Genomic DNA, 144,179 nt, shown 5'->3' on the forward strand with positions numbered 1-144,179 from the left:
AATTAAGAATATTCTACTGTGGATTTATTTGCTATATAATTTGAGATCATGTTTACCTTCTGTTATGAATCATTTTGCACTTCTTATTAAAGGAATAGTTCACAAAAAAAAGAGAGAGAGAAAACTACTGAAAATGTACACACCTTCAAACCATCAAAGATGTGTTTGTGTCCTCATCAGAGCAGATTTGGAGAAATTTAGCATTATATCACTTGCTCAACAATGGATACTAGGTGCTGTCACAATGAGAGTTTATATTAAAACCATTGCTTCCTGCTAAAATACGAGTTCTCTGTACAAAGTATTTCTTTCTCCAATGAAAAAGTTGCCTAGTCTGAATCAGGAGGAAAATATCAAGCACCGTTTACATTTTGATGTAAGATGGACTTTTTCAGTGAAGAAACCATTATTATACAGTAGATTATGGACAGGTATTTTGACCAGAAGCAACAGTTAAAATGCCTTAATGATGGATTACAAACAAGCATCTTTTTGCTTCACAAAATGTTAACTGATGGATTGTGGTCATGTGGATTATTTATGGATTATTGTGATGTTTTTATCAGATGTTTTGACTCTCATTCTGATGGCACCCATTCACTGCAGAGGATCAATTGGTGAGCAAGTGATGTAAATGCTAAATTTCTCAAAATCTGTTCAAATAAAGAAAAAAAAAACTCATCTACTTTTTGGATGACCTGAGGCTGAGTAATTTTTTTTTTTTTTTTTTTTTTAGTGAGCATTTTTTAACATAAACATAGCTTTTCTTTTTAACATGCAATCTTTGCAATACTTTTTGCAACACTGCAACAATATTTGGGACATGACAGGATGCTGTTTAAAACTCAAATTTGCATAATTTTGTAACACTAATCATGAAATGAATATAAAAATCTAGTTAATGCAGTTAATCTCTTAAACTCTAATTATAACTAACTCTATGTATTGGACCAAAAACAAAACAATACACTAAGCTTGTTAGGCGGCTGAAGAACAGAAGAGTCATACAGGTTTGGAATGACATCACGGTCAGTAATGAAGTCATAATTTTCGTTTTTTTGGTGAACTATACCTTATTAAAATATTTAATAGTTCTCTCCTCAAAAGACATGGGGTTTGTACCTTTACTGCTTTAACAAAGTAATAGGACAGCAGTTTGCTCCCTATTTCTGGAAAGTATCTATTAACATATCTATATTCATCCCTATATCGTCTCTGAAGAAAAAACAATCAACAAAGCTATAGCAATAACTCCAGTCATAAGAAGCATTCAACTCAAGCAGATGCCTCTCAGCATGTGCACCTCTATTTCATCACAATATTCTGATTATTCCGAATTAAAAAGACTCACAGAACCCTGGGATAGGAATCAAAAGCCATACTGTCTTTCTTATTGTTTCTCTGGGTAAAGTGCCTTCAAGTGCGTAACTGCCAATGCCTCTTAAACCCCTCCTGTGCCAAAACCCTACAGGTGCCTGATTCTAAAATGATGCCAGGTTTGTGACACCAGGTCAGCGGGTTGGCACAGACTGGCACTCATATCCCCCTGGTCAACCCAGGATTCTGGCAAAAGTCAATGCTGAAGACGCGCTGTGGCATTATGGGTAAATCTCATTATTGCAATTTGGGTACTTCTTGATATAAGAAAGCTTTTGCCAAATCTAAACACCTAAAAGAGTGTGTTCCCTTATGAAAAAGAAGTTTATTCAAGTGTGTTATTAGTATACTTCTTTTAAACTAAAAAATAGAAAAGTATGCTTTTAGTTTACTTTTTATGTACTTCTCAGAAATCGGGTTTATGTACTCATCAGAAATATACTTAAAATCACATTTAAGTATACTTGACGTATACTTACAAAAAGTCTTAATATATTTGAGCTATACTTGTGCTCCTAGAATCTGTGTTTTCATTGTTATACAATAGAGATGAAATTTAATTAAAATGACATTTAAAGTTCCCAAAAAAAAAAAAAAAAAAAAACACACACAGGTGAAGAAGAAAAAGAAACAACAGATACTACAGTAACACGTCTAATCTAACATGATCATCTGACATGAAACAGCATCAAAACTGTAATGTTATGGAATAAAATGTTGACTGATGAAAAGGTACTAATTACAGTCAAGCTTTGGGGTGTTGATTGACTCAGTCCAATTCATAATCTTTTTCAGCTTTTTGTTCAAAATGTTATTTCTTTATTTTTTATGAAACTTACCCATATTAAAGTGTTTAAAAAAAGAATGCATGAAGCTAGAATAAAATGTTTTTGTTTACAAGCAGATATACCCTGTTCTTTCTTTGGATGTTTTGTATGTTCAGATATAACAAAATATATACAAATTAAAACCTAAATAGGGACATAGTAGTATACTTAAAGTATGATGTAAAGTTCACTTAAAGAAAACTTATGAGTATACTTGCATAAAACTTCAGAACTAGTAGTTTACTGAGACTATACTTCAAAGTGTACAAATTATTTAATTAGTGAGCTATCAGTATACCTATAAGTTCACTTTTAGTATAATTGCAGTACAAACTACAAACATAGAGGTAATTTGCTACTGTTATACTTAAAGTATACTTAAAAGTATACTTTTATATACTAGAAAGTGGGCCAATTTAGTCCCAATGCGTATTGAAACGGTACAGTACAAGTATACTACTAGAACACTGATATATACTTTCTACATAAAGTATACTTAAAAATATACTTGAACTTTACTTAAGTATACTTAATAAAATAAACTTAAAGTATACTACTTTTTGGTAAGGGTTATCGTGATTTGTGGATAAATTGGATCTATCTTTCTCTGTGTACTGTAATGCAATGTAACTGATAAACTGTACAAAAACACAAATACATAAACAAATATAAAACACACACAAAGATAGATAGATAGATAGATAGATAGATAGATAGATAGATAGATAGATAGATAGATAGATAGATAGATAGAGTTTTTTTTATAATTTGTTAGCAGTTTCTGAGTGAAAGATGTTTCTACACCATTTTTTCATCATTGTGGGTTTTGTATTCAATTTTTTTGGGTCTAGATTGTCAGAAATTATTTTTATTGTGTTATTATGTTTTTGTTGTTATGATGTTTTCACATTGTATTTACAATAGTTATAGTAATAGTAAGTTATAGTAATTTTAATGCTATTCTTCACATGTATTTTATGATTTTATTGTGATATAAGGTTTCATGTGGTAGGGATAGTTCAACCAAACAGTTTATAGTAGACACTGACTTTCATTGTATTTCATTTATTTATTTACCATACTATGGAAGTCAATGGCTACTATCAACTGTTTGGTTACCAATATTCTTCAAAATATTGTCTTTTGTTTTCAACAGCTGAAAAAAAAAATTCATACAGGTTTGGAACAATTTCAGGGTGAGTAAATAATGACAGAATTTTCTTTTTTGTGTAAACAAAAGTATTTATATAGTAGGACAGTGATGATTTATTTTTCATGTGCGCATGACTCCAACACAGTTTTCCTGGATTGCATTTTTAGGATGATTGCACATCTCACCTGATTTAAGTTTTCTGTCTGCTGATTTATCACCAAACTCCTCTGCCCTCCGATCCTGTGCCTGACCCAGCAGGTCACTGCCTGAAGCACCTGCCAGCTGCCAGCGGTCAGTGTGCCCAGCTTGTGTGCGCTGACATAGTGAGTGAGCCGACACCTGTTAGAAGCATATAATAACAGTATGTGCTAAAAATTCCAAAGGGAAATAACTATATTAGGTACAGAGTTGTGGAGGAGATTTAAACTTCCACTTCTGGTAGAGTTTTGTTGTGAATTGTGGGAGGTTATAAACATCAACCTGAAAAACAACAGTACTGAATGAGTAGCCTATAAAGATTTACAAACACAATTCCTTAAACTCTTTTACTATATGAAATGAACTATAGCTGTGAAGTGTATAGTAAAATATTTTTGTTACGCTGAAAAAAATAAATAAATGAAAAATAAAAATTGGTGAGCGACTTTAAATCAGTTTTTAAGCAGACATTACACATAAATTTCACAGTTACAAAGAAATGACAATCAGCCTATTAATCTTGAGAAAGTAAGTAAAAATATAAATAATAATAATAATAATAATAATAATAATAGACTATTTTCTCACACTCCATTAATTTTTATTTTATTTACAACTTTAAAAAAATCTTTTTGAAGAAAAACTTGCTGCATGCTGATTTGCTGCTCAATTATTATTGGTTTTCAGTTATTAATAACAGTTCTTATTATTATCAATGTCAGAAAGTTTTGCTGATTATTTTGTGGAAACCTTTTTTTTTTCTTCAGCATTCTTTGATAAATAGAAAAAAACATTTATTTGAAATATAATCTTTTGTAACTTTATAAATGTTTTTACTGTCTTTTTTTATCAATCGAATGCACTTTTCAGTAGGCATAATTATTTATGTTTATACTGTACAAATGGTACTTTATACACCCTTACCCTACCCTTACCCCTCAATCCTACCCCTCACACATTTTGCATTTTTAGCTTTCCAAAAAAATGTCATTCTGTATGATTTATAAGCTTGTTTCTTCATGGGGATCGGATATTGCCATCTTTGTGGGGAATTTTTTTCCACATAACATAGGGTATACTGTATACATTCATACGTAAATAAACATTGAAAGTCATTAAACAAACCAGGCAGTACTGTACCGGTGGATGAAAAGTAAAAGACACGTAGCGTTTAGATATGTCTACTCTACTTCTTGTTGACAGGTCCTGTTGCTAGGAGACATGTGGGTCAAATGACACACATATGCCTGACCAAAACAAACCGAAGAAATAAAATACTACATAAACAAAATGAAAACACTATTGGCCCAAAATGTAGACAATGCTAAACTTTTTTCTTCATTTAATTGTATTACTAATTACTAAATATTTTTGTAACGTTACTAAACAAAGATTATAGTTGATGTTGCCTGTTAAGTGTTATTTCAGTAAATTCCTTAACATAAAACCAACAGCTGCCTACAACTCCCATAATTTAGCGAGCAGTACGTGACGCCCATCGCGTTCAAGTTCAAGGCTCTTTCCAGGGCTGACCTCGAAAATCGTCTGACGTATGCACAGCGCAGCCCGTGATTGGTCAACATTTTTACGCCTGTGCAGCGACGCGATTGTCGTGACGCGAAAACGCGAGGGAGGGGGAACGCGAATGGAGGCCGTTGGTGTTTCAGAGCCGAAACAATCGAGGGAGAAATACATGAGGAAAACTTAAATAGAAAGCTTGTGAATCTTTATATTCCATTATAGCGAAACTCATATCTCAGATACAGGTATAACTGTGTTGGCGGAGCTCGTGAAGCAGCGCTTGTCAGTATTTAGTGTTTGTTTATAGTGTTAGTGAAGCTCAGAGGCCCGGATTCACTCTCTTCATTAACCAGGCGAGTATTTAACCTCCGTTGGTTCTGCTGTGGGTTCAGTTTTCTGTAGATTAAAAATCTACAATTTAACCAAACAGTGATTGAGTTTTAATGCTGGATATAGGAATGCATTTCACAGCATTGCCTGATTAAGTAAACCTGCTAGCCTTTTCATGCTAATCTTCTTGCTAGTCCATTACCCGTTAGCATGGTTATGTTGTTTTTATCAGCTAAGCTGATTTTCAGACAATTTTTTTTTTTTATTATTGGAATCCACGTAAAGGTTGTGTTAATGTCTTATTTGCTTATCGAGGGGAGGGACGTTGCAAAGTGAAAGGTAAACAGAAGAGAACAGGTACAATTATTAGCATTAGCTTATAATCATGCTAGCTTTTAGCATTCATAGTTTATTGCTGATTATTAAGGGACAGTCGCTGTGTTTGCAATGATATCGATTGGAATTGTTGCATAAATTTAAATATATTTTCGGGGTTGTTCAGTTGGCACTACTTAGCCTGTACAAAGTTAAAATTATGATGATGGTAATGCCATGTATTGAATTATTTTATATTAATGTTCAGTGGCATTTTACTTGGTATGTCAATGAATGCAACTCGAAAATCCTTGTTTTTGTTTTTTTTGTTTTTTTTTAAGATCTTGGGACTTGCACTTCCTGTTGTTATTTTGTTGATATATGAAGGTTTAAACTTATGATTTTTTTTTTTTTTTTAAGAGTACATTAAGTTTAGTTTTTCTTATGTAGGGTACAAAGTGACATTTAAACTTATTTATTCTGATACTCCTGATGGCTTTGTGTACAGAAAGTATTGAATGGAATTGTAGCATACATTTAGTTGAATATTCTTGGGGTTTGTCCAGCTGTGACTAGATAGGTTGCAAACCACTGGCGGCCTCAAATGATCACAGTGGTAATATCATGGTTATGAATGATTGCTGTAATAATGTGCTGTAGCATTTGCTTCAAGGAATACAGGTTTACAAGTTTTTGGTTTATTTTAGTAAGTAGTCAGGATCTTGGAACTTTCAAAGTGCAAAATGAAAATTTGCTGAAAATTTTACTCACACTTAGGCCATGCAAGATGTAGATGATTTTGTTTTATCATTAGAACAGATTTGGAGAAATTTAGCAATGGTTTGCTCATCAAATCATTTGCTCACCAGTGGATCCTCTGCAGTGAATGGGTGCCATCATCAAAAATGAGGTTCCAAACAGCTGTTAAAATCACAATGTGAAAAAAAATAACAATAAAATACAAATAATCCACATGACTCCAGTCCAGTAAATAGCATCCTATGAAGGAAAAAGCTGTTTGTTTGTAAGGAACAAATCCATTAATAAGATAACATTGCTTCTGGCTAAAATGCAAGTCCTCTATCTATAATATTGCTTTCTTCAGTGAAAAGGTTGTTTTGGCTCAATAAGGCGAGAAATATTCACAGATTAAAGGGTTACTCCACCCAAAATGAAAATTTTGTCATTAATCACTTACCCCCATGTCGTTCCAAACATTTAAAAGCTTTGTTCGTCTTCGGAACACAATTTAACATATTTTGGATGAAAACCAGGAGGCTTGTGACTGTCCCATAGACTGCCAAGTAAATTACACCGTCAAGGTCCAGAAAAGTATGAAAGACATTGTCAGAATAGTCCATCTGCCATCAGTGATTCAACCGTAACGTTATGAAGTGACGAGAATACTTTGTATTATTCAACAATTCCTCTCCTCTGTGTCTCTCCGCATCACCATAGCGCCATTTTGGAGAACATCAGCTGGACGCAAGCAGCGTATGCTCTTCTGTGTCACCCGCGCTACACAGATGTGCTTTTTTCATATCAAATCAAAGCATATACGTAGAAAACATATCCTTGTGTCACAGCTGACACAGAATAGCATATGTAGTTTGCATTCATCCAAAATGCCGCTACAGTGATCCGGAGAGACATAAAAGAGACAGATTGTTGAATAAAGTCCTTATTTTTTTATTTTTTTTTGCGTACAAAAAGTATTCTCATCTCAGTCAATGGGACATGTATTTACTACACAGAGCCGTAGTTCACTGACAAGCTATGCAATATCACATTCATAACCGAATGCGATTCATCTGCGATTATGATGCGATATTGCGTAGCTTGTCAGTGTTGCTTGCCTTTACTGACGAGACATGCATGACAGTCGCATGCAATTAATTGTGCAGCCCTAGTAACAAGCCTCCCGGTTTTCATCCAAAATATCTTAAACAAAAAGCTTTTATGAGTTTGGAACAACATGGGGGTAAGTGATTAATGACAATTTTCATTTTGGGGTGGAGTATTTCTTTAAGGCCTATTTACAAGTGAAAGCAGTCCAAAACAGTTTTAAACAAATATGTTGATGGTTTTCGATGTAAGAGGGCAACAGGGGATTTTTATTTTTTATTTTTTTGCTGGAGGTAACGTTATGGACTGGTATTTCGACTAAAAAACCTAAAAAAAAAAAAAAACCCAACACAACAACAAAAACAAAAAAACTAAAAAGGATTTGCTTATTAAAACACAGAAATGCAAGTTGTTGTCAGTTTTAAATGAGTTTATGAGTGCATTTGTTTTATAATGAATTGCTCAGAGATCTTCACACATGAAGAATGTTGAATAATGTTGATTTTATTCATTAATATGAACAGATGAAACTTGAGGCAGATTGTTAATAATCAACATTTGATTACAAAACAGCCAATGAATTATTCATGTAACAGTTGATGATTGTTCACAGGGAATATGAGACAGATGCCACAATGACATCTAGATTTGGAAAAACATACAGCCGAAGAGGCGGCGATGGGACCTCGAAGTTTGACGAGGTGTTGTCCAATAAAAGAGCCACGCTCAGCACCAAATGGGGCGAGACGACTTACAAAGCCAAGGTGGGAGCAAAGAGGCCTGGTTTGAAGACCGAGGTGATAGATCAGACCAAGAGGACCAAGGTCTCGGATGGTGATGGATCAGAGGATCCGTTCGGATTCGACAGTGACGACGAATCCAGGCCGGTCACGTCTCGTAACGTAGCCCAGCCTAAATCCAAAATGACGTCAACAGGGGGATCCCAAGCCAGCCTAACACTGGAGCCCAACAGCAGGGTGAACCAGCCCGCCAGCATAGAGGCTGTGGCCCCCAGCAGGGCCCCTTTCTCTCTCAGCACTGAGAGAAGTGCTCACAAAGTGCCAGAGGATCCTGGGAAATTGTTTAACACCTCTACTGCAGGTATGTTTTTCCCTGAAGGATTTTTTCTCTCTCAAAAAATACACTGGAGTTGTTTTAACGTTTAAACACTACTTTATTTGTTCTAGCATCCCTGCATTAATCAGTTGTTGTTATATGCTTTTAGAGTGTTTCAGGTGTTTGACCTGTTTAACTTCACAGCAAGTGAGTGTGAGCTTACAATATTGTATAAACCTGCCCTAGATAAGTTTTTTTTTTTTTTTTTTTTTTTTTGTTGTGGTTGTTTACTTGCCTGAAACATTTAAACAAACAACTTTTTATCACATCTAAATCTTTAAGTTTGACTTTGCAGTTCATATTTGGAATGAAGTACATCATTGAAGTAAGGAAGCATATACAGGATCATCACCAAAGTCCTCTTTAAATCCTTGACTGTCTTGTGGAGGGCTTGTCAGCTGTTTCTTACAGTTTCTTTTGCTCAGATTGAGAGGTGTGCAAGAGCATTGGTGAAGTCCACTTCAGTTTATATCATCAGGTGTTTCTGATAGATATCCAGCATCTTTTACAAGTCTGTCTGGATGAAGTGCATGTGAATGCTTAGATACAAAAAAACAAAGATTAGGCCGCCTACTTGTTACTAAAACCTGGAATACACTGTGCAACTTAAAATCTGAACAGATTTGAAAACACTAGGCATTGTACATTTGATGAGATTATATAGTTTTAGTGGAAAAATGTTGTCATCATACACTAAACGACTGAGGATCACACACTACTAGACTTTCAAACATTCCGAACGGAACAAACTCACTCAGAAATGTTCCTTGTTACCAGGAGATGTGTAAAAAATTAAAACAATATGCATTCTTCTGGAATCATAGTCTGAAGTAGGTCTGCACAATTAATCAAATGCGATTGTCGTGTGCATTTTGTTAGTAAAGCCGGTTCTGTAATCAGCAGTAAATCATCATCACGTGTTTTCAGATGGAGCAGCATTTACTACACAGAGCCATACAGGGCTCTGAACCGGTTCAAGGAACGAAAACGAATGAAATTTTGACAGGAACAGAACCAGAAACAAAATCAAATTTTATAGTTCCGAACAGAATTGAAAATTTGAAATGGCCATTAACTGGTTAATATCATTATTTTATCGTTCTATTTAATATTTGAAATTTGCTGTCAACCAATCATGAATTCCAGTAGTACAATGCAAATGTGACACTGAAGCCAACGAGTGAAATGTCCTTTTCAAAGTTTTCGGAAAGGAAAACGAAACAGCAGAGAGTATTTTCCTTTATTTTGCAAAAGCTTGACAGCTTTGAATAATGTCTTGCTTCTGTATAACCAACTAGCATTGGTATGCCCATCGCGCCAACGCCTTACGTGCACACACAACATAATTTTGCTATATTGAAGCCTGTTCATAATCAAAATAAAATACAGTTAAATAAACAAATAAAAAGTTACACTGCTCTGTTGTACAAAATTTGTTGCATTCTGCGCGACTGCGCCTCACTGTGCTGATAAAGCCGATGTGAAGGACGATGTTTTATTGTGATGAAAGTACAAACACTATATAATAAATAATATTTTAGCATCCAGATACGTTGGGAATATGGAAACATTTGGATTCGTGCCGAATGAGAGAGGTAGGTATCAGCTTCACCTTAAATTAATTTGTTTTTGGATTGACGTTTTTATAGCCCAAACTTTAGAGGATTTGTTTTGGAGAGAAACTAATAACTGTTTTTATTATGTTTGTAAACATTTTGCTTTAGCCTACAGGCATTTTAGCCTTTATTATTTCGGAAAGTAATAGGGCTATTAAAATGCGACGTGAGTTGCGACTTATGTTATTTTTTCACTATCAAAACGCAATCTTATACAAGTGCTTTTTTCTTAAAAATACTTTGACGTCTTTAAAGTGGTGATAGATTTTAAAAAAAAATTTTTTAGGAGCCTATATTTGACCAAACTCTAGAAAAGATGATGCTGTACTGTCTGTGACTAAGCGCAGCGGGTTATTGGCTAACGTTACCAGATCTCTCTTTTTTCCTTTTCTTTTTGAGTAAAGAAAATGCTGTACTTTATTATTATTATTATTATTAGGCAAAGAAATTTGTTTAAAAAAAAAATAACATTATTAACTGGTATTTCTTCCAGCCGAACTGGTTTCGGAACGGTAATAATATCAGAGGAACGCAGGAACAGAAACGTTAAAATATCGATTCTGCTCTGAGTGAACCGATTGAATTTTTTTTTCTTTTTCAAGCTGTGGAGCTATAGTTCACTGACAAGTTACGCCAAAAAAATCACAGATGATTTTATTGCGCGATTATGAAATCGAAGAAATCGTGATAATGACAGCTGTTTGCATAGCTTCTCAGTGGACTACGGCTCTGTGTAGTAAATGCTGCTCCATCTGAAAGCATGTGAAAATACCACATTTAATAACATATTTTTACTCAAAACTCACTTCATAACGTCAGTCGAGTGTTTGAAGTAAATCCTTCTGTGAGATGATGTGGCTTCTTACACAGAATAAGGCACACAACATATTTCATAGTATTCTAAGCAGTGATAAAGGCATTGCATTATACTTTATTTTAATGAGAATTATAATAATAATAATTCAGATAAACCATATATTGTCATAATTGTGTGTTTATTAGTCGTGTTGAATCAATAAAAGCAGTTAAATCTTCTGTTTATCCAGCTACCACTATATGCATTTCCTGAGTTTCTTCTGTGAGGCGTATTTGTAGTTTCAGCGCCAGAGCGCCCTCTGGGCTTTGGATGGAGATTTACTGCTGATCACAGAACCATGCTTCACTGAAGTATACGCATGACAATCACAGCTTCTGTCGAATCGCGATTTCAATTCCATTTCGATGAGACTTTTCTGTGATATCTGTCCACATATATCTGCAGAATGGCTCTGATTTTTGGCAACTGTGCCCAATGTGCATTTTCATTCAGCGTGTCTCCTTCGCTAGTTTGTCTTTCTTCTCATCTGTGCTAATTTAAATTAAATTGTTGCCTTTTTAAAGTTAAATAATCATATGAGGCTGTATCACTAATTTTCCATAAATAGAAAGGATGTGAGAGGATGTGTGGCTGTAGAAAGGATGTGAAATGTACAACAGTTCACATGGCTTTTTAAGAAACATTCAGATGAAATGAGATGTAATTTGAAGGCATTCTTTGAAATTAAAACTCGGAAGGCGAAATGTGAACATTAGCCAATGAGATCACTGCTTGTGAAATAGTGTCGCCCACTGTGGCAGTAGGAATGCTTGGCTTTCGCATCAAACAGCGAGTTGTGTTAATGAAAAATCTTCCAATGTAGAGTGATATTGTAGATACATATGGATTCTCGTATGACAAAACATTGCTTCTCATATCCAACAAAATGCCAAAAAACAAACCGTCACACTTTGATTTCTTATTTGTGTTGTAAGGAGGGAAAGGAAATGTGGAAGTGAATGTGGGCGGAATTTCACATGTGTGTTGCTGTAGGGATGTTGGTTTTAGCGGTACAGACCTGAGATAATCTGACTCATCAGTCACTTTTTCTTTTTCTTTTAAAAATTTTTTTTTAGTAATTGTTCACGTTTCACAGAAAGCTTCCTTGAGGGCATCTGCTGCCATGAGTGCTGTAAATGCTCAGGACACCTTGTTATGGGCTGTAGACTTGTGTAAGACCCTGTTTAATATCACAGTAATGGATACGGCGGACTGACTCTTGCAACAACAGCCTGGAGCTCCCAGCAGACCAAGAAAGGAAAATCTTTAATTGGCCCAAACTCTTATTTTACATTTCCTCTGCGTAATTGCTTTTTCAGGTCGGTACTCCTCCAGGGTCTTGCAAATCATTTGGCTGACTAAGTAATCAATGAGGTGAAGTTAGAGGAAACTTTCAGAACACTGACACCCGTCAGCGGCGATGTTAATACGAGGAGAACACTTAGACGCCGATGGAGCGTAGCGTTAGGACAGGCTCCTGTGAGCTGCTTATCTCATTTAGAAGCACAGCACACAGAACTCATCACCTTGACTGTAAGCACGAAGAGTCTCTTATGAATACGCATGCTGATGAGTGGCTCTCCCTAAGACACTTCAGTTTTGTTGCTCCTATGCATATTGCTTGGATCAATCTATTATCTAAAATAGATTAGATAATAGAATAGATAATAGAAAATATCTAAAAGTAGATGTGTATGTTCATATCGTTCTCTAGACAGCAGAACAAAGCCCACTGGATCAAAAAGGAATTTGTCTATGGACAATAACTATAAATGTTAAGTTTTAATTAGCATTTTAATTTAATGAGGATAAGTCCACAACACAGCTATAACAATAAACAAACATTAGACTCAGACGCAAATAGTGCCGGTTATGACCTTTGTAAACAAACAAAGCCTCAACAGGCCATATGCAAAAAACTTTTGAAAAATAATTTCTCCAGCATAAAGCTTTGTTCAAATAAAGCAAAAGTGAATTGCCGTCTATGTCCACCAAGGAAGAGAGAGAGAGAGGGAGAAAGAGAGAGATTTTATGGCAGATTCCAAGCAATGTTTATATGCCAGTTAGGGATGCTCATATTGACCGTTTAACCGTTAACCGAAAGTAAACATTTTGACCGATTAAGGGGCCGTTCACATATCACGTCTTTTGGGCGCTCAAGTTCGTTATTTCAAATGTAGACGTGCGGTATTGCGCGCTCATAATGGAAGCGACGCGCTCGTTTTTTCCAGCTGCGTCCGCACCTCATCTTGTTAAAAACATCTCAACTTTTCAGAATGACGCAAGAGCACCAGAACCAACTCAGTCAGCATCCTTCGGGGTGAAATTCCTATTTGTTTTTGAAAAATGGGGTGCACCCAAACACTGCAGAGTTTTTTTTTTTTTACTTTGTGAATAAATCTTGTAGCGGAGTTACAGCAAGGGTTTTTCGGTGGTGGAAATCCATTGCTGAAATTTCCTTGTAACGGATATCGCAGCTGATGGATGCTTAGCAAGGACAGACGCCTCAGGAGCGCAACTGCCCGAGCGCTTTGGAAAGGAGGAGAAAGTGGCGCGCCTAGCGTTTTCCACACGTTTTTAGGCGCGACATGTGAACTTTTAAGTTAAACTTTTTTTTTTTTTTTTTTTTTTTTTTTGCGTGGTAATAATATATTTCCTATATATAAGTTAACTCACTGGGCGCATTGACACAACCACATGCCTACAGACATATTTATGAGCAAGCCAAATGAAGCGAGCGAAAAGTAGGCTACTATGTGGGAGCATTTCGACAGAAAGGGCAACGAAGTTACTTGCAAAATATGCTACGCGGTATTAAAATAAAGCAGTAGTGCAAGTACAATGCAATATCACTTGCGACGCAAACATCCACAAGCTAATGAAAGGAGCTTCCCAAAGCTGGCCGCTCTAGCGAGACGTTATCTCTTTATTCCCGGGACATCTGTGCCATCGGAGAGGGTGTTTTCTGCTGCGGGGTGTCTACAGGCTGCGCTCCAGACTAACCTCACATCATGACATTTTACATTTTTTAAATAAAAATTGAAAAAAGAAATTATCGCGGCCGGAAAAATTATTGAGCTCATTTTTTTTTTATCGTGCGATTAATTGATTTATCGACTATCGCGACAGGCCTACAGAGGAACAATGTTGTTGGAATCACTTTCATTTGTTTTTGCAGCTGATGAATAGGGATGTAACAATTCATTCAACTTATGATGCGATACGATTCATGATACTGATTTCACAATATGATTTTCTCAGAGTTATTTTTTTTTTTAACAGAATGAGATTTGACAAATAATAAATTATATCATTATTGGTATTGTTGCATACCTAGTTGTCTTTATAAACAAAGCAGCATTGTGCTTATACAGACTACTTTAAAGCTGCAGTCCGTAACTTTTTTTGGTTAAAAATTTTTTTTGGGCAAGTACATAACCAGCCAGTCTTCAAAACTCTCTCTTTACCTTAGCCCGATTCAGAACGGTAAGCTTGTAATAATGTTTTCTAATTTGAGTGGTACTGGTGAGTTTTCGTGGGAAATACAAGCATGCCTTCATTCTTCTTTGCGTCATTATGTCATGTCTGTAAATATAAAGAAGGGTACCCAACTAGTAGGCTATATTGCTCTTGAGAATGCTGCAGGTGGCGGATTATTAATAGCCTTTTCTTACAGCAGCTGGAATAATTAAATAATTTTGATGGTGGGTTGTAATCCAGAAAGGTCCATACGATACAACAATCATCAGTGACAACTGGATATTCACCCATGGTCACCAGTAGTCTACATGGAATGCTAATACACACTAAATGCACATAGCCATGCAGTGTAAATGTTAACATTAACATTTTGAGAACAAAGTATAACAATAATAATAATTTGCATGGTTTAATGTGATATGGGCTAAGCAATCGTTAGAGTTAATCACCATTGGTATCACAATGTATTGTAATGCTTTTTTTTTCTCAGTTGTCAGAACAAAAGTGGTAGACATGTTACTTGTTCAGATGACATTTTCCAGTGAAAATTCTTATTTGGTCATGCAAGACGTAGAATCTGTGATTCCGAAGTACAAGATCTCTGTTTCACAGTTGAAATAACAAGTACAAGATCTCTGTTTAACAGTTTAAATAAATTAGAGAGAACTGTTAAACAAAAATTAAAATGTGTATGAAAATGTATTATAGCATTAATAATTTATCGGCAAATGTGAGAATTCTTTCTCACCTACCATCAGCATTCAGAAAATATGCATTTATATAATTTCTATATATATATATTTTTTTTTTAATTCAGCCGTGAAATCTTCTGAAGTGTACATTTATTATCTGAAAAAAAAAAAAAAAAAAAAGTGTACTCTGTGTGTAATGCTTGGTCTGTGTGAATTGGATGCAGACGGGGAAGTTCAACAGACACAATCACAATCAACAAACTTTAAATGCTTGATTTCTAACTATGCTGTGCTATGGATGCTATTTTTCTATTCATGTCATATTTACAAACTGCTTTATGTAAAATTATTGCTAAAAATCCCTAGTGCATATAGACTTACTACATCTTACTACTCAGATTTCTGTTAGAGCGTTTGCTTCCTTTTTATTCTAATTATATCTATTCTAAAAATATCTTTATTTGTTAAAACTATATTACAGCAAAGTTCCCCGATTATTACGCCGGAATGAGAGTATAGAAGCTAACCATATCGGCCTAGAAAATCGCAACTTTTCATTTTCTGTCGGCCTTAGTACATGATGTAACTACAGAAGAGTCAAGTTTTAAATAGGAAAAATATCGAAACTCTTTGTTCATTTTTGAGCGAGATGCTAACGGTCTAATCAGATTCAATGATCTACGCTAAGCTAAGCTAAAAGTGTTACCGCCAGACCCGGAGATTGGCTGAATGGATTAATAAATGGTAAAACTCAACTGTTTAACTCTAGGGGAATTGGAAAATGAGCCTATTTTCAAAAATAGTGGAGTGTTCCTTTAAGGTGGGCTTTCTCTGGACTAGGAAAATTATATAATAAACACAGTTAGATATAACCATGCTCAGCAGCATTTAAATACTCACAGTCGAGGTGTTTCCCCATTCAGAAATCATCTTCTGCAGCTTCTGTCTTGCAATGACAAACTAGCACAAGCTCCCCTGACTTTTAAAACTTTACAGTACTTCCTCCTTTTAGCTGTTTTTGAATGCAAACACTATCTTGGATGAACTGCTCCCCAGATACAGGTTATCCATTTGACAGTGACATCACATCAGAAGACAACCGTGTACTGTACATAGCATTTCTATATCACTTCTACAAGAAATTGTGAATGTGTAATTAAATCATATAATAACCTTGACATTTAGTTTAACCTTCATAATGAGGTGAGCTTAATAAATTTGTTTTATAAAGTTGATGTATTGCACAGCCCTACCAAGAACGAAATTAATCTTGATTAAAAGGTCATGTGATCATGCCATGATTTAAATTAGTTTTTTTAAATGCACTGTTGACAAAATTATGGCAAGGAGAAAATAACACTGCTAGATTATAAGATCCATCTTAAAGCAATTAGTTTTTTTTTGATTGACTGTTGATGGTTTTATGATAGTTTCTAGATTTCAGAGGTGCTGAGAATTTGCTTAAAATGTTGGTATGAGCTGGAAATCGTATGCTCCTCTAAGAAACCCCAAAATAGAGTAAACAAGTGTCCCACGGTTGTCAGAGGACAGGATGGGATTAAAGATGACACTTGCAGTGATAAGACACAGATGCTGAAGTACAGCGAGGGAGGAACGTGGACTTGTTTGACTTCTCGCTGCTTGTGAGATTGAAACTTGTCAATTCTCTGTCAGAGTGGTGATGTGAGAGCACTGCCGAGTGGAAAATTCATTTCTCTGTCCTCTTCCAGAAATGTATTATTTTTGAAATGTCAAAGAATGGTCTCGTACCCAGTTATTTATTTATGGGGAAAAAAAAAAAATCCAAACAGGATTTTTACAAATGTCTTTTAATATGGAGTATTTAAAATCACCATGAAATCAAAATAGAGTTTCTTTATTTCTTTATTGAATATTGCAGCATTTATTATACATGATTTATCTGTGGATTGTTTTATTAATTTCTTTAAAGTCACAATATGTAATTTTTGCCGCTGGAGGGCGCATATTCAAAATAAACAAATAGACAAAGGCATGGTTTGATGATGCGTTGACTGAGTGTGGAATCATGGGAGTTGTCATCTTCATCCTCACAGCCGATGCAGTCCGACGGGACTCGGGCAGAAATCATGTTCATGGATGAGCTAATTAATGTAGTAGAATGAAGCAGGGTGAGGCTGAAAGCCGTCGAAGCAAAACAAGGCCGCTGAATGAGCGTGACACACGGCTTGAAAGCAGCCGAGCTTTTATTATGCCACAGTCGACTGCTTCCGCTCCTTACGGTTGTGCGTATGTGTGAAAAAAAAAAGAAAAAAAAAAAAAAAAAAAGCAGCAATGTTTTATCATACTAGATACGTTTGAAAATTCTGTTATAATGCTACTCTGTGTGATCGTCACCTGTCTATTAAAACGCACAACATATTAAAGCATCTTTGGTGTTTTCATGTTTTCTACAAAAAAAAATGGAAATCGAGGGGTTATGACATCATTGGCAGGCGACACAATGACACTATGGACACGGTCCGTGTCACAAGTTAAAATTGCTTATTTCTCTGGATTTAAACATTCTTCGAAACATTTAGGATGCTGTAAGTACACAAGTTCTAGTGGTTTTTTTTTTTTAGTAATTTATTATTTAATCTTGTGAATTTAGGTAATTTAATCTTTAATCACAAAAAAGTAACATCATCTCTCCATCATATCACATTTTATCTCTCTTGACCTGTACACTGGAACGAGGGCTGGGGAACCTGTCACTCATGAGATTGCAGCATTTAATGACAACAATCCACCAGTCCCCAATGGACAAAATACCTACGTTATTTTTCTAATTTGAGAAGAAGCCATTTCACTTGGATATACTTCACTGGAGAAGAAAAGACAATTGACCCTTCACAGGACGCTTGATTGACAAGCGGTCTGACGAATTATAATGCCGAATCCACAAACAAAGTGCTGCACAACAGGTTTATTTAAATCATGGGAGAAAAATTGTGTAATATTCCTTAAAAATGTAAAGTTTTAGTAATTTTATAATTCTTATACTGAGAAATACATTCTACTGTATAAAATATATTTTTGTCAGTTTCAAGTTTAAACCACACTTTTGTTTTGACATGTTGTGGTTGTAGTGTTTTGATTTTTTGTTTTTGGTTTGTGTTGTTTTTGTATTAGTTTAGTTTGATGGTTTAATTAAAAGTGAAAATGAAGTCAAATTCTGAGTTAGGTTGTGATGGTGAGGAAATTTTCCCACTGGTTAATCGCCTTTTGACAATACCAGAATCGCAGTGGGGTGGGGTTTCCTCGCTTTTAAATAGTTTGTAAAAGTGGCATGCACATTTTAATTTCACTTTAAATTGAAAGTTGAATTTTGAAAGTTGATTCAATTTCAAATTGAATTTGAAACTTTCAGTACCAAATTAGCAGCAATTTGGTGCAAATTGCTTGAATCAGTTCAAGTAACAAATACTTGGCATATATATTAATCATAGAACATTTAATTAACAAAATGAATAAAAATACACCATGCTATATGCCTAATATAAAATAACAAATAACTTACACAAAGTTTAAATAGGTATACAAAACTGAAAATCAGTGTAAACTGTGGAACCAAATAAATAAGAAACGTAGAATGTTTATTAGCAAAATGAATAAGAACGCTTGGATGCACGACATACTTTGTAAAGCAAAATAAATCAATTACACAAATTTTAAATAGTCAAAATCAGTAAACACTGTGGCACTGAATAAATAAGAAACAAATATTTAAAAAAAGCTTCCAAAGTGACCTTAGATAAATGGCAAAAGTCAACAGGCTTTTCAAAATCCAAAATATTACTTTGTAATATACAATATATATTGTATTCCATGATTTTTGTCAACATTCCAACTTCAGGAGGCCCATTGTGTTCTGCTTTTCTGTTGGTGGTCACTGTATCTTGTTACTGTGCATTAGAATAGTTCACTGCTGCTTAACGTTGTTGCGTCGTCAATGGATGCTGTCAGGCATGTCGCCTAAACACAAACCCCTATTGAAAATGAATGACTTCTGCTGCCTCCTATTCAAAACGCTGACAGCATGAACGCTCCTTGACTTGATGTTTTTGCATGCATTACACAGACTTTAATTCAGATGTGTTTATCGGTCTGTTACATAAATCCCTTTCAACTAAGATTTGAACAGCATTCAGTCTTTAGAGAGTGATGAGTAGTTTGACAATGACTGCTTAAATTGTCGTTAATAGGTTTGTTGAGAATAAACAGTCATTTGGATGTTGTTTAATAAAAGTCAGGGTGTTTGAGGTGATCACGATGGCCTAATTTGTCATTTGCGCCTCTTCACAATCTAATGAATAGGGGAATGTTCTGAATTACCAAAGTAGTGATATAACTGAAATTGTGTAAGTGCTGTTGTGTAATAGATGGTTTTTAGACCTAACAGCCTTTCTGCAACACTGACTTTCTTTGCTATGGAGCTTAATGGTGGTTTTGTATGTTAGGAACCTTTTTCCAAAGCTGCCATTAATGTTTTGTCCTGTCTCCTGATTCACAGTACATAGACTTAATTGTGGTTATTGGTGTAATGGAGATTACGTATAGTAATGTTAGAATGGTAAAAAACAAATGTTGTCTGCGAGATTGTAGTGTAGACAATTTTATGACTGCAGAGGTGTGATTATTGCTTTGAAGGTGTCTAACAGTGTGTTCATATTAACTTCTTGTCTGTGTTTGACTAGTCATGGGATCAGTGAAAATTGATGTACTAAGTCTGTGATCTCTGCTTTAAACTAGAGCAGTCTTAAAGACCACGGACTTAGTACAAAAATGTGTAGAACCTCTGATTAGAACCTCCATTCAAATCAGTGATATATTTTACATAAAAATGGTCGACCACCTTTTGGTTATGGAAGCTTATGGGTAGCAAAATTAATTTTGAAATGTTATATGCAAAATGACAATCCAACATGTAAAATGTTGATGTATTTCTGTATTTAAATGTACATTTTCCCATGCCATATGTGCAATGTTTAGTGCAAAATGAAAATTCAATTATATAATTTACATTTGCCATTTTCTACACTAGTTTTAATGTGTAAATTAAAAAAATATTTTAACGCTTTATAAGTTGCAAAATTAAAATGAAATTGTATTACCCAAATTGATAAGATATGTTTAACATGTCCAAGCAAAAATTGTAGCAAAATTATAATTTAAATGGCATTTTTCCTAAATGCATTTAGACATACAGGTAGGACACTTGAGATTGCATTTTCATTGTGATACTGCGTGATAATTGTAGCAAAATGCAGTGTGAATTTCAAAATGCATTCTGAGCCAAATGTGCAGCAAAATGGTTGCAAAAAAGGAGTCTTATTTTTCTTAAATGCATTGACACTTACACTTAAGACATTTCAATTGCATTTTCATTAAATACCCCATAATGTAGTTTAAGTCAATGTGAATTTGAAAATGTATTCCGAGCTGATCACGCCCCCAACCTGTCAATCATTATATCAAGACGGGGCTCTGCAACAAGACACACAATAGGTCAATATTCCCCATTAACCAAACGCTTTTCACCTGCCTCAACATCTCACTGTTTTACACTCTGATTGATGCACATAAGCAGACAGTGCAATTCTACTCTTATTTACTTGCCAACTTCAAGATTTGGGCTGCCAGATGTCAAGAGTTTAAATCCCAATTAGTCGCAATCCAGTTGTATCAACTATCGTGCAGCCCTAATAACCTATAATATAAAACCAGAGTCATTTTGGTCAGAGAGACAAACAAATGAGGATAGTGCAACTTTAGTAGTTGTATCTAATAGTTGCAACATTATTTTGCTTGGGTAACTGGTTATTGCTGATAGTTTAACATTAGACCAAGTTCTGTTGGTTTTGTTTATTAATGTAGCTATTTTCAGTAACCTACTTCGGGTGATTTAGAAAAATAAATGGTCAAGTACTTAGTTGTTTGAAGTCAGGTGAGTTCTCTAAAATCTGATTGATGTCTGACTTCCTTTTTTGTAGGAAAAACCCAGAGTTGGTCCATCGAGAGCACAGACCGCCACAGCTACTCATGGTACAAAAACCCTTCTGAAAGCGACACGAGACCTCTTGCCCAGACCACCACATTAAAGTCTGAAAAAACAGAGGACAAGGATTCTTACGATGCCTGGAGCGCTGTGGTCGGTCTGGGAGCACGCTCCACATCCCTCTTTACCGGACCTAAAGACCCTCCGTCTACCTTGTGGGCATCCAGTAGTTACAGTCACAGCAACATTCAGGGCAAAACCTCCACTGAGACTCGGTTAGACGAGTTTGCTCAAGGAAACTTTAATTTTCCTGTTGAGCCATCTGAAAGTGAGGACCACTCTCAGTCTGTGCTTAGGGCGTCCAACTGCAGAACGTACTGCAGACCCAGTAAAGGCAAACAGCCTGGTGGAGCTGATGGGAGTGGAAGCGCTTCCAGTGATAGCTCCATGGGAATGTTGGAGAACAGTGGGGCCGAAAATTCTGGGAAAACTATAAACAGAGGTCGGACGAGAGACTTTACAGTGCTACACCCGTCTTGTGTTTCCATGTTTAACGTCACCTTCCAGGACTCCATGGACCGTAGTATGGAGGAGTACACAGCCAGCGCCCCAGCTGCTGGTCCAGGAGATACAGGAAGACTGAGGAAGAAAATGGAGGCAGAAAGCAAACCTTCCAGGTAATACTTTTGTGAAAGAACATTGATGTAATAACATGAAATTGTTAGAACCTGCAGTTATGTTGAGCTGTACTTCATACTATTTTTGGGCGGTTGTCTTGGGGTGCACTCACACTTGGTTCAATTGCCTGGTCCGAACCCGAGTTTGATTGCTCCCCCCGCCCTGCCCCCGCTGGACTGCGCTTATATTATTTTGTTTGGGTCCGAACCGCTGTTCGTTTGCGTCATCAAGCCAGCAGCTGTTTACCCCGTTGCTTAGTAACAACAGCGCAGGAGAAGCCAGCAAAATACATAATTTCCCTCTTCACTTTTAAATATTTATGTTTTTAAACCATTAATTTTGTTTTCAAAGCTTCAGTACGTAACATACTTTTTTGTATGTTTTGTTTAGTTTTAGTTGTTTCGTTATTTGGCGTTTTTTTTTTTTTTTTTTTTTTTTTGGTTTAATTTTATAGTAAATGTTTAGTTTTGTTTTGTGGCATTTGTATTTAGTTTTTTTAGTTTTTATTTTTGTTTTTGTTGTTTTGTGGCATTTGCATTTAGTTTTTATTTTTGTTGTTTTGTGGCATTTTATAATTTGTTTAGTTTTTGCGTATTTATTTGTTTTGAGCCTTGTCACCCATTTGAGCACGACAACAGCTCCAACCTCAACCGCTAAAACAAAAACATTAACACCATTAAAAAAAAACTGCTCCTATTTAATCAAGTAATGACAGCACTACTTAAGAAATAAATAAAATAATTTTAAATTGTTAGAATTTTGTTTGCAATGTTTTTTTTTTTTTTTTTTTTTTTAAACCAGTGCTAATTTGTAGACACCAACTGATCAGGTATACGTAGATGAAGTAAAATGTGATAAAACCCTCAAAGATGCAAGTAATTCTGTCGAATTCATAATTCATTGGTTGCTGTCACTTGGCCTCATTGCTTCATGTGTGATTTGAAGTCTACACGTGTGAGATTCTGACTGTTTGTCTGTTGGGTTTCTAGTCGATCCAGACCCACACAGAGCAAAGCGAAGAGCAGTAAGCTGGAGCTCTTTGGGTTTGATGACACGGATGCTGTGCCTGAGGATGACGACTCTGCTTCAGGAAGCTCTAACTACAGGATCAAATACTTCGGCTTTGATGACCTGAGTGAGAGTGACAGTGAGGAAGATGAGGGTTCCTCTGAAAGAAGGAAAGCTAAGAGGAAGGCTGCAGCAGGCATAGCAGTGCCATTGATGTCTACAGAGGCCAATGTTGACAGTCCTCAGCCCAGAGAGATACAGATCTCTCAGAGCAGTCACACTGCAGGTCACAGTCACAACCTTAAAAACGGTCAGTATTTACACTCAACACAGTTTCTTGGGATCTAGCTTTGGGTTCTGTTTATGTTGTAGTACCTGCCTGAATCCTTAGTAAATCTGCACAGATGTTGTTTTTCCTGATCTCACTATGCTGTCAAGAACAAAGGTTGAATTTGATCACAAAATTACGATACAAAATGTTATTTTGCATACAGAAAATGAAGACTGTTTTTAGGACCATTGTGTTGTTTTTTTGTTTTTCATTGTGACTTTATTTTCCTGACAGTTAAGCACAGTATTGCCTAAGAAAATTTAAATAATATATTATATTATATTTATAGTTTTACTTGATCTGTTTTTGTTTTTGATAGACTTTTTTTTCTCATTTATTTGTTACTTTGGTTTTATTTATTTGTTGGTTAGTTGGTTATATGTCCCTGATGTCTTTGTTCGATTTATAAATAGACATGTACAAATACATTTTTAACACATTGATCCTTGTTATTCTGCTTTTTTATATCATTTCAAAGACATAGCTATTATATTATATACTAGGGATGTCATGAGAACTAATACTATGGTACCAAGTCGGTATTTACATTTTAAAATCCTGCGGGTACTTGTTTTTCTTCAGTAGCGTAAATACCGATGATACTGAAGGTAGCGACTAGCGAGGCTTCAGTTCTTCCGGAACTGTTGGGGGCAGACAGAGCATATGCCTATAAGTGTTTCAGTTGGTGCTTAAAGGGTAAAGAAGAACACAGAAGAACTAGTGCGGAAGATGGCGACGATATATGATAAATGAATACGATTATGTGAGATTTAATGAGAGCGTGCAGCTCAGAAACACGAGCACTCGCAGTATTGAGCACACGCATAACATTACTGTCTGACAGCTAACAGCTTGTTCATTTGTTGTGCATCTGTCTGTGGATTATCCTTATTAACATGTTTGGCTAATATTATTGTTTTAAATAATTGTTGTTTATGTTAATGGTTTTAAAAAATATTTTTGGCCTGGCAGTATGTCAGTGAATTTAAACTAATACTTGCATTCAGAGTGTAGGCATGGTGTGTGTGTGTGTGTGTGTGTGTGTGTGTGTGTGTGTGTGTGTGAGTGCGTGTGTGTGTGTGTGAGTGCGTGTGTGTATTATTTCAAGGCCAAGTGCCACTAATGTTATGTTTTTGTAATGTTAAATAAAGTAGTTAATCTTTAGGTATTATTGCTGATTTTTTTTTTTTCCTGTAGTATCGACTTGGTATTGAGTATCGAGTACTTTTAGTGGTATCGGTACCGACTACTAGATTTTTGGTATCATGACATCCCTATTATATACAGGGGTCGAATTGTGGTTGGAAAAAAATTACAAAAAGCATCCCATTTTGTAAAACCACCATATACCCCCTTACCATCACCTTTGGATTATTAATGTTGTGCATTGTGTAAAACTTATCATGCAAATGAAATGTTAAAATTCTCTACAGTACTTATGATCATTTTTGATCATTTTAATTAGCTACAGGACCCCCTCCTCCCACCAAAGAAACTGACCACACCACCCTCTGAAATTTTTAGTGTGCTAACATACAGAGCAACTATGTTCACAGCGACCCAAGTTTGAAAAAAAAAAAAGGACTAAATCAATATATATTAAATAAAATAATACAATTATATAACTGTAATATTAACTGTATTTGTTAACAATGCAGAGAACACATTTTCCTTTTAGAGATAATAGCTGCAATTAGCAGACACATGACTGATGTTTGTTTGTGGCTTTACAGATCCTCTGGAATTTCCAGAGGTTCCCTTTCCCTTTGAGACAGTAAAGAAACCTCAGGTCAAAGCTCAGGAGAAAGCCAAGGAGAGCAGCAGGAAGATCTTCAGCGGACCTAAGAAGGTAAGCTTCATAGCGTCTCATTTTCTTTTTCTATTTTTTCCATCATTCAGCTGATGGTTTGTGATTCCAGTATTTGTTCTGGAGCATGTTGTACTACGTGTCATTTCATTTAGAATCTAAAGGTTGTTTTGCCCATTTCACCAAAGTAAATGTTACCCTACTGCCATCATGGAAAGAAAGGATGTAGGCGTTTGATTTGTTGTTCTCTTGTTTATGTATGCTAACGGAAGCATAGTGAAGGCAGAGGGTGGAACGGGCATCGCACTGTTGTCTTCAGCGTGACTTTTTATCTATAATGACAGTAATGCAGTTATGTTGCTCACCCCCGCTGACAGCTCAGCCATTATTACGAATGTTCCTGCGGCTGCTCTATGTGCACACAGGCTTCTCTGGGGTTATGATTGATTGTTTAAGTCAAGATTGAACTTTAAGCATATAAATGCTCAAACAGAGCAATGTTTTGATAGCATCACATTGTTTATGTTATCCGGGGGAATTAGCCTGTGAATGGCTTACTTTTTGATGACTACATATCACACAGAGGTAGGAAGAGGTATTAGAACTGCTTTCCTCCATGGTTCCCTTGATCACCATATCAGAGCGGATCTGGCAATTACTGATAGTGAGAGGTAGTGCTTCACGATTAATGAAAATAAAACCGAAACCATAATATGCATCCCTCTCTGCATCTACTTTGCATTTCAGTTGCTTTAATGTGCATCTGGGAATGCAAAATACACCAACCATCTTACAATACTTGTAGTGAGAAGTCCTTATCAACAAAATATAAGCCCCCCCACCCATTTGAAAATGGAGAAGTAAAGGGATAGTTCACCCAAAAATTTAAATTGTAATTTTCTAATCCTCGTGGTGTAGACTTGATCACTTTATGTAATGAACAGATTTAATTTAGGTTTTTATTCACATATTTACATTGATGAGCAAACAAACAGTAGCTTAATTCTTTGGTTCTTATGTAGGGCTCTATAAAATCAGTTTTATTTTTTCTTAAATTCCGTTTTTTTTTTTCCAAATTCCGTTTTTTCCGTTTTAATTTTTCTGGAGTCAGTTTTTTTTTTCCAGTTTGAATTTTTCTCAACTCCTTTTTAATAGTTAAATAAAATTGTATTAATCAAGAAGCCTGTATAATTAATTAAAATCATGAAACTTTAGGGCTTGACCAGAATATTTGAATATTGGTTTGGTGGGTTGGCATTCGATTTTCAATTTTGAGATTCGAATGTTCTTTTTTTTTGTTTTTTTGAACACCTGGGATCCCCACGAAACGGTTCTCATTCGCTCTTGAATATAGCAGCTTTTTTACTATCGGGTCAAACAGTTCTAAGAAACTGTTCTCGGCACGGTTAGACAAATTCTCGGTGCTGTTAGAGTGTATGTGCGTGACGTTGCCACTCTGTTGCCTGGCTACCAGTTTCTCCATATCTGGCTAAATAAGCTGAAGCGCGCTATTTGATCAAACAGACAAGTAAACGGCTATGCTACGTTCAGTATAAAAAAGTGACTCTCAGAGCAGTTCTGGATAGTGTTGTCAAAAGACCCGCTACTTCGGTACCAAGCCGGTACTAAAAAAACTAAAATGTCATGGTAGTAGTTTTATTTTTAAGTACCGGTGGTATCGAGTACCCGGTCAACCCGGTTCTTAATGCGCTATCCGAAAGGTGCGCAGATGCGCTCTCTTCATAAAAGCACTGAGATGAGGTGACCTCAAAAGGAGGAAACACACCAAACTAACAAAACACAGACACCCAGATCAAATGAAAGAGTTCAAGCAGGTAAGTTTCACAGTGTTTCCCATACATTAGGAAATATCAAAACTGACCGCAAAAACAGATTTTCCAAAAGGCTTTGACTTTGTTGAATAAACATGAGCACTGCACGTGTCAAAGTCTAAACCCGGTGCGGGTGTTTTTATATAACTGTATTTCTGAAGAAAACCGACTGTCTTCAGAAAATTATGGATGTCATTTTCATTTTATCTTGCCTGTAATGCCTGAGCAGTGTTTGTGAGCCCAGGCTCAGCGCTTATTTGATTACAGCCGTTACTGGGGAAACCTCTCTCTCTTGCGTGCTCTACAACCACCTCCTGCTGGCGGAGAATGAATTTGAATTTGCATATGCCGCTGTGGGAAACACCGCTTCTGTTATGAATACTATGAAATATTTTAATTTGAATGTCGGATTGAAATTAACGCTGTTATTAGACTAGTTAATTGTTTGCATAAGCGCGGCTAACAGTAATATAATGAGCATTAGAATTAAGTTTCTTTATTAACTATTTAATGCTCCTATAACTTTTATTAGTGTAAAAAAAACTGGATGACATAATGATATTTACTACTTTTACACACCAGAGGCTTTTTAATGTTTTGTGAATCTAAAATATACATGTTAGAGAATGTACAAGTTAACATTGTTTGTGTCATATCAGTCAGAAAAGCAGTTCTGGGTTTTTTTTTTTTTTTTTTTTTAGCTAACTTAGTTGTTACTCTTGGCTTTAAAATTCAGAATCCCTTTAAAATTGAATATGTACAGTTTGGATTAAATGAAAGTGTAGTAAAAAAATTTAATTAGCATGTTTTTGTGTTTTGCTTTGATACCCGAAATTGGTACCGAGAACCGTGGATTTGCACTGCTCTTGGTACCGAATACTGAAATTTTGGTACCGTGACAACGCTAGTTCTGGAGATGTTGTTCATGTGTTCACGTCCTCATTTAGAGAGGCAGCAGATGCTGAAAACACCGCGAGCGTCACGCGCACTTCAGTATGTGTTAAAAAACGAAATGCACATCTGCGCCATTTATTAAGAACATGCAGGATTCAAATTTAAATTTGCTTTTGCGGCTTAATATTTACAGATAGTTCTGAGCCATTCATTCACACAGACATGTAGTGAATTACTTTTTATTATTTAAGAATTTTTGCAAATTCTGTGACATTGCACGTTAAGCTATTAATTCCGTTTTTATGACTGGAATCATAGGGCCCTACTTATCGAAGCTCAAATGTTCTACATAACACAAAAATGAACCTTATTGTTTCTCACATCAAGCAAGCATGCTTGAGGTTCCATTTGCCTTTACTGATGTATGCGTTGACTGATGTTAATATGTGAATAAAAACCTAAATTAAATCTGTTCATCATATTAAGTGATCAATCTCTTCAGAAAATTTGGACTAAACTGCTCAATTCAATTTGTTTTGCAATCTCTTAAATTTATGGTGGGACAGAAGTAGGATTGGGAATTGAAAATCGATTCCAGTTCCAGTTCCTGTCGATTCCTGTGTGTGCAACTTTTATTTTCTTTTTCTTTCCTTTTTTTTTGTCTGTGAGGACCTGACCTAGCTATATGCCAAGACCTTGCTTGCTAATCTAAGCGCTCCAAAGTTTGGCTACACTTGGGATCAGAAGCCGAAAAAGCCAAGTATAATATTTGTAATAAACTAAATGTGTTGCTAGAGAGAAGACACCACCAACATGACAGATCACTTTAATTTAACAGATTGTTAAAGATCACAAACACAATTCAAACACCATTCTGTTCCTAAATTACAATGATTCATCTGTTTTTCTCAACCTATGAGGTGTGCGATCACAACATTGTGATCACTTTTGGTTCGTCCGTGCAGCGTACGATCACATCAGGGTGTGATTTGAACAATTACATGTACGTTCGCACTGTCGCTGACCTAAAGAGAGCAGCTGTCATGTACATGAATGAAGCAGCTTCACAGTCTTTTTTTTAACCACACAGTATCATTATTTCTGTGTTACAAACATTCAAATAATCACAGAAGTACTGGGATAAAAGTTTATAGTTCCGATATAAACTCTGATGTGTATGGTAGTGATCGAAATAGAGTAAATCACCTTTTGAAAGTAATTGGATGCTTTATGCCAGTATTATGCCAGTAGGTGGCGAAAAGGGGCTGTTAAAATTTATTCGTCTTTGAATCATTCAAGAGATTCGTTCAAAAACACTGATTCATCCAGTAATGTAACAAGTAAATCTTGAGTGAGTCATTGAATCATTTATTCATAAATTACATGTGATTTTGAGTTGTCTTATAATTTTCTTCAAAATTGTGAGAGAACCACAACTTCCATTTTAAAAAAATAAAAATAAAATTACGCAGAATCATGCAGCTCTATTTTGTGCATAAACAGCTCTTAAACAAGTCTAGTTTTTATGTAGTCTACTGATTTATTTTGATGGTATTCAGCTAAATGATTTGCAAAAAGAAACAGAAGAAATCTGTTTCATATAATTTTTTTAATCGCATTGGAATTGAAACTGGGAATCGAAAAGAATCGGAATTGATAAGCAGAATCATAATCAGAATTGTTAAAATGCAAACGATACTCAACCCTAGACAGAAGTCTCTCAGATTTAATTAGAAATATCTTCACCATTGTTATGGGCTTGGGGTGAGTAAATGATAACACAATTTGAATTTCTGTGTGAGCTATCTATTTATGACAGCCACAAATATTAGTAATGTAATTTACGTACATTTGTAATGTGTAAAAAAAAAAGAAAAGTATTAGGCATTTTTATGCAGGTTCGATCTGTGTTTGTTCTGGCAGTCTTGTATTGTGTGTAGTGATGTATTCATGTATTCAGTGGTTTTGGGAGCTTAGTTTCAATAAAAATTTGTGGAGCTGTGAAACTTACAGTATGTTTTTATAGTACATTGACCTCTTACATGTCAAAAAAATCACGGAAAATGTAGTTAATCAAAAATGTAGCCTATTTTAGTCAGCAAAATTACTTGGTGGCATTTAAATTAGCGCAATTCCCCAGACTTTGAAAATATCACAGAAAGCAAATGTTTAAGTTTGCAAGGCTCAAGAACATTTACACGATCAATAAATGTGAAGTTGTTGGAACGTCATAACGTAATTGCTCTCCCAGTAGGGCAAGTGACAGTTCTCAGGCCATCCATATTATTAAGCCACTGCCAGAAGGATAATTTAAATGACACGGCTCAGATAAAACTTTTACTGAATAAATCATGTAAGTGCTTCAACAAAAATGAGTGTTACAGTGCATTTTGCCTTTTAAATCCTTAGTATTCATTGCCCCTTATAATCAGGTTGTAAGTGCATTACTGTCATTGTAATTATGCTCATTTTAAATAAGATTGGTCTCTTTTTTTGTGGTAATCAGCATTAGTTCTCACATGAAGTTGATTTGAGCTTAACTTGTATTGAATCCACAATATTCCTTTCATGTGTCTTCAATTGTAGTTACAGGAAGAGTCAAGAGGGATGTTCTTATTCATGACTTGTTAAGTATAAGAGGTGTTTGAAACGGGTCAAAACTCAGCATCGTACTGACTTTTACTAACTGCTGAACATGCCAGGGGCAGAACCTGCTCACCTCTCACTCGATACGCAGACTCAATGACTAATTCTCCTGAGTGAATCATTCATGTGGAGACATTTTACCTGCACTCTACATTTGCTCTCGCTCTCTGAACCAATGCTTTTTTTTTTCAATTATTATAAAAACTCTTATTTTCCCTTATTTTGATTATTTGTTTTTATAGGTTTTAACTTTATTTATTTTTTTAATTTTGTAAACTTATTTTACTTTTGCTAATATGTGCGGTGGTGCTAAATGAGCTTAAACTTCCCATCTGCAGTTAATAAATAGTGTTAAAATGTGGGAAATTTTACTGTAAAATTTTCCTAAGATCAAATCTGCCATTGCAACTGAGTGAAAGTTATAAAATCATTATTAATATAAATACAGTATAATCTTAGAGAGACTTTATTAGGTGTATTTTTTCTTTATATATATATATATATATATATATATATATATATATATATATATATATATATATATATATATATATATATATATATATATATATATAATGTGTGTATGTATGTTAATTGATTGCTTGCAAACTTATTACCAGTCTTATTTCGTGTCCAGTGTAGACAGACTTTAACTGTTACAGCGCGGGGCGATACGACTGTCGCATCCGGTGTAGACACGATGTAATAAAAGCAGGAATCTCTGTGTGTCTGTCTGTCTGTTTGCATTTTTATTATGACGAGAACCGTTCATCCAATCGACTTTACGCGTGGCGTGTGTGTTGTTGCGGACTGCAGTGTTACATTTTGGTGCAATATGCAGACGCAACACGTTCAGAATGAATAAACTTTTAATAAACTACAGAACAGCGCAAGCCGGAAGCGGCGCACCTCACGCGGGTAGAGCTTATATGCTCCGAGAACGGACACTGCACTAGTGTTACAAAACACACAGGTCTGTTAAGAGCAATACTTTTAATATAGACAAATTATTATTATTACGTTTTAGAAAAAAAAAAAAGACTGCTGTATTCACAAGTATTTCCCAATCAAATTATGTGCATGTTTTATTATGTGTAAAATTACTGATTTACATGGTGGATAAAAGCAGGTTATTATTATTATTTTTTTGTTTGTTTACACCATCAATATACTATAGGCGTAGGCCTTTTACTTACTTGATGTGCTGTTGTGGTAGGCCAGTTTCAAATCACATATTTGGCACACTGCCTTTGTCTTGTCCTCACTCAATTTAAAGTGCTCCCACACAGCTGAGGTCTTGCCAATTTTGTCTTCTCTTCCAGATGAAATGAATCATGACATTCACTCATGGGCGATTCATATTCAAGGGCGAATGAGAACAGTTTCGCGGGAGATGCCAGATGTTCAAAAAAATAAAAATAGTCGAATCTCAAAATTGAAAATTAAAGGCCAACCCACCGAACGAATATTTGAATAATCAAATATTCTGGTCCAGCCCTAATACAAGTATTTTTAAACCCGATTTTGTGATGATGCGATGGATGGCAGTAACTCACTTTAATTTAACAGGTTGTTAAAGATCACAAACACAATTCAAACACCATTCTGTTCCTAAATTACAATGATTCATCTGTTTTTCTCAACCTATGAGGTGTGACTAGAGAGCCATTTTCTCTTTTCCTAAGCTCTTAAGACACTTTGGTAATGACATGATTATGATATTTAAAGCTAATTTAATTAGTGCATGGCTATTGATGCACAGGTGCTGATAGGGTCAATTTTTTTTTTTCCATTGGCGGCATCATACAGCTGTACACATTACTGTGATGGTTTGTAAACAGGATGATGTCTAAATTGCCTTATATTTTACAGCTTAAGCAGAACACGTGAACACTATTCAGGTGACTTTACTACTCATTAACTTTTTATTCGTCTAAAGACCGCATTCGTCAGACACGCTGTTTTTCTTTTCACTGTTAAAGGATTTGTTTGGCTTTGGGGTCATCAATTTAGAAATAATTTTTTTTTGCCTGATCTGAAAGAAGGAAATTAACTGGAGAAGATTTCCATGTCAAAGAGAGCGGAGTCTCAAAGCACACCCAGATATTAAACATCCTGCAAGTTTCATCCTTCTCAATACAAAAAGAGCCTTTATTTTAAGCCAAGCTCCAAAAACTCATTTGGGTATTGTTTTTTTGTTTGTTTGTTTTTTATGTCACAAGGGCAAACACATTTGCATATAACTGCCTCTGGAGTAAGATATCGATCCATTGACACACCCATGGCTGTGATGCCATTTCTACACTAAATGTGAGTGCCACATCACAAAAAAAGCCAATTATATAATCAATGACATTGACTACATTAGAGGAAGTAGACAGATGCCCTGCGCTATTTCTGATGTACTCCACACACTTGAGCTACAGTACTCCTGACAACAGGACAAATGGATGAGGAAAGGAGGTGATCTTTTTGGAATGTTTACTGTGATGCATCCTGTTTAGATGGCATTTGCGTCTCTGCAAGCCTTCCGATTGACCCAAGTGTAAGGAACGAGTGAATAATTAATTTTAACATTTGGATCATGTGAGAGGTTTTGTGCTTTGTTTGTAGTGTTTCATTGCAGATTGTTTTGAAAATAAGGCACAATATACAAAAGAATTTGGTCGAAGAAACTTTTGCAACCACAGCAACTGCATCATGAAGCATGTTTTCAACATACATACTCAAATGCTGTAGTAGGGGGTATTGATATGTCTTCTTGTGCATTTATGTTAACCAATATTAACAGTTGCTGTTTACTGAAGAGCCTTGAAGGAGCGGCACTGCTATAATGGGGTATTTTTGTCCTTTTTGTAAAGTTGTGAAAAGAAGAACCTAGGCTAACACAGCAATGCTGAGTTTGCACCCTCTTCTGGACTGATGATTTAAAAATACAGTGTTTACTGGTACTGTCCTAGTTGAAATAATGTCTTTAAAATTTGAATGTAAATAATTTTGGAAATATTTAAATGCCCCCTAATGTTTAGTAGTTTTTGGTATATTGTGGAAGGGGATTACAACAGTTTAAATAAATAATAGACCTTATTTATTGTTATCTCATTTATTTTTATTTATCAGTGTTATATCTATTTAAGTGTGTGTTTTTATTATATATTTATTTTGTTTATTTATTTTTTTAACATTGATTTCTTTAAAATAGTTAAATAGTTATAAAAAAATTGAAACAAACCCAAAAAAGAAACTATTTTTAACAACGGTTACTCTAAATGCATTTTGCATTGTATTATGACATTTTTAAATGTAACAACACTTGAACTTTCATAGATAGAAGCGATTTCATGTGTTTGCGAGTAGGGCTGCATAATTATGACAAAAATCATAATTGTCGATTGTTCCCTTGAAATTGTAATTGTGATTATTAATTACGATTATCACAATTTACATTGAATGATGTTTATACCATTGTTTGATACAACTGCATGCAGTATTTTTATATGAAAATAAACAAGATGAAAACGCTCTAACTGAAAAACTTTTAGTGCATTTCTATAGTATTAAGCCTCAAATGTCAACTATACATCAGATTGGTTTCTTCTTTAAATTATAAAAAAGTAAAAATATGAATGGTATTATAATATAAAACAAAAAAATGAAATCATGGGAAAAACCCTTAAGATAACATGTAGAAAGAAAAAAATGCATCTTAAGCACACAGAATAGCATAAGAGGACTTTGAACGATTAATTGCCGCTTTGAACGATTACATAATTGTGGCATCCATAATTGTAATCGCGATTAAAAAATTTGATTAATTTTGCAGCCCTACTTGCAAGTATCATTTCAGTTATATACTATCTGCCTGGTCCTCTTGGAGGTCTTACTTGGCAACATCATTCCCAGACTTCTGAGGGGGATTCCAGCTCCTAGAGAGAAGAAGAAAAAAAAAAAACCCTTCGGGGAGCAGTTTTGATTTCTCTCTGCAAGACCTTCTGGAGGCTTCTAGCCCAGCATGTGGAGCTCTCCATGGGGTGGAGCTAGACTTTCGCTCCCTGCTAGCATGAAGAACACTTCTTAATTACAGAAGATTAAAACCAGTCTCCTGCAGAGTTATTTTGGGGGCCAGAATCTTTCTCTTCATTATTAATAATAACCCAGCCTCAGTGTTGCCCAGTGGACTGTGCCTACACCTCCTCCTGTAGCCAGCTGCCCTTTTACCACCCCATCCCCTTTTGGCTGTTTGTGTGCCGTCAGTCCCTGCAGTTTGACTCGATCTGGCATCCTCTGCGAGTTGTTCATATATAGAGTGTTCCTGCAGTCTGCTTTGAATGCGCTCCCGCTGAGACAAATGACCTGCGCTTCAATTCACACTCCGCCAACACAAACAAGCTGAGAAATGTAGCACTTCTTAATGAGTTTTAATTACAAATACGATTACAGTTGAAGAAGGTATATAGCCATCATTGTGCAAAGTGGAGCAGAAGTTTATGCATTGAAAATGTTTACAAACCATTATCTTCATGACTGGAGTGGATTTGGATATTGGATGTATTCTCAGTTTTCACACTTGTTTCGTTTGCTTTGCTTGAACCCTTGTACGATTCTACACCCAACCCTCACAGGTTTCTTTTCATGATGTTTCTTGGCTCAGAATGCTGATATGTTTGCTTCATTACCATGTGTATTAACAGAAAAAAAAAATTATACCACTGTAGGAAACTTCCAAAAATTTAGTTTTTTCCTTGGCATTTTAGTGGGGTTTGCTCTTATTTTTGCACATACTTGAGTGTAGATTTGGACAGACGAGCACAACTTGTAAAAGTTGCAAAAATGTTGAAACTAATAGCCTGTTGTGCTTTGAGCGACCCAATTTCAAATCCCAGCTCGTGGTCCTTTACAATCCTGTATTGCTGTAGTATCTTCTTCACTCCCTAGCCAGACACAATGTAAAAAGAATTAGAATAATTCTTAAGACGTGACATGGCTACAAGACGCAACACAGCATAAATTAAAAAAAAAAGTCATAGCTAATCTAAGGGGTTGTGGATGGGCTCTCTTTAGAAGGTTTCTTCATGCTACTGTTCTCTACAATAAAATTAATAAATACATAATCAAAATACAACATACAAACTCAGGTTGCAGAAGTTGTTTAAAAATGTTATTTGATTTCATATTGTTCACATTAGTGGTTCTCAATCTTTTTGATTCCATGGCACCCCATTGTTCACAACAATATTTAACCCCCCTCTTGCATTCTGTAATTTGAAGAATTAAAATGTTTTAGTAACAATACAATATTTTAGGGCTTGGCAGACTAAAAAAAAAATGTTTATAAATGATTATATTATGAGTTTTCCAGTTCTAGAAGTCAGGTTTTTGAAATTAAAAATGTATTTTAGGTCATATTGAGGCCCCCTTGGAAGTTTGCAGAGACCCCTTAGGGCCCCAGCTCCCTAATTAAAGACCACTGATAAATATATGTGCAAAATTGTGTTTTTGTTTTTTTTTTCTCAAAATGGATTTGTTGTTCTTGATGCAAGTCAGGCCAAACTAATGAACCCCAAACTTATAATGTTCAGTGAAATCAGGCCTGCATGGGAAACTCTTGTATTAAAATGCCCTCAGTGTAACAGTGTTTGCCTGTTCTTTCTGCAGTCGCCTACTAAAGCTGTGTATAATGCAAGACACTGGAACCAGCCAGAGCCAGAAGAACTGCTGCCCATGCCTCCATCACGATCTCAGGCTCCTCCAGTGAGTACAACACCAAGCAAAGGATATATTCAACCAAACACTACACATTCCTACACAGTCAAAACCCACTTTATAAAGCACTTCAGCACTGGCACTTCTCATGCTATCAACACAATGTTTATAGTCACCTTTGTGTAAAAACTCCAACCTCTTTGATGCCACTCCACACATTTTTGCTCTGGTGTCTCCCCAGTGTGTGAGACGTTGAGCAGTGATAGCTTAACACCAGAACTCAACTGTTATAGTCAATATAAAATAGTGCTTTGCAAAAAATAGATTTTTTGATTAATCGTTAATACGTAGATGCCTCATTAGCGACTGTTTCTATGGGCCGCGATACGCCAGCCATCTGCCATTTTTGGAATGGTCTGCGAACCTTTGAGCGCATTGACTGTGTGCGTACAACAGCATGTTATACGCTTGTATGTCTTGAATATTCATTGATTATTATGGTGAATGACTTCAAGTTGACCATTCCAAGATGGCGGACGCATCAACGTATCTGGAGCGGTCGAATAGGGTATCTATACATATCTATGGTTAATCCTTAGTGCGTTTTATATTGTTCTTAGTAGAATTTGCAAAATGCTCTTGACTAGACATCATTTCTCTAGCAAATAATGAGCTGTAGACACTGATGACTTGCCTAAGGTAAATGAAATGCGTGATATTTTCTTTAGTTTAAGTTGTTTTAATGACGTCTTTCTGCAGTTGAAACACTTATTGAGTGATTACGTCAGGGGGGAGATGTTAATTCATGCATATTTTGCATTAAAACTAGTAAGCCTAATAAAGATGAAGGGGTGATCAGACTCACTCGCGCTCTGATCCATTAGACCCTCACTGCAGAACACAAGATCCAGGGGGTGTGGTTGGATCCATCTCTAGGGGGTGGAGATTGGTAGGTTCATAGGTGGAGCTCTGGGAGATGGGTAGGTTTAGGAATCGGGGTGGAGACGGGTAGGTTTAGGTATATGTAGGGTGGGATTCTGAGCTTAGTTTTTAACAGCAGATGGCACTGCGTGCTTTAGAAATAACTGTACTCTGCTTGCTTCCAGTTCCTTACACATGCACCACTTGAACCTAAAATAATCAGTCATAAAGTTCGAAAAGGTTAAAGTGAATTACAAGGATGTTCACAGTGGGCTGTGTTTACATTAATCTTGCATCATAAACGCATAAAGCCGATGTGCAAGTACATTTAAACACATTATTTAGCCGAACGCACAAGCGCTTTTCTTCATGAGCATTTGAGTGTGCGGTTAAAAACTAGCCTAGAGCGCCATCTGCTGTTAAAAACTAAGCTCCGAATCGATTCGAGAGAGCATCACGATGCATTCAGAAAATCTCAGAATCGTTCCACGAATCGTGATGCATCGATTTATTGTCCCAGCCCTATTATTGATTCAGCTCTTGGTTAACATTAACTGGCAGCCTGGGTGAAGTATTTTCAGAGATGAAGCAAGTTATTACATTTTGATGAAAGATTCCAAAACAAGCATAACTGACCATGATGAATCATTCACCATTAAAGCAGGAACATATATTAAAGTAAATAGTGTATTTTGATGTACCTCAAACACGACCCCATTATGCACTTCTTTTCCAACTAGCATCCTCTCCCTCGCTCTCTACATGTGCCATCCAAACACAATCAATCCCATAAAACTTAGCCAGCCTGCATCTGTTGCTGCCAGTGAAGCCCACTGTAATATTATGCATACTGACAGATATGCTTACACTTCACTTGAACTGTTTGTAAGGATTTTCATTAATGCAGGGCCTCCGTTTCTACTGCTCCTATAAACAAGGCCACATATATTAGAGTTTTCGAAACATTGCATTATTCAGTATGTGTATGTGGCGCTTGGCCATCTTTTGAGTGTTTTATTTAGCAACGTTGCTGTTGGTCGTGGATTTGGCCTTTTAGTAGTTGCAGCATGATGAATCTATAATGTTCTGTAGCACTATCTTTAGTTGTCATGTTGCATAACCAGCAGTGGGTCGGTTGTTGGCAGCTCAGGCTATATGTGAATCAGCTCTGCAGTGCTTCCAAACATGCTGTTATGCTTTAATTCCGAGTTGTCGTTCTTGCACAGGCCGCTTCATCGGGAGGCAGTAAAGAGTCGAACTCGCACAAGGACGACGGAGTGTTCAAAGCTCCAGCTCCTCCTCCCAAAGTCATCAAGTCCGTCACTGTCCCCACAGAACCTTACCAGGACATGGTCACTGCACTCAAATGTAGGAAAGAACATAAGGAGGTTAGTGCAAATATTTCACAACACCATCTGATTTGAGACATGTAGAGCCTTGCTGCTTGGCATGCAAATTATGCATATTGTCTACCACTTTTTCAAAACAGCATGCTACACAATGCAGTATTAAACATTTTGGATGTAGTATGCTTGCTGCCACTTTTATTCAATAAGTGATATTTAGTTATCATTATCTTGGAAATAAAAATGGTAATTTTCCAGTTTTTTTTTTCTTTCCCCCTTCACTTCTGAAAAAAAAAAGCTAATCTATATTAAGTACAGAGACTGCTGAGTTAAAAAATTTGTAATGCACTAGAAATTTGAATATTTGGCAACTTTATACTAAAGGCCCGAGCTGGAGCCAATTAAATTTGAAAGTCAGTCGCATGGAACCAATGATAAAGGCATAAAGCTTTAATCTTAATATGCATACAAAGTAGTGCAGCTGTTTTTCAATGAATTTTGAGTTTGAAAGTATCAGTGGCAGCATATTGAAAATGCTGGCATGATCATAAGACTGTTATAGTAATACAAAAAGATCTTTTTGATGGGGTCCAGAAAGCACTGATGTTCTGTGGAGTAGTTCTGACTGTGGGTTGATCAGGCCCACCTACGTTACAACCCTCACCTCTTTCTCTGCCCATTGAATCGCTTTTCATCTAAGCTGCAAGCTGTAAGCCATTCGGATTGTTTCCAGACCACCCTCATTTTATTATAACTCTGTTTTGTGGTCTTTATGTTTGACTGCAGGCTAACATTATCAACGAATAATGAAAAATGAAGCGTAATGTAATATTTGCTGGCCTCGTGAGATTACATTACTTTGCGTGCGCTGTTTGGAACGAAACTTAATCTGCTCCAGGCAGCTGACTTTTAAATAATTATTTATTATTTTTAATATGACAGTAATTAGAGTAGAATTTTTTTGTGGTTTGTACCAATTCCAGTATGGCTGGTCGATAAATGTTGGATATAATGTTTATGAACCAAAAACGGAACAAAAGAGCGCTAGTCATTTGAACCGCGACACACGGGCCATTTATCCACTCTGCTTAAAGTGCAAATGGTAGCACAGTGTATAGACATGTCCGAAATATATTAAACAGAATATTATTACAGTATTTTTTTGTGATTAAGCCATGCATTTGTGCATTTATACTAAATGTATGGACTACTGTTTTTTTATACAAATAACTAAAAACCATGTTGTAGTTTTACTTTGGTATTGAGGTGCTATATGTCTGGTTTTAACTGTGGTTATCACATGATCTAAATGTATGCTACTATGGAAGACCACTGGTTAATTAAAAAACAAAAAACAAAAACAAAAGAACAGTCAGAATAATACAATTTCACCATATAAAATGAGGTTGCTACAATTTTTTTTTGTTACTGATTTTGATAATGAACAAATTTACATCTGCATCCTAACTCAAGCTACTACTACTATAAAATGTGAATTTCTAATAGACAAAATAATTGTTATTATTATCAGGCAACACAAACCTGTTTCTTGATTTGAAACATCACCACTCATTAGAACTAAGAAATTTCTCTATTAAGATATTTATTTTGCTAAGAAAAAATAACAGTCTAGTTTCAAAAAACTTTATTTTGGAGCAAAAAATCTGGCTTTAAATTTAAAAGAAGGTAAGATTTGATATCTATAATTATCGATATCAACTGATATGAAAAAAAAAAAAAAAGGAATCTTGAAAAATGTTTGCCCATATAACCCATCCCTAAATTCTAGTAAAATTTCACAATTTCCTGTACCATTAGCAAACACTGTTGGAACTATTTTAACAATTAAATTAAGTAAATACTACTTTTACATAATGTAGCTTTCAAATATTGATAAGTAAACATTGTTTAACAAGTACAAGTAGAAATTTGTGACAGGTGCATTTACACTCTCAACAACACTTTTGAAATACAGTGTCAGATATATTATGTATTTATTTATTAAATTTTTTTTTTTAAGATTCAATCCTGCATTGAAACAGTTGTCGTCAGTCCTGAAACATTTTTGCATGCTTAGCAGCATGACATATAAATCTGTGAATGGTTATATAAACTGAAAGTGAGTGTTCTCTTTATAATCACTAAAACTGAAAAGGCCAGACTGGTCATCAAAGAATATTTTCATCATGAGATTAAACACTTGCTTTCTCTTTCTCAACAGTTGTTCACCGTTGTTCAGCATGTGAAGCACTTTAATGACGTGGTGGAATTTGGCGAGAATCAGGAGTTCACCGATGACTTTGAGTATCTTGCCACTGGTCTGAAGACTGGTCAACCCCTTAACACACGCTGCCTTAGGTGCAGAAGCCATTCCATCAGTGTATATTCTAGCCATTCCCCAATATTTTAAATATGGCCTAATGTTCGTGTTTGCAACAGACTCAGTGTTTGCTCATTACAATTCTGTTGTGTTTGTGTGCAGTGTTATTAGTTTGGCCACACGGTGCGCCATGCCCAGTTTCAGGATGCACCTGAGGGCTCGTGGGAAACTGGCTCAGGTCTTTAAAACTCTCAGTGATGCACCTCAACATCCAGTAAGTCGAAAGATGTTTGGACTTTTCTGAAACCTTCACTGCCTGATGTCTTATGTCTAATCGATTGTACTTCCTGTCCTTGCCCCTTTCCTCAGAATCTAGCTCTATGTACGGCTTCTCTGATGTACATTCTCAGCCGAGACCGTTTAAACATGGACCTGGATCGGGCCAGTCTGGATCTAATGATTCGTTTGCTGGAATTAGAACAGGACAATTCCATTGGTGATCAGCTAACGACAAAAGAGATAAATAAAGTAAAAGAAAAGATTCGCAAACTCTGCGAAACCGTCCATAATAAGCATCTCGACTTGGAGAATATCACGGTAAGCTCAATATCAGTTGTGCTTTGTTATTGGCTGGTGTTTCTTGCTGCAGTGCGGTTGTTCTGTTTGTTTACATCTGCAAACTTTCCTGTCAAGGATTTGCACTTTTTTATTCTTCTGCTTGGATGATAGACCATGTGGACGAGGGATTGTGTTCATTTGTAGTTTTCAGAAAGGTTAAATTTCTGCTCCCTCTTGTGGATACACTTCATTGGTTGTGTTGTACATTCTAAGGATGTTTTCAAAAATGTATAAGTCAGTGGATTGTTCCAACAACTGTGTTAAAGAATAGTGTATTCTAATCTACAAGATTTCTGCTTTTCGATTTATTACGAATATTCGTCTGCGATATTTGCCTACTGGTGGTTTGTCCTCAAGAGATTATGTATGTTTGTTTTTTTTAATAGGCATTTCCATTGTCTTGCAATGGTAACAAGCCTCCACAAGCTTTCATGTTTACGCTTGCCAGAGGTCACGAGTAAAAATCCCCCAATCAGAGTGTTTCTCTTAAATTGATTATTAGTGCTGTGCAACGATTAATCGCATCCAAAAGTTTTTGTGTACATAATATATGCGAGTACTGTGTATATTTATTATGTATATATAAATACACATACATGCATGCATATATTTAAGAAAAATTAGGGATGCAATATTGGCTCCGATACTGGCATTTTCTGCCGGATTGGGTATCGGTCAGATGAGACTGATCCAAATCCGATATTTTGCATATACAATTGTGTTATTGTTGAGCCCCACGAAAGGCACAAAAACATTGTAAAGCACCAAAAAAGTTTTTGTGAACTATATTTCAAGTGTTCTGAAGCTGTTCCATAGTTGAATGTGATGTACAGATGAATATTTAAGTCACTAAATTCAAGTTCACATAAACTCTTCTTTCCGCTGCGGCTGTCTGTCATCCTCCATTCAGCAATCAAACTGCGTGTCGCATTCGGTTACTACATTCAAAACAATGAATCTCTCTTCAAGCGCGCCCAGTAACTGAGGTTTAAAACTGTTAAAAGAAAAGGCTCAATTAACTAACGCACAGATTTAATACACTACTTATCAATATCTCTTCCCTTTGTACTAACTTTTCTATGAGGACTCGGAGGGCTGTGCAGCCTGCGCATTGTGACTCTGTGTTGTTTCAAGCTCATCATTCTGCGCACGGGATGTGCATAAGCGATCTGTGCCGCTCTGTATTGGAGCCTTTAGTATTATAATACTGCGCAGTCAAAGATTATTAATAGTCTTTCTTGTTCTGTCCTATCTATCGTATGTTGGTGCCTTTATTACTGTACTATACATTTAAAAGAAATGTCTTTTATATTTCTATATAAATGTATTTACTGTTTTTTTCATTAATGTATTTTACAACAATACAAAGAGCAATGTGTAACATTTTAACAGATTTTAGACTTTTATTTGTAAATAATATATTTCACTACATTTTAAAAAAAATTATTGTGACCCGTGATTTTTTTAGAGTATCTTTTGCTGCTGAATTATCCACCAACCTGGTTTATAATAATTTGTCATAGATTAATTTTAAATATTTTTTCATTTGTTATTTTTCATTAAAGGGGTGCTGAAAAGTAGGTCTGGGACGATAAATCAATGGAGAATCGACTCAGGATCAATTCTTAGATTTTCAGAATGCATCGCAATTCCTCTGGAATCGATTCTGAGCTTAGATTCTAACAGCAGATGGTGCTCTAATCTAGTTTTTATCTGCAAACTCAAATGCTCATGAAGAAGAGTGATGAGCATTTGTGTGTTCGGCTGAGTCATGTAATTTCACCTCAGTTTAGAATGCTTTTATGACGCGAGATTAATGTAAACACAGCCCACTGTGAACACCTTTGTAATTCGCTTCAACCTTTTCAAATTTTATGAATTATTATTTTAGGTTCAAGTGTGTGTAAGGATTTGGAAACAAGCAGAGTACGGCTGTTTCTAAAGCATGCAGTGCAATCTGCTGTTCAAAACTAAGCTCAGAATGGTGATGCATTCTCAGAATCTATGCGGAATCATTTCTCGATATGCGATGCATCGATTTATTTTCCCAGCCCTACTAAAAAGAACATTATTTTGTGTATTTGATGTAATGCAATGTGTTTATGCGGTGTAAGGTTTAAAAACCTCATTTTTACATATAATGACTATTATTGTTTCTCCTCTATGCCCCGCCTTTCTGAAACGCATTGATTTTTACAAAGCTCATCGTTCTTAAAAAGCGAGGTGTGCTCTGATTCAAGCGTGTGACGGAAAAGTTACACCCCTTAACATACTATGCCGTCTCCCAGGCCAGCAGCACGAGACTCAGTCCAGCTGCTCTGCTCGTGCAGATGCTAACCGTTTAAACAGTTCAGTACGATTTGGTGAACTGGTTCGACCGGTTCACTAAGAAGATCCGGTTAAATAGAAAGATTCGTTCGTGATCCGGACATCACTTGACGAGACAAAACCAATAAAACCCATTATAAACAAAGCATTTGTTGCATCCAGTGGGGACATAATTACTGATTATAATGACTTATACTGTCTTTTTACGCGTTGCGTTGTGTATTGTGCTGCGTAAACATAAAACCATGTCTGCATTTGTGATCGGAGAAACAACAAACAACAAGCCTACTCTACACTTCTCAAAACTTGCGTTTGAATCATCATTGGCAGATTATTTAAACATAAAAAACTTACAGGCTGTAAGTCAGAAGTGCCAGACTGTCCTTGCAAAGTTTGAACTGCCCAACTTTATAGAAACATTGCAGGCTACTGGTTCAGGAAACAGTCCTCATCCTCCATAAAATGCGCAGCACACATCAGAATATTTGGATGGTGTTATGCAAATCTTCCCACATAGTGACGTGAGATGTGTGAGGGTGTTAGAACGAGCCGTTTTAGGGGGTGTGGTTGAAGAATAACTCTTTGGATTTGAGTCTTTAGTCTTTACAACTTTACAGATCTTCTTTATGCACTAAGAGCTTGTAACACTTCAAAGAGAAAGAAAATATTGAAATCGCATCATATGACCCCTTTAAAATGAAGTTGTCTGTATGTAGTAGATTGTGTTTAACAAGCAAAAGAGTGATAATCAGGTCAACACAGAGAAGTATAGCAATTCTTCATTGATTTTTTTTTTTTTTTTTTTTTTAACTGTGCTGGTATCGGATTGGATCGGTATTAGCAGTTTTTTCGGGATCGGATCAAATCGGTTCTGAAAAAAATGGTATCGTTGCATCCCTAAGAAAAATGTTATGTTTATATATTACATATATTTATATATAAGTTATGTGAAGCTAAATATATACATGTAAATATTTTCTAAATATATACTGTATGTGTGTGTCTTATACACATTACACACACATATTTATTATATAAACCAAACCTTTCATTTTGGATGTGATTAATCGCCCAGCACTAATCGATAGCCTATATTTTCTTCCCAACATTCCCAACCATGATTGTGTGCTCTCTCTACATTATGGAAAAAGCACTAATGAGCTGAAAAAAAAGGAAACCATTAGTTGCTTTTTAGTAATATCTATTGAGTTATTTTGTAATAATAATGATAAAAATAATGACTGTAATAATGAAAAAAAAATCATGATTAACTGTTTAAACATTATCATGCAGCTTATTCACAAGTGGATTTTGTTGAATGTGGCAAATGTTGCAAAAAAGTTTTGTTTAAAGATGGTAAACCCTTTCTCAGAGAGGGTTTAGCGTGCTGCTGACAGTGTAGTTTTTATAAGCTGTTCTCACAGGACAAGTTCAAAAACAGCTGGGTGGAACATCAGAATGAAACAGAATTCAAGGCTTTTAAAACTTCAGTTGTTGTTACTTGACACACTTCTTTAAGTTGTGCTGAAAATTATGTTTTTAAATAATGCTGACATTGGCTGACATGACGCACTGGTAAATGATATGTGACTGGAGCACGTGCACATAGACCAGCAATTAAAAAAACAATAAAAAATACACAGACAAAACAATGCATCCTTTGTGAACACTCACTTAGACTGTTAGCACACTGAAAAACAGCATGATAATACCCTATCCAAGGACTTGTCTCTATATTCATCCATAAATTCATTGAAAACACCCTTTGCTAAACTATTATAATATTTACTTGTTTTCATGTTTTTGCTTTAGCCATCAGAGCTAGATCAAGAACTTTTTATCAAGTTGTCTTCTTGAATTTCACGCCCTCTATTTACATTTGTTTTAATGTTCTGTTTAGCAAATAGAACTTTTACATTTGCATAATGGGGTCATTAAAGCTGAATGTATCTTTTATATAATATCTTTCAGACTGATTGTGCATTGTCTTTTCTCTGTAGACGGGACATTTAGCAATGGAGACATTGTTGTCGTTGACGTCAAAGAGAGCGGGGGATTGGTTTAAAGAAGAACTCCGGCTTCTGGGAGGCCTCGACCACATTGTAGATAAAGGTCTTTTATTTTTGCTCCATATTAAAGATCTGATTGTTATCCGTTATTTATTATAGAAGTTTGATAATATTGTGTTTTGTTGTATTAAGTCATGAACATCCCATTTGCCTGGGTTTCACATACATGCATATTATAAGATACTTGTGAGAGTGATTTAACATGCATGTGTGTTTCCCCACAGTTAAAGAGTGTGTGGAAAACCTGAGCCGAGAGGATGATAAGGAGAACCTAGTGGCGTCATTGTGGGGGGCTGAGAGATGTTTGCGTGTTCTAGAAAGTGTAAGTCTGATACTTGTCACGGCCGGCTCGCAAGCCGCGACAAAGAAGGGAATGACACGTTGAAGTTGTATGCAAAAGGAATAACATTTATTAAAGTAAAAGTAATAAAGTAGTAGAAGAATAAACCAAAAACGGGAACAAGACAACAAAATGGCACGAGGGGAGAGCAACCCCCCGTCACGACTGAAGGGAGCTGCTTTAGTGTGCCGGCATCAGCTCTAGCACAGGTGTAAACCATCAGTCATTATGACGTCACTCACTCCAACTTCAACCTACAAAACAGATAACAAAAGGACAACCAAACCCACACAATATGACCCACACTGGGGTCGTAACACCCCCCCCCCATAAAAAAAAAAAAAGGGTGGACATATAAACCCCGTCACCCAATAATTCCCAAACTGGAAAGACCCACCACTCTGTAATACTCTCCAATATCCTCAGCAACCACGGGCCCTGTGGAAGCAATTTAAGAAAGACAAGTAGAGCAAAACAAAACATAGTTAGTCAATCAGTTAAAAGGAATAAGGAGCTCTAGACAATGCGTCAGCTACCACATTGTCAGTCCCCTTGATATGCCGGATGTCAAGTGCATATGACTGCAAGAAAAGACACCAACGAGTCAATCGTTGATTTGGGCACCGCAAAGAATGTAAATAGACAAGCGGGTTGTGGTCCGTATACACAACCAATGGGTCTGACACGGATCCCACATACACTTCGAAGTGCTGCAAAGCCCAAATCAAAGCTAATGTCTCCTTTTCAACCACAGAGTAATTCAACTGATAAGAATTAAACTTTTTTGAGAAGTAGCTAACGGGACGTTGAATTCCTTCCTCATCAGCCTGTAACAACACCGCTCCAGCACCCACATTGCTAGCATCCACACATACCTGAAAAGAACGATCAAAACGAGGCGCTGCCAGCACAGGAGTGGAAGTAAGCAGTGATTTAGCTGCCTGAAAAGCAACCTGACAGGCAGATGTCCAAACAAAAGCTGCCTTTGCTTTCAACAGATCAGTGAGGGGGGCTACCACGGTAGAAAAAATTCCTGCAAAATCCCCGATAGTAACCCACTAACCCCAAAAACCGCATCAACTCCTTCTTAGTAGTAGGAGAAGGAAATTGATCAATGGCCTCAACCTTGGCCCGAACTGGTCGCACACATCCTTGTCCCACTACCTTACCTAGATAAGTCACAGTGGCCTTGGCAAACTCGCATTTAGCCAGATTGACGGTCAGGCCAGCCTCTTCAAACTGAGAGAACAGGTCTGCAACATGTTTCAAGTGCTGCTCCCATGAATCACTGAAAACTACTACATCGTCTAGATAGACGGCCACTCCCTCTAACCCAGAAACAACCCTATTCATAAGTCGCTGAAAGGTTGCAGGCGCATTCCTCAGGCCAAAACTCATAACGTTATAGGAGAATAACCCCTCTGATGTAATAAAAGTGGAAATCTCTTGAGCTCTTTTGGTCAATGGAACTTGCCAATAGCCTTTAAGCAGATCGAACTTGCTTACAAATTTTGCCGACCCAACCCGATCAACACAATCCTCAATACGAGGCAGTGGAAATGAGTCTGGTTTTGTTACTCTATTTATTCTACGATAGTCTGTGCAAAACCGATAAGTACCATCAGATTTATTTACAAGCAAGCAGGGAGATGCCCAACTGGAAAATGAAGGTCGTGCAATATCATGATCCAGCATATACTGAACTTCAGTGTTAAGATGCAGGAGTTTATTTGGGGACACCCGATAAAAATTCTGGCGAATGGGCTCTGAATCCCCAACATCAATATCGTGCTCCAACCAATGTGTACGCGAAGGTACATCCCCAAATAAAGAAACATGATGATTAATAATATCAATCAAATCACCACATTTATCATCCGGCAAATGGGCCAACATTTTATGCACATTTTTAAGAGTCTCTGAATTTTTTTAGACGTCCCAATAGTACTGTATCCTCTGGAAAAGAAACTCCCTCATCTACTCCCTCCCCCACAAGCGAAATTCTCCCAACTACTAATGCAGGTTTCACCTCATCGTTTGACATCTTGTGAGAACGGCAATAGTAGGGCTTCAACAAATTAACATGACACAACTGGGTGGACTTTCTTCTCTCAGGAGTGGCAATCAGATAGTTTAAATCAGTAACTTGTTTTTCTACCACATACGGACCTGTAAACTGAGCTTGAAATGGTGAGCCCTCCACAGGTAACAGAGCCAACACCTGATCGCCAGGCATGAATTTCCGTTCCTCAGTTCGTCGATCGAAAATTGTCTTCATACGCTTTTGCGAAGAATGTAATTGTTCTTTTGCCACCTTACCTGCCTCATATAATCTACGCTTAAAGTCATTCACATAGCTTTGCAAGTTTTTTTTGGTGGTGCACTTTCAACCCACTGGTCTCTGAGTACAGCCAGTGGTCCCCGAACTGTGTGCCCAAACACCAAATCATTGGGACTAAACCCAGTACTTTCCTGGCATACCTCACGTGCTGACAACATCAACCACGGCAATCCTTGTTCCCAATCACCTTCCATCTCTGTACAATAAGAACGCAGTAAAGACTTCAGCGTTTGATGGAAACGCTCCAATGCCCCCTGGCTTTGAGCATGATAAGCACTAGCTTTATTGTGCTTAATGTGTAGCAGTTTCAAGACCTGAGAAAATAAATGAGAAGTAAAATTAGAACCTTGATCACTCTGCACAATCTTTGGAATGCCAAAAATGGAAATGAACTGAGTCAAGGCTTTCACCACTGATTTGGCAGTGATCGTACGGAGAGGATATGCTGCAGGATATCGAGTAGAGGCACACATCACCGTGAGCAAATAAATGCTACCCGACTTTGATCTAGGCAGCGGGCCTACACAATCAATAATCAGGTGCTCAAATGGCGGACTGACAGCAGGAATAGGAAACAATGGAGCAGGTTTGATCTTCTGATTTGGTTTGCCTGTTAGTTGACAAGTATGACATGTCTTGATATACTGTGACACATCCTTCTTCAATTTTGGACAAAAAAAATGACAAAGGATTCTGTGATAGGTCTTTTTTACCCCTAAATGACCTGCAAGTTTATCATGGGAAATCTGCAATACCAGTGAGCGATACTTCTCTGGAACTACCACCTGTATGATAGGATCCCCAGCAAAATCACTACCATGAGGAATCCACTTTCTCACCAAAATTCCCCATCCTGCAAAAAATAACCATGAGCCACATTTCTAATTTCCTCAGGAGACATCACCCTCTCAAACAATTGATGGATAGAAGAATCAAGTTGCTGCTCTTGGACCAACTCAGAAGGAGAAACAGAAAAAGTTATCAGGCAAAGAGAATGGTTTGACTACAGCAGAATCAGAGGTTACCCTTGGCTGAGTGGAGGTCATGGAACGAGTTACCGCACATGCAGTAAACACTTCCGGATAATTTTTGTGACTCTCGTCAGAACCTGGAAGAGGAACAGATAAAACCACAGGAGATGAAAAGGTATCAGGCCACACCTTATCCCCTGCCAAATTATTCCCCATGATTATATCCACACCATCCACGGGCAATGATGGACGCACTCCAATCACCACTTCACCACTCACAAGTTCAGATGACAATGTTACTCTGTGTAAGGGAACAGACATCACATCCAACCCAATTCCTCTAACAAGAACACTAGTACCAGTGTCACTCAAAAATGAAAATGGCAAGACATCCTCCAATATAAAAGACTCCGAAGCTCCCGTATCTCTTAATATTGTTACTGGAATTTTTACCTCCGTTCCAATCATCGACACATGTCCATAGGTGATAAAAGGCGCATAATCACCATTTCCCAAAAGGTTACCCGATTTAGGAAATCCTTCACCCAGTGAATCAACAGGACTTAACACAGATGCCACAAGAGCAGCTGGTTTAACGCGAAGAGCCTTTCCCCCTCTACCCTTGGCTTTAAGCACAGGGCACTCATTTTTCCAGTGGCCTTTACCATGGCAGTAATTACAGATAAGAGACGAATTTCTGGACATATGATCTCCCTTATTTTCCAAAAAATTCGTCCCCTTTCCGAAACTCAAAACTCTTGTGTGTTAACACATAATCATAAGCTAATTCAGCAGCTTTAACAGCTGTATCCGCTTTCTGCTCATTTATATACGTTGCAATACGAGCGGGTACAGAATTCTTAAACTGTTCCAGCACAATTAAGTCAGTCAATTCCTCAACTGTGGTTACCTCAGATGCCATACACCAGCGATTAAATGCAATACTGAGCTCTCTAGCAAACTCAACATGAGCAACATTAACACCTCTGGACAATGTTCTAAATTTTTGTCTATACGCTTCTGGTACTAACTCGTACGATTTCAAAACTGCTGCTTTTACGATGTCATAATCGTTACAGTCTGAGACTGGAAGAGAAGAATAGACTTCCTGAGCCCTGCCAGTAAACACGCACTGTAAAAGTAGTGTACGTTCCTTACTGGGCCAACCTCTCGCTTCCGCAATCCGTTCAAACAAGGTAAAAAATGTATCCGGATCTCGCTCACTAAAATTAGGCATCAAACGCAAATTTTCCCGCTGTGTCAAACATTTTAGAAGCACCCTGAAGAGCATAATCTGAACCATCATCCATTCTGCCTTCTCTTATCATATCCAAGCGATATTTCTGCAGCTCTATATCTGTCTGTTTGATTCTATTTCTCTCACGCTCCATTTCTAATTTTACACGCTCCTGTTCAAGCTGTAACAGTAATAACCTTTCTTGTTGTTCAAAAGTTAAAAGGTTGACAGGTGGTTTGCTTTGACTAGCAGTAGCTGTATCAGACATTTCAATTAATATAGCTTGTTCTATCAGTTTTTGTTTTAATTGTTTCTCTTATTGTACTCTCTTTTAATCTTTTATCTTCAAGTTCGATTTCATAATGATCCGCAATCTTAAATAACTGATCTTTTGTGAACAATTCAAGTAACGCTTCAGAGGGAGAAACAATAAAATCTTCTACGAGATTAGACATACTGCCTCTAAAATATACGTTATAATTAATATAGTGATTCACAAATCTCACGTGGTAAGAAAAAAATTCCCTTTCCCTATCTATAGAAAAAAAAAACAACTAACTAACTCATCCCTAATCTTCGTGTGGTTACTGGCGAGGGGTATTTAAGCACCAACTCCCGCTGGTACAAGAAAAGCAACCAGCAAGCTGGCGACTATCTCATACCACGGCCATGCTCCCGAGACAACTGCTCTACTCACGGTCACCACACACAAAAAATAACAAAAATTACATTACCTACTTGTTCCAAAAGGGACCAAGCAGCTACCCCTAACAAGGGAACATCAACAATAATCTCCCCACGATAAGATTTGCAAAATCACTTACCTCTTAAAAAAACGGCATAGAACAGCTAACTGACAATACAGCAACATAAGTCCTCAAAACAAATAAATTCAACGCGCATTTCCTTCCAAACGACGACTAAGACCTACCCAAACAATAGCGTTAATCAAACAACATTCTCCCGGTTTTATGTTCAGTTAATGAACGTGCCACGTTCATTACAAAATAACCGAAAGCAACAAAAACGCTTCTAAACCATGTCGACAAATAACAGGAATTTCTTTAACAAACGAGCGGACGAGCCCCCATTTGTCACGGCCGGCTCGCAAGCCGCGACAAAGAAGGGAATGACACGTTGAAGTTGTATGCAAAAGGAATAACATTTATTAAAGTAAAAGTAATAAAGTAGAAGAATAAACCAAAAACGGGAACAAGACAACAAAATGGCACGAGGGGAGAGCAACCCCCCGTCACGACTGAAGGGAGCTGCTTTAGTGTGCCGGCATCAGCTCTAGCACAGGTGTAAACCATCAGTCATTATGACGTCACTCACTCCAACTTCAACCTACAAAACAGATAACAAAAGGACAACCAAACCCACACAATATGACCCACACTGGGGTCGTAAGATACTCATCGTTGCATTTGAGTTGTGATTGTCATGCATATGTTTTATAAAAGTAAACGCATGCAGTATAAAGTACTCTGAATGAGTTTGAATTGTGAATCCAGACTGTTTGTCCTTGAACATGCAAATCCATTTACATGGGATACAAAGATTTCAATCCAAATTCACATATGTTTCAGCATTAATATAAAAATGAGAAAATAATATTTCCTTTCATATGGGTTTTACGATAAAAGACATTCTACCTCATGTAGATTGGGCCAGTAAGGGGAATATTTTTATTATTATTATTGTTTTTATTTTTAAGAAATGAATACAAAAGTGACATCTTTTTTGTAACATTACTGTAACTTTGCTATTTAAGATGCTGTTCTTTTGAACTTTTTGTTCATCAAAGACTCCTAAAAAAGATTTCAGTTTCCACAAAAATATCAAGCATTACAACTGTTTTTAACATTTATAATAAGACATTTTTCTTTCGCTCTAAATTAGCATATTAGAGTGATTGCTGAAGGATCATGTGACACTGAAGAATGGAGTAATGGCTGCTGAAATGCCATAATGTATTTTTAAATATTTAATTTTTAAAATAGAAAACAGTTATTTTCAATTACAATATCTCACAATATTACTATATTTAATGTAATAATTAAATACATTTACTGTTTTATTAAACAAAATGCAGGGTTGGTGAGCATAAGAGGCTTCTTTCAAAAACATTTTTTTAAATCTTACCGACCACAAACTTTTGAATGGTTGTGTAGTTAAGAGTTCGTAAGATTCTGGTTATGTGTGACAATTAAATCCTTTACTATAGCTTTATATCTTTAGACCTTATGTTTTTTAATGAGGGAATGCTGATTATTGTACTTGGTAGAGGGACTCAGCTATAAACCTCAGTAGATTTCGTTAAGGGATAAACACAGTGCACAGTGCATAACCTTGATATTAATCTATTGTAGATTACAGTCTATTTCTGCTTGGCTAATTCAGAAGAGGAATGTTTTTTGCATTGTGGCTCTTTTTTAAACTTATTTTTAATTTGATATTTATCGATACAGGTAACAGTTCACAATCCAGAAAACCAGGCCTACCTGATCGCGTACAAGGACTCTCAGCTCATAGTGTCTTCAGCGAAGTAAGTGCATCCAAAAGAAAAGCAGTTGTCTAGCTGTAGTTTTACAGTAATGTAGCAGTACACTTGTCATGTTTTCCTGATTGTTTTGGCAGGATGCCCCTGGTAGTGTGCGGTCAGACAGGGTGCAGGTTAACCGCTAGCTTTCCTCATTACAGTAGACAGCCTCCAGACTCATTAACAACCCCAACAGCAACAGGAACACTTTATCAACAGCACCAGCTGCCAAGACCATAGGCGCAGAGCTGCTGTGCCAGAGAACACCCTCTGATATGGCTCAAGCCATGCTGACATTTCCTAAAGAGGCCAATCATTTCAAACCTTAATGAGACTTGCATATTGTCTTAAGTGTCCAACTTTAGACCACTTAAAAGTATAGTTAACAATAGTCATTTAGTCCCTCTTGTCATTCCTAACTCCTCTGATTTACTTACTTACATCAGAATGTTTACTCTGGATACAATGAAAGCATGCCGTAATCAGGAGCTGTCAGGTACAATAAAGCTTGTCCATCTGAATCTGATATCACACAACTTCATGCTTCATATTTGAATATGAACTGAGTTATCAGAGATTAACATTCAATACTTGCATTTAGTCTGTTCTCACAAAGCTATTGCTTCAGATGGCTAAGGAGTTTATTTGCACATTTATTTTACAGGGTGAACATCTATAGAGCTACACTGGAGCAACTTTGTTCCAACAGCAAAAAAAAAAAAAAAATCCATTATTGCTTTTCCACAGCTTTCTAAAAAGCAGGGATTATGGCAGTCTGAGGGGAAAAAGAAGTCAAACATACATCAAGTTAGAAAGAAACCCACTTGCGGAACCCAATAACACAGTAGAGTGTATATACAATGATAATTATAGCGGAAATGCTTTATCTCTTTCTGTGAAAAGGGTGCACACAGCGCATGAGTCATATTGACTGATTTTATAATTATACCATTCATCAATTGTGTTATGAAAGAGTTTTTCTTTTCTTTTTTCCTGTCCTTGGTTTCAGAAATCACTATTGTGACTTGGATATTTTTATATTTGTTGACTTTGTAATGTAACTCCCCCACACTTTTTGTACTACATACATGAATGATATCTTATATTATTTTCGAAGCAATACAAACTTTTTTATGGCAGATGATAAAATAGAAGAAAAAGTTGCATTAAAGACTTACATTGAAGGAGGAAGCAAAGCCGCATCTAGAGCTCTTTTAGTCTTATAGAGATGCTTTATAAATTCTTACTGGCTCTTTTGATTTGGGTGATTAACAGTTCACTTAGCAAGCCGGATAGCAACACTAAAAACCACTCGGATAGAAACTTTAGCAGCAATGAAGCAATGCCCTGGCTAGTATCTATAACACCCTAGCATCCCATCAGCGACTTAATGTGGGCAAGTACTACTCATATTTTCAGAAAATGCAAAAATTGACTTTCCATGTGAAAGCACATTTAGGCATCTGTTATGGTAAATCTAGCTCATACTTGTCCGCTTGAGGCTGTCTGGCCTCTCTTCCGCTGCTAATGTAATTACAAGCTGATGGCCCAGCTCTCTAGACGGGGTCAGACCCTTCAGAGTGCACAGCGAACCAAACACGGGTGCTCAGGACTGTGAAGAGGATCTAGATGAGTCAACAAAGTCGGCATGCACACACACACACTGCTGGAAGAGCTCATTCAGCTCGCTCTAATTCAATTAGAGAGTACGGCAGGCTTGCATTAATGACGACCTCACTAATATATGAATACATGAACCTCTACCTTCATTTCCCATCTCGCTTGCTAATGACCTCTCATTATGCTAAGCGCATTAGTGGCATTTTGCATGAAGCTGGTCATACTGTAGCGCATGTGCTGTGGATGCAGACTCCCTCACTCTCTATTGCTATCTCACTCACACACACGTCTTGGGGACTAATAGAGAGGAAGAGCTAAGTTTTCCCCCTCTAGAGAAAGCTAATGCAATTTGAGTTAGTGTCTGCTGACCCTGGCTGTGGCGTAAATGCAATCCATTAGGAAGTGCGCACTTCCCGCTGCATCTGTTATCTGTGGGTTGTTTTTCCATCTTGAGTGTTACTCTGAACAGCCATTATTTAGAAGCTGATAGAGCACATATAGTACCAGATTTGGTGTTAAAATGTTCAAATGTGACCTCACTGTTTCAAGATTCACCTTATATTCAACTGAAGTATCTGTCAAGAGGCTTTGATGCCCTGTGATAGACATTAAATTATGATTTGATTTATCAAGGGCTGTTATTTTTGTGCTTTCAGTAATATATGGAGTCTGCAAAAGTCCTAAAAGTAGTGTTTTTCAGCTGGTTTTGCTGCAGAACACAGATTTTGTCCAAGTTCTAAGTGCATTTAATTTAGTTAGTCGTGTTTTATTTTACATTGCTTTTTTTTTTTTTTTTTTTTTTGATGGTGAGGGCATATTAAAAAGTATTAATTGAAAATATAATTAAAAAGGTAATTTGTGGTCCAGGGTCACATGTTTGTTTATTTGATGGTAGTTTTTCTCAAATGAAATGGTGAAAAGCTTGTGAAGTGACTCTCAGAACAACTCTGGAGATGAAGTCCTCATATGTTGAGACGGCAAATGCTAAAAACACATTGAGCATCAAGTTGAAACTGCACACACAAAGAACACGCTGACTTATCAGAGGCATGCACTGATCGGCATATTTTATTGCATTCTCAATATACTATTTATCGCCCAGCCCTAGTTCACACTGCTTTTTTCCATGTAATGAATGTGAATGAAAAGCTGTTTGACTTTGCAATATAACTTTTGTGTAAGAATATAGATAGGATGTGTACTAAATTAAAGAATTTAAAAATTTTCAGTGATCTGTCCCTTCAAGATGTTTTTGGATACTAAAACTATAATTTGCACTAATTCTTTGAAAGGACATAACATTATTTTTTTTTTTCGTCTGTTTGTTTTTAGAGCGTTATGGCACTGTGAGGAGATGATCCAGAGGTACAGTCGAGAGGTGAACAGAGGCCTGTGCTCGTCGGGCACACCGCTGCCCTACTGCAGCAACAGCAATGTTGGCAAAGCTGTAGAAGACTGTATGCGAGCTATCATCGGGGTCCTGCTAAATCTCACACATGACAACGGTCAGTACAAAGACGAGGACGTTTAACAAAACAAACCTTCCACTTGGACTGTGAAGGGTTTTTTTTAACATGGAAAAGTGTTGCTCAATGTTCTCACTCAGTGAAGTCTTTAAAAGATTAATGGTGATTTTTTTTTTTTTTTTTTCTTTTTCTCCAAATATGAAAATTCTTGCATGAATATCTAACACACACACACACACACATATATATATATATATATATATATATATATATATATATATATATATATATATATATATATATATTATTTATATATATATATATATATATATATATATATATATATATATATATAAAATAATGTAAATTGCTGGTTATACGCTGGGTGAAAATGCCTTAAAGGGATACTCCACCGTGTTTTCATATTAAACTATGTTATTCCCTTAACTAAGCAGAGTTGATACATACCTCTTTCGTCTCAGTGCGTGCACTAAATCGCTCTGTCTTGCGGCGAAACTTTGTTAGCAGTTAGCTTAGCCCAGTTCATTCAATAGGGGCCAAGCAGAGAAGCTACCAAACACCTCCATATTTTCCCTATTTAAATACAGTTACTCGAGTAGTGTAACTCGACCTAGGAACGGTGACACAAAACAAAACGTTGCGCTTTTCTAAGCTTGTAAAATGGATAACTATATTGTATGGCGGAATACCATAGCAAGTGCTTGGGAGCACTTTGACTTGGCGCAGTAAAACAAAACGTTGTGCTTTTCTAAGCGTGTAAAATGGATAACTATATTGTATGGCGGAATACCATAGCAAGTGCTTGGGAGCACTTTGACTTGGCGCAGTAATATCTTCACTCGTGAAAAGTCCTCTCAACCGGCCCCCGCTCCTCACGTGAAGATATTACTGCGCCAAGTCAAAGTGCTCCCAAGCACTTTCTATGGTGTTCCGCGATACAATATAGTTATCCATTTTACACGCTTAGAAAAGCGCAACGTTTTGTTTTGTGTCACCGTCCTGGGTTGAGTTACACTACTCGAGTAACTGTATTTAAATAGGGAAAATATGGAGGTGTTTGGTAGCTTCTCTGCTTGGCCCCTATTGAATGAACTGGGCTAAGCTTAGTGTTAACAAAGTTTCGCCGCAAGACAGCGATTTAGTGCACGCACTGAGACGAAAGAGGTATGTATCAACTCGTCTTAGTTAAGGGAATAACATAGTTTAATATGAAAACACGGTGGAGTATCCCTTTAAGAACATGAAACCACACACAAATCTATGTTTTCATGACCATGTTTAATAATGTGTTTTCAAGCAAAGTCATGTCACAGATTCTCCACACACTAATTCTTAATTGGTTATTAATATCAAATAGTTTTTAAAGACTTAGTAACATTGCTTCTTTTAGTTTGTTACTCCCCAGCACTGAACTTTAAATACCAAAGTATACAGGTACATCTCAGTAAATTAGAATGTCGTGGAAAAGTTAATTTATTTCACTGATTCAACTCGAATTGTGAAACTCGTGTATTAAATAAATTCAATGCACACAGACTGAAGTAGTTTAAGTCTTTGGTTCTTTTATTTGTGATGATTTTGGCTCACATTTAACAAAAACCCACCAATTCACTCTCAACAAATTAGGATATGGTGACATGCCAATCAGCTAATCAACTTAAATCACCTACAAACGTTTCCTGAGCCTTCAAAATGGTCTCTCAGTGTGGTTCACTAGGCTACACAATCATGGGGAAGACTGGTGATCTGACAGTTGTCCGGAAGACAATCATTGACACCCTCCACAAAAATTAATTGCCAAAGAAGCTGGCTGTTCACAGAGTGCTGTATCCAAGCATGTTAACAGAAAGTTGAGTGGAAGGAAAAAGTGTGGAAGAAAAAGATGCACAACCAACCGAGAGAACTGCAGCCTTAAGATGATTGTCTAGCAAAATCGATTCAAGAATTTGAGTGAACTTCACAAGGAATGGACTGAGGCTGGGGTCAAGGCATCAAGAGCCACCACACACAGACGTGTCAAGGAATTTGGCTACAGTTGTTGTATTCCTCTTGTTAAGCCACTCCTGTGCCACAGACAACGTCAGAGGTGTCTTACCTGTGCTAAGGAGAAGAAGAACTGGACTGTTGCCCAGTGGTCCAAATTCCTCTTTTCAGATGAGAGCAAGTTTTGTATTTCATTTGGAAACCAATTTCCTAGATTCTGGAGAAAGGGTGGAGAAGCTCATGGACCAAGTTGCTTGAATTCCAGTGTTAAGTTTCCACAGTCTGTGAAGATTTGGGGTGCAATGTCATCTGCTGGTGTTGGTCCACACTGCCAAAAGCGCCAAAAGTTGGTTAAATGAGCATGGTGTTGGTGTGCTTGACTGGCCAGCAAACTCACCAGACCTGAACCCCATAGAGAATCTATGGGGTATTGTCAAGAGGAAAATGAGAAACAAGAGACCAAAAAAATGCAGATGAGCTGAAGGCCACTGTCAAAGAAACCTGAGCTTCCATACCACCTCAGCAGTGCCATACACTGATCACCTCCATGCCACGCACATTGAGGCAGTAATTAAAACAAAAGGAGCCCCAAGTATTGAGTACATGTACAGTAAATGAACATACTTTCCAGCAGGCCAACAATTCACTAAAAATGTTTTTTTTATTTTTATAATTATATTGGTCTTAGGAAGTATTCTAATTCGTTGAGATTCGATGAATTGGTGGGTTTTTGTTAAATGTGAGCCAAAATCATCACAATTAAAAGAACCAAAGACTTAAACTACTTCAGTCTGTGTGCATTGAATTTATATAATACACAAGTTTCACAATTTGAGTTGGATTACTGAAATAAATGAACTGTTCCACGACATTCGAATTTATAGAGATGCACCTGTACTTACGCCAGGGCCATCCTTAGCTGAGGCAGGTAGGGGGCGGAGCCCCCTCTGTCCGTTTAGCGATCGCGTTCCAGGGGGTCCCCCTCGGTCCGTGCGTTATCGTGTTTCTCTCCCCCTCAGTCTGTTTGTGATCGTGTTTCTCTCCCCCTCGGTCCATTTGGCACTGGGCCCCCTCAAAGTGTGGACTAGACTACATATATCAGACTACTATACATGTATTGAATGCATGAAGCTTATTTTTTCTTACCTTGTCAACTCTGTACACTCAGATTACTCGTGTGCCTTGATTTCAGGCGGTTACACTTTATATTAAGTTGTCATTGTTACAGGGTAATTATACATTTAAGTACTGAGTAATATTAATCAACTACATGTACTTACTATATGGTTAGGATTAGGTTTTGGCTTAGGGTTACTTGCATGTAATTATGCATAATTTATTGTTATTATGATAGTAAGTTAAGGGTGTGCGATATGACGATTTGTTATTGTGGAAGATAAAACTCCAGTTTAAATGAGTACAGTTGATTTTTTTTTTTATTGATTTATTTATTTATTTATTTTATTATTATTATTATTGCCCATAACATCTGAAGAGAAATAGTGCAGACACTGGAAAAGGATGAATTTTTGACAGGCATGTGTTCATGCACTGAGTAGAGTATACTTAGAAATGCTATGCACTTTACTGTACGCATATTTCAAGTGTTTGCGTCAAAGCTGAAGTGAACTTTGAGCTTTAGACGATTTGAGACTACAATTTGCTAGCTTTTTAACGACCTTTTTTTTCCTCCTGTAAAGTGTTTTCAAAGACAAAGTTTCTCCATTTTCAGCACAAAGACCCTACTAGTCAGTAATGAAATTCATTATTAGTTGTTATTGATTGGTCGTTACTGAACTAATAACTTTGCTGCTTTTCGTTAGTTACTTCCCAACACTGAAATGTAATATGCTCTGGCAGCTGTTCAGCTGAACAATCAGGCGACTGGGCTGCAGCGGCTGTCTCATTACATTATGCCTTATAGAATGTTTGTTATTCTGCTTTTAAAAGGCTTAAAGTCAATAAGAGTCTTTTGGCTTACTTGCATGGCCTTTGTTCGATGTGCCAAATGGATTTCTGTTAGCAGTGCTGCTTTGGCTAGCTACTCGCTAGTATTGCTGCCAAACCCTTCAGCATAATGCAGGAGTACTCAATCATAAGCCAGATGTGAGCAGCTGCGACAGCAACAGTCAGAGAAATCCCTGATTAACTAACGCTGAACTCGTACGTGCAGCAGCCATTGAGTGTGTTTTCTTTCTGTCTGTAGAATGGGGCAGCACAAAGACGGGCGAGCAGGAGGGGTTTATGACCACGGCGCTGAACTGTGTGCTCAGGGTGCCACAGTACCTGCCGCAGGAGCGGAGGTTCGATATCAGAGTCCTGGTGAGTACACAGCTCTACTAATATCACTCAGTGTTGGTACACATTCAGTAGGGACAAGCAGTGTCCGCTAGGAGTTCCCGAGTGCTTTCCAACTACATTACAAATTGAAATTTCATACTGTGATCATTTGTAATAGGGCTGTTATAAATCAAATATTTACAATGTTTATTTGTATGTTTTTTTTTTTTTGGGGGGGGGGGTTTTTTTTAGGGGGGGGGGGGGGGGGGGGGTTTATGATGATGTTTTTAAAAAAACATTGTTTGTTAATTGTAAGGCATCATTACACTTCTACCATAAAGACAAATTAATTAGTTAAAAAATTGTAATGATGTCATAGAATCTTTTGTGAATATTGTTAGATGCAAACAAATGGCAGATTGCATTATAAACGTTCGCAAAAATACTGTGGTTGTCATTTTTCAAGTTATTAAAGCATTTTAGTACAACATATATGGATCTAATCTATGTATTCTGTTTATTGGGGGGCTGTGAATAATGACTTTTTTTAAAATGAACAACTGCAAAAGATCAGATTACTGTTTATCTTTATAATTTACAACAATTATAGAACATGATCAACCTTGTAGACTAATAAAACTTACTGTAATCATCACATAAACTCATTATAATAAATGTCTAATTTAGCTTTGCCTTCATTTATGGGAAATAACCCCATATCTTTGTCTCATTGCTTAATCTGATTTCTTGTTTCTTGTGCTACCTCAAAGCTTAATAAAATAGCATCAGCTTGACGGCAAAGTAAGTAGGGGGAAGTTGTCTCAGGAAGTGAGAAAACTGAGACTCTAAATTAATTATTTTTAATGTGTTAAACTGCCAATATGTATCACAAAAATGAAAAAAAAAAAACCTCATTCTTATGTGCATTTAGTGGAAAAATACAGAAAACATGCTTTGATTAAATTTAAGACATTTTTAACTAGTTTTTAAAAATACACAGTATTTTTGAGTAGTATCATTTATATTATTTACACACAAAAAAAGTTGAAATTTTTTTTTGTCCAATCCTACTTTTTGTTGGTGCAAACCAGTTGTGTGAGACATTACTATCAAAGTGAAACCATATTTTCTGTCTGTGTTGTGGTTCCTGTTGATCTAAATGATGTGTTTTTTATTGTATTTGTGTGTGTTTTAGGGTCTGGGCTTGCTCATTAATCTGGTGGAGTACAGCGCGAGGAACAGACACTGTCTGGTGGAGCTGCAGATGGAAGGAGGTGAAGTCTGGGACTCCATGTGTGTATCTGACAAAGATGAGTTGCAGACTGAGAGGTCTCTCAGTGCCATTGCTGCTCTGGTGAAGGTATACAAACACACACACACAAAAACAACTGCTGCATGGCCACAATTCACACTTACAGAAAACAGGTTCTTGTATTGTTACACCTGTTATTAAGGTCTTGGTGTAATGTGTTTTTAGTGGCCACTTGTAATCACATCACTGTTTATATATGGTATAGTAAGATGTGCCTGAATTGTAGACCAATAGTTATCAGAGTTATCAGAGGAAGTTCTTAGATTTCATGTCTATAACTGTTAGTGCATGTTGATAATGCATCAGTACATGGTGTACATAATTCATTACTTAAATAAAATGATACATTGGTGTAGAAATTTATGCTAAAGCTGATCATTAATGTGTCTGTATGTGCAATATATAAACATTTCAGTGATTCTCAATAATTTGAATCTTTTGAGTATGTCCAACAAAATTATTTTCGATCACTGATTGGGTTACAAGCAAAACAGTCTTAATTATTATTTTTTTTTTGTCTCTGTTTCTGCTTTATAGCTTTTTCTTCAGAGAGAACATGCAGCCATGTTAGCGGAGGCGGAGACGGATGACTTCATCAACGATCCGCCAAAGTCCCAACTGGACCAGAGTGGAGAATGGAAGGAGACCAATGAAGAGATCCAGTGGGTCGCTTCAGAAAACAACAGCACAGAGGACAAGAAGAAGGAAGAGGAGGATGAAGAACTTGATCTCAACAAAGGTAGTCATTACACCCAGGCACTAGACAAATGCAAATTGTTTTTTGCCACGGCAGTTAATTTTGCTTAATGTACAATCCACTTTGGTGGGTAGCTAATCTTAGTTTGGAGACCCAGTGAAAGAACACAACAACACACAGTTATTCAAGTAGCATATTTGATTAGAATTGGAGGAATAGATGAAAGAGTAGCTGATGAGTGGTTTGCCCTCAGTTCTAACTTCTGTTTGTCCTGATCTTCAGGGCCACTCATGTGTACATGCATGTCAGAGGTTTCTGAGAATATAATTTTTTGTAATATGTGGATGCACCACATGAACTCGCAATCCCAGGTATTTTCTTCTGCTTTAAGATACAAAGCTAGTCTAATGCAAGGAAATAGTATGTAATTGTCATCTGCGGTCAGTGAGTGCAGCTGCTTGTACAAGACCTTCGTCTTCCTGTGTATTCAGTCTTAATTGTGTTTTCTTTTGGTGTTCAACAAATATAGTCACTTAGCAAACTTAGCAAATATGTTTGTCCTTATAACATCTGTTCCAGTGGAGCGTGTATCTTCTTTTCCTCGTTTTCTCAAAAAGGACATGAGAAACAATATAAGCACAAGTCATTATATGCAGAGTGTTTATGTACATTCTGTTAAATAAGTGAGGCAGTCTGCTTTATTAGTGTTGTTCATTCGTTCTGCATGAGTCTTACTGCTTTTGTTCTGTATTGTTTTTTTTTTTAACATGTTGCTTACTACAACAAAAAAATACAGGGTATAATGTACGCTTGTGGATATAAACAACTGGTGAAAAGTTTGGAGCAGCTAAGTTTGTAATGTTTGTAAAAGAAGTCTTTAATTTTCAGCAGGGCTGCATTTCTTTGATCGTAAATGCTGCAAAAAACACTTATATTTTGGAATATCACAATTTAAAAGAACTGTTAAAATATTTTAAAATGCTATTTATTTCTGTAATGGCCATTATTCCAGTGTTCATTGTCATATGTGACCCTGGAAAACAAAACCAGTCATAAGGGTGAATTTTTGAAATGGAGAGTTGTACATCATCTGAAAGCTGAATGTGTGGTTTGTTAGGATAGGACAATATTAGAGATACAACTATTTGAAAATCTGGAATCTGGGGGTGCAAAAAAAACTAAATATTGAGAAAACCATTTATGCTGCGGCGCCCGGGGAGCAGTTGGGGGTTCGGTGCCTTGCTCAAGGGCACCTCAGTCGTGGTATTGCCGGCCCGAGAGTCGAACCCACAACCTTAGGGTTAGGAGTCAGACTCTCTAACCGTTAGGCCACGACTTCCCCACAATGTATATTACTAATCAAAAGTTACGTTTTAATATAATTACGGTAGGAAATTTACAAAATATCTCCATGGAGCATGATCTTGACTTAATATCCTAATGATTTTTGGCTTAAAAGAAAAATCTATAATTTTGACCTATTTTGGCTATTGCTACAAATATACCAGTGTGACTTATAGGAGTCCTATTATGCTTTTTCACTTTTTCAACTTTAGTTAGTCTGTAATGTTGCTGTTTGAGCATTAAAAAGATCTGCGAAGTTACAAAGCTCAGAGTTCAAGTAAAAAGGAGATATTTTATTTAACAGAAGTCACTTTTCAAAAACTACAACGAACGACTCGTTTGGACTACAACGGATATTTTCTGGGATTTGTGATATAACAAATATCGACGAATGGGACAAGACCTGGTTGAGCTGCACTACAGAAGGCAATGAGTGTTATCACTATGTCGGAGACACGCTAGCTTTCCCAAGGCAGACGAACTTAGAGTGATTACAATCATCCGGGTTTGAATCGAGATCAAATTGATTTGATTTTGAGGCAATATTTACACTAAAGCTCTCAGCAGGCGGCTATGGTAAGGGGCATGACATTTCCCGACCAGGTGCAGAGTACTGCCAATCACAACACACTGGCGCGGCTAACCAATCACAGCACATTTCGTATTTCAGAAGGCGAGCCTTCATTTGATACAGGAACTGTTTGAGCCGTTCATGCCAGACTGGGGAGAGAGGTGTTGTAATAATGTAAAATATGTGAAAAATAATGTGTTTTTCGAACAACCTAGTACCTGTTCTAGTACACCCCCAAAACAAAATCAAGACTTTGTAAAAGATGTCACATATGATCCTTCAGAAATCATAATATGCTCATGTGGTAATCAGTTATTTTTGGTGCCCAAACAGTAATAATGGTTTTCATTATCAGAGTTGAAAACAGTTTTTGTACAGAAATGCATTTTTTGATGAAAAGTTCAAAAGAACAGCATTTATTTCAAATAGAAATCTTTTGTAATATCACAAGTATTTGAAGTATTATTTAGCCCCCTTATTGTAAACTTTTGGATGGTTTTAAATGAATCACTGCTTCCACAAATAAATATATTAAACAGCAAAAGCTGTTTATTTTAAATTATAGTATTAATAATTAGTATTAAAAAATTTCATTCTAAACTTGACCAATAATGTAATTAGAAACTTGTTTGAAATGAAGAAATTGTAGTGAATAAAAAGTTAAAACAACATTCATTTAAGCTTTATTAAAAAAAAAAAAGATTTTTGAAAAAGGCCCATTTTGAGTAGCCTGTCATGTGATTTTTCTCTCCAGCTCTTCAGCATGCTGGCAAGCACATGGAGGACAGTATCGTGGCATCATACACTGCACTGCTTTTGGGTTGTCTGTGCCAGGGGAGCCCTGTAAGTAACACTTATATCACCTCACCTCAATGTTCATTTGTTCAATTCAATGTTCATTCAATATCATTTTGTATCTTTGATTCATGTCTTCTGGCTCTGTCTGCTCAGGACCTGCTTTTCCTCATAAAATACAAAGAGTATTGTTTATTATTAATGTCAGGTATGCGTTTAGCTCTGCCAAGACTACTACTGTTTGGCTAGATACCCTTTCTGTCCTGGACAGAATACCCTTTGTGCCCTCAGTAGTGGAATGAGGTCAGGACAAACCCAGGCTACACCAATAAGAGTACAGCATTTACTGGTACAGAGTTTTTGTTGTTAATATTCCTTTTGCTTTTGCAGGGTTTGAGTGTTGTTTGTCTAAATTGCAGTTTTCAAGTTTCAGGGCAGGTATCAGAAGAAAGCTGTGTTGTGCCTGGCAGTATTAATGGATTTATTTTCAGGACGTTAATAGGTGGGCTGTAGAATTGGCTGTAATGGACTCCTCTGTTTCTCTTTCATACCACTCTGTTGCTTTCTGACTGACGTACATGGCCATTATCTGTCTCGCCTCTAAACGTGGCCCAGACCCGGACACAAAAAGAGATGGCATTTATGCTCTGTTTATTTCTCCCAATTTTCCTTTGGATGCATGTTTGCACACTTTGAAGGTCAAGTTTGATTCTGTTTTAGAAAAACAGATTGACTCAAAATAGGGTTTCTTTAGGAAGGTGCATCTTCCTGTTTGCAGCTTAGATTCGTGTTAAGGGGCATCAGAAGAGGGAAATATTTGATTTGGATCTGTTTCTGAAGATTGAGTACCATGGAGACTCAGAACGCATAGAAAAAAATGATGGCCAGAGATGGAGTGCTGCTGCTTTGATCAACCAACCAAAACTTACTTTAAAAATCTCCAGACTCTCTTTCAGCGCAGGCCTGAAGTGCACTGTAACCTCACGGGAGGAATGAGCTGCTAATGCTGTGTCTCTCTTTCAGATGAATGTGACTACTGTGAGGGAAAACCTGCCAAAAGGGGATTTTTCAGTCTTGACAGAAATGCTGAAGAAGTTCTTGAATTTCATGAACCTTACAGTAAGTGCACAAGAGTTAGCGACTGACCAGTATAGGGTGGCTTATATTATGATTGCTACAATATCAATTTCAGTTATTGATGCAGCAAAATATCACAATTCATTTATAGAATGATAGAGTGTGGGATGACGTGGTGGCAGTCCTGGAAGTTAGCATCAGCCTGGTCCCATTTACATAAAGCCAGCAGGACTTTTCCTATTTTTTTTAATTGGAAAAAATAAGCTCTGTGACAAACAGAAGGTTTTTTTTTTTTATTATTATTAATGTGTGTTTTAAAAAAAAAGAAAAAAAAGAGAGAGAATCTTTACAAATTAACCCAGCTAAATAGAATCGGCAGAAGTAAAAAGCTGAACCTAGGCTCTTAACAGAATGCGCCGCAGTCGCGCCACTTCCATGTCACCATCACTAAGGTTCTGATCACAAGTTGGAAAGTTTGAGTTCTGATTATAAACACAATGCAATGTAGTCATATTTAGCCACTTATAAGCAACCAACTTTAAGACAAGAAAAAGCTTTTTTATAAAAAAAAAAAAAAAAGAAACCCAGAGAGTGTTACTGATATATTTCAGTATATATGTCCATAGAATAACACTTGGAAATATTGGGTTGTGTTAACAGCAGACCAAAGAAAAAAAAATGCTGTTATTTCCTGCAGCATAAATCTATTATATGCTTTAATAAAATAATATACACACACAAACAGTTTCTTTAAAATGACAAAAAATATCTACAAGTATAAGTAATAACTATTTATTATATATAAAATACTTTATATTTTATATACAATTTATTATTATTTAAATACAGTTTTATATATAAATAAATTTCCCTTTTTTTTTCAGTAATAATATGAAAGTCTGTAAAAAAAAAAAAGAAATAAAGAAGAGAATTAAAATTAAAGATACAATAAGTAGAAATAAAGATACAAATGAAGGAAACAGTGCTTGGCTTTTTCAGGTGTTTAACAGCAGTAGCAACTATTCACGTAAATGCTTTTTTTTAAGATTAATTAAATCAACACTTATTTTACAATTGACAAGGCTTTCTGTTTTGGAACTTTTACATTAAAGGGTAATATGTTTTATGTGCTCTTATGTGTAATTACAAACAGTTTACACTAAACCAAACCTTACACCTATAGAAGGTAATTGTTACTTATTAGCATTTGTGTAATTACATTGTAATAAGGACACATTATAATAAAATGTGACCCATGAGAGAAATACCACTTCTGTTAATTGGCTGAGTGGCTAAATTGAACCACCTTAATCTGAAAAGTGGCCAGATATCGAATGATAAAACGGCCTGTCACTAGAAATTAAGCGACGTGAATATAACAAGTAGGCAAGCATATGCGGGATCCTGCAGTAATATCAATAATAATGTTCTACCTCATTTTGTAAAGAAAACCAATAAAGTTATGCTTATTGACTGAACAGTTGCGTCTTTTTGTCCCTTACAGTGTGATGTGGGCACCACGGGACAGAAGTCTATCTCCAGGGTCATTGATTATCTGGAACACTGCTAGTGTGTTTGCAGAGCTCCACACAGAGACCTCAGATAACTGCTGCCCAACCCAACACACCTGGAAAACAACCCACCATCATCATCATCATCATCAACCAGTACCTTCCTCATTCAGACTGTACAGAATTAAATCTAAAGCACATCATATTCACGGAACTCTATTAAAAGGAGCTGTTTTGATTGAGTTTGTCACAAGCTGTTCACCCATTTCGTCTTAAAATGTTTTATCATGAAATAATTGTGTTCCTCGCATCACAATCCTCCCTAATCTGGCGTCTATTGATCAGTCGCCTTGGAAGCTGGTTTTCATCGGCAGAAATGGAGAGAGTGGCTTTGATAAAACTTGTTAAAGGATTTCTCCCCCTCTGTTTGTTTTATTCCTCTCTCAAGTCTGTGAATTTAAAAGCGCTCGACACTGACCTGAACAATTGGAGGGCGAATCCAAAACCGCATTCGAAATTCTGGTTCTCTTTGAAATGCCGGAAAGACATGCCCTCCTGGTTCAAATCCATTCTCTTCGCTTCAGGATGTGCTCCCTTTGTGTTGCACAAATTCGTTTTTAATCGATAGCGCTATGTCAGAGGTCTGCAAATGAATAAATTACATCACTTTCCATTTCGCTAGGGCAGGAAAGGGACAAAGCGTTTTTAGAATGTTGTAGTAGTTGTGATTTTTAACTGTATTTTCCAAATGCCAGAACGTTAACTGTAATGTTAACAACCCTGATGTCCAAACCTTATGTGGTTTAAAATCGACAGTCAGACTTATTAAATCGGGCAATATGCCGAATTATGCTTGGCTGCAAAACCGTGTTGTGCAAGAGAGAAATGATTGGGAATTTGAATGAATTCAAATGCGTTTTTGAAGCCAGGAAATGTCATCCATGGGTTTGGGTCATGGCTACATGGTAACCCTGAGTTCAGCTAAAATTCTTCTGCATGTGCTGCTACTGAGGTTTGGTTAGAGCCAAAGTTGCTGTGAGAATTAAAGATAAATGCAATAACCGTTTCAATGAATGCTGGTTTCCGTCTAGCCATGACCTTGGGTTTGGATGCTCAACCATTTAAGTGAGCCACACAACAAACTTTCACGCTACATTTCAAGAGTTTGTGTCATAAACTACATACTGAATAAGTCCTGTTTTGTTTATGGTTGGTGTTTTTTATACAAGATTGAATTTAGCACTTGACATCTCTCTGATAAGGCCAGTAGATTCTTATTTTGACCCAAACTTGTTCTGATCTTCTCAAGGTTGTTTTCAGAAGCGCTTTATTGTTTGTTTGACTTCTAAAGCGATCGCCTTCAGCAGGCGTTTTGCTGCTGTTCATGACTGAAATGGACTGAAATAACTTCAGTGCACAGCTTAACGAAAGCAAAGCTAGGGATCATTTTCCCCCTCACCGCTTAAATGTTTTGGTTCACTCTGTTACACGGAACACTATGAGTTGTATTTTCTGGGCTGTTCTGGGCACAGTCCTACAGTCTGTATCTGAGCTTCAAACATCACAACGGGATTGAATTCACACAGCGGGGAACTGAATGAAGCAACACGAACTGTAAATACTCGTGTAAATATTGGATGTTGGAGAACAAGATAGACTACTTTTCTGAATCCAATCGTTTTATTTTATACCGCATTTTTCTCAGTTGTGTTTTTTGAGATAAGAGTTATCGAAAAGCCAACTGCAGGAACATCAAATTTGTACCAATTTCAAAATAATGTCTTTGGTTACTTGTACATAATTTTAACGCAAATAAAATTGCTACTTTCAGTACATTTTACTTGTCATTTTTGGTGTCTGATTGGCATATTACAAGGCTATTACTGTTGCTACAAGTGTTGGGGGTAATGCATTACAAGTAACATTATTTACATAATCAGATTACTTTGAGGAACTAGTAAAGACAGACATTAATTTAGATTATAATTTTGATTAGATAATAGATATTAGGTTTAATTTGTTTAATAAGAAGGAAATATCAGAGTTCCTTTTTCAAATAAATAATGCCAGTTACTTTGTTTCCCATGTATTGACAGACAGCTCTTCTGTTGCCATGTTGAGAGAAATCATGATGAGTAGGGATGTAACATTAATTTAACGTTAAGCTTTCAGATGATGTATAAATCTGAATAAAAAAATAAAAATAAAAAACCTGACCCTTATGACTGGTTTTGTGGTCCAGGGTCACACATGTGATTCAAATCGGTTGAGATGCCAAACAGATCGCGATACAGTTGGTTAGGAGTAGGAGTTTATAGCCCCATTTCCACCGCAGGAACTTTCCCCAGGAACTAGGCACTTTGGGACGGTACTCGGTGTGTTTCCAGTGCAGAAACCAGGATTTAAATAAAGTTCCGGGTAAATCTGCCCCTCAGAAAGTCCCTGCTCTCATGAGGTAGTACTTTTTCAAAGGTCCGGAACTTTCGCTGAATATGCTGATTGGTTCACGCAGCACTGTATTTCAACCACCATTTATTTGCATATTTTTTTTTTTTTTTAAATATTACTGTTATTATGTCATGAAATGTAGTTTTAAAAGTATCTCAGGTGAGAATGTAATTGTTTAAAACTCAAATCTGCGGTTTGTTTATAAAGACTATTTGAAAATGTGCTTTGCCGATTTTGGAGTCGTGAGCTCCATGCGATAACCAACAAGAGCAGCCTCAACTCGGCTAGTCCTTCTGACATGTACCGCTGGCTCTGATGTCTCTGTAGTGGTTAAACATAAGATATAATTAGTTTTGGGAAAATCTAACAGGTAATCTTTGGTCTTCTATTAATATATTAAAATAAAAAGGAAAAGAGGCAATACTGTTTGACGTAATATTTTGTTTCATTGTAATGTATGTACGTTCCCTGAACTACATTTCTGTGGCTATTAATATGTTTAAATTAAAAAAAAAAGAGGCAGTGGTGTTTATCTATTTCGTCTTATTGTAAATACCATGAGGAAAATTGCAGTAGCCAAGGCGAGCTGACTGACGTTATCAAGTACGCTGCTGTTTGCAGAATTACTGGATTTGTGTTGTCCCGTCCGCGGGAGTTCAGACTCCTGAGTCGAACTTGCGAAGTCTGAACCACCGAGGACGCAAGTCCGAACTTTGCGTACTTGGAATTGAGAAACGCATGCAGACCTACGTCACCAGACTTTGCCTAATCGTCTCGGTACTTTAGACCGCAGTGGATACGCAGACAGCAACAGGTCTGGGGGGAAAAATTTCCTGTGACAAATTTTTTCAGGTAATTTCGGTGGAAAAGTGGCTTATATGAATGTATCTCTGAGGGGAACTTACTGTCTTAAGAAAAATTTGTGTTATTTCCTTTTCATCTTGCCTCTGAACGATGCATATTAAAGGTCATAAGTGCAGCTCTGCTTTGTTTACCGCGGTAACCCAGGAAACGCTATATCATTGCTGTTCATAAGCGCCACCTGCTGGCAGAGAGTGAACTTGCGTCTCATTCATTTAGTCTGCTGTTTCTTTCAGATGTTTTATGTAGTATAATTTCACAAAACTAAAGCCAGATCATTGTTTTTGCTTCAAATTTCGAAATTATACAGTCTAATTTAGATTAAAAACTGTTCATTTTGCATGTATGCTGCATCTTAAAAGCATTAAAATGCAGTGGTTGCCTCTAATTTTAAATGGAAAGAGCACAAACAAAGCTTTAGTTTGTTTATATAAAGATATTTAGTTTATTTGTGTAACATTTAATTTGGGGTTTGTTTTAATGTTTCACTTTAGTTTTGTTTCAATTTCACAAAGAAACATGCAGCAATAGCTTAATAAAAGGACACATTTTCATTTACTGTAGAATTTTTTTCAATTTCATTTTGTTAAAAATAGTGAGAAAATCAAATCGTGAAATCAAAATTGTGAATTGAATCGTGAGTTGAGTGATTCATTACATTCCTAATCAGGAGTGAGTGCTGAGGTGTGTGCGCTGATACAGTGTTCCTTAAAATGAATAAAAACACTCGAATGCACCTCAGAATATTATACAAACCTGCAATAATTATATATTAAATAAGACAAATATCATTTATGTGCTTAATCCCATATTATTAACCAGTGTCTTTGCTACGGACCTTTGATGATCCAATTCAGCCATACTAAGCAAAAATTACTTTTTTTTTCTCTGAATAGCATTAATGCTCTTCACCTGCGTCATATTCTTCTTTGTTTATGCTGCACAGTGCACACTACTGTACAGATGTGAATATACATTTACTTCATTTCACTTTTGGTGCGAAAGGGCTTTTAAATTTGTAAAAGAAGAACTTTTTTTATATTAAAAACAAACAAGCAAATTTTAAAAAAAGGAACTCAAAAGTAACTTACTTAAAAGTATTACATAAAAAGTAACAATGTAACATAATTAGTTACTTTTTTAGGGAGCAACGCAATATTGTAATGCATTACTTTTAAAAGTTACTACTAAATAAACGTTTTTACAAATTTAGGTAACACTTTATGGTAGTCCACTTTAGTCTTTTTACTAACTGTGACTAGCTTTCTGACTACAAGTCATTAGTGTATCAGTAGACTGATACCTGCAAACATTTTATGTTGGTGGTTCACCAAAAGATGTTCTTCTGACTATAACTTTGCAAGTACATGTCAACTAATCCTAACCAGTCTACCAATAATCTAATGAAAGTTAGGTGACATTGTAAGTTACTTATAGTTAGTAGAATGTCTAAAGTGGACTATCGAAATAAAGTTCATTGTGAACTCAAGAAAAAGACCAGATTTTTCCTCTGAAAATATTTATTTGTAAAGCATAATAAAGCAAAATATATAATTAATTCCAGAATATTTTATATTTCACTACAAAATGTCCAAACATTAATTCAGATTTTTTTATATAAAAAAATAAAATAAAAAAAGTTGAATACAAAGGCTGAGAATGCAATATCAGTGTCATTTTGCTCCATTGCTCCTCTCTATATAGTGAGAGTCCACTAAGAGTTCAGGTGTTTTGGGGTCACAACAAGTGGGATGCCCAAAATTCCCAGCAAATGATCTTATCCTACAGGTTGGAATGTTTTTCTGCTCCGGTTTGGTCTCTTCGGTTGGCATTGAACCCTTCACGATGACCTGATCCTGCACGCCCGTCGCTAACATTGGGTAACTGAATTCCGGGTTGCAGTCTCTTTCCTCCAGCAGCTCGCTCAGAGTGCTGATATAGATCTGCGCCATCTGAAGCGTCTCAGACTTGGACAGCTTCCTGTCGCTCTCCACATTAGGAATGACGCTCCTCAGGCGGTCAAAGGCCACGTTCAAGCCCAGCATCCTCCTCCTCTCGCGGGCGTTGGCGGCCAGTCTGCGGCGTCTCCGGGCTCGGGCGATGGCACTCTGGTCTTCGTCGGGATATGCAAGTCCAGACAGCCGGAGCTGGACCAGAGCGCACGGGTCACAAGTCACCCTCCCCTGCACCCTCTCCTCCCTCCAGCCCACTGCGGCTCCGGGACACGGGTCCGAGCAGGCTCTGTCTGCCTCTCTCCAGATGAACTGCGTGTAAGGGCCGTCCGGACGGGGCATGCTGAATGCTTGAGGATGAACTGATCCTCCAGAGAACAGAGGAGCTGTATTTATTGAGGAGAGGCCACACATAATGAGGGGCGGGTGTGTGAGGGTCGTGTGCGCTGAGGAATGAATAGAAATGAGTCTCTTTGATAATGACCACAGGGAGTCTATTAACCCAGTTCATCAAAAGTGGATTAGATGCGTATGAGTGATCACTGACAGGCCTCCTGACACTCAGAGGTAAACATAGATTACTGCTGTTTTTCTGCCACAACTACGCATATCAATAAACAAATATTTGTTACACCTCATTTTATTCATACTTTCCACTTTTCAGAGTAGTAGTACAGCCTTCAAAGCTATGAAATGACACTTGTTGGCTGCTTCTTTCACTGTTTAGTTGAATTCATCCATTAATAATAATAATAATTGTTTTAATATTAAAGTTTAAATTAAAAGTTCTTGATAATTTACAGAGAATTTTAAATTTATAGTTAACGTAATTGTACAAACTAAAGCTTTTATGTTTAGAAGTTTTTTTTTTTTAAGATCATGAGAATCGTCAAATTCAAGTGTGTCTGAACTGGTAATAATATCAGTGCATATATATTAAAATATTATATGTTGGAATATATAATGCTGCCATTCTACCACTGCTTAAAAGCTATAGGAAGTATAACAAATCTCTCTATATGGATGGATAGATGGCTTTAGCATATAAAGTAAATTATTAACCCTCTGGTGCTGCTTGTGTGGCGATTTTTATTTATTTATTTTTAAATGTAATTATTGTACAATATTTTATATATTTGAGTTCAGTAAATTTTAGCACAAGCTAAAGTTTAGTCTCTTTATAAAGAAGGCATTTGGCAGATTATTTCTGACGTGAAAAAAAGAAAAAAAGCCCAAAAATACTATTTTTAAATGTTTATAATATACAGTATATTTATTTATTTTAAGTTTATAATACATTTTCCAAAATCCTTTTTACTCCAAAACTGCATTAAAGCCATGGATCTAAATAAGTTGCATTCCAAGTGTGTGTGTGTGTGTGTTAAGATTGTACAAGTGTGACTATTTTTAAAATCATGTCTGAGGTTTTTTTTTTTCCTCTTGTATTCACACACCAAAACTTTTACTCCATACCATTCCGATGAAGTAAACAAAAAAAAAATTCCAAATAACCAAAATGTTAAAACAGCACCAGAAGGATAATGCATAAAATATATAGTATTGTAATCTGAAAAGTGAACTTTTTTCCCCACTTGTAATATTTGGTATGTCATTCCATAACACTCAAGCATTTTATAAACACACCTGAAATTATAAGTGAAATGATACTAACAACATATATTAACAATCAGCTCCAAACAAATAAATTGTTTAATTGTATTACTCATTACTTTAGCTAGTTTCCAATAAATAAACTTGGTTATTGTTTATAATGACTTTTGGAATAATGCATGTGCGAAAGCAGTTTAATTTAAAGCCTTTTACTCAGTCTGTTCATATAATCTGCTCATTGTACATTAAATATTCTCAGGCAATAAAGTGCAGTTCATAAAGGTCTAATTGACAGGCGACATCCGCAGCACTCAGTCTAATCCAATTAAGCACAGAACACACACCACCAGCGCAGAACCCACCACCACCACCACCACCACCACACACTCCACGTACTGCAATATTCAAGAGCAACAAAAGAAGATTCAGTTCGCTCACGGAGGGGGTTATTCATTCCCTGGCCATGTTGTGACTGGGTAGGTCTTGGCACACTTCACATATTAAAGCTAATGAAGCGCCTCATTGAGGCGAGGACGCAGACTGAGATCAAACCAGCACGGGTGGGTGCATTCAGGGAAACCCCATGTAGAGGGTAAATTGGGGTGGATTCACGCCTGTCAGAGCGAAACTGGCTTGAATGAAACCAAATTTTCATTGAGGGGATTAGTGACACAGGATGAATTGAAGGTAGCAGCTTCTTTTCACATGGTGCCAATGAAGCCACATTCTGCAGGGGCCACGAGCCAAAACCCCGAGCTGCCCATATTGCTGCAAAGTGACACTTGTCACAATTCATTAAATCTTAGCATACACCCTGACTTGCACTGGATATTTATGCCAAAAATGTCCTGTCATGCAGTTTTTTTTTTGTTTTGTTTTTTTTTAATCAGTGCAGTGCAAAATAATAAAAGTCTGTTATAACTGGCACACTGTTTGAATTAACAAGGTTTTGTAATGTAGAAAAGGTCAGATAAATCTGACAAAGAAGGGTCTTTAGGAGATCTTTGACTGAAACTGTATTGTTTAATAAAGATTTGCAAGCTATGTGTTTGTTGGTCTTTGTTTGCCAAACATTCTGTTTTTTTTTTTTTGTTTGTTTTTTTGACAGAAGCATAGGCTGTGTAAGTTTCATTGTGTTAGCCTGCAAATGTCTCCATAGCAGAAAGGCTAAAAGATATGACAATATTATGCAGTTTTCTCTCTTTCTCTAGGCACTTCACATTCATTTTCCAGCAGTCTCTTCAAACCTCAAAATGAAAACATGTCTAGATTAAAGGGATAGTTCACCCAAAAATGAAAATTCTGTCTTTAATTACTCACCCTCATGTCGTTCCAAACCTGTAAGACCTTCGTTCATTTTCGGAACACAAATTAAGATATTTTTGATGAAATCCGAGAGCTCTCAGACCCTCCATAGACACAACTGAAATGTTCCCAGGTCCAGAAATATAGCAAGGATATCGATAAAACAGTCCATGTGACATCAGGGGTTCAACCATAATTTTACGAACCTATGCGAATACTCAAATAACAATTATGAGATATAGACAGCTGAGAAGAAAAGCCAGAACTGTGAGATATAAACTCACAATTGTGAAGAAAGTTGTATATGTGGGAAATTCTTGTGTATATATTAGTTGTTCTTCTCTTGCAGCTTGATAATAGTATTTTTTGCAGGCAACAAATAAATGAAAAAAAAAAGAAAAAAAAAAAAACCATTAACAGAGGTTGTGAATGGATTTTATAAGGGCTCTTAAAAAGTATGAATTGTTTCCCCCATGTGCTAATTTACATGAATCAGTCAGTTTATTTTTAGTTATAAATATTTATACCATAGGGCTGTTTGATTGATTTTGATTAGTTGACAGGTGTTCTAAATGTTGCACTTTTTAAGTAAATTATTCAGTAAAAAATTCAGTAAATCACAGCTAAAATAATTTCAGGCAGGTCTTGAATGTATTATAGTGTCCTATCCCTGCACCAAAGTTATTTCACTTATTTAAAAGATACAATAACTGCAGCTTTTTACAGCAAAAAAAAAAAAAAAAAAAAAAAAAAAAAAAAGACCACAAAGAAATTTGAGTAAATATGACAAACAAAAAAAATTAATAAAACGTAAATAAATAAAATTGTTTTGATACTGAGCTACTACATAACATTTCACAGGAGCAAGGCGGTAGAAAAAAAGGCGGAGAGAATTACAAGCACTGCAAAAAACAAATTCAAATTCAAATTAAAAACAGCTTTATCTTTTCCATGCTGGAAAATGACCAAGCTGGATAATCCACCATATGTAATTCAACATCTCGTTGTCAATTTTTCCTTATTAAACTGTAGTTCAAATAAATCAACTATTAGTTCCGGTACTTGGATTTGATTGGTTGAGTGGTGCTCCCAGGGTGCTGATATTTTTGATTTTAGACTTTTTACTCTTTGTATCACTCTGCTTGTGTGTTCCAGGCAAGGGCCATCCTTAGCTGATGCGAGGCTCGGTGTGGGGTAGGGAGCGGGGTCCCCCTTGGTCCATTTGTGATCGCGTTCCGTTTAAACGATTAAACAAACACCAGCATGTTAAAACCTACCAAAAATGACAGACAAGTGTAATTTGATGTTTTAGTTTGACTCGCATCCCATCCCCCGTGAAAATGTGTGATCAAAAATGTTTTTGCTTCACTTTTCAGGACGTGTGTGAATTAGTGGTGAGGATTTTAACTTTTTCTGCTGACTACATTGTTTCTCTGAGTCACTGAACTATGTACTCAACAGATTTGTTCAAAAACATTTATGCATCTGAAACACAACTGCTATGTGTTGCCGTGCTTGTGTAATATTGCATAAATATAAATGAAATACAGATTAAACCAACACAGCTATGTAGAAAATTGGTTTCTAGGAAAAGCAATGTACAGTTTAACATCACTATACAAAAATATTTGAACGTATGTCCACAACTGACCAATCAGAATGAAGTAGTCCTATGAGCGGTGTAATAAATATTTGTTAGTATGTGAAACACATCATAAAAGACATTAAAGACTTGCACAAGCAAGCTAAAATACTACAGCAAAATGTTTTTATCTCAAATGTGCTTTTGTTAACACTTTTGGTGTGGAACTACTGTGGTATGTACAACAACCAACGTAATAAAACATTCATATAAACTGATTTTTTTTTTTTAGCAAAACTTACTGGAAATATCACTTTGAAATTGTTGCAAAAAACTTTCCTCAGTGAGCCTGGTTTGCTTCTTTCTGATTTGCTTTGTATTTTAATAGCTCCACTCTAAACAACCAGCATGGCTGTTAAAGTCACTTGTCTTTCCACAATTCATCACGCTTTTTTCTTTCCTTCCTGAATAGTTATAGAGCCCCACCCCTCAATCTCTTTTCACCTTTGATGATTTTGTGCACCCAACATTTGTTTCTGCACTAAACATCTGGACATCTTGGGAATTGTACCAACAGCGAAATTTGGAGTGTTTTTAAAAAGCGGGCGGATGAGAGAGAGGTGGGACATGCCAGAAGCGCTGACCCCTGACCTCTGCACTCTAAGGGTCACCTGCTTCTCTGCTGACCTCTCATTTGTTTCATTTCACACTGCTGGGCACCGCATGCGTGTGTGTTCAGAGCTCCATGTGGCCCAATTACTAGCCATCGATTTGCCTGATCACTGGTGTGTGTGTGTGTGTGTGCTCAGCATGAGGGTTCGGTAAAACCTGTGCGAGAACAGAGAGTGAAAATCAATGTTTTGATGTGAATAGCTGAGTGGATGCGTGTCTGGATGGAAATGCACACTCCACTGACATGCCAAATACCATTTCAGGAACCCTTCAACTGAGGTGTGGCAAAGGTCAGCAGTGTTTTTTTTTGTTTTGTTTTTCCACCGAGCCACATTTACACATGACCTTAAATCGTGTCTAGCTGATCGTTAGAAGGAGCTGTGTTTTCCTCCATCATTTTCGCTTTAATTTTTCAGTTGTTACTCCATACCATCATCCTCTTCTTCTGGGAAAGATAATTGTGTTCCATTCATTGCATGTCTCTTCTCTCAGCATGATGTGCGTTATTACAACTGTTATGTTTCACAGCTCACTCCTTTACTCCCCAAACAGATTATCAGGTAACAATTTGCTGACAGCACCGTTTTAGAAGTGTTTTCCTCTGTGAGTTGTCGACTTACTTACATTGTTACTTTTAAGAGTTTTTCAAGGGTTCCCTGTAACTTTAGGTTTAGAAAAGAACTCTTGAGATCATTATGGAGACTATGGAGATTAGAAGACTTAAGGTTTCACATGAAAACCAGTGTGGTATGTGTGCTGTTTTCTTTCCTTTACCACCTTCTCCTTATATGATGTTGAGTGCCATCACTGCCACTGTGCTTAGCACACATATTCTTATACTAAAAATTAGGCCAAAGGGGATTAGAGACACAAAAAATATTTCAGAGTGGGATGTGCAAAAAAATTTTTTAATTGAGAACCACTAGTATGAAAAAAGGATTTGGGCCAGGCAATAATAATAATAAAAACATCTCTAGATTAAACTCATTAAATTTCAAGAATAATGGAAAAATAAAATGTTGAGATTAAACTCATTAAACTTTGAGAATAAAGTTATGTTACAAGATAAAACTTGTTAAATTTCGAGGGAAAAAAGTTGAGATAAAATGTTAAGAATAAAGACATTACACTACGTGAAAAAGTTGTTAAATTTTGTAAAAAAAAATAATAATTACATTTTGAGAACACAATCTCTATAAAATATTGAAAATAAACTAATTTAATTACGAGAAAAAAGTTGGTGTGTTTCGGGAAAGAAAATCGAGTTTGTTTATAGACGTTTTCGAGCCCTAGTCGATTACATCACACACTACATCCCTGTGCATTACTCTCCAACCTACACCACTACTGATATTTGACTCTGTCTAACGTGATGAAATGAATGACATGAGTGTGTTTATTCTCGAATTTTTAATGACTTTTTTTCTCAAAACACAACTTTATTCTCGTAATTTAATGAGTTTATTCTCAACATTTTATCTCTACCTTTTTTCTTGAAATGTAATGAGTTTTATCTCGAAACATTGACTTTATTCTCGAAATTTAATGAGTTTAATCTTAACATTTTATGTCTACATTTTTCTTAAAATTTAACGAGTTTAATCTTGTATTATAATGACTTTAATCTCGAGATGTTTTATATATATATATATATATATATATATATATATTGCTTGGCCCTAATCCTCTTCCTTACACTAGTGTATTGATATCTGGCTTCTTTAAAGCAGCAGCAGCACATTTCTAAAGAAGTAGAAAATATGTTTTCCTCATGGAATGCAGATCTTTTAATAAATATTTTTGATTGTACCCTTTATTTTTAAGACCATGTTGGTCACCTACTGTAGGCAATATTTCACTGTTTCAAATTAAGACTTTTATTATTAATATAAAAATAAACATAAAGTAAAAGCAACACAAAAAAGCCTTGTGCAGAAGTGTACTTAATTGTATTTAATATGCACTTGTAGTATACTTTAAATCTTAAAAGTACATTTTTTAAATGAATAATAATAAAAACTGTACTTGCAGATTAAGTGTACTTAAATAGAGCACACTTTTATGTCTATGTTTCATAACACACTTAAGTAGACTTTTAAAATGTGTATTTTGTAATGTCAAATTTAAAAAAATACGTTGAACTACGTTATAAATCGTTGTTTTGTCATGCTTTAAAATATGCTTATTTTAATGTGTTGACTAAGCACATACAAATTACTTGATTATAATTTTGACTGTAGTGTGTTATAGGGATGGGCGATATGGGCTTAAAAATGTATCACAATAATTTCTGATATTTACTGCGATAACGATATCAATGACGATAATTTAGGGAATCCTGTTTTTTTAGAGAAAAGTATTATCTTTCCTAGTTTTACCCAAAATAGGGTGTTGTGAGCAGTACACACGGCTATTTATTTCATACTGGAAGCCGGAGGACGCCCTCGCGCAGAAAGTCCACATATGCATAGTAGAAGTAATGCTCCAGGAAATCACTAATATGGACAGATGTATCCAGTGATCGCTGTAGCTGAATAAAACGCAGATAGAGAAATCTTGACTGAGGAAACCTGTAGACAATAAACATGCAATTGCACAAAATATATGGTCTGTGTTCTTCAAGCAATCTTGGGTATTTTCATAAGAATAAAGTATATTTATAATCCAATGGTAATCGACATAGCCTTTATCACTGTATATAATGCTATAAAATAGTATGATTTCTGCCTTATTCTGTGATACGAAACCACATCTGATCTCAAAAATAAGTTATTTGAAACCTGTTATGAAGTTAATATCAGGGCCCCAAACAAAAAAATGGAGTAAGGAGCCATTGGCTCCTATAAGAAAAAAACTTAGGAGCCAAATAATTTTTTTAGGTGCCACAGAATAAACGTGCTTTATTTATTTTACGATTATTATTTATTTATTTACATTTTAACATTTCAATCATACTGTCATGTGTTTATGTCTCATCTTTTCTTGACTTTATCAGCATTTTGTCTGCCAGTACATTTAGAAGTTCACTTTAACCATATTTCAGAGACAAGAGAATTCTGAAATTATATATAAATGTACCTAAGTCCTGATTAAGAGGGGCAAAGCACTATTAAGTTCAAATAATTACATTTATTATGTACATTATTTAAACTCTCTCTCTCTCTCTCTCTCTCTCTCTCTCTCTCTCTCTCTCTATTTTTTGTATAATTGTAAACATGGAGTTACGTATCTGAAAACATTAAAGCATATGCATGTTATTTTATTTTGACCTGGGCATATTCTTGGCAGGCTTTTTGACTCTGAAAACAGATTTAAATAAACTTTTTAAAAGGTATCTGAAGATTGATTGAAATGACACCACTTTATTTGAGCTTCTAAAAGTCTTGTTCAGAGCCAGTAATAAGTTCAGGCCCAATGATATGCCATTCTTTTTAAGGGCACTTCAAACAAAGCACCTGCAGACAGTGCTATAAAATTCACAAACACACGACTATCACTGGAGCGGTTGCGTTTGCTTATGAAAGAAATTGCATTTATGGATTGCCTTTACTTTATTTCATCACTAGGACTGTCTGTTTCAGTCTATTTAATCTCCTCTAGCAATCTGTACTATACTGAGACACCGGTTGAAAAACATTTTATGTGTTTATAATGGATAAAATCAAATTTTATATTATATATTAATAGGTTTTTACAGACTCTGTAATTTCCATAATAACTGTGTGTGAAGTTTCATAAATATGTGATTGACGCAGATACACTCATGATATCCAGAACAAGAATAACATGAAAGATGTGTTAAAGAGGCTTTAAAAGAATCTGTCAGGAGTGTCAAAATATGATTCTTGATCGTCACTGAGGTGCTTATTTGCTCCGCTATAATTGTGATTGTGTCCTCGTATAATTAAATACCTTTCAATTTTGCACAAAATAGCTAGTAATAACTGTGAGGCTTTGATATGTTAGGGATTGAAAAGCATAAAGAGATCTGTCTGACTTTAAGCTTCCTTTGATTCTCAAATTCACAAAGAAAAATCAAGGCCAGTACAGAAAGGAATATCTGCTGTTGAAATTATATATATTTATTTATTTTTATTTATTTTTTTTGGGGGGGGGGGGGGTTATTGTATAATGCATAATGCATTATACATGTATGCGAGCTAGACAAAGACATCCAGCATACTAACTAATGATTTAATAACAACAATCTTTATTTTGAAGGAATAGTTCACACATGGCTGCTTTCCATACAATGGAAGCTAGTAATGACTGTCTGGCTCAAAACAAACAAACAAACAAACAAAAAGCCATTATAAAAGTACCAAGTACCAATCAAGTCAAGGCATCAAGATTTGGCTGATTAGTTTTTAAAAATTTGCTGTGTATTATTATTATTATATTTTTTTGATCAACATCTAAATAGCAATTTCTAGCCAACATGCTTTTAATTAATTCATTATTATTGTTATTTATTTATTTATTGTTATATTTGTTATTACACCTGTAACTCCCAAAACAGAATATTTAAACCTCAAATTTAGCATATTTAAAATAAGTATAAAAAGTTTAAGAAGTTTAAAATAAGTACAGCCTGAATAAACCATGTTTAATTGTAAGGAGAAGCTGTGGACTTTTGTGTTACTTTTGAAGACTAATTTAAATAAGAAACTATTTGATTCTTAGAACGAAATACTTAAGCAATCATTCATTTTAAAGGTTTTTGTAAATAATTATTTTCTTTTTGTTTATCTTGGAATGTATGGCAAGCAGTAGTGAAGCTATACTTCAACACAAGCTTATGTTGAGTACATCTACAAAGAAGGGCAATAGAATGCTGTTTGGTTTTATGATTGCAATGCATGAGGAAAAGTCAAAATTTTATTGGAATAATTGCGTGCAATTACTTGGACATGTGAATTCACAGCACCAACCAATAACAAGCCTTTTGGTTCAGCAGTGAGCTCTGATGTTCAAAACCGGAGATCCACAATGGACCCTTTTCACATTTGTGGGGTTCCCAGAAACAGAAGTTCATCATAATTCCATTTCTAATATAAACTTATATAATGGTGAACGGAAACTTTGATTTGCTCCAATGCACAAAAAAATAAAAAAATAAAAAAAAAATAACTCAGCCGTCGCAATAGAGGCACAACTGAGTAGTGAATTATGAAGCAGGTCCATTTTGTGAGCTACATACATTCTGCAATCATTATTAAATTTTTATGGATCAAAATTCAAAGATTTAACCATTCATTAAACAAAGCAAAACATATATCAAATATGCAAAAAATAACAGTAGGCTATGTCTTATACAGATATCTTATATAAAAGTAACAAATATATATTTCATGTATATTTCAGTTTAATTTCATTTTCAGGCCTGAATAAGATAGTTGGCTTTTTTTTTTTTTTTTAATCTGCTTCAGACATTTTATTGTCTGGATTTTACATACTCCAAGCAATGGACTAACATTAATTGTCTTATAAGAGAGAAAGATGCTTTTTGCTATCAGATGTTGTAATTATGGCTAAAAGCTGCCAAAATCGTTTTTCTTGATATACAACTTGAAAGTTAGAAGAGCTACTCAGGGCTATTATTGTTAACTAAAAGTAAAACCATAAAATAAACATTTTCATTACTTGAAATAAAATAAACATTAACTGAAATGAAATGCACAAAAACTATTTTATTTCAGCTAGCATTTTCTTTCTCATTTTTGTTTAGATGAAGTACTAAAATAACTAAAACCAAATAAACTAAAACCTAAAGCTTATATCGACTCACTGTATTCACTATATTCTTTCTTCAAAGCACTTCCTCATGTTTCACAAAAGAAAGAAAATGGTACGAATCGGGAATAACCTCAACATGCGTACGAGTGTTAATTTTCTTGGGTGATCTGTTTTGCTGAAGGATGTTCAGACATAAATTACAATTACAAACAAAAAATAACAATTACAAACAAAAATTTACAAACAAATATATATATTTTTACCATTTTTTTTTTTTTTTTTTAAATTGAATCAAGAATGTCATATACTTCAAGTTACAGTGCTATTCATTTGCAGGATTTGTTATAAGCATGCATTACAGGATGTTGTTGATAAATTATGTACAGTTTTAATCAATATTTCTGAAACATGTCCACCTGAGGGCAATTAGGAGCAGCTCAGTGTGTGCTTTCAAATGGAAAGATGAAAGATGAAAGAGTGCATGTTTTTATATATATATATATATATATATATATATATATATATATATATATATATATATATATATATATATGTGTGGGAGTGTGATTAAACCAATAGTTTACAGAAGGGTTAAACCATCATGGCATGTATCTCAATATGTGACACTGAAACATACATCACACGCACACACACACACACACACACACACACACACACACACACTCACACGCACACACACACACACACACACACACACACAGATATTACACATAAATTCTAAAGACATTCTACAGCCAACAGATAATTTTTCAGAACAGAAATCAATATTTACAGTCAGTATCTAGATAAGAAGAGTTATTATCAGAAGATATGTTTACATGCACTAATTTTCAATGATCCAACCACCCCCACCCCCTCCATTTCAGAATGGTTTTATATGGTTTCATGACATGATATATCTCAATCAACCATACATATTTTTTTGTAACATCACTGAATTTTACATATTTATATTTAATCATTTAGCAGACACTTTTATCCAAAGCGACTAACGTCTCAGTTAGTCTAGCACAGTACACGTAGGTAGGTTTATTTTTATTTTTATAATAGAAGGGAATAGAATAGGAAAGTGCTAGTATTAGTTGGTCAGGTGCTGGCGAAAAAAGAAGTGTCTTTAGATGTTTTTTGAAAATGGCTAAAGACTCAGCTGTTTGAATTGAGACCAGGAAGTCATTCCACCAGCTGGGCACAGTCCAGGAAAAGGTCCGTGAGAGTGAATTTGAGCCTCTTTGGGATGACACCACAAGGCTCTGTTCACTTGCAGAATGCAAGCTTCTGGAGGGCACATAAGTTTGAACTAGCGAGTTTAGGTATATTGGTGCAGCGCCAGTGGTTGTCTTGTAGGCAAGCATCGGTACCTTGAATTTGAAGCGAGCGGTTACTGGTAGCCAGTGTAACCTGATGAGGAGAGGAGAGCTTTTTTTTTTGGCCCATTGAAGACCACTCTCGCTGCTGCATCCTGGATCAGTTGCAGAGGCTTGATAGTAAATGCAGGAAGGCCCGCCAAGAGAGCATTACAATAGTCCAGTCTGGAGAGGACAAGAGCTTGGACAAGAAGTTGTGCGTCTTGCTCTGACAGGAAGGGTCTTATTTTCCTAATGTTGTATAAGGCATATCTGCAGGACCAGGCCGTTGTAGCAATATGGTCTGATCATCAATCACAACTCTCAGGTTTCTGGCTATCCTGGAAGGAGTTATAGTTGACGAACCCAGCTGTATAGAGCAGTTGTGATGAATTAATGGGTTTGCTGGAACCACAAGCAGTTCTGTATAGGAAGGTTGAGCTGAAGGTGATGGTCCTTCATCCAGCTAGAAATATCTCTCAGACAGGCTGCAATGCGATTAGCTACCATCGGATCATCTGGTTGGAATGAGAAGTAGAGTTGAGTGTCATCAGCATAGCAGTGATAAGAAAAGCCATGTTTCTGAATGACAGATCCTAATGACGACATGTAGATGGAGAAGAGAAGTGGTCCAAGCACTGAGCCTTGAGGAACCCCAGTAGCAAGAAGTTGTGACTTAAACCTCAACCCTCCAAGACACCCTGAAGGACCTACCTGAGAGGTAGGCCTTTAACAACAGAAGTGCGGTTCCTGAGATGCCCATCTTTCTGAGGGTGGACAGTAGAACATGGTGGTTAACGCAGCAAACAGATCCAGCAAGAGGAGTACTGAGGATTTTGAAGCTGCTTTTGCCAGTCTCAGGGCTTCAGTAACCCAGAGCAGGGCAGTCTCATTTTAGTGGCCGCTTTTGAAGTCAAATTAGTTGCTGTCCAGGAGGTTGTTCTGTGCAAGAAACATAGAGAGTTGGTTGAACACCTCGCTCAAGTGTCTTTGCAATGAATGGAAGAAGGGATGCCAGTCTGTAGTTTTCTAAAAGTGCTGGATTTAGAGAGCCAAGCCAAAATATGTATAAATAAAACTTGAACAATATTATGTCAGACTAATGACATTCCTCTGTTGTGAAGTTCTTTGATTTATAATTCAATAAATTACCATTTTATGTATATAGGAATGGAATGTCCATCAACTGAACATCCATCACATCTCTGCACAGGGTATTAGCAGTCCAAATAGCTTTGTAATTAAAGTGATCAAGTTATGTGTGTTCTACTTTACAGTTCTGGTTGAGCAGAAAATGTACTAACATGTAAGCTTTAGGTACTAATGTGTAGCTTTAATGTACTTATATACAGCCTTTAGAATTTAATATGGTACAAATGTGTACTTTTTTTGTGATCCTTGACCATATGAGCCTTCTTCATTTGAAAAATACATCTTTTGCTTTCTTTCACAGTGTCTATATACTTTACTGACCTTTTATCCTGTTTCAGCCAGGCTGTCAGGCTACATGCAAAAACCAGTCAGTCACACAAATCAACAAAAGCTCTGTGCCATACATAAGTCTGATTCTGCCCAGTTTGTACTTATATTTAATAGTCCGAGTGTATCTACAGAGCTCTTGCTCAGACATACAGTACAGGATTGTGTGTTGCGAGACGTGAGCTGGCTGGTTGTCGAGTCAACATTATTCCTGTAAATGCTCAGATGATGTTTGGGAGTAGGGTACAGGGGCATTTATCTTCAGCAATAAATGAAATTGGCTCAGTATCGCTCTCTGGAGACGACTGTAAAATAAATGAAGAGCCATTTCATATACAAGGTCACATCATCTCTCTCCGCTGCATATTATCATTTTTATACACAGTGTCACAATGGAGCTCATGCTTTCAGTCTGTGCACCCATTTCCCAGAGGACATGTGCGCCGATAGTTTTTAATCATTGAGCTACAGTATATGCCTCTAGATAATTGATGTGAAGCTTATGTCTCCTACACTCATGCATAAATTAAAATGCAGGATTGTATAGAATCAAAAGTATACTTTTCAACTTTTAAAACAACTATTTGCCAACTAGTCTTGCATAGCCAGACTTTTAAATATTGGTATTGTTCTCTCTAAATTTCATGCTACAGCTACACAGAAGTTAAAGAAATTACCCTGATTTCCTTGACAAAAAAACAAAACAAAAAAAAAAACCTAGGATTTTTCCATTGGCTTTTGGAATGTTGCAGAAAATAAGCTCTTTCATTAGCAAAATTTTATGATTCTTTGTTGTTGTGTCATGTTTTTTTTTTTTTTTTTTATGGTAATCTTCACAAATGAACTTCAATGAATTCTGAAGCCTAAATACAATGACCAGAAGTAAAAATCTAAACGTAGACTATAAATTAACTACACCATGGTCACATGACTTCAACATCACCACCATTAAGCTTTGACAACTGTACCTTTAATTGTACAATAACTTGCCACTGGGGCAGTACCCTCTGAGGGGAACTATACAATTTAGGTGTAAAGAAAGTACAAAGTGACAAGCTCTTGTACACCTAAAGGTACAATTTTTTTACAATTACATTTTTTTCTCCTGACAGTGTATGTCATAGAATAAAATGTGAAAAAATATAGTGACCTTTTGTTAAAGCTATGGTAGGCAATATTTTTCACAAAGGTTTTTTTTTTTTTTTTTTTTTTTTTTTTAGCTACTAGTTGAATTTGTTTTTACAGCCAGACAGCAATCAATAATTAAAGCGGTCTCTAACATAAAATCAATACATTCTGTACATTCCATTCCGTCCAGTTAGGAGAGTTTGGTGTGAGGCTACTGTAGAGCTGAGCCAGAGGGTGTTTAACCATGGAATAAGAAATTCAGATTCCATTACAGAAGTGCAAACCAACTCAACTCAAAGACTTGCCAAAATACACAGAGACAGACAACAGGGTAAACCAAGGGTAAACACTGGCAGTGTTTTTACAAGATGAAGGATGTGATAGAATGTTTGGGTTTCAGTTGATAAGACAAACTTACAGAGTTTCTTTTTGACAGTTAAACTAAACTTTAAATGTTGGACCTTTCATTGAAGGTTGCCTACTTTTACCTGTTGAAATAGCTTCACTTTTATACACCCGTAAAGTCTGCGTTTGTGTCTAACTCCTTTCTAGGTTTTGGCTTACAAAAATATGCCATCCCTGCAGCACTCTATTAAAACTATATTGTTAGTCAGTATGGTTGTGTTGATCACACAGATGTCACTTTCAAACATAACAACCTTCTGCTGGTCAGTGCTGCAACCTGCATGGATGTCCAACTTGAACCCTTGCAATGTCTATAGTCTCATCCCTGAAAATTTGCTAAACAATAGTAATTGTGATTGTATCTTAACCTCCCACTTAGACTGGAAGCAGCCACCTGTCTGACTGGTAAAGTGATCATTTACATTTGCATCCACATTTACGAATTTAGCAGATTATTTTATCCAGTGGGACTTACAATAGGGGAACTAAATGTTCATTTCATTTTTATGTGCCATCAGGGGGAGTAAATCTGAAATACTTAACATCAAAATAATAGAACAACATGGAATAGACTCAGATGATGGAACAGCCTGTGCGCAATGACTCCCGTAACGTGCGTAAAGTCAGCCAATCAGATTAGGGCTGCCAGACTGAGAAAGTGCTTCTCGTTTTGTGTGTAATAGGCATCAGATGCTCAGTGAATGGTCCGTGAGCAGGCAGTGAGTGTGTTGTCTGACTTGCCAACAAATCAAACCCAACAAATGCTGTTTTTGCACACTTTTGTGAGTCAGTCTGCAGTCTACTTTTCACCGTCATGTCATTAAACACCTGCTATTATTATTATTATTATTATTATTATTATTATTATTATTATTATTATTATTATTATTGTGGAACAAAAAGAAGAAAATTTGAAGAATCTTGCTGTAGCTTTTTCATAGCAGTTCATAAGAACAGCATTTATTTGAAATCTCTTGTAACATTATAAATGTTTTTTGATCAATTAAATGCATCCAAAGTTTTACTGACTCCAAACTTTTCAATTATGTGTCAAAAACAGTCAAAATCTATAATATCAGCTGATAACTAACATGGTACTGATATATCATGCATTCCTATAAAGCACCTTAAAAAAATATTTTCTAAAGTCATGCTACAGCATTGTGTGAAAAACAGAATTAAGTCGTTATTCATTGTTAATAATCTCCGCTACCAGATATTGAAATCTTAAGTTTGATTCAGAATACAAAAACAGAATATGAATTCTAAACAATGTTCCTGTGTGCTGTGCCAGATTTTACATGAGTACATGGCAGAATATAAATTTTCTGGTATATTTAGTTGATAAGGCTGCATTCAAGATTTGTATTTGTCATAATTAAATAAAAATACGTTCCTTGTCATGTGATGAAAAAACAAACAACAACAACAAAAAACATTCCCTTTCCTTTATCAACTGGACTTTCTGGCCTCAAACCTTTTTATTTTCCTCGTTCACCTCATGTTGCTGCCTCTCACTTTGAAAATTCTGCTCTCATTTCTCTCCTCCCCCGTCTCCGATTTCCTTTTTTTTTTTTTTTTACCATTGATTTCTCCTTACCACCCTCGTCTGTTGTCTGTGCCATTATGGTGTTTTGCTGTTCAACATGGAGGGTCTGGCTGCGTTGAGGCCTCTAGAGCAGCACTGGACCACTGACCCCCATCCCACCTTGAAATCACCATTCTCACAAGTGTAATCAGGCACGCACAGACCAAATGACCACCTGTTAAACACTCCTCAAAATCAATCAGTGTCAGCTGGAACATTTCACATGGGAATCAAACAGGCATTCGCATGAAGGCAAGTGAATACTTGGTTGTGCGCTGACTGGTTTGTTCAAGAGATCGAAATCGATGTCGCTCTCACCAAGTACAAAAGCATGCTGGCCATTACAGATATCTCAGAACATCTCCAGTGCACAGAGTCTTTTTGGAAACTAAATCCTCTGGATTTTTTGAACAGCACAACTGTGCATTTTATAAGAGTTGCCTGAAGCCAAGCTCACAAGTTTCTGTAAGGCTTTTGTTGTTCTGAATGGTGTTATCACATGTTTTGGTCAAGCAGAATACAGAAAATGGTATGATAACAATCTCTTACGCAAAGAAAATATATTTCCTTTTATATTAACAATCAATATATTTCATTATTTAATGTATATTGAAAATATACAGAATAGTATGTTGTGTTAATATATTGTTTTAATATATTGCTTTTACTGTTCTATCATTATGTATATTTATATTCAGTAATATGCTTCATAATATATAGATGTACGTACATGTAATAAAATATAAACTGTGTGTGGATAAAAATAAATGTTTATATTTCTATATTTACAGTTCACATCTATATGGGAACATGTATGTGCAATATTTGTACACAAAAATATTATGAACATATATATGTTCCCTCCTGGTGGAATGACCTGCCAAACTCAATCCGAGCAGCTGAGAATCGGCTAAAAACACATCTTCTATATTTATTTGACCTTCTAACTCTAGCACTTTCTATTCTAATTCTATTCTTCAATTCTATTCTCAAAAAAATCTCGTCCCTTTTAGACTCGCACTCTATTCATTTACTGTACTAATGGTTGTTTTCTATAAAAATGAATATAAAAAAACACTCTAGCTTCTCACTAGCTTGTATATATATATATAGCTGAATAGCTTCTCTGTTCATTTTGTATCCTATCTATTTGTTTTCTTTTTATTTCTTATACAATTAAAAAAAAAAACTTGCTATGTGTACTTCATTAAGCTAACTGAGGCTTGTTAAAGCACTTGCATATCATTGCTCTTTTGTTGATTTTGATTGCTTCCATTGTCCTCATTTGTAAGTCGCTTTTGATAAAAGCATCTGCTGAATGACTAAAAGTAAACGTAAATGTAATTAATTGAATGTTTAAATAAGATGTTGCATACACAGATGTAGTGCAGTCTTTGTTCATTGCTATATATAATTTATATATTTTTTTGTTTTGTAATGTATGTTAAAACATTTTTCATTATAGTACTATATGAACTACATACATTTGTGTGATTGTTTTGTACCTAGCTGAATGTGTCCCACATAAGAGAGATGTGAGACACAAAAACTTTAAATACTTGTCATTTGGCGACAACTTTAACCATATATCAAAGACAATAGAAATAATTATGAAAATATGTGTTAATATGTACTTAAGTAGTCCAAAAAACCCTCTTAAGTTCAGGTAATTGCATTTAATAACATTTTAACTGCTATACATTTTTTTTCATTGTAAATAAAATGTCAAAAGTGTCAAAAACATTATATTCAGTGTGCACTTTGACATAGTTTACATAATTATTTACATAAGTCATCTTATTAAAAGTATGCTAAAGTGTACCTCTTTTTCACAGAGAAATAAATATGACTTTTTCAAAAGAAACATGATTTTCCACGTGTTAAGGTGATGTAATGCTACGTTTTTGAGCTTGTGTGTTTTGCAATCTTCTTTTCCCATTACTGGACACATCTGGCTTCACATACTGCCTAGCATCTGTTGGCAGCCTGTGATTCAGGAAAGGTCATTTGCCTGCATGGATCTGCTGAAAAGCAGGATGGTGTTGAAGACATTCAAGAAAAGGACATAATAAGACTCCAAACTCCCAATTTATTTCTCCACGGGCAACAAATTACCATTACAGACTCGTTCAAATCCCTAGGCACCCATACCTGCAGCACATATCACAGACTACCTCATCAGAAAGACACCAAACATTGTACTTCCTGAGACAATTAAGAAAAATTCAGAGTAAGTCAGCACCTTCTACTCGGTTTTTATGCTGCCACTGAAGAGAGCAAGGCCTCTCTGAGTTTAAACAAGGCCTGTCAGAAACCTCATATGCTTGAAGTTTTTAATACAGTGCATCCTGGATATCTTGCATATTACAAGTTGAGAATTTCAATATGAATTCATTACAGTCTTTTGAACTGAGCAGGCCAACAAGACATCATTTCAGCACACACCTAAAAAAGGTGTCTGTTAAAATGTAAAAAACCAAACCTTTGCTCAAAGAAGTCCTCTGCATTTCAGGAGTATTCTCAGAAAATACACTTTTTTTAAGCAAGCAGCATTCATCACACCAAGAGAACCATCTGGTCATATGGATGATGGTCATAGACTTTCCACCTCCATAAGAACTAAAGCTCCTCTACAGGGTTCAGGAGGATATAGTTTGAGGTAAAAATACATTGTTCTAAGATAGACTGTGCTAGACTATGAAGCACTCTTTAGCTGCATGGGAGTGTTTAAATGTCACATTGTCCCATATAATCACAAATGTTGGCATTTTTCTTCTCACCTGGACTCCCATCGAGGTCATCCAGGAATGAAATAAGCCTCTCTGTACTGTATGGCCCAATTACAGGTTTATGTAACTGCCTGCCGTCAGAGTATATTACGGCACGCATTGTGATGATGCCACCACTGGGATGACCTGGGACATCCACTGCTGCTAGGTGTTCACATGCTGATATTGTAAATGCTTTATTAATCCGATTGAAAAACAGTGTTTATACTAGAAACATACAAAAAACAAAATAATATCAGAATATATTACCTGTTATATCCACCTCAAATGTAACACAAGCAGCATGGCCATTTGTAACTTGAATGGGTGAGGCTTCTGGTGTCATTCGATTACAGTAATTTCACATGTACAAAAACAGCTTTATATTGCAAACAGTTTTTTTTTTTTTTCAGCTTGGAACTCAAATTGTTTTACTTTACATTCTTATACTTCTGGATATTTACTAATAGCGACTAATGAACTGGAAGTCTCACACATTACTTCTGCATTGCAAAGTAGGTGGATAGAAGTATGCAATTCATTCATTCACCGAACTGCCTTTCCTTACAGTTTCATGGAAATGCAAGAGCCTAAAACACAGCGTCTTGGACTGAAAACAGGAAAACATCCTAGATGGATGGCCATTCTATCATGTCATGGGATTTATTTTTACATAAGAAGCAAATGAATATTTATACATATTTACATGTATCATTAACTGGTCAAAATGCACATAGTATTTAGTAAATTCACAAATACACATGTAGAACAAAGCCTAGAAGGGATTGTAAATGCTCAAAAGAACCTCCTTTCAAAGAATCTTTACCTAAGGTCTGACAAACATCTGCCATGTTTGTAGTTGTTTTTAATCATGATTGTAGTCCAAATTCATCCAAAGCGCAATGGGTTGTGGGCAATAGAGTGTGTACAGATCCACACCTCCAAAATCTACCCAAAATAACAGGCTATCAAGGAACTTTGCAACTGGTTTGGGACATACTCATTCTAATCCCACATACTATTTAGAATGGACAGTATTCACACTGGGATACAGGGGTAATGTTTAGATTGTATATCCAATAAGATTAAAAAAAGAATTATTCCATTATCTGCTTTCTAAAGCTTTATTTAGCACTAGGGTTTTGCATGATGAAGGCCTAAATGTCAAGGGAAGACAAGTGGATTAAAACATTTGTTTATTAATTTTGAGATAAATAATACAGATGCACTTACTGTATATTGTTTTATGAGATCAACTCTGGTTGGATGTGGACACCCTTTTTTCTATTTTAACATTCAGGTTTACTCCCAAACACAATCCATCCTCTCATCTTGTTTTGGCCAAGTTGTAAGGAGCCTCATACACACAAATCATAGTGTGGAGTGTTGGCCTGGCTTCAATCTCTATCAATCTTTAAAACAACACTATGGACAACAAAACAGTTTGTTTAGTGCTTTTGCTTTGTCTGGTTTTGTTCCAAACCCAAATATCTTACCTGGATATATTGGTGGTGAGAAATTCCTGTCCTCCTTTTTAGAGTCTTTGCCCATGTAAATACAAAACGTAGTTCAGTTTAATGCTTTTGTAGACTGATTATATCTACTGTTGGCTTGATGTAAACATCAGACAATTGAAGCCTTGGTTATACTGTATCTCTTCTCAGACTACAGCTCTTAGTCTTTATTTCATTTGTTTTACAAAACATATGTATTGCTTTTCCTCTGACAGCTAAGTTTGCACAACATAATCAAGGATGAGAAATTCTGGTCCTGAAGGGCCACTGTCCTGCAGAGTCTAGCTCCATGCCTAATCAAACATACCAAAAACCCAGTCCGAAAATGTTGTACAGACTCTCTGAAGAGTATTCCTCATGTATATTGAGAAATGCATGTAACCAATTGTAAAAACTTTCATGTCTGAAACACTGTGGGTACAGACCTCCCCTCAACTCAGTTTCTGTACATTAAATGTAACATCACACATTCTAAAAAGTTCCCATCCCACCCAACACATAACATCTGCTTGCTTTAGGCAGATGCCTGATATCACTAACAGCTAAAATGTCCCAATCTCAATTTTTCTCAAATGAGTTTTCCAAATGAATAGTCTCAAAACAATTAACACTGCCATCTGGACACTATGTAACTGTTCATCTTTCTTGATTTCAAATTTTCAAGTTACGTACATAATTTTCTTGGAACACTACTCAAATCTCTCCTATTTAAAAAGCAAATGCAGTTTACTACATAATTTACAGAGGAAGTGAGAAAATGGGAAACCCTGGAGTGGTGTTTGAAAATCTGGAAAGATTGTTAAAGACTGGAAGGGAAATTGCTGTTGCTCCACTCAACTGAAATACTTTAATCCAGTTTGTGTACCTGATTTCTTCCTAGTTGTTTTTCTAAATAAATATTTATTATATATTTCATATTTAAATATATTTTTTTATTAAATGTTATTTCAGTTATGGATGAGTTTTTTCTTTGCTGAATCTCTGAAAGAAATGTTTTTCTATCATTTATTATTCCAGATAGACTTTAAATATGTTGTTTTTGACTTCCACAAATCATTTTGTTTATTTCTCCTTCCTTACTTTATAAACAAACACAGTTTTTGTGTTTCTTCATCAGTTTTAAACACATAGGTCTAAAATGACATGTATTCATTTCGAATGTATTTCAATCATGCCTGAGTGATTCTTTGCTGAATCTTTGAAATAAATGTATTTGATCGTTTATTATTTCAGGTATTCATTAAATATCTTGTTTTTGATTTTCACAAATCATTATGCTTGTTTTTCCTTTATTCGCTTTATTAAAAAAAAAAAAGAAAAAAAAAAGTTTTTGTATTTCTACATCAATTTTACACACATGGGTGAAAAATGACCCGTATAGAAACCTTTCATATTTTCTAATTGTTTTTGCAAGTAGGAACATATCTACTGCAGAAAACTTTTCACCTTTCCCACATTTCACAACTCAACATGGCTGCTTTTGTATAATTGATGCATTTAGTCATATTTTATAATTTATTAGCACAGAAAGTATTTGATATACTGTGGAAGATAACTGGAAATAATATTTTAATGTTAGACTAAGGTTACCTTGACCTAATGTTAGCTAGGTAAACAAAAAAGTCAAAATAATATGTTATTATATACAAGTATATATAATTGCTGTCAGGCAGAAACCTTGTATCTCCACATTTCATCATTTTTATTTTTTGTCATAAATCAATACTACTGGCCACCCTTTATGTCTGTCAATGTCCCTGAAAAGTAATGGTTTTGGACACACGGTTTCTGTCTGACAGCGACAATATGTAAACAGTATATACATGATCAACTGCTTGTTGTGCACTCTTTATCTAGAGTGTTTGTATTTCTGATCCCAGACATTCTAGATTAATGGCTGAAATGTTTGTAGAGATGCTGCATGATGAGGAAGATCGTGCAATTCTTAGTCCTGATTCAGAGTCTAAAATATCTGATGCTGATGACATAGACTATGTGCCACAGGGTCAATCTGGGGTTGTGGGTGTAAATCCAGACCTCCTAGATGAAGAAAACTGTGATGATTTTGAAAACTTTAAAGAGCAAACTCAGACCCAGTCTAGTAGATTGAGTAAAAATGGTTTGCACCTACTCATGTAAGAACAGAACACCTAGGTGGCCCATGGTGCTATGATGCAATGTGCTGGATGTTGCCACCCTCATTACCTACACCAAGGGCAGCCAATGGTGGTCCTGGAGAACCACAGTCCTACAGAGTTGAGCTCCAACCCTAATCAAACACACTTGGGGTGCTTTCACACCTGCCTCATTTAGTTCGGGTTGAATCGTACCAGAGTTTGTTTCCCCCTTTGGTGCGGTTCATTTGGGCAGGTGTGAAAGCAGCAATCGCACTCGGGTGCGCACCAAAGGTGGACCAAACAAGCGTACCGAGACCTCCTTGAAGAGGTGGTCCCAGTACGCTTTCAAACGAACTCTGGAGCGGTTCGTTTGTGGTGAGAACGTGATCCAACCTCGAACAGACCCAACTGCAAAAAGTGCTGATAATTTTTGGACTAAACCAGCTGCCGTAGTCAGCTGCGCTGTGCATTATGGGATGAGGAAGTGTTTGTTGACAGTTTGCACTTTAGCATGGCAGCTCGTGGATTAATGAACGCCTCCGCTTGAAGTTACGAGCGATGCCCGCTCGCCGTTTGCAGTGCATTAGAACGTTGTTTTCAAGCCACATCCACGCTTCATTATAGAAATGTATTGTTTGCATATTGTGGTGTATACAAACAATGTAATAGATTATGGCCAGGGACAAAACCAGCCCGCGCAGTCGTCTCTCCATAGCTGTGTTGTCTCCGTGTTGTTTGCTGGCTTTTCCTCTTATGTTGGAATTTTCCCGCACAATCGAAAAGCAGTTTAGGAAATACGTCATGGCCAATGAGTGATGTGGATGTTGTCATGTGACTGCACTGACATTTGGTTCGTTTCAACTGGTTCGGACCAAAGCTATCAGTGTGGTGTGAAAAGGAACCAAAAAAGCTGAAAAATGCTACAATGTATAATTGTTTGCCCTTGGTTCGGACCAAATGAACCGAACTAGAGATGTGAAAGCACCCTTGAACAAGCTAAACAAGGTCTAAGGGTTACTAGAAAGCTACAGTTAGGTGAGTTTTTATTAAGGTTGAAGCAAAACTCTGCAAGACTGTGGCTCTCCAGGACCGACGTTGACCACCCCTGGCCAACACCAACTTCACTGCACAACACCCTGATTACATGGGTGGTGTGACCAACCCACAAAGGAGCTGGTCAAAGAGCTTGTCGTGCCACATATGAAGAGGTGCTTGGAAGGGCAGGCCCCTCCTTCAAAACCATATTACAGAGGCAATGGTAAGATGTTTGATGAAAAACAAAACACAGACATCATACGGCCACAGGTATACATCAGGCAGGAGGATCAATCGAAAAGGAAGAGGTGCAAGATCTGCCCAGCTGCCAAAGACAGATAAGTCAGCTGCTGGTGTTCCCATTGTCAGGCCGGTGTGCAAGGAGCACAAACCTGTATTTGTCATTTGTGAGGCATGTAAGCGCTGAGATGTCAGTTTTAAATGGTGCTGTACATGTGATTTTATTTTGTTAGTTTTATTTTCATCTATTCGGTCACATTCACTACAGTACACTACAGACAGAGAATGATAGAGAGAGAGAATAAACACATTTAAAGTGTTAAATGTGTTGGTCTAAATACCTGCTAAAATAATTATTTTAACACAATATCTTTATACTTTTTTTTCTTCAAGGTTGAATAGATGAGTCATTTTAAGATCCCAGGAAAACCTTAGAAATTTTTTTAATATTAATTTATGGTAATTGTAAAAAGATATTTTGAATATTTTTGGGTTGTGGAATTTATAGATCAGAGAATATTAAATGCTGAAATAATCTGATTTCAAAAGATAATAAATAAATAAATAAATAAATAAATAAAAAATGCCCAGCGAAGAACGAAATAACAAATGAATATGGGTCATTTTAGACCCATGTTGTGTATTAGAAGGGGTTTTCGTAGTTTGTGCACAAAAGGGTTCAAATAAACATCCAATAACAAATCTGCAAAGATTCTAAACTATGCAGTAAGAGGCAGAACGTTAGTAGAAGCATCATAAAACAGTTTTTACAGGCTTGTAAGGCTATGCAATCTATGGACAAAACGATGAGGCTGTGGGAAGAGTGCAGTGATATAGGGAGCCTAACAAGCTGAGACAGATGCTTCAGAATTTAGAATTTGGGTGATTGGGATCTGGTGTGCACTGGGGCTGGTGACTGAGGTGATGGTGATGACTAAGACTCTCTGACATACAGTAAGGGCAGTGTGATTTTATGAATTTATTGTTTGTAATTTGGCAGTGTAATTTGAAATGGAAAATCATTAATAAAAATGGGAAAAAGAGAAGTGGACCCAGCATTGAGCCCTGGAGTATGCTTATTTTTTGAATAAACAGATCAGATTTAATTATCTGTATAAAAACACATTTTCTATTCTATTCTATTCTATTCTATTCTATTCTATTCTATTCTATTCTATTCTATTCTATTCTATTCTATTCTGATCCTGACAATGTTGCCTGTCTTGTCCAGGTGGAACTATGTGCTATGAAGCATGTAGATTCAAACATCATCCACAGCTATGCATGCCTGAAGGTAAAATGCAGATGGTTCATGAACATGGAACTGTCTCAGGATCAGTTTCCCAAAGTTCTTGATGTGTGAAGTGAGAGCTGTTTACAGAATGTTCCATACATTGTAATTGCTCTGTTCTGGTGTTCTCTACCTGAGCTACATGTTCAGGCTTTGATAATTTATAAGATGAATGGACGGCTTCCTGGAGGCTTTGCCAGCTGAGACTGCAGTTGCTTCATTAAAAAATACCATCAAATGTTGTCTGCCTTGAACAGCAACACAAATGCAAGAGAACAGCCTTTACTTACTCCTGACATGGTCTCTGTGATCCAGACAATGACTTACTACTGGTTCATTATTGTTGAAAGTCGAGAAAAAGAGCTTATATTCGGTCAGTGTTCTATCACCTAAATAAGACTGAGTGGACCCAAAGAGACCTGCATTAGCATATGCATACATAATTAAACAGCGGCATGAATATGTATCTCAGGTCCCCTGCAGAAACCAGTGCTGCCTTACATGCCAGGATTTGAATTTCGAGTCTATCTTGTAGAGTTGATTGGTTCCGTACTATGACAGCAATTGTCAACAACTCAATTTACCTGCTCCTCAATTAATTATAATAACTCTTTGGCTCAATGACTGTTGCAGTTATACCTCTGGGCTCCCTGTGCTCAGAGACACCCTGCTTCATCAATCCTTGATGAGTTGTTCTTTTGTACTGCTTGCATGGACACCCCTTGTGAAAAGAACGCATACTTTTAAAATGAGAACTCATCATGGAAATAATATACTTAAAAAAAAAAAAAAAAAAAAAAAAAAATATATATATATACATACTGAAGTATAAATATATATACAAGCTGAAGTATCAATTGGATGCAATGTTTAAATGTTATTTACAATTAAATTAAAAGTTTAAATTCAGTGTTTTGACCCACTTAAGTAGGACTTAAGTACATCTTTACATGTAATTTCATAATTACGTAAATTACATAGTACTAACTATTGTCTTTGAAATGTTTAAAGTGTACTGCCAAATTTTATGACACGCATTTATAAGTTAGAATACAATTTAATTACTTAATATACTTTAATTTAATTATATTGAAATTTCTATGTAAATAAATTTGTAATTACACATTTGTAATAATGAAGGTTCAAATTACTAGAGCACATTTAAAATATGTAAAAATGCAATGTCAAATAGCACACTAAAATAGCACACAAGAGATAACTTAAAACATGATTTAAAATATACTTTTTAAGGTAAAATTAATTCATCAATATTAAAAAAGTGCACTTCTTTAAACTGGTAATCAAGCAGGTAAACAGTAATTTAGGTGCACTGTACTTTCTTTATGTGGCCTTCTATATTTCATTATCATATTATCTGCAAGTACAGTTTTGTTTTGTTTTTTTCCCTACATTTAAGATTTGAGGTATACTACAAAGCACATTGAGGGCCCTATAATACACACGGCGCAATATGGCGCCAGGCCTGACGCAAGCGTTTTTTGCTAGTTTAAGCCCAATGCAGTTATCATTTCCACATCCTGCGCCACGTTTGGGCCCATTTGTGCGCCTATGGGGATGCTGGTCTGAAAACGAGGTCTGATAGTCATCGCATGTATCAAAATTCTCCTATTTGCTCGCACACGAGCAGCTCCGTGAATAATACTGTAATATTTTGAATATACTAATACAAATGATATGGATACAATTAACAGGATACATTTACCAAAATAACCCCCCCCCCAAAAAAACAGCCTCTCTGTATTATTAATATAATATTTAATGATATGACAACAACAGCAAACAAGAAGCTAGAAATTTTAGCTCCTCTGAAAGTATAAGCGCTGTTTTTTTTGTGTGTGTGTTTTGAGCGATGATTAATTCTGCACTATGACAATGACTGTCAACAACTGAATTGACCTGCTTTTGAATTAATTATTATTCTTGCTCTTTGGCCAGTAGTCTAGTTAGTCAATATCAGACGATCCCTGCCAAATTTGAGTTCCAATATTGTGGACAGCTGCCTACATTATTTTATACAAAGTAGACATTAACAAAAACTAAATAAAACCTGTCAGCACATTTTGATAATGAATGTTAACATATTCCTTCGGATGTCTGTAATCATATTTGGTATGAGTAATACATTTTGTCATATAATAAGCAAAAATACAAACCCACTATTGTTGTTGGTGGGTAAATGTTTAATTCAATATAAATAATTTGACATGTTTTCCTATTAAGAACAGTGACTGAGCTTCCACAGGTTTAAGGTCAATAAGGACTAAGCATTTTGCATTTGTATTTGTTTGCCATTTTAATTGTGGCTTGAATTAAAATTTGATGGGCCCTGTGGTTACTTTGAATGTGTTGTTAGTTTCAGCCTACCTCACGGTTTGAATATTTGACCATGTCTTGCTGAACAAAACAGGATTTCAGACTCTGCATTGAAAGAAAATCTCATCAGATCCAATTGGTTGCAATTTGACCTGTTTTGAACCATAAAGAATGATTACAATTTAACAATCAGCTTTGTCTCTTTGATTTTTACCCATAAAGGTTAGCAATTCAGCAGATGGATCAGATTTGAAGAGGACATGCACAATCCTTCCTTCATGCTTCATCTTTTATTCTTTGACATACCAATGTTGTCATGCAAGTTCTGTAGCCTATCAGTGGTATTGGGGTTGAAGGTTATATTTTCAAGATTCTCACTGTATGATTTCTGTTGCCCTTGTGACTTTGACAAGGCACAATTTAAAAATCTATTTTTCCTCCTCCCCCAACTAGGCCTATTCAAACCATAATTACAACTCTGATTGTTGCTGGAGTTGAAAGTTCAGCTATAGTTTTCAAGATGTCACGTTTAATTACACAAAGAAGAAGTCACCTTAACTGACGATGTGATGACAGACAGTTTCGCTGATGTTTTTCCCGTTAACTGCATATTGTTTCTGCCTGAAAATACTCCACCAACAGCAATTCCCAGGTTATTTAGAAACGATATAGTAACATTTTCCTTAATAAAATACTTTTTCCATAAGAAATTGACATGACATTTAGCCCTTAATAATAGTCTGAATACATCTGATACTTCAGTATTAAAAAATCCAGCATTCACTGATTTCCTCTGCAAACTATTTAGAAGTTGTAATGGTTTAAGAAGTGTGTAATTACTACGACCCCTCTATAATTGTACAATAATTACAGATGGTACCTCTCTAACAGTTTGGAAAGAGTCTAACACGAGGAAACAGGCCAATTAAGAGACTAACATTAATAAGATTTAAAATCAACCATCAGTACAATGAAACCATTAATATAAATGAACATAGTGCAAATGTGAAAACATGGACTGAAGTCAGGCTTGTCATATACAATTTCTGAGGACTGAGGCCAAGTTCTGAAAACATATTTGAGCAGGTGACCTGAGACACATCATACTGATATTCAATCTCATGCCTCTTCTGAGGGGCCACAGATGTAACACTTGTAATTGTTGATACAATCGTACCAGTGTAACGTGGAATTTAAACTCGTTTATCTTCTACTGTACAGCGTTATTATACAAGATACTCTTTCTAAACCAGTTTGACAGTAGAATTGATATCTAAATTACATATTCAGACAAATATTTGAATCTGTACTTGATATTAAAAATCATTGCTGGTATATTGTCCATAGAATCTGATTAATGGGATGTACATTTTACCATGCTACACAAATGTTTTTAGCACAAGTTATTTTCAATATGCTGTCAGTGTCCATAGAAAGTTGCCAGTCCTGTGAAACATGTTGTGGGACTTGAAAAATGGCATGGTTGGTTAATTTTTGCTGTTGTTAACACTGTCGTTTAGGTTTAGGGTAGAGTTTTGTGTAGATAAACGAGCATTAACCTTTTAGCTGCACACACCAGACATTTCATTTCTGAGCTGCTGCCATAAGCCAATGTACCAACATTTGCATTTATCTGTTTCTGAGGAAATAGAATTCACTTTTAACACCAGTCACTGGACACTTCAGATTTAAAGCACCGCAAAATATGCAAGAAGCAATATACGTAATATACTTTTGCAGATATATTACCAAAACATGTTCTACCAGTTAGCCTGGGTACTTCGGGTTGCCAAAATATACATATAACTTAGTAAAATGGTAACACTTCAGTATAGGGACCGATTCTCACTATTAACTAGTTGCTTATTAGCATGCCTATTATTAACATATAGCCTTTTTGAATATGATCATATTCTACATCCCTAATCCTACCCAGTACCTAAAGTTTAGCGAGGATCTGTTGACTTATAGTCTGAATAGGTGACTAATAATAATACTAGTCAAACAAAAATTAGCACTAACATGCTATTTAAAACATCAGTAATTTATTCAGCTTAGCTTTAGAGGAACACTGCACATTAATAAACTGTAAATGTGCCAATTTAACAACAATCCATAATTTACGTTAAATCAAGGCGCATGATCACTGTTGATTATTTTTTAACAGTGATTGTAAATTAATGGTATTGGGTGACTTTTACAGTAAGGGGGGTGGGGGACCAGACCATGCAGAATTTTATATAAGACAAGGAAATAAATTTGATTAAATGGTCTGAGATCATTATGCTTTGATTTTTTAACAGAGTGAATAGCTTTGTTTACTTTTCATGCAATCACTCATCATACTGAAATGTCTTAAATACCCCAATCAATCAGATTAAGCTCGATATGAATGAAAATTCAAACGGACTGGAAGGGGTGGGGTTAACCTGAAATAATCCAATCAAGTCACCATGCGCACATGCACATTGTTGTGTTGCATACAGTAGTTTTTTTTTCGTCCTACGAACATGTATTTATTAAGTCATATTTATTTATGACTTACAAAATGATCAATGGAGGAGACTGTATATTTACTAAATATTTAAATAATTTTTTTTTGACAATTGTCATCAAAGCAAATGCTACAGTAGCTCTGGTATATCATACCACGGAGACTTTATCAGGATCTGCATGTAAACAAATATGTGAATCAGACTTCAAAGTTTAGGTTTCATATAAACAACTTTCAAAATCTGAAATCAAATTGGATTTAATTTTTTTTTTTCATCTGCACACACTTATACTGTACCTCACAATCACTGCAAACAGTGGGCATGTTATTACTATTCTGGCAAAATACGAGATCCCTAGGGTACATCAACTCTACATGTGTGATTTACCTTCATTTCCTAAACTGTCTGGATATTGTTCTGTGGACTTAATTGTCCTGGGAATAAAAGTGACAGTTTTTTAATAAGACCACAATGGTCAACAGTATCAAAGGCTTTTATTTTATCTAATAATTATGGCTCCACCAACTCCACCCTTGTCCATTTTAGATTTAACATTTACCAAAAAGAAAACAGTTTCTGTTTCTCTCAAGTGCTTGGTTCTAAAGTCAAATTGCTTGGGACAAAATCTAAAATGACTGTTGTTAAGAGGAGAGGTAAGATGTTTTGCCCCACACCACTAACAGGTACTATACTAATGGGTTTATAATTACACAGTGCTGAAAGACCCCCGGCTTTAAAGTAGGTGTTATTGTAGCAGTCTTCCATTCCATTGGAAAACTCCCCATATTGACAGACCTATTAATGTTGCCAGTAATTGGACCTGACAAACAACCACTAAATGGTTTTAGCAACTTTGTATCAAGTCAACACACATCTTTTGGAGCTCCATATTAAAGGGGGTCATATGGCGTTGCTAAAAAGAATATTATGTTTTGTATTTGGTGTAATGCAATATGTTTATGGGGTTTAAGGTTCAATAAAACACATTATTTTCCACATAATGTACATTATTGTTGCTCCTCTATGCCCCGTCTTTCTGAAACGCATCGAGTTGCAGCTATCTGTTACACTGATTGGGCAGCTATCCAGTGCTTTGTGATTGGCTGAATACCTTAAGCATGTGATGGAAATGTTACGCCCCTTAACATATTGTGATGCCGTCTCCTGGCACGACGAGACAAAACCAATAAAACTAATCACAAACAATCAGTGGTGGAAAGAGTACTGAAAATTTTTACTTAAGTACAAGTACTGTTACATTTCTGAAATAATACTCAATTACAAGTAAAAGTACTGGTGTCAAAACAGTAGTAAAAGTACAAAGTAGTCCTCTCAAAAACTACTCTAAACTAACTTTTAGCAGGCGATATTTAATGAATTACCAAAAAAATTAATTCATATCAAAGATCTATGTGGATAATAGCTACTTTGAACAAAACCCACTTTTATCTTATAGACAATGTATGTGAATTAGTGGTCATGATACAGGCATTTCTGACTTCAATACCTTGAAAAATATCAATATCAAAGTACCCGTGAACAGGAAGTTGCAACTGACTTCAGTGTTGTGATGTATTTCCAAGTGAAATGGATTATTGAATAAAGGGCAGGGTTTTATTGTGGTGCACCTCCATCTCTTGCTCAAAGCAGATTCACAGTTGGATAGTGCTTAAGAATATCTACTTGTTACGTCTGACATTACGCTTCACCGCTTTTGGGTCCTAACGCTCTGCCAGACACCCCCCAAAAAACAATAAACTGTGCTAATATACACCTACAATGTCATGTAATACTGAAAAATTACAACCCTAACCTTTATCTCCATACTGAAATCCCAGATAGCCTGACAGTGATTCAGCTAAAATATTAGTGTCTGAGACACTGTGAGCACATAGCCTGTAGTGTGCACAGCAAATTTTGAAATGCTTAGCTTAAATATGTAATATTAATTAAATAATGCTCAAAAAATGTCTGTTGAGATAGTATTCTCAAGTGAGACTAGTAGAGGCTTGGACCCGGAAACAGCAGTCCTTACATCATGATTTAACAAGCAGATTCTCCCCAAGCCGTCAAACTGATGTCATCAGAGCAAGAACGCCATTCCAGAGCGGAAGCCATTTTTCAGTTTTTGATTAAAGATTATGACGGCAGAATTTAATTTAATTTATTTATTTACTTTTTTGATGCATTTACTTGCACGGTTCAGCTGTTCACCACAAGACTAGTAATGTGCACTAAAAAGTAAGTAGGGTCATTTTTGATTTCATGACGACTAATCATTTTCAATACCATTGGCAAACTACCCCATACTGTATACTGCCATATAGATATTTGAATATAAAAAAAAAAAAAAAGTTTTGAAATTGGTTTAATCCAAGTCTTCTAAAAAGTCACATTCGCTTTAGGCTTTATGATGAACAGATTTTAATATAGGCTTTTATTTACATAAATATAAATATTGATCAAGTACCATTACAAAAATTTCAATCTTAAACATTTGCTCATTCTGTTTATTTGTGTCCTTAAAATAGGGTAACTTTTTTGCAAAGCTTACAGCACAAGGAAGCTTGATATCAAATTTGATTTCAAACTGAATTTAATTTGCAAAAAAGACAAGTACACAGTCAGTAATAAAATTATAAAACAAATGACCGCAATTCAGTTGAGGTACTCGAAATATGACAACACTGAATTTTTATAAGCAGTGATTTAAGAGCCATATTTGTTAGGTATATTTATTTAGATAAATGGAACATCAGATGGCTTTGACCTGTAATGACTGTAAGCATAAACTTACATTGTAAAGAAATTAAAATTCCATCTTTGATTGTTGAAAGACAGCCAATAACATTTGCAGTAGGATTTTCATCGGTCAGGCGTGGATATATTCTGAATGGTTGATAACTTTTGACAAAATTTAATCCAGGAGCAAAGAGAAATCATTTCTACTTTAAAAGCATGGAGAGATCGTGACTGCACACAGTCTACGCACAAGCGATATAGGAGTAAGTGGACAGGCAGTTCATTTGTATAAGTTAGGCCTATTTGAGAGCTCGCATCCAGCTTTCTGTGATTACATGACTGTGTTCTCATGTTACAATAAAGCGTTCACCACATTTGTGCAGAAAGGATTAAAATTATACGGAATACCTGCAATCCCGCACGGACATTCAGACTCTAATTGACATGAGGAAAATCTTTATTGGCTACTGAAGTGCAGTCAAATGTTTGAATATTAATTCAATTTGTGGACGTACTCAGTAACAAACAATGATTTAAAAGTAATGAAGTAGATTATTTAGCTTAATTTGTATTTACGTAAGTACCCGAAAAAACTACTTAATTACAGTAACGTGAGTAGTTGTAATTCATTACTTCCACCACTGCAAATGAGGCATTTGTTGCATCCAGTTGGGACATAATTACTGATTATAATGAATTATACTGTGTTTTTATGTGTTGCGTATCACGCCGCGTGTAACGACCCTGGGCTGGACTCTGCTTCGTCCACGGTGAAAGCCGATCCGGCGATCCACACCACAAAGTTGTTGTATTTCCTCAGCGACTAGCACAGATCAGCTCTAGGCATGACAAAGCGGATATCGTCCTCTTTTGGATGGCTAAACAAAGTAGTTTAGCTTTCACAATGAAACACACAGCATCTACACATCATGGTGGCGGCAGCAACAACAATACTACAGTGAGAATAAAAGTGATGCCTTCTTTCTTTGCATGAACATTTGTGCGGTGTTATGCAAATCTTCCCACACAGTGACGTAGACGTGGGGGCGTGTTTAAATGAGCCATTTTAGGGGGGCGTGGACAAGTCTTAACTTTTATAAAGAATATCTCTTTGGATTTGAGACTTTAGTCTTTGCAACTTTACAGATCTTCTTTATGCACCAAGAGCTTATAATACTCCAAAGAGAAATGAAAAACTGAAATCACATCATATGACCCCTTTAAACTTACATTTGCAAATGCCAGTTTTAACTTTATTGATTCTACAAAGCAAAGTCTTGCAGCTAACAAAATTTGGAAATTTTTAATATAGTTCAGTTTAGTTTTCTCACTTAAAGGCTTAAAGTAAGTATTTTAGTCTGAATTTACACATTTCAAAAAATGGCCCAAACTGACAACCTTGTGATTGACTGTAAAATGCTAAAGTTTACATGTATCTACAGTATTTGAATCAGGTGACTGTCCCTGATTGAAGGGATGTCTTATTCACAAAAAGCTACCTACTGTATATTGTACTGTTTTATTCATTTCCGTAGCACAAACTGTGCAAGCAAGTACCATGCCTAAGTTTAACTCCCTTAAAATGTAGGAAATAGAGATACTTACCTGGGCAAATACCTCTAAAAACAAAAACATCAACATCATGGTTTATTTATACATCACTCAAAATACTTGGACTCAGGAAACTAAATTCAGAACTTGATGTAAACGCTATAACCTCAGAAGGGTTTGTTTTTCTTTTTTCTTTTCCATCTTTTTCTTTTTCCCCACTAGTACCTGAGACTTACTTCAGGATATGTAATGGTTGCATAATCACGAGCATGTCAGCTTTACAGAGCTTTGGCCAGAGAAGGAGTTTCTTTTGTCCTCCTTCCTTAGGAAGTGGGCTGGGTAAAGGAGGAGAAGTAAAGAGACAATTTAAAAGTAATTTAATGGAGGCATACCCCCTCCTCTCTCCATGTCTCTCTCTAACTCATCCTCATGCAGTATTAACCGCACTCTTTCTTGCTCTAATCACCTTCTTCATCATGGCTGTGCTTTTGCTGTGGGCTCCCCAGTGAGGGGCCGGAACCCAAGCAGGCTCCCTGCGGTCTGCTGGGATAAATTTAGCTCTCAATACATCAACGGCTATAGCCAGAAGCTGTGACAACTGACCGGACCGCTTTGCCAGAGCAATGTTGGATTGTTTCATCAATTAGCTATTGGCTAGTGCCGTGGTCATTAGAGAAAGTCCATAAAACACAGACACCCACCCCTTAGCTATGCAGATGTAAAGTGGGTTGAGGGGATGGAGAAATTAAACCTCTCAGTGAAAGCAAGTGAATCTGATTCAAGTCAAAACCATAGGGACAATATCCATAGGGAGAACTTTAGGAGGTTTGTAATATATTAGAACCACATATCCTGGAACTAATACACATGCTTCACTGATATTATGCACAGCTGGTGATGTGTTGAATATTAATTGTGCTAACTTATGATGATGTTTTAGGACTGAAGGAATTATTCAAATCAGATACTGGTGCCCAAAAACGCCTTAAATATTTGGGATGAACACAATTTGCATACTCCAGCCCGATTTAATAAAAATATAATTGTGGTGGGTGGCGACATTTTTTTAAATTGTATTATTATATATGAAGTCTTGCACTTATTATGGTAGTTTTGAAGAGAAATGTCCAGTGAATGGTGCTAAAGTTCTTACGCATAACTTCCCTTATGAAAATTAACCATGGTTTTATTATAGTAAAAGTTTATTAACCATGGTTTTTTTTGGCTTATTGATTACCATTTGTATAACTACAGTTTTACAAATACCATGGTTAAACTATTGTAGCAAGACCATGGCTAATTTGTGGTTGCCATGGTTTAATTATAGTTACCATAGTTTTTTTGGTTTTATTTGTAGTAAAACAATAGTTATTTTTTGTAAGGGTTGGCCTGAATACTGAACCCTACACTAAACTGATAGTGTGCGCTAAAGCAAATGTGAGATATGCAATTGAAATATTCAATGTCATTGCTTCGATGATCTTTTGAATCAAGTGTTGTGTTTCACAGGTACAAACTTCCTAAAACACATGCTTTTTTAGATAGCATAGCACAATATTAACTGTGACAGGCAAATATTGCTGTCTGTTATGAATAATTTACATAAAAAGAAGAAATGTTGTGACGTTAGTATTTAAATTGTCATTCTTTTAAGCACAAACACCCCTCATTATAGAAATGGTTAATAAAGAACTACAGACTTCAAAGGGCATTTTGTGGGATTTTACACAATCACCCAATTTAAATAATTTCACATTTGTAAAAACATCTGCTGTAAATAAATGACAAATTATTTTTAATGTCTCTAAAATACTGTGTCTTCTGTCCCTTTGGACACATATTTTTACAGCTGGTCTTACTGTGTTTTCCCTTACTGCCATCCTCATACAGTATAAATATCAGTTCTTGCTTACTCTGTGACCCAGCCTGTCATTACTGTGCAAGCTCAAAAGAAAACTCCTTTCATGCCACTGACTTCTCCACCGCGGCTGAGACAAGACTTTGAACATCAGAGCTCACTATCAGGCTGTGTTTGCTGCAGTCTTGGGCTTCACGCAGTGGAAATGTACCCGGCAACCAATGGACAGCTGGGAGATGTAGTAAGGGACACAACCACCAGAGGACACTCTTACCACCTGCAAACATGTGTCGCTTTAGATGCAGCAATTACCTCAATGTTCAGAAGCTAAGAAATGGTGCACATATACACTTCTGGGTTCAGAAACATTTTACCAACTAGTTTAAGTGGAAAGACACAATGGCACAAAGAACATGGCTGTGCCAAGTGATTTTTCTGTCATTTATGATTGTTGCTTGTCAAGATTGTGTGATATGATGCCAGTGAGATTTTGGGTAAAAGCCCCAGCAGACTGTATGACATCAACTGCCTTTTATGTCAAACTACACACCATCTTACATTTTTCAAGCTAAGACTAAGTCATGACTGACAGCATTGACTGGACATTCTGACAGCCTTATTTTGACACTTAAACTGAAATGGTGCTGCACAAACCCAAGAAAGCCCTTGTGCTAATGGTAGCATTGCTTTCCCTGGAAAACAAATAAGTCAGAGTGTCTGGATTCTATCTTGTGTCTGGTTGAAAAAATAGCTGTTCCTTCTTCAGAGTGAGCCTGAGATAGGAATTACTTTGGAAATGTGAAGGAGATGCTAAACAGTAAAAGGAAATGCATGTTGCACATCACATAGACAAGCCAACAACATATTCACAGAACATTTCCCTTTTTCACTTAAACACAAACCTATGTCAGTGGCTGAACTCCCATTGCGACGTAGTTGCACACTGTGACTGTGACCCAAACATGTCTGACATTGTCAGAAGTTCGTTCGAGGTTAGATTCATTGCAAAGACAATTAAATAGCTGTAAGTGAGTATTTTATTTATTTATTTATTTTTGTGTGCACTGACAAAAAAAATCTAAACAAATATTTTTGTCTTGTTTTTCTGTTAAATATGTACATTTATTTGAAAAGCAAAATTACACAAGGCTTTAAAGGGTTAGAATATGTACATAATCCATATATCTGAAAAGCATCTAAAATAAAGGATGAAGGCATAGTAAAATTTTAATAAATAATATAATAAAATGTAATAAAATAATGTAATAAATAAGAACTTGCATTATCCTCATTCCATCTTAGTCCAGGATAAGCCATAATGTCATGCATGAAAATAAACAACTATTGCATGAAAGAGTGGTGGAAGCTAGTAAAACTATCGACCTGCCATTTACTGTATAAACACTATACCTAAAAAATTAAAACATAATATTAATCCAATTACTTCCCTTTCGACTCAAAAGAATCTATAATTCAGGTTTGAACATGTCGGTAGAAAATCTTACACAAAAAACGTCTTTTGTTTGACGTCATTTTACAATCCCACCCCCATTATTCCTGTCAAGTCGTGTCACCGCTCCACTGCCCCTTCCCTGTTCCTCCTTTCACTTTCCGTTTGTGGTCTGTAGCATGATGTTCATCAGCTCAACAACACTATGCTGTTAGCCGACACATGCTCTCAAATGGCCTTTATCCCTTTTGTATTCACAATGCCATCTCATTGAATAATTTATGTATCCCATCACCTCTCGTGTGGGTACAGTGCCTCTGAGCTACTGCTGGACAGGATGGGTTTCTGTATCTGACAGCAAGAGCTATTTGAAGTGGATGATTGATGCCTGCCGGCAGTGGCTGTTTTGCGAGCCGGGCGGGAGAGGGTGATGTTTTCTGAAAGGCACACGCTGGTATGATATGAATCTATAAGGGGGCCATGAGGTTGCTTCAGAGACCCACTGCAGCGCGAGAGCGATGATGTGCTGTCATTACGTGCTCAGTATCCCTCTTCTCATGTTGGTTACCATGTGCTCCAGCATTTCGCTCACTCTTCTGAACATACGAGTCTTTGTTTTGCATACTGTGCTTCAATACAAAGTATCAAACTCACTTTGTGTTGCAGATACAGACGTCACTTTGTTCTATAAAGTGGTGCGGATTGTGGCAGAACGATATTTGAAGAGTAGATTGTGGGTGGTTGTGACCTCATGAGGGCAAAGGCAGAGCTCATGAATATTAACTAGACCATGCTCAAATATTTCTCCATGATCTTTTGCTGGTTGAATAAAGATGTGATGTATATGATGAATATTTGATGAATGTTTGAAAATCAGTAGCATGTTAATTGCACACATGGTGATTTGAGGGAAGTGATCTACTTAAGTTAACATGAATACATTTCAGACTAACATCTGTTATTGTTGGTCTCCGGGTTTTCAGTTTTAGTAGATAGATGAATAGACTAGCAGTAGTGTATCAAAATAACTTATAGATCTAGTGATGACTCTTTTGCTTTAAAGTGATAATATTATTCTCACTTATGAGTTATTTTTGGGATCTCTTTTTACTCTTGCCTGAAATGCTCTGTTTTAGTTCCTGTCTCTTTAAAGCATTCATTTTAAAAGCTGTGATTTGTCACTTGGTCCAGTCTGTTGTGATTGGTCAATTTATTAGACTTAGCACTGGAAATATAAACGAGATGTTTCAGAATTTTTTTTTTTTTTTTTTTGACAGATGAATTACCTTTTGTATGTACTTTGTGCTTTGTAAAAGCTATACTATACACTACAAGAAATGTTAAAAATAAATTAATATAAATAAACACACGCACGCACGCACACACACACGCGCACACACACACACACACACACACATATATACCTTAAAGCACAAGAGGATCCAGTATTTTACCCACTCTAATACATATAACTTTATGTTTTAATAAATTCCAGCTGTACATCAGTGGACATATATCAGGATTGGAGACACATTTGTTCACATTTTTTTTGTGGAAAAGCAAACGTCCATCGCCACTGTCGCTTTCCATCATGAGTGACAAACAGATAGCAAAGCAATCCGGTGCCAGATGACTTGTCATTATAACACACAAATGAAATGAAAACTCTTTCTCAAAAATTGGAGGTGCTTCCAGCCCACCACTTTTGATGCCAGAATTCAGTTTCAGCCAAGGCCATGCTCATGCTACATGATGTTTGAAAGATTTTCCTATTTTCTTCTGTGACAAAAACCTAAGATTGTAGCCGAATCAGTTTTTGCTCTGATTACAGACTCTTGTTAAGTTTAAACAGCTTGGTGGTCGATTCTGAGATGCTTGAAAACTTTCTAGCAAATAATCTTAGTGAAATAACCTTAGAATAGAGACATTCTTCAATCAATAATTTGTTTATGTATGTGAACACATATATTTCTATAATATTTGTTTATATTTTGTTATTGTATTCAACAAAATCACCCGATTTATTTTTTCAGATATCATATTAAATCTGACATGGCATGAAACAGTGTATGATTACAAATAAATCATGTAATCAAAATATATTTGTTTAATCACACAGGCTGAAATTGATTAAATAAAAGAAAATTAAAGACATAAGAAAAATTACATGTTGTATGGTTCAAAAGATTTGTTAAAAATGTCCCTAAAAAGGTCAAGAGGAACCAACAAGGAAAATTGCCCTGGGTAAAATTTTTATTTCTGACATTGATTTAAACAGGCAGCTTCTCATTTCTGGAAAAGTCTAATTTCTAACATTTTTAAGTATGGAAAGGTTTTTCCTTGTTGGTCGGGGATACCTCTTGGCCACAGATTGTGTAATCTGTGGACCTCATCTGCATCATTGTTGGAGAAGCTACTTTGAAAACGTTGCTTGCCAACACAGACTGCTCATGATTTAAAACAGAGAACTAAAGAACAGCTGTGCTTTTGAAAAAAGCAGTTAGCCACATTACAAACTACATTGTTAACAAAAAGTAGCTTACTAAACTGAAGCTGTTAAAGATGGCAAAATGTTTCTACTGGTGTGATTACTGACTGGTTGTCATGCCAGTAGCGACATTTGAGTGTTTTTTAGATATTTTCTTATTAAAATTTTTTATGACAATTTTATCACAAATAACTTTAAATCTATTGTACATATTTGTCAAAGCTGCACATTCTGCAGATTTTGTGTATTGTTTCTGCATATTTTGTACATTCCATGTAACTTCAAATGACATACTTGTTGTTGGAGCCAGCCACCAAGTCCAATTCCTTGTAATTGCAGTGTTATTTGTCAAGAAATGCATTAAACAAACCTACTGTGGCAAGTAAATGAAACAAATGTTTTTAACCTCATAGCTTTTAATGAGTTGTGACACTGCTATGTCAACAAGATGACAGAAGCCAAGAGAGATGTGAAAAAAGGGCAGTACAGTTGTGTATAAGAGCTTAACATGGAAGATATTCCTGTAGACCGGATGTCAGCTTGCTTATCCAAGATTCATGTCAGTTATGCTAATTTAGACTGCTAATTGACTCATTAAATTTGAATTCACTTGGATTGGAGGTGCAATCCCAGTGAATTCACTTCCCTGGACACCAGTGCCCACTGTGCATAGGTTTTATATATGCCAAGGGACGTTCTGATTATTCACAGTTTTCCAATCCTGTCTGTGACACACCAGAAATGGAAATGAGAGTGAAATGGTCACCAAATAATTCCATTTGGATCGAAAACCAGTCAGAGGGACCATGTGTCTATATTTCTGAGGTAAAAGAGACGGACTGATTGTGTGTGCAGTAGTAATTGTGTAGCACAAGACAGACGAGTGACATGCTGAGGAGGTGCAGGGCCGTAGACGGATGAACAGGAGGAGAGGGATCGTAGGTCTAATGAAGGTGTGGAATGATTCACAGGAGCATAGCTGGTGAAAGAACAAGAGGGGTTCTGAGAGATTTTGAAAGAAAAGACAGTGGAAGATGAAAAGATATAAAGTACCAGAGCCATTGTGGAACAAAAACAGTGAATGAGAGAATGAAAGAAGCCAAACAAGAACATTTGGAGAGAAAGATGCAGGACACAGTCAGTCATTTGAAGTGTTTGAGAGGATAGATAGGAAACACCTTGAAAAGAAACACTGATGGGCTCTTTTCCAAATCTAGTGAGCTGTCTTGTGGTCTGACACAGACACCTGTCTAAAGCATCCTGACAGAAATGGAATCTCAAAAGTAACATATTTGGAACTCTCTACATATAAAGCAACTCTCTGAGCCATACAAATAGTGGAGACTCAGCAAATAATAGACTTTAATAGAGTTTGGCATTAGCATATTAGCTTTAATATGCATTCTATTAGGTGCACCTGGATTTTGTACATTTAAAAAAGGAACTCTTTTTAAAGTTTTTAAAGTTAAACATCAGATCACTCACACCCAAAGCAGTTATTGTACATGAAATGATCATAGATAATAGTTTTGATGTACTCTGCTTGACTAAAACCTGGCTAAAAACAAATGATTTTATTGGTCTAAATTAGTCTACTCCACCAAACTACTATTATTAGCATGAGCCCCGTCAGATTGGTCTTGGGGGAGGTGTTGCAACAATATATAGTGATATTCTCAATGTTACCCAGAAAACAGCATACAGGTTTAACTCATTCGAAATACTTCTGCTTAATGTTACACTGTCAGATATGCTAAATAAATCTATTGTATCTTTTGCTCTGGCTACTGTGTATAGACCACCAGGGCTGTATACAGAATTCCTAAAAGAATTTGCAGATTTCCTCTCAGACCTATTGGTTACCATTGATAAAGCGCTAATTATTGGAGATTTTAACATTCACATTGATATTAAAAATGATGCATTAGGACTTACGTTTACTGACTCTTTTGTAGTCAAGCAAAATGTCACCGGGCCCACCCATCATTTTAATCATACGCTAGATTTAATTATATCACATGGAATCGATTTTACTGATATAGATATCGTACCTCAAAGTGATGATTTTACTGACCATTTCTTTGTATAATGCATTCTGCGTATTACTGATATTAACTATATGGCTATGTGTTATCGTCCGGGCAGAACTACTGTTCCAGCCACCAAAGACAGATTCACAATAACCTGCCTGATTTATCTCAACTGCTCTGTGTACCCATAAATAAACATGAACTAGACGAAATGACTAGCAACATTGGTACTATCTTCTATAATACATTAGAAGCTGTTGCCCACATCAAATTGAAAAAGGTTAAAGAAAAACGTACTGTGCCATGGTACAACAGTAATACCCACGCTCTCAAGAAAGAAACTTGTAGTCTTGAGCGCAAATGGAGAAAAAACGAACATAAAAGTTTTTAGAATTGCGTGGAAAAACAGTATGTCCAGCTATAGACAGACTTGTAAAACTGCCAGGGCAGAGCATATCCACAAACTCATAGAAAATAACCAAAACAATCCAAGGTTTTTATTTAGCACAGTGGCTAGATTAACAAATAATCTGATTTCACCCGAACTAAATATTCCCCAACAGTTAAATAGTAATGACTTTATGAATTTCTTCACTGATAAAATAGATAACATCAGAAATACAATAACAAATGTAGATTCTACAGTGTCTAATACTTAAGCTTCATTCATCACACCCAAAGAAAAACTGCAGTGCTTTACAACTATAGGACAGGAAGAGCTAAATAAACTTATCACTGCATCTAAACCACCAACATGTTTATTAGATCCTGTACTCACTAAATTACTGAAAGAGCTGTTACCTGTAGCAGAAGAACTGCTTCTCAATATTATTAACTCGTCGTTATCTTTAGGTCATGTTTCAAAACCATTCAAGCTGGCAGTTATTAAGCCTCTTATTAAGAAACAACAAATAGATCCTAGTGAACTGGCAAATTACAAACCCATTTCGAATCTTATGTCTGCTCAGTTGTGCTCCTTCCTGCAAAGAAATAATTTCTATGAAGAATTTTTTCAGGTTTCAGGCCCCACCATAGCACAGAAACTGCACTTGTTAAAATTTCAAATGACTGGCTTCTTGCATAAGACCAAGGCTGCATCTCATTGCTGGTTTTACTTGATCTTAGTGCTGCGTTCGACACCATCATGACATACTCACTGATTACAAAACTATACAGGTAATTAAGGGCAGGCTTTAAGATGGTTTAGATCCTACCTGTCTGATCGCTACCATTTTTTTTTATTTAAATGGGGTGTCATCTCTTTTATCACCAGTAAAATATGGAGTGCCACAAGGTCCCCTGCTGTCCTAGGTCCTCTGCTATTTTCAATACACATGTTGCCCCTTGGTAAAATTATTAGAAAATATGGGATTAGTTCCCACTGTTATGCTGATGATACTCAACTATATCTCTCAACGAGACCAGATGAAACTTCTAAATTAACTAAGGTAACAGAGTGTGTTAAAAATCTAAAAGATTGAATGACCAATAATTTTCTCCTATTAAATTTGGATAAGACAGTGATATTACTTATTGGACCAAAAAACAGTACACAGAATCTCGTAGAGTACTATTTGCAACTAGACAGATGTACTGTTACTTCCTCTACAGTCAACATGTCTTTTGAAAACTATATTTCCCATGTTACAAAAACAGCATTCTTCCATCTTAGAAACATTGCCAAGCTACGAATCATGTTACCTGTTTCTGACTCTAAACTGGTCTATTGTAATGCACTGCTAGCTAGTTGTCCTGCATCTTTAATAAACAAGCTACAGGTAGTCCAAAATGCAGCGGCTAGAGTCCTTACCATGTCAAGAAAATATTATCATATTACCCCAATTTTACCAGTCTCTGCACTGGCTACCTATTAAGTTCCGTATCAGTTACAAAATATTATTACTTACCTATAAGGCCCTTAATGGTTTAGCTCCTGTGTACCTAACTAGTCTTCTACCACACTACAATCCATCACGCTCCCTAAGGTCACAAAATTATGGACTTTTGGTAGTACCTAGGATAGCAAAGTCCACTAAAGGAGGTAGAGCTTTTATTGCATTTGGCTCCCAAACTCTGGAATAGCCTTCCTGATAATGTTCGGGGTTCAGACACACTTTCTCTGTTTTAATCTAGATTAAAAACACATCTGTTTGGCCAAACATTCAAATAATGCATCTCATAATCTTGGACTGCAGTTCAAACTGATCAAATGAGCATTATCATTCTTTAGCTTGGGTTAAACAAATTAATTTTTCTTGGTTGGAACAGCAGCCATGCTAATTATGTCTCTATTTTTTTCACTTTTTTGCCACGGGATTGACAACGCTGCAAAATGTACATAAACTGACAGTCAACACTGATAAGCTTCTACTAAATATTGTAGAAACTTAATTTTCTGTAAAGTTGCTTTGCAATGATTTGTATTGTAAAAAGCACTATACAAAGAAACTTAAATTGAACTGAATTGAAATTCTTAAGCCATGAATTTGCTTGACTTTTCAGTCATTGTCATCTACTGGATAAGGATTAAGGATGTGGATTTTTAATTAATTATTATTATATATTTTTTAAATCATGGTTTCTAAATTAGAGAAAAAAAGCTTGACATACTGGGCCCTATTTTAACGATCTAAACGCAAAGTGTAAAGCGCATGGCGCAGGTGCACACAGGGTGTGTCCAAATCCACTTTTGCTATGCACGGGCGCTTGGTCTAAACGGGTTGTCCCTATTCTCTTAATGAGTAATGGGTGTTTTTTTTTGGGCGTAACGTGCAATAAACCAATCAGAGTCTCATCTTCCATTCCCTTTAAGAGCCAGTTGCGCTCGTGCCATGACGGATTTGCTATTTACATGGCGGAATTTGGCAAGCAAGACAGCACGCATCTCTGAGATAAAACAGAGATAGCCTAATTCTGATACATGTGATGACTATCCATTATGACATGTAGGCAATTTTATTTTTAATTATCCTACAAAAAATCTGCATTGTAATCCTTTCATTTTTAATATTTGGGATGTTTGGCATGTGCTGCTGTGCGTCCCTGTGTTTAATAAGCAGCGTGTACGTGCGTTGTGGACCCGCCTATACTAACGCGCTCTTTAAATAACAAAGAAAAAACATTGCACCAGACTTTAGACCAGGTTTGAGTTGGTCTATGGCGCAGTCTATTTGCAGCTCTTTTTTTAGACCAGCACGCCCATGGGTGCACAAATGGGTGCAAATGCATTTGCTAATTAAACGATGTGGAGCTGGACGGGAAAATGCAAATGGCACCGGACTGAAACTAGCAAACACACTTGCCTCGCATTGCGCCGGGTGTATGATAGGGCCCACTGTATGTACAAAAGTACCCATGGCATTTGCAGATTTGACCAATTTTCATGATCACACAGCTTCTTTATATATCCAGATTTTTCCAAGACAGTTTCTCAAGACAGTTGAAATTTTTGTTTGGGGGTTAATTAAATACTGTGGTATTTAGCTGTTTTAGCTTATTTTAGATTTTATCTGAAATAATTTTAAGTAATCTCGAGGCCTCCTTTGAAATATCATGAATATCTCAAAATGTATCATTAGTAACCCCTTGATATAATCAATAATTATAATTTTTTATTAATTATTATTATTATTATTTTTTTTTTTTTGTTAATTGTTTTTTTTATTGTTTTTTTTGTATTGAGATTTTTTTTTTTATTGTGTTTTGTTATTTATGGTGTGATCAAAATTCTTATTTATCTCATTTAACCCATTTTAAACTGTTAAATGAATATATAAAATAATAATTTTAAATATATATATATATATATATATATATATATATATATATATATATATATATATATATATATATATATATATATATATAAATATATATATATAATAATAATAATAATTATTATTATTATTATTATTATTCCACTGGTCACTATTGTTGCCATCAGAACAGACAAACACAACAAAACTGTTTCATCACTTTCAGTATTATACATAAAAAACCCTTATACAGCACTGAATAATTAGATATATATATACAACTAATTATATATATATATATATATATATATATATATATATATATATATATATATATATATATATATATATATATATATATATATATATATATTATTATTATTATTATTATTATTATTATTATTATTCCACTGGTCACTATTGTTATTAATACTAGAAACCTTAAAGACGTGTACCAAAAATCTTTGTCATATCTTTATGTTAACATCAATTAATAGCCATTTGTTTTGGAGCCAGTGTTTACTATTATACATAAAAACCCTTATACAGCTCTGGTTATGTGTAATTTTGTACTATATGTGTATTTTTACATATTTAACTGAGACCCTTTATTTTTTTTTCCATATTTGCAGAAAATGCACTAAAATACCATGTCAGTAATTTTTTTTTAGATATTTGGTGATGTTGCAATTTGATACCATGTCAGTAACAATTTTAGAGCTATTTGATATTAAACATTTTTAGTTTCAAACTCTTTCTGGTACTTTATTAGTATTAAACATTTTTGAAATTTAGGTCCTACTTTATATTGTGTCCCTAATACCTGTGTACTTTCATAGTAACTAAATGTGTGCATAGTATGTAACCACAGTGTAAGTACACATTGGTACATGGTATCTGCAGCTCTAATGTTTGTGTAACTACACATGTAACAACCCACTGAATGGTATGTGTAAGTACAAATGTGTAACAGGACATTGGTAACAAAACTTTTTGGTAATGAAAGTACAAATGTGTAACAGGACTAACAGCATTTTTGGTAAAGAAAGTGTTAAACTTTATATTAGACTTATCATGTAATTACTCTGATGTTACACAGCAGTGGCTAGTAAGTAAGGCTTTACATATAAATTGTGGTTGGTGCACCAACTCTACATATCCCTAAACCTACCCATCTCTACCCTCTGGATGCCATTTCCACCCCTAAACCTACCCATCTCCACCCCTTGGATCAGATGGTTCCAGTTACTCTTATACATATTGTTGTTACAAAATGTACTTATATAATTCCTGTTACATGCGTACTTAGTGAAGTGTAAAAAAGTGTTGTTACCAATGTCCTTTTACACATTTGTATTTACACAAACCATCCTGAGGGTTGTTACATGTGTGTAGTTACAGAAATATTACAGCTGTAGATACTATGTACCAATGTGTACTTACACTGTGGTTACATACTACATATAAGTTTAGTTACTATGTAAGTACACAGGTATTAGGTACAAAATATAAAGTGGAACCGAAATTTATTTTATATTAAATTTATAATTAAGTTATTTTTAAGTATAGCATATTCATAATTTTGTCTGGGTCTTTTTTCGCATTGCTAAAAACTTTTACATTGAAAACACCCAAATTACACCTAATCTAGATTTCGTTTATATCAATTTTCAGACTAAAGCTCAGACTTAAAGGACTTTTAGGAATATATTCAGATTGGTTAAACTTGTTGACACTTTTCTTTGTACACAGTAACAAAGCCTCAAATGGACAATATTGGATGTTAAAATGATTTGAAATACTGTAAATGGGAGACTGAAAATTAAATAGAAAAATATGTATTTATTTATTTTGAGAGATGTTACACCAGCAGAGAAGGCTTTGCTGGTCTTGAGAGTGGTTATTTCTCTCAAATTGTCTCCCATCAGATGATTTTTTTTGAGTTTGGCTTGGCCTTTCTGTGAAGGGCACATGCAATGCTACCTTTTAATTTGACCACAGGAAGGTGTCTCAGAAGGCAGCATAGTTATGGAACTACCTCACAGGTGAAACGGGAGCTGTAGGCAACTTAGTAAACAAGCTCTCAAGGTTTTGGAACAGAGCCGTAGAGAGAGATGCCAGATGATGAAATTATGAAAGAAGCAAAGAAGTCTGACTATATTTTTCCTGAGAATTTAAAAATATTTTATGTGTAATATTTATTTTATATATTTATTTATGTTGGCCAATGCTTTATTTTCTCAATACTGACTGAAATTGATATTTCTTCATCATTTAGAATGACACAATGTCATGCAAAGTGAACAATATTGGTGCATTCATAAGACAGAGTTTTGGTAACACTTTAGTTTAGAGACTAATTCTCACTAACTAGTTGCTCATTAGCATGCCTATTATTAACATATTGACTGTTTATTAATTCTACATCCCTAATCCTACCCAATACCTAAACTTAACAACTACCTTACTAACTATTAATAAGAAACAAATTATGAGTTTATTGAGGCAAAAGTCATAGTTAGTGGTTTGTTAATAATGAGAATTGGAGAATTGGAGAATTGGACCATGTGCACTTCACTGATCAATATGTGAACAACTCAGCAGTTTTAAATATATAGTATATGCATGAATGCATAAAAACACCTCAATATTCATGGTAATCACTGACTGATAACGTTTTTTCAATGGTCAGTTTGGAAACCTTTACATTTGGTCAATCCCTGGTTCCCATTTACTTCATTATATATTGACATTCAATGTATTTTGTCCCGTTTTTCTGTTGAACCTGGGTTGTTGAAACCTAAGTTTGCGTTCCTATGTTTGACCGACAGGAATACATCTTATACATTATTTAAATCTTAGCAGCAGTGATGTTCACAACTGTTACTAGGGCAACCAAAACTAGGAATGCCAGGTAGCAGCCAAATATTTCATTGAATGGCTACATGCTGTGAGAAAGTGGCTAGTAATGGTAAACTTCACAAATTACCATTTAATATAAGGCTGAACTCTAAAAATGATGCGCTAATTTTATTTGTATAAAAACAGATCATGTAAGGCACATATCCTTAGAATGTTACCACCTCTGTTATTCATATTTTCCACATTTGCTTTGTGCACAAAATCTGCATACAAAATCTATTATTTTTCTGCTTTATTTCTAAAACACTCTCATCAGGTTTTGTTTTGAATTAAAATAATTTGTCTGATTCCAGAGCTGCAGCGATGTGGATGAGATTTTAATGAAGTGTCAGTGTGTGCATATGTGACATGGAGACATATCATGGTAAATCACAGCTTGATAGACTTCACTCTTAAATAAAGAGCACTGCCATGTCTCTGAGGAACAGACCTTCCTCTGATATGAACATGCAGTGTGTGTAGCTTTCTGTCTGTCTGTGGGGTGAGGGGGTTACAGGAAGTGAGAAAAACAGACACCCTCAGTCTAGACTAGACAGTCTACTACTTCTGATGAGGGGCATCTCAGCCTGGGAGTTTTGTATTTGTGAACAAATGTGTGCCCACATTTTCCCAAATGATTCCACCCGCACTGTAAACTTTTTTTTTTTTTTCTCGGAAGAAGGTGGAATCATTAGAGAAAAAACAGAGAACACTGCCAGATAAACATCAGAAAGCTGTGGTCTGCTTTGGTCTCAGGAGTTGGGATGTATGATATCCTCATGCAGAGATCAAACCAGTTTTCTGATATAGTCCAAAATTAACACACTGCTACACCTGCCAATGGTGAGTGAATTGATTAAATTGAGCCACCATATTATTCTTACCTACCATAATGCTGTAATAAACTGCATTATTTTTTGATTATTAAAAAAAAAAAAAAATCTTTAAAATTTTACAACAAGGGGACTTTGTGAAACTGTACCTGTTTTAAATGTGCATTACATTTGAGAAAATGAATGTTAAATATTCCACTGAGGTAAAGGTCATTAGACGGCCTGCAAATTGCAACTTGTTTTCTTTAGAATGCTTTGTATGTCTACAATCACACATTGCTAGAATTGTTCACATCACACAAAATCACACACAGAATTATTAGAGGCGACAGCAATAATCAAAAGATAAACATTTATTATTAAGCAAGAACACGCCTGGACATGGCCGTAGCCAGGGTATGAAAATTACTAAGGTCTGGGGTTAACCTATGCTGAAACGTCCGTGTTGTTATGGAGAGCACAGGTCATGTTTGATTAGATGCCATGGGAGCGCAACCATCCGAGTTTAGAAGAAAAAAAAAAGGCTACGTGTCTGGGATTTTCCACGCATTTTTAGATGCAACGTGAACGGCTCTGTAAAATGTTCTTCACACTTATAAAAAAATGTGTCTTTCCACTGAACTGTTCACTGAAAGATTCTTTGGAAAATCAAAATTGGTTCTTCTAAAGGCTCTTAGATTTAACAGTTCACAATTATTAAATGCATTGTGTGTATACATATATATATAAATGTGCACTGAAAGATTCTTTGGAAAATCAAAATTGGTTTATATATATATATATATATATATATAATACATTTTATTTTAAGGTTTTATTTGAGTTTATAGTTAAAACATACTAGGTAATTGTACATATCTACATGTTGTAAAGATACTCTATGGTTGCATCGAGCAATGACACTTGAAATATGCTACATGATTGTACTCAAATGAATGTTCACAATAAAATAAAATAAAATAAAATAAAATAAAATAAAATAAAATAAAATAAAATAAAAACCTAGATTTACATCAGTTAGTGTATGAGTGTACCATGCAGTATGAAGCTTGTTTGACTGAGGGATGCTCTTCTGCTACTGAATATTACTATCTTGGTCAATCAATCAAACCTCATGTTAGCAGAGTGTACTTGAGGAGAATGAGGGCCCATTGTTACCTGAAGGTTAAATGCAATTACGCCTTGTGACAAAACAATTGCAGAAATCAGTTGAGTTAATAATAAAGAATGGCTAATAAAAGAACAAATGGATGCCAGTGCAATGAACAAGTTAAAGCACAGACATTAACCTCGCTGAAATGTAGTGGAATTGAAGTAGGTAGTTCATAAATGAAAGCCCTTAAATATCTCATGGCTGAGGTGGTTCTGTGAAGGGAATTAAACAGAAATGTGTTTAAGCCAATGTAGTAGATTGATAGTGGCTGTCTTTCAAGAATTGATTTCTGCTGAAGGGGTCAACACCTGCCACTGATTTTGGGGCATGCTTATTTTTTTTTCCACAGCAGATTGTAGAATTAATGGTGTTTGCTAAGGCAAGCATCACTACTATTAATGTTCATACTTATGGTGTTTTCAAAAACCATAACCTTAAACTGATATAACAAAGGACATATATGATATCTCAAATCGTGTAACTCATTGGGGAGAGGTGTTCTATTACTTTTCTATTTTCATATCTAGGGGCCAGAATTTCATAAAGACTTTGCGTTTTTTCAGAAAATGTAAAAATCCAGATCAGTTGCATTTTATAACTGTGAATTGTTAAAGATACATTTTTTACAAATGCAAAACTGCTCATAAACACCACTTCACCAGTCTTACAAAAGCAAAATTCTCCTTGCTGAAAGTGATTGAAAACTGAAGTCACGCTAAAGTCTGTAAAATTGTCTCAAAGGATTAGCTGTCAGTCACTGATTAAAATGAAAAAGACATTTTCTGCATTTCATCATGACCTTGACAAACCCTGCCCATAATTATTTGCCCATAGCCAAGACTTAGAAATAACTTTAAGCAGGGTTCAGAGAGAGAAAACTTCTGCAGTTTTTATATAGTGCATATTCCTTGCAACCAGTCTGCTTTAGAAACAGATGCTGTTTGTCTCTCTAAACCAAAATATCTCCATCTAAGACTATTATAATCAATTTTAGTACACAGGTACCTATAATTATCTTCTATTATTTCACCATCAGGGCAAATAGAAAGAAATGTCTTTTTTAAATTGAAACATCTCCAAAACAATTTGGGAACAGCCGTATTCTCTACAATCGCCAGCCAAGCTAATGTCAGGCTTGTGAAATGTGATCATTGTTTCCACTTTCTACTGATTAAAGCTTGTGATGTGTGAAAAAGTGTGTTGAAGTTGAAGAGAAGCATTAACAGATGCACTTACAATTGGAGAACTGTAGAAAAGTGCAACATTTTGATATAACAAGAGCTCTGTGAACTACTGGCTAGGAGAGGAAGTAAGGGCTAATTAACTTCTATTGCTGTTGATGATATTCTTACATTTCTGATGAAATAAGAGCTGAGCTCTTTGGCCAAATGTTCAGTACGAATGCTCTGTGCAAATCCAAAGACTGTCTTGCTCGCCAGTCAGTCAGTGACCAAAAGTGTGGGTTTGATTTGGGTTTTGGGGTTATAATTTTGAATATACCAGAGAGTGAATTTAAGTGTATTTTGTTTATTAATTTTTAGAAACCTTGCACAACAAGTGTTAATCATGAAACATTCAACACCACCAACATTACAAAGTTGGCTTTAGACATCAGCAAGTAAATATTTAATAACTGAAATGGTAATTCCGTCATATAAATAGAACTATGAGCTTCTAAATTAATTGATATATTAATTTTGTTATAAATCTTTGCTGCCTTCAAAAAATTATCTAGGTTTCCCAAAAGCAACTATGGTCGCAAATTCCATCATTACCAGTAGATTTCAATGGAACTAACTATCATAGTAAGCTAACAATGCTTTTGGGAAACGCACCCCAGATTGGTAGACAATAAACTTCCAGTTCTTGGACACTGCCATTGTCTGGCCAAGATAGCTTCAACTCATCACTTCGGCCAGCATGGTGGGCGGCAACAGAGTCTTGTGTGAAAGCTTCTCAGACTGTGACACTAGTTAGGACCCAGAGAAAATTGCTCTGAGCCAAGCACAAAGAGGTCTGTTCTTGAAAACCAAAACTTCACAAGTACGACAAAGCTGGAGTAGCTTCCAGACATCTCTGAGTGTTCTCAAGTGGTTAACCAAAGCCTGGATGTGAACTCCATAAAAATGTTTGACTTGACCTAATGATTGCAGATCCCACTCAAAGGCACATTGCTTTCAGTCTGTCAGAGTTTGAGTGAATCTGAACAGAAGAATGTAAGAATTTGTCCACTTTCAGGTAAGCAGACATGCAGTTGGCAGCTCTATGAAGTAGTGAATATAGGACTCCAATGCAATGCAAAGGAGGGCAGTTTGCATTTTATTGTGCAAATAAAGTTTATTATACAAAACATTTTACCTATCTTAAGTGCTGGGGGGTAACTAGTTATATGTTATGGAATTACGTAATTTAATTACAAAAATACATGTAACTGGATAACTCTTTATTTTAAGGTGTCCTGGTTACACATTACATGTACTTACTTTTATAGTAACAATTAATTATGCATAATTAAATGCAGGTAACCCTAAGCCAAACCCTAACCCTAACTATACAGTAAGTACATGTAGTTAATTAAAATTACTCAGTACTTAAAGGTATAATTACACTGTAACAAGGACACCTTAAAAAAATGTGTCATTTCTTCTGAAAATGTTAAAAATTACAAAAGGGGTTATGTCTGAATATTTTCATACACACACAGATTTGATTGATTTCTTTCCAAAATTGCACTGACTGCTCTAAAATATGAGACATCAATGTTTCAGGAGTTTTTGACACAGAACATGCTTATTCAATTACTGTTTAGTCTCCTATTTGGGTCATTGTATATGCTTTTTTTTTAAGATTAACAGTCCTCCCATCCCCCAAGGCATTGTTAAAGGCCAGTGTTTCCTGTCATAGCTAAGCTAAAGATTTGATTTCAAAAACAGTATCATAGCTATTAATCAGCTTTTTGTTATGATTTTAAATCTGTATTCAAACTCAGAACAATCTCAAAGCAAAAAGAGGTGCTAAAGTCTGATTTTGTGGTGGCTGTGCTTTAAAATTAAATGATTAGAATCTTAATTCAAGTGAAGAAGAATTTTGAAAGTCTGACAGAATTTAGTGTTGAGTACTACTGTAAGGTTAACCCTGCCTGGTTTAAATTTTTATTAATATTTTTATTTTATATAAGGAAATACATATGTTATATATATATATATATATATATATATATATATATATATATATATATATATATATGTGTGTAATAATAACAGTTGAAAACATTAAAATGTTTTCAAGGTTATATGCAACTACTTGCATTTATTATACAAATGCTATTCATTTCTGCTTGCATTTGTAAAAAAACCTGCCACACTGGAGTGCCTGATTCTGTCCAGATAAACAGTGGAAAAACCTTGGTTGAAGTGTCTTGTTACCATGCAAAGTGAACTTTTTTTTTTTTTTTCCCCACAATGCGAGGCAGGCCATATATTGCATGCAGTACTCGATAATAAGCCCTTGCATAACCTTCCAAAGATAACCAGAAATAGTTATAACAAGAGCTGTGATTCATTTTTTTAGTGACACAATACATTTTGTTTGCACTCTGAACCTGAGTCTTACACATTGTACAATGAAAAAAAAAAAATCTTGGTACTACATTATTCAATGGAAAATCTCCTCTCTCATAGGAATGCTTAAACTTTTGAATTGTGCACTCTTATTTCATTTAAAATGTTTCAAGCCTTTTAGAAGTACAGTACAAGAATTACATCAGAAAAGAGCTTAAAAACCAGAAAACTAAATTTCCTGTATATTTCAAACAAACAACAAACACATTCATAATTAACTGCTCTTAAGTGTCATAGACCCATTTTATTAAGTGTCTTTAACTACTATGTAATAATATGAATCATTAAGGAAATGTGTCCTTAACCCAGTAGCAGCGACAGTGTTTTGCAATACAATATGAATGCAATACGTCCCAAACTATAATTTCTTTGACATAAGCACATAGTAGATAAAAACACCTTATATAAAGTGATACCAAAGACACATCAAAAAGCAAAAATGCATTTATCTGTTTTATTTTTCTGCTAAGTAGACTCTTCATGTCCATGTTGGTGATCGAGACTTAGTGGAAGAAAACAGTCAGGAAAAAGTAATAATCATTTTCAGCTGAAACCCTTCCTGCAGAAGATCCCAGTGTTGTTGTTGTTTTCTCACTCAGACACACACAACCGAGTCCTGCAATCTCAATCATTCTAAATGTAATCATAAATTGACAAGTTTCCTCCTCACAGGATGTGTTTCTTGTTGTACACAGTGTTTACTATATATGCAATTAACCCAATTATTGTGCCTTGATATTTTAACGACAGTACATCCTGGTGACTGTCAACTCGCTGACACACACACAAACAGTGACAGTCGGCATTGATGCTGAGAGCCCACGCTAGCATTAGAGGTAATGAAACTGGCAGAGGGCTTAAAAACAACTATCTTTACTTCAGCTGTGAGGTACTACAGATGCACAGTAATTAACTTCACGGTGAGGACAGCGGAAATGGAGGGCTTTGAAGCATCCAACAACACAACTACCCACCCGGCCTCATAAACACACATTTTCATCTGCTGACAGTGTTATCTGGAAGACAAAAACATGTGCCAAACAACCCGCTGGGTTTTGATTGGTTTTGTTGTCCTTTTTTTATGCGTGTAGCACATCGAGTAAAACTGGTCACACACAGCAAAATTAATTTCCATACATACTACTACATTCAATACAACTAGAATAGTCTGAATTTCCAATAGGACGCCACTTGAATTTGGAATGCCACCTTGACAAAAAAAAAAACAAAAAAAAACAAATGACAAATGACCATAAAATAATTCCATACGGGTGCATCATTCTAGGTTTGACATCATCAAACCTGAAATTATGCATCTTGTGGTAACACATTTAAATAATACATACAAATGAGACATGAGAGCTACTTCAGACAGAAAAAAAAATGTTCACTGCAAAACGACTTTCAGTGTGTGTGTCACACGAAGCTATACTAAAAAAAAAAGTACCTTTAGGGGTATAACAATGAGGCAGTATACTTTAGTTATTTTCACCCCAAAAGTTCATAGCGGTATCTTAAAGGGTTACTCCACCCCAAAATAAAAATTTTGTCATTAATCACTTACCCCCATGTCGTTCCAGACCTATAAAAGCTTTGTTCGTCTTCGGAACAAAATTTAAGATATTTTGGATGAAAACCGGGAGGCTTATGACTGTCCCATTGACTGCCAAGTAAAATACACTGTCAATGTCTAGAAAAGTATGAAAAGCATCGTCAGAATAGTCCATCTACCATCAGTGATTCAACTGTAACGTTATGAAGCGATGATAATACTTTTTGTGTGTGAAGAAAACAAAAATAACTACTTTATTCAACAATTTGTCTCCTCTGTGTCTCTCTGCATCACCACTGTACCATTTTGGAGAATATCCGCTGGACACAAGCAGTGTACACTATTCTGTGTCAGCCGCGACACAAGGATACATTTTCTACATGTATTTGATTTGAACGAAAACAGCGCATCTATACAGCGCAGCTTGCATACAGTTCATATTCTCCAAAATAGCGCTACGGTGATGCGGAGAGACACAGAGGAGACAAATTGTTGAATAAAGTTGTTTTATTTGTTTTCTTCACATTCAAAAAGTATTATTGTAACCATTGATGGCAGATGGACGATTGTGACAATGTCTTTCATACTTTTCTGGACCTTTACAGTGTAATTTACTTGGCAGTCAATGGGACAGTCACAAGCCTCCCAGTTTTCATCCAAAATAGCTTAAATTGTGTTAGGAAGACGAACAAAGCTTTTACAGGTTTGGAACGACATGGGGGTAAGTGATTAATGAGAAAATTTTCAGTTTGGGATGGAGTATTTCTTTAAAAGCATATATTACTATTCTTGCAATAATCTGCTTTTAGGCGTAGATAAGTTACAATGATGCCCCTTTAACCTTTAGTCTTGGAGGTCAAATTGACCTATGCATGTAAACAGTAAAAACTAAACAAACAAACAAACAAACAAACAAACAAACTAACTCTATTTTAGCTTGTCAGAGATTAGTCAGGGAAAAATATAAAATCTGTATATATAAAAAAATAACAATTACATTTAATCTAATCTGATTAATCTAAGATTTGTATATACAAAATTAGCTATATACAGTCATGACTACTATTTTCACATTAAGTATAAATAATAAACATTATTTGTAGTGTAAGCAGTATTTATTGCTATTTGTACTGTAAGTTGCATAAGTTACAGTTACTGTAAGTGTATCTGGTTCTTAAAATTTAATTAAAAAAAAAAAAATTCTGAACCCTGTTCAGGGTAAAATTGTGAGGGTTACACAATATTATTTTTCATTGCTGCAACATTCCAGTAATTGAGATCCAAAAATCAAACAACCAAAAACATACTCTGACAGATTTTTGACTGTGTAACTTAATTAAAGACACTCTTCAGTTTTGTCTTCAGTTTGTTTTTGCACCTTTACAGTGTTGGTTTTTGGCAAATTACATAGAAACCAATCAAAATTTTGAAATAAATAAATAAATAAATAGTTTAACTATTTTTTTAAGCAGTTTGAAAATCTAATGTGGTTCAAACTGACCCCAAATTTATGAGTGTATCAAATAGCTTTGGAAGAACTTATGATTTATGGCTCTGTTGCTCTGCTGTCACCTTTATTGTATAGAAAAAAGCAGTGTGAACATTCTGCTAAACGTATGCTGTGTTCCATGGAAAATTAAAGTAATACAAATAAGTAAATAATCAGAATTTTAATTTAAGTCTGAGCTATTTCTTTAAGCAATAAAAAAAATCTGACACATACTGTATATGGAAAATTAATTCAACTGGACTGAATATTGAATTGTATTTATGGTAGATTTGAGGAATAATACTGGCCTTGTAGATTATGCAGGCTGAAAATTGCAGTTGCATTGCAGCCTGCAGACAATCTTTCCGCTTAGTAACCATCCTCTCGAAAAGGTCACTCATGAATGACCCTCACAATATGAGACGTTATTGTGTCACTCCACACCTGTGACCAACATCTTGTGTGGGAGAGAGCACTGGAACATATTTCTCTGAGACAAGTGGTGGCATTAATTTATTTCATCTTTGCTCGTGTATCTTCCCTGCATATGCCAATTATGCAGACATAGCATCCTCATGCACAGTCTCTCCCTGTGTTGCTGTTTTTGCCTCCTTCATTGATGTTGTTTTTCTCCTGCCTGGATGATTGGCAGTACTCTCAGCGGTCTAGGCTGAATTTATTGCAATGGTCAAAGAAGAAATCAGCTTTGCTCAAAGAGTAGTGTCCTCTTTGTTAGTGTATACGCTGCAGCATGCTGGCCCACTGGGGGACAAAATTTCGAAGGTCTCTGAAAGTGTATATTTTTTGAATGTAGCACAAAGCAGCTCCCAGTGCTGAAGCACTGACATTTTTATGTAATCCAGATAGGATTAGGATATATGTTCTGACTGGCCATAATTATTCACACAGCGCTGATTCTGAGGTAAACATCCCTGGCAGCTGAATTCATGAGCTTAATAGATAAAGGCATCTAAGAGCATCTAATGGTCGTGTGAAATGTGTGAAAAAAAAAAAAAAAAAAAAAACTTTTTGCACATGTGGATCAGGCATTTGCAGGATAATTGCAGGAAGACTTAATATGATGATTAGTTTTACAAGAAAAATAAGGGGGGAGTGAAAGTAAAAGTCAGATGATATAATATTATTTACAAACACCATTTAATCTCATTGCATCTCTAACCATGCACACTTCAGCAAAATTAAACAACTCTGACTGTGTAATAAGTCATACTTTTTTTTCAGAGTAACAATAAATGACGTGCACTATACTATAGATCATCTTGCTTCGTTGTAACACTTTCTTAATGTGGCAAACTTTTAATGAGTACCCCCTTCTCAAGCACCCCCCCCCCCATTTTGGCATGGGGATATACAGTAAATGACATAGCCAAAATAAAAAAGGTTTCTGCTCATGAGTCTTTCTGACTATATACATAATCACCAAATGTTCAAAAAGCTGACACTTGAAAGTTTACTGTTAAACAAATCTCAGGGTGGGCTGCTAGGAAATACATGTTACTTGAAAAAAGTGACTTGGATATTATGATGTAATTATAATAGATTATGCGGTTAATTTCTCACATATTTCTATCAAACTCCAAATAGTCCTTGTCTTGCTAATTTAGTTCACTGTCAATATAAATATCACATTTTATGACACTTTTGTTGTTACAAACGAAATCTATGTATGTACTGTGTAGCATTCAGTTCTTTTGCATGACCCTAAACCTGAGTCTTACACATTGCATCAAACCAGAGATGGGCACTCGAGTCATATTTTTATAGACTTTAGACTTGACTTCAGACTCAAACTGAAATGACTCCAGACTTGACTCGACTTGAGGGAAAGGACTCGTGAATATTTTAAAAGCTCCTCGAGTCTTTTATCCTTAAATACTTCTATAACTGATATTCAAAAGTCGGACCGCATCCGTACCTCGAGCCGTAACAGCAGCACCATTTTAAGTGAGAAGCGTCACAGCGGAGCGAATCACATAACAAGTGCTCAGGGTCGTTTAGGGTAAATATCTTTCTGCGCTATATTCTCTAGTATTTTTATCTAAGGCCAAGCGAACTTTATTCAAGCCCTTTCATCTCTGAGCAGCAAAATTATAGATAACATTCACTAAAACAGCAGGAAAAAACAATGCAACAAATATAGTTATTTTTCTCACTATCTATGTATCTATCTATAACCTATGAAACTGACTAAACCAGATGTGACAAGATGTTTCTGATCTACATTTAGCATTATTAATCTGTAGGCTAAGAGCATTTCAAAAGAACCATGTTTATAATTAGGAAAATTGCTGTTAGATGGCTAGGATAGAAGTTAAACTTTGCAACTGCTAAAACGTTTTGATTATTAGCTATTTTTAGTAGATAATGTTTTTAAGTAAAATATTAAATTTAGTATAGATTTCAGGAGGAAAAAACTGAAAAAAATAAAATAAAAAAATAAAATAACAGTATCGTTTTCTGTCATTTGGCACAAGCATGTAATGTAAAATTACAATACATGTAAAACATTTTTATTTATTCTATTTGATTTTTTTTTCCTGCTTGGAAAATATAGAGCCTCTTGGAACTTTATTTAAATACCCCTGATATTATAAAGAAATGCTTTATTTGTATGGTTTTGTAATATCTCTGTTACATATTTCCTTATGTGTCATGGTAGATCGGACTCTTATTATTGAATTTGATTACAGAAAAACTGTTTTGAACATGGTAATGGATTAAAACATATAAGTAACAGGCTGGATGTACATTAAACTTACATCTTAACATTTCTCTCTTTTTTTTTTTTTTTTTTTTTTTTTTTTTTTTTTTTTTTTTTTACAAAGCAAATCATAGATCATATATTTTGTCTTAAAACAGATTCGTAAATAGGAAGATTTCAGTACATGGGGATTTTAAATGGGATTTTTTTAGCGAGTCATTAAGTGATTTGAACTCGACTCGGACTTATGACCAAAGACTTGAGACATGACTCAGAATTCAGTGATAAAGACTTCAGACTTTACTCAAGACTCGAGACTTGACTCAGAATCCAGTGATAAAGACTTCAGACTTGACTCAAACTCTAGGTTAAAGACTTCAGACTTGACTTGGACTCCAAGTTAAAGACTTGTGAACATCTCTGCATTAAACGAAAAACAATTTTAGCAAGAAAATGTTCTCTCTTAAAGAAATGTTTAAACTTGTTGATTGTGAGTACTTATTTCACTAGTTCACGCTTACATATTATTAGCTGAGGTATGGAATGCGTATTTGGCGTGCTGTCTGGGGAAGGGCTCCAAGCTCCGGAATGGCCCGGACCTAGAGTACCCCCCCTTCCCCGTCTAGTTGTAAAGTGAACTTGAAGTGAGGAGTTGGGGTGGAGGAGGGTGCTGATACACCATCAATGGATAGAGGTAAGACAGCGGTATTTATGCTGTGGTATTGATTACTTCATTGTGGTCCACTGGTGTTGATTAGGCTAATTATCTGACGCGCTCCTCCCGAACCTTGTTAATAAAACATCATTTCATTTGAAAATGTTTCAAAATTTCCAAACACAAGAATTACATCAGAAAACAGCACTAAGTACCAAGTAAACTAGATATCCTCAAGCAAACTGTACATTTCAAACAAACAACAAACACGTCCAGTTTCAGAATTTACTGCTCTTAAGAGCATCTCAGGAAACCGAAAAAAAGCCAGTATGAACATAGTATCGAGTGTACGAGCTGTATGAAGTGAGTGGTACCCTGAGCGGAGAATGTGGATGCATTTAGAGAGAATGTCTAAGGTTATTTGTTGTCTAGTGTCTGGGCTTGTAGGATGAGAGCACTGAATGCCTTTGATTAAAAGTGAAGTTTGAGAATTGTTTATTTCGAGAGAGGGGGCATCGTGGATTTTGTGAAAAAATTGTATTCCACTTAGATAACCTTTGATGGACCGGGCTTGAAGGTTCTTACAGTTGTTAAGGTAGGAGACGAAAGATATGATCGAGAGGAGGGAAAAATCAGGAAATGGCAGGTTGTATGTAAAGAGGAAAACTTTAAAGCATCTCCAAGCAGTTAGATATGATTGAATGGTTCTGGGTGAAACTGTTTGGAGGATTGAATCGAGTGACACGTTGAGGAGGGTATTTAAGGGGTGATTTATGAGAAGATGAGTTGTGAATAGTGAGGAACTGGGGTTGGAGATGGGTCCGACTCTGGAGCCAGCGGTCTGAATCTCTGAAACATAAAACGAGAAAGAGAGTCAGCAATTTGATTTTTTGATCCAGAACATGTTTAGCAGTAATGATAAACTGATTGGATGCTGAAATCCAAATTAGATGCCTTAGGAGTGACATTAGAGCAGGGGAATTAGAATGGCTTTATTTATGCAGTGGACAGCTGCTTCATTATCGCAGTGAACTAAGATGCTGTTTGCCGACCAATCTTTTCCCCACAGGAAAGCCGCGACTACCAAAGGATAGAGCTCGAACAGTGCTGAGGACTGAGGAGCGTCTAACAGCTGAGGGGGCCAAGAAGACGCGAACCAACTACCTTGATAAAATCCCCCAAAACTTACGGAGGGAGCTGCATTGGTGAACAGCTGAATGTCATCGGGGGAAGAAACAAGGTCATTGTAAAAAAAGAGATACAGTTCCATTGTATAAGGTACGTTAACCATAAGTTTGTGGCGACATGCGTGAGTTAAGGTAATTTGTTCTTCTAGAGCTTGTACCGACGATGCAAGTGTGAGGAGATGCGAGATGAAAGGTCGGCCTTGGGGAATTATATGCATGAAGCTCGCGTTTAGAACAATTTCCGCTTTCTGCTAAGGCTGAAGCAACTAAAATTATTCTGTCGATTTTTTCTTATGGCAGAGAGGCCTGAAATTTGGCAGAATCTAAATTGATGCCCAAAAATTCAATGGATTTTGTTGGCCCGGAAGTTCCCTTTCAAGGGAACTTCGAACTGCGTCCTCTAGGGGTCGCTATGGGGAACACCTCGTCGTGACCCGTGTCTGAAGCATACAAATGAAAAAAAAACACCAACGAGTTGGCCGGCGTCAGCCTCTGACGTCACTACCGGTGCGACTATAAAACAGGCACCGGGAAAACACGTCATTCTCTTCTTCGTCTTCACTGACTGTTTTGTTTGAAGCGTGCATCTGAAAGAACCGGTAAGAGCGCTCTTTCTCTGTCTATCATGGCGACTACTAGCAAGCGTTTAGACAATGTATGCATCCGTGTCGGCGTTATTTGACACCTGATGACACACACACGATCTTTACGTGATTTGTTTGGGTAAAGAGCACGCACGCGATGTCTTTGAGGAGGCAATCTGCGTGCATTGCGAGCATTTTTTCAAGGAAAAAGCTCCGCTCTCGTTCGTCTCTCTTTCCAAAAAAAAAAAAAAAGGCAGCCATCTGCTTCCCGCGGTTCAGGACCCGCCGCTGCTGAGGCACGGAGGAGAATGAGCTCGTGAGAATTTCAGGTGGATCTGTCTGAATGGTTTAAAGAGGGACTTTCCCTTTCGCGCTCAAAATGGCGGCGGACGAGAGAGAGCCTCGGGAGGATGATGTTATATCTTTAACACTTTCTGATACTGAGGTTAGTGCTCTGCTGGGTTTTTACCCAGAAAAAGCAGGAGATATTTGAGGATGGTGAAGAAGCTGAGGCTGAGCCTTCTCAATTCTCCTGCCCTGTGTATGTAGAGCTGTTGGAGTTTATGGATCGCGCCTCGATGAGCGTTATCTTTCCGACCATAGCCCTCCAGCTCAGGTGAGCCTTCCATTTCTGCCTGATCTCCATACAGAGATCGAAAGGAAATGAAAGAGGCCGTTTTCTTCTCGCATCAATCGGTTTCAGCATAAGAGTTTTGCCAACATCGAGGCGATGCGCGAAAACGGCTATGAGAGGATGCCCCCTGCAGAAAGAGCTTTCATTCTGCGGGGGGAGACATCCTCTCTTAACTCTCCCTCCTTGCCATCTAAGCCCCTTCAAGCAATGCATCTTGCTTAAATGGCAAGGCATACGCAGCAGCAGGTCAGGCTGTGGCTTTATTACAAAATAAATGCTTCAAGCATATCAGACTGATCTGCTAAGAGACCTGGATAGAGGCGAAGGCCTTTTTCCTGATCAGGTAGCCGAGGTGCGCCGCACCACAGGCCTCTCTCCGGGCTACCAAGCAGGACGCCTCTGCCAAGCGCAGGACTATGGCGGCCATGGTGGTGGCGGAGAGACATCTGTGGATGAACCTGGCAGACATCGGGAAGAAAGAAAAGGCTTTCTTCTCGATGCTCAGGTTTCGTTTTCTGAACTTTTCGGTATTTCCATTGAGACGGTGATCGAGAAGTTCGGGTAGATGAAGGCGCATCCGCTGCTTTCAGATCCTTCGTTCCACGAAGGTCTAGGTCTGAGCCCGAACAACATAGGGGTCCTGGTCTGTCTCAATCTGAGGATCAGAGACGGGCACAGAAGGCTAGTGTCGCGACTCGCGCTCCTCCCCCACCTGTGGGCAGGGGTAAGAGGAATTGTGGGTCACAAGGAGGTAAGCAGAACCTAAGGGATGTGATCCAGACGAGGCAGCGTTCTTGTCTGAGTCAGAGTGATACTGAGGTATCTACTCGTTCCCTTTAGGGATTTTTAACTTCTGCTTTTATCCTCCCCTTCCTAATTCCCCTGTAACCACCAGCTCCCTACCTGATCAAGGTTAGGTGGAAACCTCTAACGCATAACAGTCTCCTATGCTGGACCTACAATGTTTTTGGCTGGTTCTATGTTCATAGCAACCACCTTACTGATGGTCCGGACTAAAAGGAGGCGCCCCTTGAGCGGGGCTCCAGCGCAGGAGGGTGGGAGTATAAAAATAACCCTTTCTGTATATACTTATGTGTAAATTGCTGGTGGTTATGTGTCTACTAATAAACTCTGTGAGTTTCCTTTGCAGTGCTCAGTTATAGTGTTTACTAAACACTCGTCAGCACCAGCCATCCGGCTTCATGTTCCGGTATTAGGCGGCTGAGATCACAGGTTTCTGCGGGAGCCTCCTTGATCATCAGGCCTGGCACAGCACTGCAGGGAATTTCATGGATGTTCGGCCAGGTCACCCTGAGGGGTCTCCTGGCCGCTTAGGTGCTGTCGCATCCAGCGGGAAGTGAAGGTGGCAGTTACAGAAGTCTTCTTGTATATGCTGCCTCAGGTGATGCTCCCCTCGCTAGAGGTATATAAAATTCGAGCTTGCCTCTCCTGTGCGGTTCAGTGCCTCTGCGATGCTTAGGAACCTTTAGGTACACACACTAAGCTCTGTGTACTTTCTGAAAACCACATGGTGGTCAGTGTGCACGTGAACACTTTGCGCACTTTCTAAAAATCCACGTATTGGTAAGTGTGCACGCAAGACTCTGCGCACTTTCTGAAATCCTGTATGGTAAGGGTTACGTGCTCCACCTCATTCCCTTTCTTGAGATGATTAGACCTTGGTTCCTTGGGCTCCATTCAGCCAGTGTGTATTTGTTTATACACTTCAAGCATCGCTTCCCTCAACATGAGGGGCTATTCGGGCGATTCTCGTGGTAGTTTAGCAGCGCTCCCCTTTTCCAAGAAGGGTCGCCTATGAGCGTGCTACTCTGGATTCAGGAGTTCTCCTCTCATATGAGACTGAGTTCACTGTTTTACCCAGAGCGCTCCAGCATTATTTCCATAGATCGAGTTGATGACTCTCAAACATACTTTTTTGAGATGCACCATTCCATCTATGAGCTGCTCTATCAGAGTGCCACGAGAGCCCTTCCTTAGAACAGTATTTGAAAATCCATGATATGGTAAGTGTGCACGTGAAGTCTTTGCACACTTTCTGAAATCCACACTGTGGTAAGTTCGCATGCTAGTACTCTGCGTTCTTTATAAAATCCTATATGGTGAGGGCTTCGCGCGGTTGCTTCGTGCCCTTTCTTGAGCTGGTAAAAGCCCCGTTCATCTTGGGCGCCACTCCACCCATGTATCCTTGGATACCTATCTAAACAGGGTGTTGCTACTGGAGATCTGTTGAGACAGCTCCTTCAGCAAGCTTTTGCGGAAGCAAGCTGTAGCCCCTGTGTGACAGGCTAGACTTAGTATAAAATGCTAGGTTCCTAGCTCTATCCCTTTAAAAGGAATCTTTCCTGATTCCAAGCCTTTAGCTCTACCACCGGGCCGAGGCCCTAACAATTATGTTGGGTATGTAGCTTAGGCCTTTGTCCTTAAGGGGTATTGTCACAGACAGCCGTCTAAACGTCCCGGGGGCAACTCCCATTGAAATGGTAGAGCTGGTACTTAGTGTTCGCCATGATTTTGGCCTGCACTCCCCTCAGCATGGTGGCGTGGGTATACTGTTCCCATAGCGACCCCTAGAGGACGCAGTTCGAAGTTCCCTTGTAACCATGGTTCCCTGAGTAGGGAACGAGACACTGCGTCCTCTAGCTCCCTGCCATGCTTCGGACGCAAGCTTCAGACGAAGAAGTGAATGACGTGTTTTCCCGGTGCCTGTTTTATAGTCGCACCGGTAGTGACGTCAGAGGCTGTCGCCGGCCAAATCGTTGGTGTTTTTTCATTGTATGCTTCAGACACGGGTCACGACAAGGCATGCCCCATAGTGACCCCTAGAGGACGCAGTGTCTCATTACCTACTCAGAGAACAATGGTTACATTAGTAACCTGAGATGTTTTCTCCCGAGCGATGGGAATCCCCAGCTTGGCGAAAACTTTTTGGACCATCAAGATATTCGCGTCGGGAGGTGAGATGATTAGGAAATCATTGAGCAGGTGAATAATGTGGTGAATGGAGTAATTGTTAGAGAGAATCCAGCAAATGGCTTCTGATAATGTATCGAAAATTTTGGGGCTGCTTTTGCATCCAAAAGTAAGGTGAACTGAGAAATATAGTCTGAGTGGATAGGCATCACCTTGAAAGCAAAAGTAATGTCTACTTTGGCTAGCCATGCACTGCGACCTACATTTTTTATCATGGTGATCACTTGATCTATGTCGTGGTAGTGCAAAGAGTATTCCTCGAGGGGAGTTAGGCTGTTTACGCTGGAAAATAGGGCAGTATGTGGAGCTGATAGATCGATAATCAAGTGTTTCTTTCCTGAAAATGTTCTAGTGGCTACGCCGATAGGACCGATGTAAAAATTTCGAAAGGGGGTGCATCGAAGGGGCCAATCATGAAAGCGGATTTGATTTCTTTTTTGATCAGATTAGTCACTACATCTGGTTCTGCAAGTGCTGATTGGAGATTATCGCAAATTATGTTCTGAGAGAGAGGGTATATAATGCTGGGGTTGAAGCCTTCCTCAAGACCTGAAAGGAGAGAATTGGTAATGTTAGTGTCTGGGTGGTGGGATAATTCTGTGGATAGCCGAGAAATATTGACTGGAGTTGATAGGTAATTTTTAGATTTTTTATTGACAGCTTTTTAGACTGGGCATAAAAGATGGCATGAGCTCCACTGCAATAATTACAGGCATGAAGATACTTGCAACATTGTCTAGAGCATTTAACCCCATTGAAATTGTGACAAACCTGTCCAGTGACCAAGAAGGGAGGCCTTGAACTTCTCTTGGAGTCCAGATCTGCATTAAAAGTTGCAGAGTGTGGAACGTAGCTGGTGAATTTGGGTTGGGCCATGTCTAGACATGCAGGGATAGCGGGATTAACTTGAGGGCAGGAAGTTGTGGGGTGGGGTAGTGATCTGAAGAGTGGGCATGTGATGCAACACTCTGTTGTGGAGATCAGGGTCCCTCGTGCCCCAGTAGGGGCAGTGGTTCCACTGAGCCACACGAACCGCACATTTGACAGAGAATAATTTGTGGTATGTATAGAAGTGATCACCTCCGTAGGAAAATGCAAGTTCTGTGACTATGGCCAAATAGTTGTTGAGTTTGCGCTGTCTATGGGGAAAAACTGAGCAAATTACATCTGTGTAGCGGCTGAAAGCGATAGTGAATTAAGAAAATGAGAGGATATGTGAGGAGTTGGGAGGTGGGTTTTAAAGAGTGAGCGGTGAGAGAGTGGAGAGCCGCGCTGGAAACCTCTCGGGCTGATGCTCACAAGTCCATGGTAAGTATACAATGTGCTGCTAACAGTCCCACCACCTCTACCCCGTGTGTTTCTCTGCACAGGCCTGGTGTACCCAGGATGCAATCTGCCCAGATGTCCTTCACTCCGGCGCCGGGACACCACGGACCCTGGGTGCATCCGCAGCGGAGGACGTGAGCCAGGCCCCGGGCGACAACCTCTCCCCCTCCGGTCTTCGAGATCTCCACACGGAACCGCTTCGCTCACCTCTGTGAGACAGAACATGATGCTGTGATCGTCGGAGACTCCATCGTCCGATACGTCCATGCTATGTTAGCCGAAGGCAAAGTGCACACTCACTGTTTCCCTGGTGCTTGTGTTCTCGATGTTTCTGCGCAGATACCCACAATCCTGAAGGCCGACGAGAGCCCCAGAGCGGTCGTGCTTGATGCCGGGATTAACTACACCACGAAGTGGCAGACGGAGATGCTGAAGAGGGACTTCAGGAGCCTGATCGAGATCAGCGACGATCATCGTGTCAGGACCACTGCCCACGTGTCGACGAGGACACGAAAGGTTCAGTAGACTTTTTGCTCTAAATGAATGGTTATTGTCATGGTGTAAAGAACAGAAACTGCTCTTTGTTATTAATTGGAATATTTTCTGGGAGAGTCCTAGGCTTTTTTGTGCTGATGGCCTGCACCCCAGCGGAGTCGGAGCGGAACTCCTCTTGGACAACATCTCCAGGACTCTACACTCCATATGACTAGTAAGCCAATTCTCAAATAACTGCTATGATGGCTTTTGTTCTAACCGCTTAAATGTTAGAAGTACTTGCGCTGTCCAATCTATTAAGACTGTGTCTGTTCCCCGAATAGTGAGCTCAAAATATAAATTTAATGTAGGATCTAGAAAAAATCTTATTGTGATTAAACCAGAAAAATGTAAAATAAATTAGCAAAAACAATTTCTAAAGTTTGGGCTCATAAACATTAGATCACTCACACCCAAAGCAGTTACTGTATATTAAATGATCACAGATAATAGTTTTGATGTACTCTGTTTGACTGAAACCTGGCTAAAACCAAATAATTATATTGGTCTAAATGAGTCTAGTCCACCAAACTACTGTTATAAACATGAGCCCCGTCAGACTGGTGGTGGGGGAGGTGTTGCAACAATATATAGTGATATTCTCAATGTTACCCAGAAAACAGGATACAGATTTAAATCTTTCTAAATACTTCTGCTTAATGTTACACTGTCAGATATGCAAAAGAAATCCATCGTATTTCTTGCTCTGGCTACTGTGTATAGACCACCAGGGCCGTATACAGAATTCCTAAAAGAATTTGGAGATTTCCTCTCAGACCTGTTGGTTACTGCTGATAATACGCTAATTTTCGGAGATTTTAACATTCACGTTGATAATACAAATAATGCATTAGGACTTGCGTTTACTGACTTATTAAACTGTTTTGGAGTCAAGCAAAATCTCACCGGGCCCACTCATCGTTTGAATCATACGCTAGATTTAATTATATTGCATGGAATCGATCTTACTGATATAGATATCCTACCTTAAAGTGATGATGTTACTGACCATTTCTTTGTATCGTGCATTCTGCGTATTGATGATATTAAAGGGTTAGTTCAACGAAAAAAATGAAAATTATGTCATTAATGACTCACCCTCATGTCGTTCCAAACCCATAAGACCTCCATTCATCTTCGGAACACAGTTTAAGATATTTTAGATTTAATCCGAGAGCTTTTTGTATATGTATATGTATATGTATATATGTATGTGTATATGTATATGTCCAAAAGAGGACACAACTAGAAATCAGTGGCTACATTAAATCTACAACAATGTTCCAGAGCAGTTCAACCTAAATTCAGATGTGTGCAACATATTTTATGGAGGACTGTTTCAGGATTCTGGGAGAGTAGAATATAATGTCGGCTGTTCTCACTCACAGACTGAAAGTAGGTTTACATATTTAAAGGATTTGCCACTGATGATTCAAACACGAGTTTTGAGCAGTGTGGAGTAGCGCTTTTTGTTTGTCGTGTCTCCAGTCACAAATGTTTATGTGGTGTGATGCAACACAACGTGTAAAAAGACAGTATAAGTCATTATAATCCCTAATTATGTCCCCAGTGGATGCAAAATGGCTCGTTTGTAATGGGTTTTATTGTCTTTGTCTTGCCGCTCCGGTGTTCTGACCAGGACACGCATCACAGAATGGCAAGGGGCATAACATTTCCGTTACACGCTTGAGGCACTCGGCCAATCACAACACACTGGGTAGCTGGCTAATCAGAGCACACTTCACTTTTCAGACCGATGAGCTTTGTAAAAAACGAAGCGTTTCAGAAAGGCGGGGCATAGAGGTGAAACAATAATGTACAGTATGTGGAAAATAATGTTTTTTTTTTAACCTTAAACCGCATAAACACATTTAATTACACCAAATACACAAAATAATGTTCTTTTTAGTAACATCATATGTCTTATCATATGTTTCACAAATCTCAATGACAAGTAATCAGAATTTCATCTTACTTTTTGGCCATATAAACATCAGCTCAACATGCTACAACTTAAGAAAACACATGCAAATAGAAAAAGTACCAAGAAATTAAGAAAGCATCTTCATCAGTTTGACAGCACATATGCTGCAAATACTTGCAACACAACCTAATTCAGAAATGCGCTGCAAAAACTCACAACACAACCAGAAATGCACTGCAAATACTCAAAACACAAAAACGCGTTGCACATAGCACAGACAACAACGAGAGCCCCCAACAATGCTTAAGAATGCTTAAATAA

General features: G+C 36.4%; 2 protein-coding genes across 2 annotated transcripts; one reads left to right on the top strand and one right to left on the bottom strand.

Moving 5' to 3' along the window:
- Positions 1 to 5,083: 5,083 nt before the first annotated feature.
- On the top strand, positions 5,084 to 69,787 carry LOC109062805 (wings apart-like protein homolog). Its single transcript, XM_042735187.1, has 20 exons — positions 5,084 to 5,429; positions 8,180 to 8,667; positions 21,341 to 22,022; positions 23,013 to 23,341; positions 25,096 to 25,211; positions 36,197 to 36,292; positions 38,392 to 38,553; positions 40,733 to 40,869; positions 40,994 to 41,105; positions 41,201 to 41,428; positions 45,778 to 45,889; positions 46,071 to 46,168; positions 53,207 to 53,283; positions 56,230 to 56,402; positions 60,574 to 60,689; positions 61,843 to 62,007; positions 62,497 to 62,698; positions 65,326 to 65,414; positions 66,390 to 66,485; positions 67,948 to 69,787. The coding sequence occupies exons 2-20, from the start codon at positions 8,202 to 8,204 to the stop codon at positions 68,011 to 68,013; spliced, it is 3,522 nt and encodes a 1,173-aa protein (XP_042591121.1). The 5' UTR covers positions 5,084 to 5,429; positions 8,180 to 8,201; the 3' UTR covers positions 68,014 to 69,787.
- A 3,098-nt stretch (positions 69,788 to 72,885) lies between these two features.
- On the bottom strand, positions 72,886 to 73,572 carry LOC109063212 (protein atonal homolog 1-like). The gene has a single exon (XM_019080302.2). The coding sequence runs from the start codon at positions 73,555 to 73,557 to the stop codon at positions 72,937 to 72,939; it is 621 nt and encodes a 206-aa protein (XP_018935847.2). The 5' UTR covers positions 73,558 to 73,572; the 3' UTR covers positions 72,886 to 72,936.
- Positions 73,573 to 144,179: the final 70,607 nt, after the last annotated feature.

This window comes from Cyprinus carpio, chromosome B12 (genome assembly GCF_018340385.1).
Source record: "Cyprinus carpio isolate SPL01 chromosome B12, ASM1834038v1, whole genome shotgun sequence".
NCBI classification, from domain to species: domain Eukaryota; kingdom Metazoa; phylum Chordata; class Actinopteri; order Cypriniformes; family Cyprinidae; genus Cyprinus; species Cyprinus carpio.

Excerpts from the sequence above, each read along its gene's own strand:
- LOC109062805 (XM_042735187.1), top strand. The coding sequence starts at position 8,202 with ATGACATCTAGATTTGGAAAAACATACAGCCGAAGAGGCGGCGATGGG. Across the intron at positions 8,668-21,340 it reads GTTTAACACCTCTACTGCAG|GAAAAACCCAGAGTTGGTCC; the intron begins GTATGTTTTTCC and ends CCTTTTTTGTAG. Across the intron at positions 60,690-61,842 it reads GGTTCGATATCAGAGTCCTG|GGTCTGGGCTTGCTCATTAA; the intron begins GTGAGTACACAG and ends TGTGTGTTTTAG.
- LOC109063212 (XM_019080302.2), bottom strand. The coding sequence starts at position 73,557 with ATGCCCCGTCCGGACGGCCCTTACACGCAGTTCATCTGGAGAGAGGCA.